We start from the raw sequence: 144,179 nt of genomic DNA, 5'->3' as shown, positions 1-144,179 counted from the left end.
CATCTGGCACAGGGAACCTTGAATCTGTGCAGGGCACAATGAAGTCTCAAGAATACCAAGACATCTTCAGAAACAATAGATAGCAAAAACCCTGAGAAATACAAGCGAGCCTTTTATACAGTATTCATAGAGCTGTGATCATGGTAATGTTTCAATAAATAAAAGGAATCCTTATTCTTTTTTAAGCTTTTGTTTTCTGCACTAACGTTTGACTTTATTGCTCAAACTACACCAGGCACAGTGAATTTAGCTGTCATCTCTGATAATGCAACTGGACAGAAAAAAAATACATAGCTAATGGAAGATTATTATATTAGATATTTTGCCTATAATTAGGCATTTCTAGCCACTGTACAATTTGTTGGGTCCTAGTTAGTGAGACACTCACAGTGCATTATGGGAAAATCATTTTTAAAATCCAGCCAGGTGCTTTGAAGATTTTTCATATCACCTCCTCTGTTTCCTTTTTGCATATGTGCCGTGCCGCAGCGGGGTGCTGCTTTGCCGCTGCAAGGCGTGGGGGTGTGAGCGGCGCGTGGGGGTGTGAGCGGCGCGTGGCGGTCGGCACACTCTGCTTCTGTGGGTTTCCTCCCTCCCCTCTCCCATACACATGCTAATCAGCAGCGCTTCTTCCTCAGAGCTGCTCTCAACACGTGACCTTCGGAGCCTCTCGTCAAGGACCAGGTGACCGAGGTGCAGCCAGACTTGACGGACTCCTGGTCACAGCAGTGATGATGGAGCGTATTAATGGGTCTCTTCCTAAATCTCTGGAAAGACGAAATTCTCACGTTTCCAAATGAAACCCCAGCTTGGGATGACGTGTATTTCAGTGAACAAACAAGAAGTCCATTTTATTTTCAGTTTCCTGGTGCTATGTAAGGTTCCCAGATACATGCTCTTTGTTAGATATAACGGGACAGTCTGTTACTGACTGCCAGTGCAGCACAGGGTGCCGACCCTGAGGATCAGAGGTGATCTGGGTGTCCTGAATAGCTAAGCAGCTTCAGTACAGTGGAGTGCAGTGAGCAGCTGCGGATACTGCACAGCAGTGACTGCAGTGAGTCTCACACTGCTGCTGTTCCAGTCCCTCACTGCATTGAGGGGAAGGCAACCGGGGGCTTTCCTATATGTTGATTTCCCTGAAGTGACAAAACAAAATAAGCTGAGATCAGTCTCACCCTCTCCGTTGTGTGTCACATCGTGCTTGTTTCATTTTCAATAGCCAGACTTTATATTTTGGTCAACCTTTGTCATTTTCTTAAATCTTTGCATTTGGTTTGGGCACACCCTGTGCATTTTATAGCTTGTTTGTTACATGGTCTTTTCTTTTTATTATTTTTTTTTTCAGAGATTTCAAATTACTTCTGGTTATTTTCCATAAATAAAAAGTGACTGTCTGTTGCACGCAATCAGGAACCGTTTCCTCTCTTTTTTGCTGAAAATTGCATGAGTAAACACCGTTTACGGTGCATTATAAATCGACTTTTTCTTCCGGAAGCCTCATTTCCATGCAGTCGTTCACAGAAGAGGAAGACCAGTCCCTCTGAGCCGTTGGGTTAGTCACCAGTGAATGCTTCCTGCCTTTGGTGTATCGCATGCATTATAATCTCATGCAGAATGTGTTCTCAATGAGAACGCACTATAACATGCATCAAATGGATGCAGTAATTTGTGTATCAATACTGTAAGTGCCTTCTTGTCTTTCCCCATGTTCAATTACATGCACTATTAGCACTGCTTAACTGTGGCGATTAAAGTGTGGCCTGTTGCAGTGAGGGACAAACTGGATGCCTGATGTTGCTTATCACAGCATTCTTGAGAAAGTGGGAGAACCATTTGAAAAATGAATGATGGATGATGGACAGATAGAAGGATTTCCTTTTCTTCCTTTGACAGGCTCTAAGCAAACACTGGGATGAAGCAGAGAGGAACAGGGCATTCCGGCTGTGTGTCTGCTTCCTGCATGCCTGAATCTTGGGGGACGACCTTCTTGAATAGGCTGTCGCTTCCTGCCTGACCCTTTTGAATATCCTCCCCTGAACAAACCTTGCCACTTCAGTGAGTCCCTCTTATTTTTCTAATGGTGATATCTATTAGCTAGGCTGCTGAGTGCCGTTACAGTGACAGGGTGGGATTTTCACAACTTCCTCAGTGTTTTCGTCTGTCTGTCTGCCCCTGAGAGATTTCTCTGCGGCCCTGTAGTTCTGTAGGGGAGGCAGAAATGGCCAAACAGTCTGAGTGTCTGTGCTTTTGACATTTCATCGGCACCAGTAATAAGCTGGAGTCATGTTCTGTTAAATTCAATGAAAGGAATCAGTAATGTTGAAATAATCTTGAACGCTGCCATTGAACCACAAACACTCAAATAAAGCCTCCCAGTTGGTGTGGGTGTGGTGCTCAGGCACAGAGAGAATTGAAAACCCAATAAGATGACATGGGAACTGCAGGAAAAGAGTCAAAAAAATTGCCAGATACGTCGCTATGCAGACGTGGAACAATGAGGCTGATCAGCCAGTAAGTGAAGAGAATACAGTAATTCAATATAGAGAATTACACTGGGATGTGTATTTGTATTATGAGAGGACAGTCCTCTCTGACTATGTCTACGGGTCAGAACTGTCTTCATAAAGCACTGACACACAGGAGAGGCACCTCATGATGTAGGTCAGCGTTTCTCAGTCCGGTCCTTGGGGACCAATGGACAGTCCACGTTTTTCAATAATACGTGGACTGACTGGCAGGGAGTGCAGAGGAAGCTGACATGGACCAGCTGCTGGTACCGGAGGACCGGATTGGGAAACACTGATGTAGATTAATGAGCTGTGCTGTGTCATTACAGAGATGAGATTCACAAATTGCCAGCCTCTCTGTCACTGATAATTGGTCTGGGTGTGACAACAAGGTGGTGCCTTTTAGCTGGTATTGGAATGGGTCACATGGTCATTATATCATTATATACCAGCAGAATGCAAACTGGAATAGGGAGCAAGTGGCCGCAAGCTTATCACGCTAAGTTATCTACAGTTCATCAGTGATTTCATGTACCTGAATTTGCCAGACAAATAAGCCGACTGCTTTAGTCCATGAAAATGTGCCTACTGGTGAGAGTTGATAACGGAATGCTTGTTTGCAGGTCGCCCGGTTCCTCCACTGGGGAAGGCATGCTGAAGCATTAGCATTGCCTCTGGTTAAGCATTAGCATTAGCATTGCCTCTGGTTAAGCATTAGCATTAGCATTGCCTCTGGTTAAGCTGCTGCCAAACTCAGGTTGACAGAGAACTTGAGGGTATCCTGCTTTTTGTCTTCGATTTTCATTTTCAGGGATGACATGAACAAAATGTATGTTGCCGGAAAAAAAAAAGAAAAAGGTTTTGGATCAAAAGGAATGTGTTTGTGATCCTCCAGCTAAGACACAAACAAATGAACTCCCTTGCTGGCCAGACTCATTACCAGAGCCGGAGGTCAGTGTGCTGTGTACAGTCAGATAACAATGACACATCACTGCCGCTCTTATAAATGGTTCTGATACAGAAGTTATTTCAAATGGCCCCTCGGAATCTTCCAGCAGATAGGACTGAGGAATGGGCCATACGTTTACAGATATGCGGCCTTCTGCTGCAGTCAGAGTCATTAAAAGAAAAGTCTGACTGTTATCTATCACTGCCTGATCGCCACCCATCCACAGAGCATATTTACTCTTTAATGCCGCTCTCCTCTGGAACGTAAGACGACAACAACCGAGAAGTGTGCCCGTCACGTGGGCTCGTGAGAGATTATATTCCATATTTCATATATTTTTATTCTCACTTGCCCTGGAACAAATTCCGAGTTCTCTGATGGATCGTGGAACGGGCTGTGAACTTGGGCTGGATATAGAAACCACCCAAACAGGGAACTGGGGCCACATTCGAAGCGGGAAGCCCGGCAGTTGTTTGGTTCGGTGCTGCTCGGTAAGTCACCGAACATGATGAGCATGTAGTGCAGTGTTTGTGGGCTTCCAACTACTCCTAGTGCCACATGCCACCTATAAAGGACAGCCACCTTTACAGTACATCAAGTCCCCGGTGCTGCCCCCTATGCCCAGGGCTGCCGACCAATCAGCACGTATCCTGGGGCAGACTCCTCCCCTTCATATTAAACCTCCAGTTACAGGAAAACTGGCTGCGAGCCTCTGTTTAACGACTGACATAGAGAAAGCAATGTGCTAAAATAAGAGTGAAGGCCCCCCCAGCGCTGAGCCAGAAGGGCTGTGCCCTCACACGCAGCGGCAGTGTTGCATGAACTCATCATCTGGACAAGCTCGTTAGGATTTATCAGCATGGAGGGCATCACCAGTACACACAAACAGGCGGATAATAGATAATTATGAAGCTGATCTTCACCTAGGAAAAACTAGAAAAGTCAAAAGGCAACATTTGATCAGTAGTCCACCAATCACCTTCAGTGTCTTCTCTCTTGAGTACTCCTTAAGCTAGATCTACACACACTCTTCTCACTGTCAGTTCTTGTCTAGATTCGTCCCAAACCTATTGTCTGGATTCATGCCCGCTCCTTGGTGACTGCACCCCCATATTCCATGGATGTACACATGCACCAGACACATCTCCTTTCTCCCCCCCCCCTACACACCTGCTCTCTCCTCCTGTACGTCTCTCCCCCATGACTTCCGTACCCTCTCTCTCTACTCTGCCACACAAACTCCGCCCCGCATTGAATCACCAGCATTCTGCTACATCGTTTTTTCCCCAGACAAACTTCTGCACCTTAATAAGTGAGTCTCGCATCTCTCATTTCATCTAGCTGAACTTCCGTCTGCCATATGTCTGTTTAATAGCCATCTCTTTACCTAGCCTCAATGTCACGCCGTCCCCCTAATGAGCATCTGCTCTGCTGTTCGCCGTTGTTCTGCGTGGCCTTCATGGAGACTGACTGGGCAGCCTGCCTAGCTGCTCCTCTCATGTGAAACTAAAACCACAATGACAAAGTCAGGTCATTTCCCCATTGCTCATCCTACTTAGGGAGTTTCTGTAGAACTCTTATTCCATTCCGACATGGCTGAGGTGACTAGAGAAAGAAAACAAGAAACATGTTAAAATGATCCATTATCCTCAGGAGATACGGTTTCACAACCACGGTGCCGTTCGATAACGCGGCGGCTATCAATGAGCCGAGCTGTTTTTCCTAGAAAGTTCTGGCTGATGGATCGGCCGTGTGGCGCGCCGCTGCTTCTCTGAACCTCCCAGCAATGAATCATCATCTTCCTGACGGCAACAAACACGTGCGGAGCTTGGAGAGCAGCGGGAAGGCGGCTGTGTCGACATGCAAGTGGCCATACTGTACCTTCCCCCATGTACCCAATTACCACTGTTGCCTGCCCTCTTGTTGCACGCCGTGCAAAAAACGCGTCAGGCAGTGTTTATTGTAAACTTGAGGTGAGGGGCTCGAGGCGCTCGGTGGGCCCAGGGCGCCATGATTAATGTTTCCCCAAACTGCGAGCGGCCTCGGTGAATGTCACCCAGCCCTTACCCTTACTGCAACGGCCGAGACAATAAATATAATATATTTTCTGGTGCGCTGTCCATATTTATTAGAGGTAATTTACTGTTTATTCTCAGATGGCCGTCCGGACCCGTCTTGCCCGCATAAATCTTGCAGATGTCATGTGAGACGCACCACACAGCTGAGAGATAAGTGATGGGGGGCCGTATTGGGGAGGAGGGGGTTGGGTGTTACCTCAAAACTACCCCCTCAGTATATTTACCTTTTCTCTCTGACACAACCTCCTTTTTATTTCACCGCCAATAATTTCATCCTTCGTTTGCTATACAGCGTATCTAATTGTACCTGCTGTGAGCCAAAATTTTGCTGCTGAAATTATTGGCAGTGGTATCCCATCCAGGGAGTTCCCAGCCTGGTGCCCTGTGCTTCATGGATGGGCTCCTGTGCTCCTGAATAGGATAAGCAGGATGGATGGATGCATGCATGCATGGACTGGTCTCATCCATGAACATTCCTGACATACTGCCCACTTCCTACCTCTTGGCCTGGGTCTTCAGAGGATTGGAAACTCATTAAAACCCAAAAGATAAGGTACATATCACATACACGTTACTTTTACAGCAGGGGATTTCAGCGGGACGAGTTTGTTCTGCTCTGCAGAACTCATTTGATGCATGCAGGGTTCCATTCTGCAGGGCAGAAGATAGATTATTAGGCGTTTAAATGAATAATATAAACAAAGATTCGATTTACTCATTTTATTGCGTCTCTCTAACAGTGTGGCTCCACTTTGGCTTCATTGGTCTTCTCGCAATTTTTTGCTTGATTCAATCTTGATATCAGTGGAATTGGAACTGACCCCCGAATTTAAGTTCCATTTAGACTGCCGGTGTGCAAGGCTGTCATGTATGAAATTGTGAGCACAGGAGTCCTGAAACAGACGTTTAAATGGAAGACCGTGCAAAGAAAGATGGCGATGCTGGCGGTAGCAGGGGAAGGCGTGTAATCACACTGATGTGATGATGTAACTGCGGGAAGTGCACATTTCTCCTACGGAACCTTGCGATTTTTATCCTTATTATGTTACTCTCAATAACAGTGCCAACTGTACGGTACAGTTTAATAAATGTGAGATTCCAGGTCTGAAATGTCAGTGTGAGAAACATGATTCATATTTTTTTTGTATCTTAGCAACAACCTGGCACTTTGGGACCTTCTCAGTCTTTTCCATTGTTAATAATACAATGAAATGTTTAAGCAGTCATGGTAATTACACAAGTGGATAAGCATTTCAGTCAAGGCTTCAGGTAAAGTGAGACAGTGGAATTCAACAGACCACAAAATAAATGAATACTGCATTAATGCAGCTTTTTTTGCAGAGTAGGATCCTTGTAGTTTAACAGCTCAGTTTCTCCTTTGGCAGGGCGGTAAGACAACTACAGAATACACTGTGCTGATGGCGCTCTGCGGGTTTGAGCACAAGGTGACGCAGAAACACATTGTGACCAGTGTACTTTGCCTCAGGCAGGAATCAGTCACCTAAAATGATGGGGTCCTGCAGATGCCATTATCTGGAAGAAGACTCTTTGGTGGGCAGAGGTTACCGATGCGGGTCGCTGCTCGAGCTGGATTAGTTATGAGTGATCGGTTCAGCATCACTGCAGTGTCCTGAAAGGCATCAGAGGCTCCCAAAGGACGATCATATTTACTTGGAATTCCACAACTGATAGGGTTTCTCCCAACTGAGATTGCTTACACTAATTTGACTAATTACATCAACACCCTAGCAACAGAAGGTGCAAATGACGACTCCCCCTCTGGAATTCCCCATACCAGGCATGCTGTTTAAGGACCTTTAGGGGGTTGAGATATCCAGCACTATATGAATGCAGGTAGCAAACAGCCCCGTCCCCAACCCAGCTCGTTCTGTTTTGTTATTCCTTTCAGGTAGATTATGTAGTCCATCACTTACAAGCAAGCACTTTACTGAATATTCATTATTGCTTATATTACCTTTTATGTGCCAAAACACATCAATATAGCTGGTGGCATTTCTGCAAAATGAAATCGTGGTCAAACCAACAATAGAATAAGTTTGTGTGTTTGATCACCATGAATAAAGAGTTTCACAGCGATATTGCTGATTGCCTGCAGATAGAACATCACCTGCTGCCAACCATTAGCACCTGCATCAGTGACTGAGTCACCACAATTAGCCCCCACGACTGTAAACCCTGTTAATTGTTTCTGCTAATGTGCATGCGAATGTGTCGTAGGTGTGAAAACATCGTCGGTCTGTGCATTTAGACAATAACAATACAAACAAGAGGGCTCCTGTGCTTTTTTTCTGCCAGATCACCTCAGTTTCATCAAAATCAAAACCATCAGACGCACATTTGCTTGTCACCTGGGGGTTGGGGGCGTCTCCTACAGCCCCCCTTCACTCCTTCACTCAGCTGTGTAAATGTTTCCTGGGCCTGCCTTGCTAACTCGCCATAGTGTCTCCCTCTGCTGTCTCCCTCAGTCATACTGCCAGACTGTTAGCACCGCTAAGGTGTCCCTGTCGCTTCCCTTTATTGTCCACCCCTTCGGCGGCACGGCTAATGTGGGCTGAAACCTATTGATTTTATAATTCCCCTTCTGCCTGAGCATCAGGGCCTCTAGCCAGCCTGAATGGTGCCTCCTTCTTTTACAGTCTGGTGTCTGACGATGGCTCTCCTCACCCCTACCTGTTCCAGCTCCAACTGCCCCTCCACCTACATTCACTGTAACTTGTGTCCTTTCCCTCCAGAGCTGTTATTCCCCCCATATCCTCCACGCTCCATCTTTTCATTCATGCTGAATAACTGCTCCTCCTCCTGCCTGCCCGCCGCCCCAGATCAATATCACTCTCGCCCTTTAAAGGCCACCTTCCCTCAGTGTTACTTCCTGATTATTCATCATGCAGCTTTTTAAATATTCTGCTGCATGCGATTTTCCTTGAAAGCCACTGCAGTAATGGAGGGCTGTGACATCATAAATTCAAATATCATGAAGCGTGACATCATACGTTTAAGTCTCACATAGCTGTGACATCATAAATCTGGGTCTCCCAAAGCTGCGACAGTGAGGAAGGCTGGCATCTACAGATTATGCATCAGCAGATTTGATTGGCTCTCTGACCATAAAATTGAGTCACGCTCATTTGTGAGATTCATGGTTGCATTTAAATACTTTGATTAAGCATGAAAATGATCAAGCATGAAACATACTGAAGTAAGAAGACTGGCTTAAGAACTGTGCTAAAGATAGTGCACTCATTATGAGAGTAATTTCATTACTAATTAAAATGAACTAATTTACTTTATATACTTAGTCTCCATGTGACCATGGCAGATAGCAATGGAGGACCATTGAAACCCTTAAATGCATTAGCTGTGTGATGTCATGAATAAACCCACCCTTCATAATAAAAACAGCCAATGGGAAGTCAAATTAACAAAAAAACTAATATTCCCCTATCATTTCCCATCTGTCCATATCTGCATCAGATATAAGGCTCAGAAAAGTTTGCCTTTAAATTGAGATACACAAAAGTGTGCCTTTAAATTGACTGAATAATATTCACCTCACTAAACATCATAGTTACATTGTCACAAACTAGAGATTCTGAAAAACGTGGTCAACCTAGGTCAGCGTATGATGCAGAAACATTAAAGTTGACGTTCTCCTTTCATGCTGGGAAATGGGTCATGTGACCTGCAGCGGTAAGATCATTTAGAATTTGGCTCATGTTAGAATCAAAGCATGGATGCTGCTTCTGTTCCCTGAAAAAGACTGGCAGAAATGTGACATCAAGCTTTATGAGGTAATAAGCCTGAAACATCAATTAAGTCCTGGCTAGGTTTCTCGTAAACAGCCTTTAAACTCTTCTCTAAACTCTGCGTGAGGCAGATCTAGGGCTGCAGTTTTTTTTTACAAATCAATATGCTTAACATCGCAGTTTGTCTAAAGTAAAGCAAAAGTCTTATTTGTATTTCGACTGGCAATTTGCCAACATCTTGTTGGCTGTTCGGCAGTTAAAAGGTGATCCCTGCCTCCAATTTCCCTCTCACTCACAAAGAAACTGCAAACATGACTGACGGACAGGGAGCCAGCCTGAGCACGGACTGAGATCTGTTTCACACTCCGAGTTGGCACCTCTCCCCACCGCTTTACCACCGGCGCTCTCAGGAGTGGCCGTCAACAGCACAGACAGCAGGAGCCCTCCCAGTTCCCAGGCTGACACAACACTTTCGCAGTGAGTGTACGGGTCTTTCCAGCACCGGGTCCCACTAGAGGGGGGGGGGGGCGGCCTGCTCACAGCCAGACCTGCAGCAACTGCATTTCATATTTCGTTTTATTCCTGTCTTGTTCTCTGTGCCTGATCATGTAGTGTGATAATGACTCAGTAGTGCTTAAGGTGGTTTACAGAGAAAAGAATACACTGCAACTGACCTCAGCTTAGGAGGCATGCTGCTGTGGCCTGACCCATCCTCATTGGCTGACCCGCCCTCATTGGCTGACCCGCCCCCGTTGGCTGACCTGCCCTCATTGGCTGACCTGCCCTCATTGGCTGACCTGCCCTCATTGGCTGACCCACCCCGTTGGCTGACCTGTCCTCATTGGCTGACCTACCAAAGGGCCGGCTAGATTCCTACAGTAACCCTCTTAATTATTATGCACACAGCACAGACACACCGATCATCGGTCTGTATTAGGGTTAGCATCCCCTGGGCTCTCAGCTTTTATCCTATACTGACCTTCTCAGTTGTTCTTCTCCCTCCTTCATTGCCTTGTGTTTAGCAGCTAAAACCATCCTGTAACTGCAAGATCTGGATAGCAGTGTGGCGGATTGCCAGCTCTACGGTCTATTTAGCCTATGCTGCTTTTTGCTTTGCTGATCTCATTGGAGCACATTTGTTGTAATCAAGTGTTAACAAATGATTAAGTAGTCCACCTTTTCCCAGGTGATCCTGATTCAGTTTTCCTCATTCATATTCACAAAAATCCGCTCACCGTTTTACCCGTGAACAGAATGGTGCTCTAATCACCCAATTAAAAACCATGCCGCACTCACCCCACCAAATTTCAACTATTCCTGTCTTTAAAATCACAGAATGAACCAGTTCTTCCAGTAGTTATTGAGAGTTAATGGAATGCTGGAGAATGTAATGGCTCCAGGGAAAGGGAATCATGTGACCTGCGGGGGGAGTGAATGGGACTTCTTTGGTGGTGAGATGATGGGTTTAATGAAATGATGGTGAGGAAAAAGAAAAGACTACCATTTTGGAAAGATAGTACATTTTCTGAGGAGTTGCTCGGGTCCCAATAAGCGAAGGACATCAGTGTCTGTGTGCATTTTCTGTGTACAAGAGCCCAGCCTCATATGCTTGGTAAGGCTGGGGGGGCAGAGAATGAAAGGCCCCTCATCTGACCGGCCTGTGATGTCCACACCCCATCTTCCCGTCTTAATGGGGCATCTACTATTCAGCATTAATTACTGCCAAAAATACGCTTACTTGCATTTCAACATAAAGAAAAAAGGCTCACCGAATATCAATTTCCTGCTTTTGAGGTCTGATTTTTATTGGTGTTGCTGCCCATAACAGGCGGGTGTTTCTCCGCAATGACATTTAGAATCAGCAGTTCCGATAAATGACAAATGGACAGAAGCGAGTTACTGTTAAGCATGTGAAAAAAAAAAGTCCAGCTGAAAAGGCGACTGATTTAAAAAAGAGGCTCTCAGAAAGTAATTTGGCAGCCGGGTGTAAACAGGATATTCAATTATTGCAAAACAGGTCCCGTCAATGCATAAAATTACAGAAAAACCTTTGACCGTGTCTTCGGTCAATTAGGCCCAATACACCATTGTAGCCCTATCCTGCTGCTTAGACCTGCGCAAATCCTTTAATCCATAAAGCTAAAGACTCCTCAAAGTACTCCGCTGCACTTTTAAAAGCCTGAACGGCTTCAATAAAATCAATCAAAATTTGATGAGCAGCACTTAATGAACATGCAGGAAATGCCCGTCGAGGCGAACGGCAAGCGACGGCGTCTGATACGCTGAGCCAGCTCAGCTCCCCGTCAGCTGACTGCCCTCATTACCGTCTGCGCTGTTGATTCTAGACATACAGAGTGTTCATGTCATAAGTCAGTGGCTTCTTCCTCAGCCTGTGCCAGTGGTAATGAGTATTTTCTGTTTCAGCCATGACCACCGAAAATGAAGAAACACAAATAAAATCTGATGTTTAAAAAAAATTATAATCAATGCGTTGCTTTAATTTCTGGGTCCAACTACTGATCCATATTTTCATTGTTGTTGATATTTATTCTAAGGCCTGAGCTGATATGGCAGAATATGCAAATTATTTGGCATTTCTCTGCTTTTATTGGACCCTTTGGGCTAAAAAAATCTTTGACATTAATTGCGACTGTGGGAAAAAAATGTTCCCTGGTGTAATGTCACGAAGGCTTTCAAAACAGGCAACATCAATTAGGTCTTATTTTGCATTTATATTTATTAAGCAGATTCCAAGGTGATGTACAAGTGAGGCAGATAGTACAGTACATCAGCAGCATACAGCTGTCAGGGATCCAGCCAGGCATAAGTGTGGCTGGGCTGAGCCTTCAATGAATAACTAGTAACAAACATGTGTTAGCACTGAACAATTCAATATGTTAACAAGAATACAGCAAAATGCTAATTGGATGCGATTCAAATCAGAGTTTCAAAAACAAGACCAGCTAAGAAATCAATGATGAAGATAGAGCAGGTCAGTAGTTGAAGGGCTAGTTGAGGTGGTTCTAGAACAGATGGATCTTGAAGCATTAATGGAAGGCAGACAGGGAATCTGATGTCCAGTTGCAGCTGGGCAGCTCATTCTACCATCAGGAAACCACTCATGAGAAACATCTAGAGTGAGACTTCACACGTTTGAGGGTTCTCAAGCTGGTGTTGGTTTGCTGACTGAAGAGAGATGGGACTTAGGACTTAAGGAGCCGCTGGATGGAGATGGGTGCCTGTCCATTACTGGATCTGAAGGCCAACTCCAAGGACTTGAACTTGATGTGAGCGCCTGTAGGGAGCCAGTGAAGGGTGGAGCGGTGTGACATGAGAGCATTTAGGCTGATTGATACCAGACGTGCTGCCGCATTTTGAATCATCTGCAGCAGTTCGGCAAAACAAGCTGGTAGCCCTGTGAGTATGGAGTCACAGCAGCCTAGTCATGAACAGAATGAATCAGCAAGACCAGCAGATAGCTGGCTATGAGTCATGAGTCAGGGGTTGGGGTTAAGCTCATCCGAGCACAACTCTCTCCTTGACGCGGCCTGCCTGCCAGTAGGGGCTTAGCTTGTATAATGCATCAACTCCATTGTTTTGTAGCTAATTCATAGCATAACCTCCATGTCTTCAGATTGTAGAGAAGATTATTTTCTAAATAATAGGAACATTGATCAGGATACAACATGGAAAATATGCTGAATATGAGCAGATGAGTGTTTCACTTAGATATTCCCATATTATTTTAACCATTAATGATTAATAGATGTAACATACTTTTGTTTGTCTTGATTTTCAACATTGCAGCAGCATGAATTCTTCTCAACACCTCCCTTTGGTTCTGCCATCTCAGCAGAAATTTGCCTCTAAAATTACGATTACAGGCCCCTTCTGGCTCTCGGGCACTGATCTCTGCAGCTCCATACAGTAGTTTGTCTCCATATACGTACAGCATGTGTATGTGTGTTTCCCCGACTGTCTGACTCGCGTGTCGTTTGGTTCCAAACGCAGTGTTTTTCCGGCGCGTACGAAGCTCCTCATGCTCCCAGCCACCAGCCTTGTTCTACACCTGCTACTGTTAAAAAAAAAAACAGTGATTTCCATAACAATAAGTGCATTCGTCCTTTGAGGGGCTTCCTGTGGAGAAGAAAGAACACGACAACAAAGGTATCAGTCACCTGCCAATTCTTTGGAGCGGTGCAGATAGTAAGACAGCAAGCATGGAGGAGGAGGAGGAGGAGGAAGAGGAGAAGGAGGAGCAGGAGGAGGAGGAGGAAGAGGAGCAGGACTCACTGGGCCCATGTACGAGGCAAACATCATATAGGATTACATACAGTATATAAATATTACATATCTATACATATATACATACATAAAACCAATCAAAAAATTATTTATTTCTCAACGTGATAACGACCCTAAGCTTACCTCAAGGCTGTAAAAGTGCTGCACTATCTTGTGAACTAAGAAAAAGATGGAGGGCTGCTGTAGATCACCTGGCCCCAGTGGCGGATGGTGATTTTTAAAATGGGGGAAGCATAGGTGTCGACAGTTAGCTGTAGTGTTGTTGTTTTTTCTCATTTTAATCAGTCAGCTGCTTATATGGAAATCCTGCTCCCCTTTATTGATGTAAGCGATGCTGAATCTCCTGGGTAACATGGTGGTGCAGTGCTTAATGTTGTTGCTTTGCACTTCTGGGACCAGAATCAGAATCAGAATTACTTTATTAATCCCCATGGGGAAATTCTCTTACATTACAAAAACTCCTGATGAAAATAAAAGATTTAGGAAAGTTATGTACAGATGATAGAAGAGATTTAGATAGAACTATAAGAACAATAAAGTAATTTAGATCAAATAAAATAAAAATAATAAAATAACCAATAAAAATAAAACCTATAGCAGCAATTATATTAACATTGGCATATATTAAACATGATTTGCATAGTACCTGGGTTATTACAGCAAACGTATACACAGTATACATGGTTATTTAAGGTGATTGTGTTTATGTTTGTGGTTTGACTGATCAGATATGTGAGTTAAACAATTTTATTGCGACCGGCAGGAATGATTTCCTGTGTCTCTCAGTTGTGCAGCGTGGAAGTTTTAGCCTGTTGCTGAACGAACTCCTGTAGCTGCTCAACATACTGTATATAGTGGAGCAGGTGTGAAGGAAAGTCCAGTATTGTCCTTATTTTGGACAATGTTCTCCTCTCCAACACCTTATTGAAAGAGTCCAGTTCCACTCCCACAACTTGGCTGGCCTTCTTAATGACCTTGTTGAGTCTGTTAGTGTCCATGACCCTCAGGCCGCTGCCCCAGAAGACAACAGCATACATGATGGCACTGGCCACCACAGACTCGTAGAACATCCGCAGCATCGTCCAGCAGATGTTGAAGGACCTTAGCCATCTCAGACAATAGACGGCTCTGGCCCTTCCTGTAAACGATGTCCACATGTTTAGACCAGTCCAGTTTTTTGTCCAAGTGCACTCCCAGGTATTTGTACTCCTCCACCCTGTCCACACAGACACCCTTTATATGTTAAGCGAGGTCACTGGCACTTTGCTCATCCTCAGGTCCACTACCAACTCCTTTGTTTTTGTCACATTGAGCTGAAGGTGGTTTTCCTTGCTCCAGGTGACAAAATTGTCCACCACCAGGGTTGGAGTCTCTGCCATGGCTGCCTCTTTGTGGAGTTTTGGGGTTTCCTTTAAGAACTCACAACCCCCTCCCCCAGTCCAAATATATACTAAGGTTAATTGGAGCTACTGAATGGTGTGAACTTTCCCTGAAAATTAAACAAACGATCAAGCTGAAGAATAACAATATTTACAAATGCCAATGGTGAAAGATGACATACGAGACAATACACTGTGACTCTGGGCTGCAACGAAATGCTTCTGTGCCACTGCATGTGACAGAATGAATGAATACTACAAGCCAGCACCATCGACAGTCAACCGTGAGCATTAATGTTATTGGTTGTTTATCCGGTCCATCTGCCAAAGACCATGCAGAGAAGTCTGGCTTCCAGACGGGTCAAAAATGTCTGACTGCAAGTTGATCTGTCCAATCAACACTGCCTAAGCAAAAACTATACAGTATATGAAGCTCTCATAGACACCCAGTGAAGCACGGCATCCTGGCGGGCTCAGAAAACACATCATCGGAGCTTATTCACCAATTAGCTTTTGTCTAATCTCCATTTAGACCAGGGGTGGCCAATCTTATCCAGAAAGGGCCGCTGTGTATGCGGGTTTTCGCTGCAACTCCCTAATTAGATTACTAATTAAAGGACTGATTGAGTCCTCACACTTAGGATTGAACGGATGACCTACAGGTTATCCCAAAAACCTGCAAACACACCAGCCCTATGCGGATAAGATTGGCCAGCCCTGGTTTAGACAAAGTGTACTTTTCCATAGACTTCCAGTGAAGCACAGTGGGCAGGTGGCCCAGCTTTCAGGGGGCCCCCGGCCCTGCTATAGGAACTTTAAAGGGAAATGGGTGCATGGGAGCCTACTTTTAGAAGGCCCTCTTAGGCCCTCCTATTATGGTCCTGGCTTCTGGCTACCAGGGGGTCCTAGGGAGGATGGGGGCTTTGGGGGCTTTTAGAGGGCCCTCTGATTAAGAGGGCCCTACTAGGAGGCCCTAGGGAGGAGGGTGTAGTGTACCTTTAGAGGGCCATCTGATTACAAGGGCCCCTACCATGGGGCCCCTGGCTTCTGGGGCTTCCTTATGTCCCCATAAGGATAGGTAAACCCGCTCACGCACACACACACAGAATCACACACACACACACACAGACACACACACACATCTAGTAGTTTCTAGCTATTTGAAAACTATGTACAAAATGGGGCAAATTGAACAAAGGCTATGACTCATAAAAATTACAGTCACTTTAAGTCACTGCTGGTTTAGTACTCAGTCTAAGTCCATTTACTGAAGCCATTATGAGTGGTGGGAAATAATTTCTTGATATTGTGGCAAGTCCTGGTGCCACCTTAAGTGTAAGGCGTGGCCATATTCAGGATTTATTGTTAAAGGCAAAGTAAGTACCCATCTGGGTCATCCTCTGTGTGTGTGTGTGTATGTGCGTGTGTGTGTGTGTGTGTGCTATCTTTGTAATAAACACTGAATATTTCCAGTTGGTAAGCGCCAGTCTGTTCCCCTTGTAGCACTTAAATCTTAACAGCAGGTTCATTAAGGTAGGTTTCTTTCCTTAATGGGGTAAAGGTGACAGGGTGAGAATGCTATCGACATAACATCACATGTAAACAAGAAAAACAAATGTACCAATTTTACACAAAATTGTGGTCTCCGGACTGGTGTCTGGAGAAACTTACAGCATCTCCAGAAACAAGCTCGAAGGGTGAATCTGAAATTGCATACTTACACAGTAAGTACGGAATTTTGTTAGAAGCCTACTACTCCACCATTAACGTAGTATGTACTGACTGTACGTAGTATATACTATATATATAAATGCATAGTACACTTGAACAGACTATGGTCACCATATTGCATATAAACTTTCACAGATGTTTACCAGTGTCATAGTGCTAGTCTGTTCCTCTGCCATCTTGACACAAATTTCTGAGCAAGCTAATATGGAATAGGGAAGATCCACCAGTCGCATACTTTGGAATCTCGCAGAATATAGTATGTCATCAGCATACCATTCACCTACTGTCCCTGATTCAGATATACTGCTCCCTTTGAATACTACAGTTTGCCTACCACACAGCAAACAATTCAATTTCAGACGCACCCCCCTCCCCCACCCCGAATACTTCCAATACTCTCTATCACCTGACTCTCCTTTATAAGTCAGGTGGCACCTCCCCCCCACTCCAGATTGCTCTAGGGGCTCTCCGAGAGTATTTTCTAGCACAAGTTTTACTTTTGGGATCACAGGAAATTATAGAGAACCTACCCTTGGGAGCAAAGCAATCCTGACAATCAGGTCCTTTTTAAATCTGTTTAAATCAATAGCAGTCATTTTAAGCGCATCTGGAACTGTGCAGCTGGCTGGTGGAGCGTGACCAGAGTGAGAGTAATCTGCTAGCCTTTTGGGCTTTGGAGCTATGTGGTTTTGTGAAAGCTAGAGGGTATTAAACCCTATACTGGCCAGCAGGCACTGAATGGTGACAATCTGGTCAGTGTAAAAGTGTGCACCGTGGATGATTTGCATTTGCAATTTCCTTAAATGACAGAAGGCTGTTTTGGACACTTTATGAGTTGAAAAACAAAGGATACGTGACATTAGAATGGTTTATGGGCAAACCTGGAGCTACATAAAGCCAATATAAATCTGATGTATAGTTTATGAGTAATTTCCCCAACTGAGGGATTAAATCTTTTTTATCCACAACAAGCATTATATGGTTATTAGAGGACACATATTTAATTTACAGCTTTTTTTATAGAGAAGGAAAGGTATAGCATTCTGAAACCATTTCCCTATCACTCATTATATATCAGTCAATGTAACAAACAACCTTTAATTTGCATGCCAAGCTCTGTATAGCCAGATTTGAGGCACCCTAATCCGTGTCCTTCAGAGTCTGTCTCTTAAACATATATAAGAAATGTACTGAAAACCTGGCTTTAAAGCGATCCAGGCATAGTTCAATTACACCACAGATGCTTAAAGTAAATTGAATATAGATCTGGAGCGCAGATACGCAAACGTGGAATCCCTGCGCGGCGCAGGCTCGCTCTCCGGGCTGCAGGAGGCGATGCGGGACGGACGCTGGCCGCAGTCAATGGGCTGTGAGCCTGTTGCGGAGGTGGTGGGCCGCCGCACCCTTTCCATGCAGATGCCTTCCTTTAGCGTATGACCAATGAAGAAAAATCTCCAGGCTAACGGCACATCAATAACCGCTATAGGCCGGCTTCAGGCGCCATTAATTTTCGTTCCTTGTCGGGAGCCGCTTCTCCTGAGCCACCGAAGGAATATGTGCGTGACTTTGCCCGTTTTCAAAGGCAATCAACGTTTTGTTGCCTTCGTCCCGCTATCGCGAGAAATGCTATTTGCCTCGGCATCATATATCATCCCAGGACGGTTCATCTTTGCCTGAATAATTACCTAAAAGGTTGCAGTAAATAACGGGGTTCATTCAGGTGGGTCTTTCTCAGAGCAAATCCTTCAGCGCTGATCAGCTTGTTCCGATTTTTTTCTACCAACCCATCCTTATTTTACATGAGGAAAGAGATAAACCGCTCAGGTAATGGTATTCATCCCCTTTCCCCTACATTCCGCAAACGTTAGGATTCCCTTAATAGTAGAAATTGTTCAGTCTTTCTCAATCAATCTTTTTGTTTTCTCAAATCTGTGTCTAAATCTACACACAAAAGCAGCAAGTCCAGTAATCATGGTGGGTTGCATGTGTAGCAGTAACCAGAACTACACATGGAGCCTAACGCAGAATTACAAATGGAAATAGTGAAATTTGACCCTAGAATCATAAAATAACCAATATGGAAGCTGATTCTTAGTACTCTGAGAGAACTGTGCTAAGACGCAGTGTCCTCCAAAAATGTTTATCAGAAGGAATGCCTGTGCTGCTCTTTTTGTCTTGAAGGCTTTTACTTTGAAGCATTTCTTCAAAAGATCTTCCCAGGAAATGCTTCCTGTGTTTTTTTTTTTATCAGCACGGAAATCTTTAGCAAGCATCTACTCACTTCTGTATTACAAAGGAAGCCCAGGCAGGACAGGAGGAGGTGAGAAATTTCAGGCAAGATAGCGGCAGGAGTCCATCATTTCTCTCCGCCCCCCCACGGGCTCGGCACGCACGGCTGTCACCAGAGCACACGTTAATTCAAGGTGAACTTGTGTGTCGACTCACATAGCATGATGCCACTAATTCCTGGGGTCTTTGCCTACGTGCAGAATAGGAATTCTCTGACAGTGTGTCAGGTGGGTTGTGTGGCAGCCCCCCCCCCCCCCCCAACTTCCCACAAGCCCCGGCTGTGATTCTAAATGGCTTCCAGGAACTGGATGTGCTCCGAAATTAGTCCCAGAGGAAGAAACACCTACAGGCTAGTAGGTATACCCTATATACAAAACGGCGATTTATGTAAGTCAAATACAAGGCTTGGTTTTTCCCACTGGGTTCACTGCCGTATCCAGTTATTCTAATGGTGGCAAATGTCAAAGTGAAGAAGAGCTCTGTTGAATTCAGAATAACAGTTGGTCCTCACCTTGGATAGAGATCCACCAAGTACTCTTCCAAACACTGATATGAAATGCCCCCCCGCCCCCCGCCTTCCTGTCAGTGCTACATTGCCACACTCGATGCTGTCAGCTACGTTCAGGCTGGTTCTCTCACTCAGGGGGGGCCCTGGGGTGTACGAGGAGGCCAGAGCTCTAACTCATGTTTAAAAATGTCTTAAACTCTGAGCTAAAAGAACAGTGTCAAATAAAACAACTTTCCTTTATAACATGGAAAGATTATGTAACAGTGCATGTCTGACATCCTATTAACTGGTTATGCAGTTATGGCATAGTCAAATTATAGGTTGTACTTTAACTTAGTTACTGTAACTGTTAACCGTTTCATCCCATGAAACAGAGCAGTATTTAATGTCCCTTCTAGAAAGAATGCCTCAAGTTTTCTCTGCTGTTATAACTGCTAGAAGAGGTTACTTTGATGAATCAAAGATATGACATTGTCTTGCTAAAATAGGTACTGAAATGGTGAAGATATTGTAACTTTATTTGTTAGCAATGAATATTGAGGGTATTTTTAGGAAATGTTACGTGAGTAACATGCAAATGTAGAAAATTTCAGTGTGTGCAAAAACTTTTCACTGGTGGTGTATCTGTCGTGGCGATGTGTAACCTGTGGGCTAGCAGCTCATGGTGCAGGCATGAAGTGTGCAGTGAAAGACCCCCCCAGATCACACCCTCCCCCTTCACTGCCAACAGTACATGCTCCTACTCAGCAATTTCCAGTACATTCCACAGGAAGTGAAATTTGTCAAGGGAATGCTCCCAGTTCATGTCGAGCAGAACCAAAGCGGAACGTGAGTGGGTAGAACTCAGCGGGAAAAGTCCAGATACGTGTTTACTAAGGGTGGATGGTACCAGAAGTACCGTTACTGCGTAACAATCTATAAAAGAATCAATATACCAGTTTGAGTACAATTTCATTTGACATGTAAGTACTGTAGATATACTGTACATGCAAATTGAACCTTCTCTGAGTTTTACTCATAGTCAGAATGTGTGGTGAAGGGTTTAAAAGCAGGACATATTTTTCTGATATTTAAAAAGCTCAGAATGATAATGCCAAGAAATTACGAGTGCGTGATGATTACAATGTTTCATGCTGTGTCCAACAGAGGGACCAACAGAGGGACGTTCAACAGAGGCTTTATTGCACAATGCTGTAGCACTAGAAACTTGGAGCGGGCAGAATAGTGGTCGTACAGGCAGGGTCGAAAACCAGGAGATGGGGAAGGCCGGGGTCAGGATCCGGATTCGTTGTCGGGGTCGCAGGCAAATGGGTCGAGAGCCAGGAGATCCGTCCGGTGACACAGACACGGCACACGGGGTGTTCACAAAGAGGAAGAGCGAGGGGAGGAAGGGCAGGAGGGTTTACATCCAACGTGGAGTCCCGGTATTGGTCGGGGCTGCCGCCTCTCATTGCTGGTTCACCGGCGGGGCTTGACAGCCTGTGTCTGCTGGTCATGCACAATGCTGATTGGATGTCATTGTATCTCTAAGTAGGTGCCATTTAATACTGAGTGATATCATTTTGACCTAATAGTATTAACTAGATGAAGCCTAATTACTATATCAGTTCGGGGTTAAAATGGTTTTTCCTGCCGGCATTTGTTGTGTTCATCCAAAGCTTACAGACTTGGGCTGAATTCCACTTTCTACCCAAAACACATTGCACAAAACTCTCCCAGTTAGATACACAGTCAAATTGGACTTCTTTCAATAGCCTTAGATGAAAGTACCTTTGGCAGTGACATTCAGCCTGGAGAAGTTTGGCTAAATCTTTGCTGCAAACAGGCTTAATGCGATTTTCCCTCCATTTTTGGGGCAGATTAAAGTTGCTTGGGGATTTTCCCATGAAAGCCAGTTTTTTAAAACCATTTCTACTGATTCCTATCGGACTAAAGACAGAACAGGGCCAATTAAGGACAGATACATTCTCGTTAAGCCACTTTCATATCCCTCCATACATTCATGAAGCACCGTAGTTATTACAAACCCTTAAGTGTCACTGAGACTTTTAACTTAAAGTCATATGCTTGACTTCATTTAGTGCTCCAAATTAAAATATTGACACCATCAGCAGGAATTACTCAAACAGGGACTCTTTCACACTAAAATTCGACCAAAATAAGGAGGAAGTCCTTTCAACAGCAAATAGAAACTGGAAGAAGCTAAAAATTCACAGAAATATAGCAAAAATTCACAAAAATATAACAAAAGCAAATACTATATCAGCAGAGCGAAATCCCACTGACTGCCCTTGCTGTGCCTCACCATGCTTATACAATTATTAGGTTTGTATTGTTTAATTAGTAACTTTTGGCATCTCTTGCAATTCCCTGTCAGAAGCACAACAACTAAATAGTGGTGATAAATAATTGCAGCTTTTAAATAATCTATGTTCTGATGATGCTGACATGCATGAAATCACCCTTCAAATCTCGACGTCCATTTACTGTCACAGATTGTGTTTAAAGCAGATTAACGATAGTACCTTAAGCCTGAGAGGTACAATGTCCAGATTTCCGGGTGTATGACAGGTCATTGCTGTAAATCTGTATTGATCAACCCCCTGCCCTCATCCCACACTTAAAATTGGTCTCCGGGCGGAAACCTGCAAGGTTTTTTTTTTCAGTCAGGAAACATCTGCCCTACCTTTGTTCAGTCAGGTTGCGTCTCATGTGCCTATCAGTGACGGCAGGTTGGTGAGTGTAAGGGGAGGAAGATGGAGGAGAAAGCTGTTTGGGATGTAGCAAGGTGGAATGAAGGGGCTGCCCCTCAGGGACGTGGGAGAGCAGAGAGATTGTTCAACTATCTTTCACAGGCCTTTTTCAAAGGGTGGCTATTCCGCCAGCGTCAGTTCTGGTCCTAACCCATTCAGGGAAACAGACCTCTGCGTTAGACTCACTCCTGTCAGAAGTCAGGTCTCCATTTATGGAAGTAGCTATGCTGTAGACAAATGCTAATGGTTAAGACCCAGTGCAGGGGTCACCAACCTTTTTGAAACTGAGAGCTACTTCACAGGTACTGAGCCATACGAAGGGCTACCAGTTTGAAATGCCCTCCTAAACTTATCTAATCTTCATGTATAACAAATATGTTTTAAATGCTTTTTTTAGATATTGTCATTTTCAAACCTATATAAATGCAAATGTGATTAAAGAAGAATAGCAACAGGATAAAATTAAAATTCAGACGCTGCTCATTGGTGAGTTGTGCTATTTTTAGAACACCTGCCGCATGCACCGTGTTGGTGACCCCTGACCTAGAGAGGAAACAATGTTGTCAACATTAAATCTCACGGCCACCATTTCTACATCCACATGTTGTCAGACAGAAGGGGGGCCTGCCTAATGGTGTTGGCTTTAGATCCCAACTTCATTTTCAGCATTTAAAAAAATAACATAGCATGTGCCTTACAGACACACTGAAGGCTTTGCGGTGAGAAATTCTCCAGAAGAACTACATGTCACTGGTGAGCAAACTCAATGTGCCATGCAAAAGGATCGATATTAAGTCACTTGAGTCAGGCAGGGTTGCAAGAGTTATATTTAAGACCTGAGAAATCTTTCCCTAGTATGCAGTATTAAATATTACACATCTAAGTGAATGAGATGTAAATCCAAACCCTACAGTGTTTTCATGCATATTTCATGTTTAAGCAAAGATATTTACTGTATATTTTAATAAGAATTGAATTAAGTAGCTATCATATGGAATAAGGAAAATATTTATAGCACTAACATGTATTACCTAGTTTTTAAAGTCAACAAAAATAATTTGTAAATATAAGTATATTCACACATACTCACACAGAACGTAATTCATATATGCAGCTAAATAATATATAAGCTGTATAATACATATAATACTTCATCTTATTAACAAAGTATATTTGCCAGGCCAAAGGCCCCTGCTGGCTCTGTCGATTTCCGTGTTTACTCAACGCATTTTAAAAAATTACCGGAATCTTGTTCTTGAAGTGTAAGCTCTGTGTGTCAGCAATTCAGCTAGTTCCCTCGGCAGATGAGCCCTTTGATGTATATTCATGAAGTCAGCACACAGCAGCAAGGTGCGGGTCATTCAATAATACATTTTTACGCCAGCTGGGCTGCTCTACCTTGGGGGGGAGGGGGGGTTTCACAGGCCGAGGCTAGAGGGGGAGGTGAATATTGCTAATTCCCCACCATCAGAGAGTTCTGAGGGACCAGGTCACATGATGAAACACAGCCGATTGTGTCAACACATGATTCTGGCATCGGGCCCCTCTATTGAGTGGAAAGTGTGTGTGGCCAGAAGGTACAGCCATTATCATAAGTGTTTAAGAGGATATTTGTGCACCATTGACCTGCACTCTGTGTGCAACCGTTGGGCTGGTTTATTTTCAACGCTTCCAACTAGGGTTTTACAAACTGATTTAAAAATGAAAGGCTCCTGTGCTTGGCTAAGTTCACTTCTTCTTATGCTCAAACTGTTTTGTCTCCTTGATTGAAAGACTCATCCAGCTGTGTCACTTTAACATTAGTGGCACATGCATGATTATACAAGACTGACCAATCAGCACACAGCAAGAACTCAGTGCTTAAGGTAAACCCAATTCCTTAAATTTGGTTGAAATGGTGGTTTACAAATCCTGTCATAACTCAAAGTGTCCTCTTTGACTGGATTATCTGGTCACCCTACATACAACGAATGTGCTTACACATGCTGTGGCTACGCATGCTGCTCATATTTGCACACATAGTTTATGTCAGTCTGGAGGATTAAAAGTTATGCCCACCAGGGGGCAGTGTGAGAAAACCAACTCCTTCGTTTCTGTTCTTACTTGTCTGTATGAATTATCTTATAATTGTTGCCTTCACAGCGAGCTGCTGATTCTGTAATACTGCTGCAGCGTTCCCTATATTCTACCTACTGCTCCTCATATTAATACTAATACTCATATTAGTATTTGCTCTGCTACATTTCACTTTGCTGCCTCTTGCTGAGCGCTGTACTATATGTTGTTAGATATCTCACAATATTTAGTATTTTGTACTTAGCATTATGGCTGGAAATATTAACACACGGTAAAAGTATGTCCATATAAATGGTATCATGTCATCTTGTATCTTGTTTTGAAAATATATTGAAATACTGTAAACATTTGAATTATCACCCAGACTATATGGTGCATCTCATTTCATTGTCCACCGGAAACATCCATTGTATCATGAGCTCTTTTCATGTTTTGCATGTGTTTTCAATATTTGTAAGTATTTTCTGAATTTGCAGAGCATTGCAACTTGAGAAGACAGGCTTCATCCAATCAGGAACTGAGAATTTGGTACCATCTCCATTTCAGTCAAACTCCCATCTGTTTCAATCAAACTCTCTCACAAGCAGCTATTCTCATTGACATATTCTACCAGCCTGGCTGAATAGCAAGAGAGAACAGTGCAGTGTCTATGAGAGTATCATACTAAATAAGAGTGAGAATGATAAAAGGGTATAGTAATGTTTGTATAAGAGTACAGTGCTGTATGTGTGATATGATGATGCTTTGTGTGAGAAGTATGAATTATCTTTAATGGGCCTCCTATATTGCACTGTTTTGTTGATTGTCTGCAGTCTGTGGAGAAGCCAGTCAGGTAAGAATTTCATTATACTTTGTATATACACTGCTTTCTTAGCTGAGATTGAATTGGAAAGCAGAAGAAACTTAACCTGGCATTAAATTTTGAAGACGCTGTACACGGTTGACCATACTGCCCCCAAGGTTTTTGCTGGTACTGCATCTCGCGTACGTGTAGCGTTACTTCCATGCGTAGCTGCACAAGCGATGCGTGGAATAAAGGCAGGATAGGCATGGCAGCCATGATGCAAAAGTGGATGTGTTGCGAGGGTCGAGTATAAACGCTGCCTTAGGGGGCCCGAACATCTCCCTGCCCCTTCTATCACTCTATCAATCTCCCACTCTTACACTTTCATGGCACCTTGCACATTGCCCAGAGAGATAAACGGTGCCCCGGGGCAGACCGGGTTGGGGGGGGTTCAGGGGCTTCTGAGCTCACTTGGGCAGGCGCAGCATAAATCAGAGCTCAGTGCGCAGGACAGGGAGCGCCGGCAAGCTGGCTGGGGGGCAGTCAGGCTGGGCCGTGGAAGATAGGTTTGACATGGCAGCGAAAATAAACAGCGGCGCCCAGGAATCAATCCAGCTGGCTTGTCAGAGCCCTGCCGGGTCCCGCCGGTGATCGACATCCTGGATGCTCAGAAGCTATTTTCCGTCTGCCGGGGTGTCTGTGAGTAAGTGACCTGCACCATGGGTGGGTGGGGGACAGGGAGACTTCAGCTCTCAGAGCGCTACCTCAGCATAAAGGCCATTCCTGGAGGTGCAGGGAAGCGTAAGTGTAATAGCAGCGCTTTCCACACCTGTCATGTATTTGTAATGTATATGAATCCCTCACCTATTGCCTGCTCTTTTGAATTATCAGACAGTTAGAAATACAGAAGTAGGCCCCCATCAGCCATCATCCTAGACACCCACATGGGACAGTTGAACAAGCAGTCAACAGACCAGACTATAAGTAAACCATGTGAAAAGTGTTTGTTAACATTGTGTTAATAAATTGTCAACTATACCCTGGTACCTCAGAACTTGAAATTCAGAACTCCGGTCCGAATCCTAAAAAGTTTGAGTTCTGATCGAATTTTCCCCATAAGAAATAATGGAAAACCAATTAATTGGTTCCCGGCCCCAAAAAATTACATATGTTTTTTTTTTAGCATTTAAACACAAAACAAGAAAAGCATATACTGTACTAAACACATCTAAGCACATTTATCAAAACAGTAATTTTTAAAGTAAGAAAATAAATGTATCCAAACAATGTGTAAAGTTAAAAAAAAAAAACAATGTGTCCTGCCCCGATCGTCCGCACCTTCTAAATGTATTTTTACTGTCTAAATATATGTATTCAGCTAGTGTAAACATGCAGGATGCTATCACAGCGAATGCGAGGCTGAGACTGAAGCATTATCCTTTCTTTCCACTGAGAAACGTGCCGCATTTCCCCGTGCATACAAGTTATCTTAGGTCGGTGTTCACGGTTTGACTTCTGAGATTCAGATCGAGTTATAGGTAAATTTTTTTCGAAGTGGTTGGTTCGACTTTTAAGAAATTTGAGTTCTAATGAGTCCAAGAACTGAGGTACCACTTTATATGCAAAATGTTTGATTTAGCACAAGTGTTTATCCAAAGTGACATGCACATCTTTTTGAAAGCAGGGTCACCTGGTCCCTGGAGCAATTGAGGAGTTATAGACTTTGCAGAAGAGCCCAAATGTGAAACTACTCTGCTGACTCTGAACCAGTGACCTTCTGCATACAGCATTCTAACCCACTGAGCTGCACAATACCCCAAATTAAGCAGGTATAGCTATGCTCCTGAGATATGAATTCTCATATACATCCTGTATACAGACCATCCATGCAGTAAACTTTGTTAGACTCCAAATGTTTGCAAGAGATTTTTTTTATAGAATAAAGACCAGAGTGGGAATTTCTTGTTTAGCTATAAGTGAAGATGTTTACTTGTGAGATAACTATGCATGTGACACATCCGTAAGGCACCACATGTTTCTGGCAGAGTGGTAATGGAGCAGTGAAGACCCTCTTATGGGTAACAGCAGATGGCAAAGACTGGAGACATCTTAACTTCGGAAGGTGGGGTGGGGGGAGACGGAAAGTAGCAAGATGTTGAGGTGCAGGCTAAAAATCAAGCTTGTCAGACACTCATACACTTTCCCTGGGCAAGCAGCAGAAATCTACAGGCAAAGACCTGCTCATTTATCTCTCAACCAGTGGCCTGGAATTCAAAACTCAAATGAAGAATTTTCGTATAGCCTTGGACGGGATTTTTGTGTCTGCGGCCTCTGCAGCAGTCATTAATGAGTAAATTGACCATGAGGTCTGTCCCCACAGTTCAGCGCACCGCCCTTCTTGAACGAAGCTTCAGACAAATAAGGGAGAGGACACCAAAACACTGGGGAAGCATGAGATATAAGCTGTAAACAATGGCAGAGCCAAGCAGGCGTGCCAGCTGTTCGTGGTGAGAGGTGAAATGTCAGGTCAGCAGACGCATAACAAGCTCTGCCAAAATTCAGATGAGGATGAACCTCACACACCTACAGACATCGCAGATGGACTGGAATCGTAGCGCCCCTTTGATTCTGCTTGCCACTGTTGTGTTTTCACCAAAGCCGTTATACCGTTCTACATGTTCTATACATCTGCATAGATTGGGAACTGTTTGTAAAAGAAAGCCTTAAAGATGTATACTCAAATTCTCAGAGGGAGGCCCCATTCTCCAGTCTAAACAGATCTGGAATTGGAATATTGGACGTGTATCTGTGTAGCTGCAGCAGTGCATTGTGGTTAAGACACTTAAATCAGTTACATCCCAACCACTGATGTGCCCCAGGCCTCTGTCCTGGGGCCCCTTCTTTTCATCATTTATCGCATCCCCGTTGGAGATATTTTTCGTAAATACAACATACATTTTCATTGCTACGCGGATGATACGCAGCTCTATATTTCTAGTAAACCCAATTCCGCCCTCCCATCCTCCTCCATTACTGATTGCATTAATGAGTTAAAATCTAATTTCCTCAAACTTAACAGTGAAAAAACAGGATTGGTACCAAAACAACAATTTCTAAAGCTGTCGGTTTTTCAGTCACAATCGATAATTCTTGTGTCTCCCCCTCCCCTCAGTTTAAGAGTCTGGGTGTCGTCCTCGATAGCACATTATCCTTTCAATCTCATATTAACAATATCACTCGGTCCGCATATTTACATCTTCGCAATATTAATCGTCTCCGTCCTTCCCTCACCCCCCATCCTTCTTCACAGTTTAGTCACTTCACGACTGGACTACTGTAATTAAACTATACGTTTAAGGCCATCCACAACCACGCTCCTCCATACCTGTCTGATCTTATTCACATTGCTACTCTCTCTTGTTCCCTCAGGTATTCCTCCTCTATTCACCTCATCGTCCCTTCTGCCCACCTTGTCACTACGGGGAGCAGGGCATTCTGTTGCTCTGCTCCCCGACTCTGGAACTCCCTACCAAAAGATATTAGAAATATAAACTCCTTTTCTCTTTTTAAATCTAAACTCAAAACACATCTGTTTAAAAGTGCCTACTCTCTGTGAATTCTTTTAGCTTTTTATACTGTTTTGTAATTTATTTATTTTTTATTCTGATTGTTCTTATTCGTTGTGTAATTCTGTGTGGTGTCCTTGTGTGCTCTGAAAGGCACCTTTAAAATAAAATGTATTATCATTATTATTAAATACTCTGGCTCTGTTTTAGCAATAAACAGTAGGCATCCATAGCCCTTACCCGAGGTCTCTCCGGTGTCACTCGGTATGGCACTTCAGTGAAGGAAATTGTTGAGTGGGAGCTCAACCTCAATCAGTGCAAATTGTAGTTCAAAGATATAGTGCAGATATTTTTTATTTGTTAATTTTTAATTTTCCTTCTCATTTTATAGTGATTCCCAGACCCAACAGTGTGCAACAAAATAGACTTCATGACCAGATATGTTATGCCGTAAGACTCGTAGGCAGGCGTGTTGCTAAAACAGAAAAGGGTTCTATTGAATTAAATGAACGAGAATGGTAAACAAACAGGATCACAAGGCATCAGAAATGGAAGGACTAAAAATAGGAAGGGGCACAGGCAACAGGAAGGTATGACATCAATCAAGCATGTATATACTGAACTAATGAGGAAGCTAACGAGAGGCAGCTGGGAGTGATTAACTCAAGGGCAGGAATGCGAGGTAAGACAATTGAGTAACAGGCATGGGTGGTTAGGCTCACACAAGAGAGGAGACAGAAGAGTCATATGGACATGGCGGGCAGGGCATGACAAGATATTAGCCCTGCATATTTCAATTTTTATTTGAATTAATAAGGTTCATCAGAAACTCTGCATGTTGGTGGGACATTAAGTAGCTTAAGCCAAAATATTCCTAAAGGATTTTGCAGGCCTGTGAGGCTGCATTACCCATCTAATGCTTTCATCTGCAGCTGTAGAAGTTGATAACTGTATGATTACGCATATAACAGAGACATTTACAACATGAATTTTCATTTCTGCCACTCAGACCACAGATATTAGATCTTTATATTACCTGTAAATCAAATGACTTGGGAATGCAGTTAATTTATAAGCTCAGTGAGAATGGGTGAGTCCCTCTGTCTGAGGTGCTGTCCCGAATGCAAGACTCTTCGCACCCAGCCTTACTTAGAATGAAAACCACAGAGAAGTTATTGGGAGATCAATGAAGCTGTAAATCCCCGGGCCTCATGATGGCTATTGATTTAGTATTTAGGTCTTGATATCTGCTTCGGGGCTGACCAGAGACTAATGCCGTCATCCCTGACATTTACAGAATGCCCGAGTCATAGAGGAGCTGTGAAGTTTGCCGTCTTCCATCTGGGACGCCTCTCCCAGCGTGTCGGCGGAAAACACTTCAATAGCATTAGGTACTGAGAATCATCCTCACATAATGTGTTAATTAATGACCTCTTGGTGGGAGCATGTGTTCCTTTCTGGCGTTCTCGGTGCGGTCCCATGCAATTCCACCGACGCAAAACTGAGCCTCATTCTGCCAAGCTCGCTGAAAGAGTGAACGCTCCATTTAATTGTCTTGCTTGGATGCGGCAGAATGAATGCCATTGAAGTTCCCACAACACCCACATAATGGACCATTCTCCTTCGCTCAGCAGCACTTCTGCTAAATTCTGGAGGAGGTTCATCCAACTGTCTCTAACTGCTCATGAATATTGCTTAAAATTGTAGGGATAGGTTAAAAGCCAGATAACCAGCACATAATGATTCTTAATTAAAAATGAAACGGAACAATACTATGCAGGTACATGTGCAGCTTGTGCAGCTCCTGCTCCAGTACTGATTACAGGTGTAAGTGGGCGTTCTTTGGAAGCTTGGCATAGCCACACTTATGACAGCATGACAGCTGCATGATTGTAATGTACTGTCTGCCTCACTTGTATGTCACTTTGGACAAAAGCGTCTGTCAAATCCAAGTAAATGTAAGTAAATATAAAGTGTTTTCTAGTGCCTTTAAGTATGTTTCAGGAATGTTATTTTACATTTTTGTATGGGATGCTGAACTCCCTCTCTTTCCCTCCTTCCTGTTAATTTATTTTGTTCCATTATTTCCTCTTGGATGCTACAAGTCTGTCCCAGAGGTCCTCTATTACACGAGTCTTTGTTTCCCCAGAATCAGATAAAAAAATCTTGCCTGTTTGCATGCAAATTTGTGTCGTTCAGATAGGGTGTTAAACACAGTGACCATTAAAATATGACATTTCATAACATTGACAACTGCTGAAACACGACAAATTAGCTCATTAAAATTTTTAAACTGTGTTTAGATATGCACTGGTCAGCCATAACATTAAAATCACTAATAGGTGAAGTGAATAACTGATTGTCTCATTACATTGGCACCTGTCAAGGGTTCCATTACATATTAGGCAAGGGAACAGTCAGTCCTTGAAGTTGATGTAAAAGAAGCAGGAAAAACGGGCAAGTGTGAGGATCTGAGTGACTTTGACAGGAGCTAAAATGTGATGGCTAGACGACTGGGTCAGAGCATCTCCGAAACAGCAGGTCATGTGGGGTGTTCCCAGTATGCAATGGTCAGTACCTATCAAAAGTGATCTAAGGAAGGCCAACCAGTGAAGCAGCGATGGGGTCATGGATGACCAAGGCTCATTGAAGCGTGTGAGGAGTGACAGCTAGTCTGTCTGGTCCAGTCTCACAGGAGAGCTACTGTAGCACATATCAGAATCAGAATCGCGTTTATTGGCCAAGTATGTGAGCGAACACATATAAGGAATTTGGTTCCGGTCGATGGCATCTCTCAAGCACAACAGTATGAAAACAACAACAATACAATATAATATAATACAATACAATGAACAATACAATATAATAAGCAATATTGCTGATAGAGTTAATGCTGGCTAAGACAGAAAGGTGCCAGAATATACACTGGATCACAGCTTGCTGCATATGGGGCTCCTTAGCCTCTGGGACCCTAAACCCAGTCGTTGATGTGTATGGTGGATGTAGATTTAACAGCTTCCTGGTAATGCTGTTGTCCTCAGCCCATCTTTGTTAGATGGGCCATGTGGCAGTCAGAGACAGGCCCCAAGGCGGTCTACCAAATCTGACTTTAGAGACATGGAATGTAACGTCTCTGGTGGGACCTAAGGGGCCTAAGCTGTTGAAGGAGGTAGAGAGATACCGACTCACCTCAACGTACACCTTGGGTTCTGGAACCAAACTCCAGAACAGGGGCTGGACTCCACTCTGGAGTTGCCCTCGGTGAGAGGCGCCAGGCAGGTGTGGGTTCACTTACAGCCCCCTGGTTCAGTGCCAGTATGTTGGAGTTTGGACTTCTATGCTAACTGTAGTTTGTCCATAATGAACACCATGTTGAAACATAATACTGCATGTTTTGGAAACTCAGGTTCAGAAAGGAGTTGAGTTGTCAACTGATCACCACCTGGTTGGATTAGGTGGCTGGGGAAGATGTTGGATAAACCTAGTAGACCTTGTCTGGGAGATATTCAACTTTGATTTAATTTAGTGATTAATTGTCATTGTTGACACACCACAGCACACAGTGCACAACAACGAAATGTGTCCTCTGCATTTAACCCATATGTGCATATGTGACAATGTGACATAGCAGGGGGCAGCTAATTAAGCGCCCGGGGAGCAGTGCTTGGGGGCGGTACCTTGCTCAGGGTTGCAACTCTGGCAAAACTTCACGTTCATCCCAGGAAAGGCAGGGAACATTGAGCTTGAGTGATGAGTGATGTTCTGGAACTCCACTGCGGAGGCGCTTGTGTGGAGCTGTTTCCGTAAGGTTTTGGTGCCTGTCATAGTGGCAACCTCCAAACCAGGTGGTGGACACCAGCAGTAAAGGAAGATCTCCAGCTGAAGATAGAGACCTTCTGAGCTTGGCTGACTGGAGGGACTGTTGCAGCAGCTGGCAGGTGCTGGCAGGCCAAATGGAATGTAGCTTTGGCAGTTGCTGAAGCAAAAAAAAATGTGTGGGAGGACTTTGCAGTTGATGTGGTCCTGTTGGGTTCATCTGGCTGTGACTTGCAACATGCACTGGGGCAGTTTGCAGCTGATGTGACCAGGATGAGGATCAACACCTTCAAGTCTAAGGTCGTGGTTCTGGACCTGAAAGGAATGGATTGTCTCTTTCTGGTGGGGGATGAAGTACTGCTTCAAGCAGAGAAATTTAAGTTTTGGGGTTTTGTTCACAAGTGAGGGAAAAAGGGAGAGGCAGACAGGCTGTAATACGGATACTGTACCATTCTGTTGTGGTAAAGAGCAAGCTGGGTCAGAAGGCAAAGCTATCGATTTACCAGTCCTACCCTCACTTATGGTCATGATCTTGGGGTAGTGACTGAAAAATGAGATCACGGATGCAATTGGCAAAAATGAGTTTCCTTTACAGAGTGTCTGGGCTCAGCCTTAGAGGTAGGGTGAGGAGCTTGGGCGTTCGGGAGGAGCTCAAAATACAGCCGCTGTTCCTCTGCATCAAAAGGAGCCAGCTGAGGTTGTACATGCATCTATGTCGGATGCCTCCTCGATGCCTCCATGAGGAGGTGTTTTGGGCATGCCCAGCCAGGAGGAGACACTGGGGCAGACTCAGATCTTGCTGGAGGGATTACATCTCCTGGCTGGTTAAAAACGACCTTGATATTCCTCCAGAGTAGTTGAAGGAGGTGGCTGGGGAGAGGAAGGTCTAGGCATCCCTGTTACCCCCACAATCCAGCCCCAGATTAGCCACAGACAATGCATGGAAGGATGGATGCATGCATGGATGGGCCTATGAACAGCTATATTAACTGAATAACCAGGGATTTCAAAGGATTATCATTCATATTCCTTCTGATTTTATAGCTTGAATTTTTTGCTCTTGTTCTTCAGAAAAGCAAACATATTTTCTGCCATATCAATGTTTGATCATCACTGTACATTTTTACATCAAAGAGCAATTGCCTATTGTCGTAGCAGCGGGCACGGAGGAAGCGGGAGCAGACAAAGTTCCAAATAAAAGGAGTTTTATTAAAGGATTACAACCAAAACTGAAAAGGATCAGGACCGTGATACAGTAGGTCCAAAATGGGGCGAGATGAGGAAAGCAGGGGATACACACAACATTAGTGACAGACCTGGGGAACACTGGGCTGGGAGACACTTAAATACAGGACTAACAAGGGAGGAAACAGGAGGCAGCTGGGAGTGATTAACCTGGAGCAGGAGCGAGAGGTAAGACGAATACGTAACAGGCACCAAGGGAGGAAACAGGAGGATCAGGCAGACATGGTGGGCAGGAAATAACACCTATGATTCACATTTCAAGGTATCTAGGACATCTGAAGAATAATAATCATTGTACTCAGTAGGGAGGACAAACCTGTTGGCAACTTAATTAAGGTTTTCAACACTAGCAAATGTTTGTACACCATCTTACTGCTGTAGGTCTCCAAAGGGTTTCCACCCAAACACTATTGAACAGAAGCTCCGGAGCAGTTTGCTCCACCGTTTTAACAACTCACCTAGCAGATATTAGCATTACAATATGTTTTTCATAGCTATGCTTACACAGCTGGCCAGCCCATCTGTTGCAGTTAGCACTGTCAGACTCTACATTGATGAAATGCGTAGGTGTCGTTCAGTAAAGAATAAAGAGAAGCAAAACGAGAAACGAGATTTAGGGGTCCAGGTCCTCCCTCTCCTTATTTGGGGTTGCATTCGCTGTAACCTAATCTGCACAGATACCTTTAGCTCACACCCTGTTTCTATGATGATATGATGACACTTTTATGACGACACATTTTCTCAATCAAAGAAGTTGGAATATATTCAGTGATCTTCAATGTTCCAGCATTTTTATCCTTTGTTGTACTCGGATCTACATCCCTGTGAGGCCTGTACATTGCTGTGCTGTGATTTTAGTGGGCACAGACATTTCAGTAAGGAACACTCTTTTGGTCGATTCAGTACTGTGAAATGTAATAGACTGAGGTCTGATAATGGGTTATCAGCTGAACAGTTGCCATGGGAGACCCATCATATCTCACTAACCTGTGTATAAACAGAGGCTGTGCAAGCACTTATCTTGTTGTCAGGGCTGGATCTAGATGAAGGAGAAATATTTTCTCCTTCATAATAGTCCTTAAAAACATTTCAGGAACAGGCCAGTCCCCAGACCGCTCTGGCTGTCCAGACCCTGAAAACTCGCCATTTCCTTCAGGACCGTGGAATGCACATTTTGACTTAACTACGAGTATTTTGCATTCATGAAACTGGAATTTTGAAGTGAGAAAATATAAGCCTTTTTCAGGATTATAGTAGGTCTATCATTTGTGAAATCCAGTGCTGACCCAACAGCCGACCTCCCAGTTTCTGTTCCAGTTCAGTGTGGGCTTCTCTCAGCAGTATGGGTACCATTAATGACTGATTAAAATTGCATAGAGGAGCTGGACCTTCAGCTTGAGGTTCAGGGAGCTGAACTGATGCTAGATGTTACAGTAAAGTACTTACCCTTCAGAGCCTATGCATCAGTGGGCAGGAGGCTGTGATAAGTAACTTCTTACAGAAAAGTTACCAGTTGGTATTAAAATATAAGTCAAGGAATCTCACCATGCATGAATCTTAAACACTGCAATTATAAAGTTAAAAATAGGAAACTAACCACTTGATACTAATATAGTACATAAAGAGAGAGAAATCCCTGCGATTTTTAAAAACATCCTCCAAGGACGTTTCCCAGTGCCTGCATTTTCACCTGTCTTGCCTTCAGATTCCTGCAAACCCATACCAGATAAGCGTTTGGAAGATGACTGGATTGATGCATGTCCTGTATATCTATCTGGAATGACTGCTTGGGCCACATGGACATACTTGCGGTTATGGAAGGTGAAGGCCTCTTGTCATGTGGAATAAAGCTGGAAACACCTCTGGCAGGATGGAGCATTGCCTTGCAAAGCAGTAAGAGGACAGAGTGACATCCTGCCGTGGAAACACAAAGTCAGGCAGGTGACAGGCAGCTCTGCAGTCGCCGGTCCATCCTGAGGCCTGTCAAGGCTGCTAGCTTTTGTCTCATGTCTAGACACGGCTTATCTTAAACGCTTGTTCCACTCACCTTCACCAGTCTCTCAGGGAAAAGGCAGCGTGAGGTGTAATCTAGATCCCAAAGTTAATGTCTGTGGCTAAGACGAGGTCTGTTCTGCAGGCTGGTGGGAATCCATTGCAAACACAGACAAAAAGGGGCTCAGTCTGTCTCCTTCCTGACAGGGTGTGAAATACAGCCCCCTGGGCCTTGTTCTGGGGGCCAAGCTCACCATCAGCGCAAGGCTACCTGGGACAGCAGCCATTGCAGGGAAAGGCCATTTAAACGATATCCAGGCATTTGTCTTAATGTCCCCTGAAGGACTTTTATCTTTAATAATTGGATTATGCTGCTCTCCTCCCTCTTTGCTGTAGCGATGGTGCAGCATCATGGATGCTCTCCAGATCACCACAAGCCTGTGTTCAGATCTGCCCACTCCTGACCCAGCCTGGGGGAGATTGGATGGCGGCAGTAAGGCCTGAGAAGACGTGGTTCTGGATTAAAATGAACCGCAGGCAGCTGGGCTTAAGTTCTCACTGGGAAAATGGGAAGCAGGAGATATTATGCTCTCTGCCGTTCCTGCCGGAGGATGAAGGAGAGCAATCAGGTGCTGACTGGCAGCAGAGGGCGGCACCCAGTGAGACCCTGGTGAGACCCCTGGTAAGACCCCAGGGAGACCCCAGAGTGCGGGCTGCTGCCATGACAGCATCACAGTCTGTATATTCCTTAATTTGATTTACATTTCAAAGCTCAGCTTATCCACAGCAATTCACTGGGTAGTTTATTATGCTTATTTTTCTAAAGAGGCCATTTATTTACTCCACACTGGAGAGTCTAGCATTTAGATTCAGAATAAACCCACTTTAATGGAATAGTGAAACTTCTATTCACCATTATACTTCAGTAACTCAGCGTGATAGAAACACAGTTCAGGGACAGAATTTCAAATAGAAAGAATTAGTTTGTAGTACTAGCGTGGCACCCAACTAAAATGTGTCTCAGATATCATTGTAAGAGTGTCAGTGTTGCTCATACCCCACCAAGAATCCAGTCAACAGCTCAGCCGAGTAAAAGCGTTCACCTTTGTTAAAAAGCCAGATGGACAGAGAGGTCCCCCTTCACGATGACCAGCTCTGTGTCCTTCTGATTGAGGAACCCAAACTCTAATTTCAGGACTACTTTTGAATGAGCTTCTCGCTGTGTGTGCTTGAGTAATATGCACCTTTTCCCTGAATTATTGCAAAATTGGAGATATATCAACCGGGGCTATGCAAAACTCTGAAATCTCCTTGCTTGCAATGTTTGCTAAGCAAATAAATAATGTATTTTGCCTAATAGAGGGCCAGACATTGGTATGTTTATCACCATGAATAATAAATCTTTATGATCCATAAAAATTTAAATGAAAACAATTCTGCTCAAGCGCCCATAATTCACAACAAGCCACGGCATGACCATATGCCCTTCTCTGATGGAAATTAAGGTACATTATATATGTTTATTTCCCTGTTTGTCATTATTGTGCTGTCAAATGCAGTTCCGGAGGGGGGGGTTGTCGATAATCAGTGTTCCCTGAACAGGACCATCCTCAGTTTAATTGTTCAGTTATAAACACTTAGCACTTCTGTCTGAAGACAGCATAACTTGGGATATGCAAGCCATACGTTCTATGTAATTATCTTCAATTTATTGGATCTCAGCTCAAAGAGGTACTGGAAAAAATGACTGTGTTATATCTTGGTTCTACACCAATGGAGGAAGCAGACAAGCAGACCACTAAAAATGAAAATAAATATACGCTGATTGCCGTCGTTTTGGCCCTGCCTCATGTGCCCTCCGTTAATCTGAAATGTAAGACTAATGTTATCATGGAGATTAAAACACAAGACCATAGAGTGCACTGTAATTATGTGCGATAAATTAAATTAAATGGAATAAGAAAGGTCGGCATTCTCAGCCGACTGGGAGGAAAATATAATGATTCTCCCTCCTGCCGTTGTAGGTGCACACTTATTTTCCAGTTTACACCAGAAGCTGGAGATAAGGGTAGAATTTTCCGGACATGGCAACGGAGTCATCAGGTCTGGGCATGGGGTCAGCGAGGCACTGGGGGGGCTCGGGGGGGTTTAGCCAGAGAGTCGGCTGCCTGAAGCAACCAGCCGTGCAGGTGAGCAGGCAAATCCCAGGGCAGAGATAACGGGCTTCACCAGAACCAATTAAACAGCACGCTGCCTGCTGATCGGGAGGCAGAACAGGAGAACCTAGCAGCCAGAAAAAAGCAGACATAGGCCATAAAGAGGACCTTCAAACTACAGGGTGAGGCAGCCCATCCAAACGACGGCGCTGAAATAAGAGGTCCTTAAGATGGATTAAGTACAGCCTGCTGGCCGCTGAAGAGAGGGGACATCAGCACTCTAACTGGGAGATGAGGTGCCCAGGACGCCAGCGCTTACTGGCATTCTTCAAATAAACATGCACTCTGGTCCAATACAAAAACAACACAGCGCCAACTAATTCACCTGTTAGGATGGCACCTCCTCTCCAGCTAAAACCATCTGTAGCTTACCACAGCTCTATGCTGACCAGGGAGCTGGATTCTGGCCATAGCAACCACATCCCCTGATAGGAGCAGGGGGACCGGGGTGATTGCAGGATGTGACATCAATCACACAGTGCTGAAGGAAGTTTATAAAGCGGTCTCAATTCAGAAGGTGCAGGGATGTGCTGCGTGTGAGTGCGGTGGCACTGGAACTCAGATGTCAGGCATGTTCCCCTTCTCTTCTCGGCACATATTAATTATGGACGTTGTGTCAATTCATCTTCTAAGAGACAGAGGCAGAGTTCAATTTTCCTTTGATCTTCAGATTGCTTTATTGAGTGATCTTCCGTCGAGTGGCTGTGTAGCACTTGCCAAGACACAGGATACCTTCAGCCTGCAGCTGAGTTCTTTACGGTCGCTTTTCCCCCTGGACTGGAGTCATTTCCATACCGGGAGGTGAAATGAAAACTCAGGTTGCACTGAATCACTCGTTATGCTGAATCACCCTTCAGCACTCATCAGAGATGGGGGTGGCACTGAGGCTCCACACAGGCAGAGCGGGGGTGCGATTTCGGCCCCCACCCCTGGAGGTGTGAGGCTGAGTGCAGAGCCACCATGCTGCCCTCACGTCGAAGGTTTAGAAGATTTTTTTATATATATAAAACATATTTTGGCCCTGGGGGGTCTGAGGGGGTCTTGAGGAAGAATCTCACACTGGGAAGCCAAAGTGACTGAGAGATCAGAAGTTTTTATGCGTTTATGCGTTAAGCGTTCACCGCTGCATAATATCTCCTTTATGTGGCGAAAACCACGCAGGTCGCGTATTCAGTCAGGGAATGGCCTTGTACTTTACACCACGACAGGAGTGTTTATGTAACTTTATTGGTCGCGTTTCCATCTTTGTGGTGATTCCATCAGTCGACCGTCACCTCAGTGTGGCTCATTATTCCCACTCCCCACCATACTAAAACCTTTCCTTTCCTTAAATAGGCAAAGAGAAAAAACTCCTAGATTTATAGGGATGTTCCCTCTACTTTTGTTCAGAATCTGTCCTCACCAACCTGCACACACACACACACACACACACACACACACACACAGGTTTGTATTCACATATTTGTGGGGACTCTCCATTCATTTATATGGGGAAAACCATAATGGCAACATGATGACCTAAACCCCTAACCCACTCCTAACCTTTACCACAAGTAACCAAACTCAATGAGGCGTTTTATGTTTTTTGATTGCATTCACAGATTTTTTATAAAATCGAGTTTCCTCTTGTGGGGACCGAAAATATGTCCCCACAAGATAAAAATAACAGGTTTTTATCACGTTTTACACAGACAATTGGTCCCCACAATGTAATATATAGATGCCTGCACACACACACACAGCTAGCCAGTCACCTCCTCCTGGCTGTAGGTTAATGCTCCTTTGAGGGTATGTCAGATGGCATGTCTCCTGGGGAGCAGACCCCGAAGCCCGCCCCCCCACGCACATTGGCCTATTATTCTATGTGAGTTAGAGCTCAGCGGCCCATTAATAAAACATCAACAATAAGCCGACAGACGGGGCCCCCGGGGCAAGTCCCTGAGACTGTGCTGGCCCTCCCCCTCGGCGCTGTTTACACACGGAGGAGACGCAGTCCCTGCCCGTCAGAAGGCCTCCCACGTCCCTCTCTGTCCTTCTGTCATCCCACCTTAACTGTTCCACGGTTCCTGGTGCGGTTACCATGGCGCGTCTCTCCCCCAGGTTGACGAGCTGTCTGCAGCCGGCTGAAATCCACACAAAGCTGCTGAAAGGCTCAGTGGAGACGGAGAAGGTGCACTATAAATACACTGCACATACTGTACATCTGAATACATCTTGACACCTGAGCGAGTCAGAGTCTTTTCTTCCTAGCGTGCTTCCCGCTCCCTCAAAGCTCCAGGGGAAAAGAAACAGCCCCGGCTTCATGGGGCCCCCCCAGGGGCAGAGAGGAGAGAGTGTGGCTCAGAAGGCTGCGGGCGGGTCTGCAGAGGCAGACATGTACAGTATGCCCCCTCGGGGTCTCCTGTCTGTGATGGGGCGTGTGAGTTCACTGGCTGTCCAGTGACCAAAGATGTAATAGCTGAGATAGGAAGGGAAATTCTGTTGGACCTTTGATAAAATACTTAAGCTAGGCCGCCACAATAAACTATTATAAATTGATTTGAAGTATTTATTATTATATAATATTTAAATTATGAAGTGATATGCAGTCCAGGGTGTCTCCTGCCTGGGCTCCAGCCCCCCCCGCCCTGGGTAAGCAGCTGAAACATGGGTGGGTGGATGGATGTAAATTACTTGATCTGCTTTCTATAAAAAAAATTTACTAAGCACATGATGAATGTGCTAATCATATATTTTTGGATGCTTCTATATTTCCACATATTTACTGAATCACCAGTGTGTCACAGATTCTGGGCACAGCGCAGCGGGAAAAAGGTGATGATCCACTTGCGGTTCCAAGACAAACAAAGGTTTATTGAATAAAACAGAACACACTGGGGAAAGGCGTAAATTAAAGGGGCCCCGAGGAATCAGAACTAACAGGGAAAAATAAAAACCAAGTAAAGAAACCATAACATAACACCAAGTAAAAGAGCGACACAGGGAGCAGGACTAAGAAACAAGGAGAACTGCTGACACATAGCAGCAGGGGCATGAACATGAACAGAGAACAGAACAGACAAAAGCAATCAGGGCAAACGAGAGACAGGTAAACTCATTAATCAGTCAACCAATCAGAGGCACGAAACAACAAGCAACAGGTGAAACAACTTACAATTAACAAAGAACAGGAACCAGGGGGAACCTGGGAAAGACTAGGAACATGAGGATACACAAATAGAAATCCAGGCACAGCAGGGTAAATCAAAAGCGAGGACAAAAAGCAAAGACAAAGATACACAACACCAAACAGGAAAAACGGATAATACTTAAATAACAGATGAGGCAGGCCTCTAACCAGCCTCAAACACGACTAGAGGGTTTACAGTCTTAGGGTCGCACACTCAGCCCATTGTGATAAGCGGCAGTCTGGAGAACTGGGGAAACACACTAGGGACTTAGAACTAAAACAGAGGAGGGAACAGGATGGCCAGCGACACCTGCTGGCCAAGTAAGGAAGAGACATGAAGGGCAGGGACAGACAGGCGCCAGCCCTGACACAGTGGTACTGTAAACAGATAAAGGGTAAAATATGAACCAGTCCTTAAAAATACATTTTCAATATAATTGTTCAAAATGCAAGTCCCACATGGATCAGCTGTTTTAAACGTGAATTGGTGGATTACTGACTTTCATGACCTCTTCATGGAAATCATTCAAATCCTTGCCTTCGCAGTCTGTATGGTGGGGAGCTGTAGGCACTCCTGTCTGTGTGCACTATGCTGGCACCGCAGCAGCCCATGTCATTGTCCTGTGCTCCCTGATACATTTCGCCACACCACACAGCTGTTCAGGACCTTTATCTCCGGTCCCTTAAGAACCCTATTCCCTGCTTCACGGTCACTCAAGCTGCGTCTCTGTCTGGATACTTAAGATGGTGGTGATGCTGTGGGGGCAGGTGCATATGAGGCACCTTCACTATAATCTTTGTGTTCTGCCTCATGTTCCTTAACCTCTCAGACACAGTCATCTTTTGGGTGCTTACTGTCCATACATAGCCTAAGAATTACAGGGATGGAGGTGAATTATCTGGGGGAGGGGTTGAAGGTAAATAATGGCAGGGACAAGGAGGCTTTGTCATAGCGACGCCTGCACCTGCATGAGAGCTGCAGCCTAGGAGAGACTGGCCGTAAAAGCTAAAAGCATTAGCATTAGCACTGGAAACTTGGTTGCTAAGGTGAGCCACTACAGACACGGTCTTTTTTAAGCAGCAGCCCTGCGACTACCTTGACTGAGCTTATTACCGCAGCTGCCCACAGACTAATGAGTAACCGCAGGCTTCCTTCCTCGCCTTAGCACCCTCCGCCTTTCTCACTCGGGCCTGTCGATCTGCCAAAATGCCAATGACTACAGGTGCTAAAGGAGCTGGACTGGAAAAGACCAACAGGGACACCCTGTTTTTTTTTTCTTCCTTGGGTGTCCGTATTGCCACTTTACCTGCAGAAATATGCTAGCTCCTACTCCATCTGCCTGCACCATCTGTCACCCCGGTGCTGTCTCCAGCTATCCCTCTGCCGGGCAACAGCTCACCGGCATTATAGCTCTACTCTTGGCACTGGGTGCTTTTACCTGTAGGGAGGAATAGAAACACTTAGCGGCAGATTCGGGGCCAATCGCTGAGCCGTTGCTGCCGTGGAAGGAGGCTGGTCCTCGGGACTCAGTGGAGCAGCACGCGAGCTACTATGTGGTAGCTGTACCTCTTGCCAGGAGGATTCCAGCCTCCAGTACCATCGAGGCGTGACGTGGCACTGCCGGGAGTCTCCGGGATTGTCCTACCTCTCCTGGCTGACAGACATCACCGAACCTGTGGAGTTTTAGGCTCGAGGCCGAGCTGCAGCCTCAGACGCCCTGGGCCAGCGTATTTTAATAGCGGCACCTGTGGTTTTTTTAACGGCGAGGTTTTCAGCGGCGGAGAGCTTAGCCGGTTCGCCTTTCCACCCCCGTACCTGACCTGTAGAGCGCCACAGAAACCTAATTTCACCCTGTGCACTCAGTGGCATTTCAGTCGCACGCTTCATATGTGAACCGTGCTGAGGGGATGGGAGTTTGAAGAGGCTCACTGCACATCTGCTACAGCCACTTCCATTCAAATGGCCTGACCCAAGCACTGCAGTGTTTCCTTATTCCCCCCAGTTTACAGTGATAAATGAACCAACGCGTCTGTGTTCTCAGCACCACAGACAAACTAGAAGCTATTTGCATTCCTTTTAATCAGTTGTAATGAGCCAAGCAAGGCTCAGATAAACATGCTGGGTTTATTTCAGTTAATGTCAGAAATGTTGACCCAGACCTCTGGTTATGGATACAGCTCCTCATGTACTGGCACCCCAGCAGAGGCACTTGCTATGGCCCAAACATCAGGAAAACTTCTTTCCAGAGCAGCGCATCCATTTCCCTCCAACTGCTCTGACAAACCTACACTGACACCTGCTGGGGGCCTAATGAAAAAACAGTAACATCAGTAATCATATATGCACAGTTTATAGGAAAAGTGTCACAATTCTTCATCTCCGTGTAGTTTTTTTTTTTGGTAACACTTCACTTGAAGCTCTCATCTATAATGCACTATATATTACTTCATAGTGCATTATAATTGTCAGTTTAAAAATTAATAAAGTATTGCAACATTTTCAGTTGACCGTAATAATAACTTCATAAACTCCAATAAAGCTTCTGTTTATCATGCACTATAGATGCCTTCATAATGCAGTTTAATGGTCAGTATAAGAATTAAAGTTGCTTTGTACTGCATTATGAAGGCATCTTTAATGCATTATAAATGAGGGCTTCGTAAGCCATTCGTAATGTATAATAAACCCGGCTATAATGCATTATGCCCAGTAGTGCAAAGTAATGATTACTTACTGTACATTATTCACATAGCTGTACTTAAGTAGATTTAGCCATGGACATATTTGACTTTTACTCTACTACATCTTATTTGTACTTTCTATTCTGCTACATTTCTATATTGCCTTGCATTACATTTTACAATCGCATTGCTGTTTTTCTTAATCAGAAGACAACAGGGAAAGGTAGTGATTAGACAGATAATACCAAGATTTCTGAGTTTCCTCTTCATAGTGAAGCCCAACGATGTGAAGCAGGGTGGAGGCATCAGGTCACTTTGGGGAACATGCAGCAGTACAGCCCATTGCCGTACCCATCACACAACGAAACACCTCAGGATCCCGGCTGACAACCCCCCAGACTGACACATGGTCCAGTCCCACTCTCTGGAAATGGCCATCCATCTGCCACAGCCAGGTGTTACATGGATATCTGTCTGGCCTGGTCCAGCCACTGAGGTCCTCAGCAATGAGGATCCTGCGAGCTGGATCACCTTCAGGGAATCGTGCTCCTTGGCTGTAGTGCTGTAACTGATGCTCCCTCACAGTGCAGGTAATGTGCCTCATTTGGGACTCCCTGAGCAACCGCTCTTTTCACACAAAGTCAAACCAGCGGTACCCAAGGATTATTTGAAGAGAGACAGTACCGAGTCCAGACTTCATCTAAGGTCACTGAATAGCATCCATGTCTCGGAGCCATAGAGCAAAACAGGGAGCACCAGGACTCTAAAGACTTGGACCTTCATCCTCTTGCAAAGATATCGGGAACGCCACACACCACTTTCCAGCGACCTCATGACCCCTCCATGCTCTCCAAATCCATCTACTGACTTCATAGAAAGAGTCACCAGAGACATGAATGTCACTGCCTAGGTATGCAAACCTCTTGACATGTTCGACATTCTCTTTGTAGACAGACACACTGCTGATGGCTGTACCCAAGGCTCGGATCTTGGTTTTGACCCAGGACACTCATAAGCCAAAACTCAGACTCCTTGCTCAATCTCACAAGTGCTCCGATCAGAGCCTGCATTGACTCTGTGAAGATCACAGTATCATTGGCAAAGTCAAGATCAGTAAATCTTTCTGCACTGACAGATGCCCCATAGCTGTTGGACCCCACAACCCTGCCCATCACCCAGTCCATACACGCACTGAACCAGTAAGAACACACCCCTTCAAAGAAACTCTGCCGATATTCATGTCTGTGCTTGATGAGAACCCTCAGTGCCAGGATGTGGTTGATTGTAGACTTTTTAGGGATAAAACCAGACTGCTCCAGTTGCTGTTAGGCAAGCAAATGATCACAGACCCTAACAAGTAGGCTACCTTACCCGGCACTGAGAGCATTGTTATCCCCCTGTAGTTGCTGCAATCCAGGTGACCACCCTTCCCATTCCAGGTAGGAATAACGAGTGTCATTTTCCAGTCAGTTGGGATCAGTCCCATCTCCCAAATGGAAGCAAACATTGTTTGCAATGCCAGGAGGACCAGCCTGAAGAAGTTCACCCCAGATACCACAGATCCCTGTGGCCCTCCCAGTCCCCAACTGTTTCACCGCCTGTGCAATCTCAGTGAGACTGGGTGGTTCACAGCTAATCAGAGGATCAGCCTCAAATGTCCAATGTCCCAGCTGGAGGATCAGCTGCTCAAAGTAGCGAGCCCAGTGGGTCACAACTGCAGTGTCATCCATAAGAACTGTTCCATCACCCACCCTGACTACACCTCTCAGAAGACCAAATTCAGATGTGTGTAATGCTTTGATTCCCAGCAGGACATGGGTCGCTACACCACAGATAGTGTGTCACTTGCTCACAGATCCCTCTAACTGATGCCTCTTTATCTGCCATCAGGGCCCTCACAGGCATCCTTCTCAGCTCCCGGTACAAACAGGAGTTGCCATAAATCCTTCTGCTGTGACTCCTCTTGATAATATCCAGTTTACGCTGTGAGATGAATTACCTCCTTCTGGGCACATCGACAAACCAACACAACCCTCAGCTACCTTCAGGGTCTCGTCACGGAAGGTGTCCCATATCATATTAGAATCAGCAGTTGCACCCAAGTTTCTCACACAAACTGCATCCAAACTCATTAAAAACACCCTGATCTTGGTGTCTGGCCAGTTCCTGCCTCATTCTCCTAGTAGGTGGTAGCCTATTAGACCTAAGCTGAATATTCAGAGCAGCAACAATTCTGTGGTCAGAATTCAGAAACTGGGCATTTCTGTAGACCCAACAGTTCTGTAAGATTCTCCAGTGTCTGCCCACAGAGATGTGATCGACCTCCTTCGCCGCACCACCTGTATTGGAATAGTATGAAGTCCAATAATGCAGCTCAATGTGCTGGAACCAGAATCCAGTGATCCGCAGCCCCTGACCATTAGCAAAGTCAAGGAACATGGACCCTCTTTCACCATTGTCGATAGATCTGTGGGGACCCACACAAGCCAGCCCTGTCAGTGCTAGTGGTCACTTTGAAGTCACCCATGACCAGAGTGTCACTTCATGGACACCCATCAACTGCCAAGCGAATAAAAGGTCTCCCTCATCGAGACATCACTCACCGCAGTCGTAGCATACACTGAAACAACAGATAAGTCACCCAGAGAGTTCCATAGCTTGAGTCTCATAATATGCTCAGGAGGTGTCAGAGGTTTCAAATTCTGTCAGCTCTTACAAACTTTTATAAAAGCACGATGAAACATGTGGGTCTCATGTCTTTTTTTTCCGGTTGGAGAGATCGACTGCTGTACAGTATGTACTACATAAACAACACCTTTTGAAGCATTTTGGAAATGGCAAGAGGTGATCCTTGGATGTTTGTGATCAGGGTAACTTATTGGTGAGTTGTGGCTAGCATGCTGATAATGTCATGACAAAAGTGTTAAAGTATGAATCCTGAGACCATTAGCTGGTAAGTTTAATTTAATAACACACAGATATATTGCACATCCTTACACACAAATATCAGTGATAGAACTATTGTTAAACTGTGTGGCGGAAGGAATGTGTTCATCTAATATGTCAGGGTTGCCAGCTCTCACACATCTGCCGTGAAACTCTTTCTGACTCTCACTCTGAAGCAAGAAATATTATGGCAAATCTATATCAGTACATCATAAACCTAAAATTAGCTACATCAAAAATGTTGGGGTGTGCAGACTTCTCTTGAATTGAAAATCTCATGCCAGCTAACTGACCAAAATTGGCAACCCTGTGATGTGTTTATTGGCATTAACCATTGTAGCTGGTTAATTATGTAAACCTAATTTCAGTTAACGCAATGGAATATATTTCTGAAGCTCTTATTATAAATTAGCAATTTATGTTCTAAATGTTTAGATTGGAAACTACAGCAATATCATGTCTGAACTTTTGTATTTAAAAAAAATGTATGTACACTAGACAATGTCATGTTATACAGTTGCATTGGGCACTACAAGTTCAAGTACATTTACTTTAATACTTTAAGCATATCTACAAGTAAGTACTTACTTTTACTTAAGTAGAAAGACCAATGCGGTGCGTCAGCTTTTACCAGAGTTCATTTTTGCCTGTTTATTGTTACTTAGGTAAATTGTTTGAGTACTTCCTCCACAACTGGTTATGCTTTTTTAATAAATATTTATAATCATGGTTATAATGCTTTATAACTGCATTATAATGTGTTATGAACGTCTTCATAGATTCTTATAAACGTGGCGTTCAAAGAAAGTGTTACTTTTTTCTGGTGAAGGTCATAGTAACACCATGCTAAGCTCGTCAGTCCTGACCTTCCTCACCAAAGCCATGGACATTTAGCCTTTTCCGGGGGATGCCCAGATGTTCCCAATCCAGCTTGAAAACATAGTCCTACAGTGTGTCCTGGATCTGCCCTGGGACCCAGTAGTACATCCCTACAACAGCTCTTTTGACAACCTGCAAGCAGCATCCTTACAAGATTATCAAACTACCGCAGCTGACTCCTCTTGACCTGAAGTAGCAGCAGCTGATTTTTGAGGTCTCTCCAGATCTAAAAACTCCTTACCTCATCAGGAAGAATGAGCCTGGTGTCCCACAGAGAAAACTTATTTCAGCCACTTGTACTCACCAACTTGCTCTTTCCATCATTACCCACACCTCATGACCACTGTGACGATACAAACATACAAGTAGAATAAATGGCAGGTTTCGTCTGATGAATTAACTCCTATTTCTCCACCACAGACCATTTCAGCATTCTCAGAATGAGATGGTGTGCGGCTATGGGATAGTGTGCGGATATAGGACAGTGTGGCTATGGGATGGTGTGCGGCTATAGTACAGTGTGCGGCTATGGGACAGTGTGTGGCTATAGTACAGTGTGCGGCTATGGGACAGTGTGTGGCCATGGGATGTTGTGTGGATATGGGACAGTGTGCGGCTATGGGACAGTGTGTGGCTATGGGACAGTGTGCGGCTATGGGACAGTGTGTGGTTATGGGACAGTGTGCGGCTATGGGACAGTGTGTGGCCATGGGATGTTGTGTGGATATGGGACAGTGTGCGGCTATGGGACAGTGTGTGGCTATGGGACAGTGTGCGGCTATGGGACAGTGTGTGGTTATGGGACAGTGTGCGGCTATGGGACAGTGTGTGGCTATAGGACAGTGTGTGGCTATGGGATAGTGTGCGGATATAGGACAGTGTGGCTATGGGATAGTGTGCGGCTATGGGACAGTGTGTGGCTATAGTACAGTGTGTGGCTATAGGACAGTGTGTGGCTATAGGACAGTGTGTGGCTATGGGATAGTGTGCGGATATAGGACAGTGTGGCTATGGGATGGTGTGTGGCCATGGGATGTTGTGCGGATATGGGACAGTATGTGGCTATGGGACAGTGTGCGGTTATGGGACAGTGTGCGGCTATGGAACAGTGTGTGGCTATAGTACAGTGTGCGGCTATGGGACAGTGTGTGGCCATGGGATGTTGTGCGGATATGGGACAGTGTGTGGCTATGGGACAGTGTGCGGCTATGGGACAGTGTGCGGCTATGGGACAGTGTGTGGCTATGGGACAGTGTGCGGCTATGGGACAGTGTGTGGTTATGGGACAGTGTGCGGCTATGGGACAGTGTGTGGCTATAGGACAGTGTGTGGCTATGGGATACTGTGCGGATATAGGACAGTGTGGCTATGGGATAGTGTGCGGCTATGGGACGGTGTGTGGCTATAGTACAGTGTGCGGCTATGGGACAGTGTGTGGCTATAGGACAGTGTGTGGCTATAGGACAGTGTGTGGCTATGGGACAGTGTGCGGCTATGGGACAGTGTGCGGATATAGGACAGTGTGGCTATGGGATGGTGTGCGGCTATGGGACAGTGTGTGGCCATGGGATGTTGTGCGGATATGGGACAGTGTGTGGCTATGGGACAGTGTGCGGTTATGGGACAGTGTGCGGCTATGGAACAGTGTGTGGCTATAGTACAGTGTGCGGCTATGGGACAGTGTGTGGCCATGGGATGTTGTGCGGATATGGGACAGTGTGCGGCTATGGGACAGTGTGCGGCTATGGGACAGTGTGTGGCTATAGGACAGTGTGTGGCTATGGGACAGTGTGCGGCTATGGGACAGTGTGCGGCTATAGTACAGTGTGCGGCTATGGGATAGTGTGCGGATATAGGACAGTGTGGCTATGGGACAGTGTGCGGCTATGGGACAGTGTGTGGCTATAGGACAGTGTGTGGCTATGGGACAGTGTGCGGCTATAGGACAGTGTGTGGCTATGGGACAGTGTGCGGCTATGGGACAGTGTGCGGCTATAGTACAGTGTGCGGCTATGGGATAGTGTGCGGATATAGGACAGTGTGGCTATGGGATGGTGTGCGGCTATGGGACAGTGTGTGGCCATGGGATGTTGTGCGGATATGAGACAGTGTGTGGCTATGGGACAGTGTGTGGTTATGGGACAGTGTGCGGCTATGGAACAGTGTGTGGCTATAGTACAGTGCGCGGCTATGGGACAGTGTGTGGCTATAGTACAGTGTGCGGCTATGGGACAGTGTGTGGCCATGGGATGGTGTGCGGATATGGGACAGTGTGTGGTTATGGGACAGTGTGTGGTTATGGGATGGTGTGTGGTTATGGGACAGTGTGTGGCTATGGGACAGTGTGAGGATATGGGACAGTGTGTGGCTATAGGACAGTGTGTGGTTATGGGACAGTGTGTGGCTAAAGGACAGTGTGCGGCTATGGGACGGTGTGCTGCTATGGGACGGTGTGCGGATATGGGACGGTGTGCGGATATGGGAGGGTGTGTTGCTATGGGACGGTGTGCGGATATGGGACGGTGTGCGGATATGGGAGGGTGTGTTGCTATAGGACAGTGTGCGGCTATGGGACGGTGTGTAGCTGTCAGATGGTTTGCAGCTTTGGGACGGTGTGCTGATATGGGATGGTGTGCGGATATGGGAGGGTGTGTTGCTTTAGGACAGTGTGCGGCTATGGGACAGTGTGCGGATATGGGACGGTGTGCGGATATGGGAGGGTGTGTAGCTGTCAGATGGTTTGCAGCTTTGGGACGGTTTGTGGCTATGTGGGTTAGGACTCTCTGCCTCTGATCAGAAGCTCATCAGTTTACGTCCTGTGATTGGCAGATTAGTCATATCATCATTAGGCCCTTGACAAAAGCCTTTAACAACAAAAAATGCTCAAAGGATGTCAGATAAATAGCCATCCCTGCACTTTGACCCCAAGTTTCATTCTTAACTTTTATGCGTGTATCTCAGAGATTCACAGTTCAAGAGTTAATTTTTCATATGAAGAATAAATATTCAGTTCCACTACACAATGAAAACCTTTCTCTGCATGCCCTGTAAGGAGGATTAAAACACTAGACACAGATCACAAGTACAAATAAAGGTGCAAATTGATGAAAGCAAAGCATTGGAAACCTATATAATTCCTAGAGAGTGGAAAACTCATGGAGTGCTCTTGTAATCTTTTCATTTGCTGTCCCTGCATGATGCAATAACAAAAAAGCCATCTTATGGTTTAACCTGTGCACATATTTGCATAAAAAGTGAATAAAAAATTATAGCTATTGAAAATATCTGCCTGTCCATCTCACATTCAGTTTTTCCATCACTTGTCATTACGATCCCAAGGTCCTTAAACTCCTTTACTGAGGGCAGACTCTCCCCCTCATCTGAAAGCAGATAAGGTGCTGATTCTCATCTCCAGCTCTTCACGATAGGCATCAAACTGTTCGAATGTATGTTGTATGCTGAAGGTGCCAGTTGAATAGGGCCAGAAGCACAGCATCAGCCGTAAATAGCAGTGATGTCATCTCTGGTCCTCCCTAGCAGACGCCCGTCTAGCCATGGCTGTGCATTGATGTATTGTCCATGAAAATCATAAGGAGTGGAGACGAGACACACCCTTTGTCAGAGGCCAATACTCACTCTAAATGACACAGCTCCTGCTACATTCATACAGAGCACAAAGTTGCAGCCCTGCTACTCTGTATTCCTGCAGAAGACTGAAGTCTGTAGATTGCATCATATGCAGTCTGTCTTGCCTATAGATTGTAATACGTGTTGGCTATCTTATCTGTATATTGTAATACCTGTGGGGTGCCTTGTTTGTAGATTGTATTACCCATAGGCTGTCTTGGCTGTAGATTGTAATATATCAGGGTCTGTACCGCCCAACGACGCCCACTGACCTTATCCCATTTGGCCAGCAGGCATTGCTGGCTCTTCTGCATTTCCACCTCTCTGTCTTAATTCCTAGTCTTCCCTAGTGTGTTTTTCCTATTCCCCAGACAGCTGTGTAGCTCTGTGGGCTGTAAAGCCTTTGGTCATGTGCTCACGGCCAGCTTCCTTGTTTATTTATACATGACGAATAAACATCTTGAATTATTGGATTTTGTTCCCCAGTGTTTATTTTCTATTTTAGTTTTCTTGTTCCTAGTCTTTGGTTTGTGTTCTGTTTTGGGTTTTGCTATGCGCCTGTGTTGTAGTTATGTATCACTCGTCTTTGTTATATTTTTAGTATTTGATTCTGTTTCTTACTTTCCCTGTCGGTCTCTTGGTTCCATGATTAAGTTTATTAGACCCACCTGTTTCCCTGTGCCTCATGATTGTTTGACCTGATTGCTCATTGTCCTGCAGCCTCTCTGATTGGTTAATTGTTCCATGTTTCACTCCTGCTTCTTTGTTACCCCGTTTGGTTTGTGTATTTATGTTCCTTCCTTAGTTTATTTCCCTAGTTGGTCATTGTGTCGAAATGAGTTTGCGATATGGTCTTGCATGCTAGGTTGTGCTGATCTTGCTCCCAGCCTGCAGGGGGTATCACCAGAGCCTGGCCCGCAGGGACCGGATCATCTTGTCTGTTTCCATGCAGCACCGCCTGAGCCTATCCTGGCCCCTGTCTCCCTCCTGTGGGCTGTCTTGCCTCTAGATCGGTGTTTCTCAACCCAGTCCTCAGCGAACCCCAGCCAGTCCACGTTTTTGCTTCCTCTCAGCTCCCAGCGCACCTGTACCAGCTATTCGGTGTTCCTGATTGGCTGTGAGCTGGGAGGGAGCAAAAACCTGGACTGGCTGGGGTTCGCTGAGGACTGGGTTGAGAAACACTGCTCTAGATGTAATACTTGTGACCATTAGGAGTACATGTAAACAGAGCGACTATCCACAATTGCATTTTTTTTCATTTAGTTGCTCTTGTTGATGACAGTGGGAGTGTGGTCGGCCATTGTGACAAATTGCAGTAAATTCCCAATAGCAGGTTAGATCAGTTAGGACAGCTAACATGGCTAAATTTATTTATTTTGTAAAATTGCATGTAACTTTAACTCAAAGCAAGACATGTGTTACACATTGAATTGTCCCACATATTGTCTGCAGGCCATATGGTGAAAAGCAGGGGATGTGTGTGTGTGCACATATATATATATATATATATAATGTGTTTATATAATGTGTTTATATATAGATGTGCCTGTTAAATGACAGATATTTGCATTAATGATCACAGGAGTAATGTATGACAACACACAGGACACTGCACTCCGTTCTGTATGGGGCTACATAGTTGCAGACTCATCATAGTTGCAGACTCCCCGGCCACTTCTTCCAGCTCCTCCGGGGGAATCCCGAGGCGTTCCCAGACCAGCCGAGAGACATAGTCCCTCCAGCGTGTCCTGGGTCTTCCCTGGGACCTCCTCCCAGTGGGACATGCCCGGAACACCTCACCAGGGGGTGTCCAGGAGGTATCCTAAGTAGATGCCCGAGGAACAGCGGTTCTACTCTGAGTCTGTCCCGAATGACCGAGCTCCTCACGCTATCTCTAAGGGAGAGCCCAGCCACCCTGTGGAGAAAACTCATTTCGACCGCTTGTACTCACAATCTAGTTCTTTAGGTCACTACCCCATAGCTCAAACCATAGGTGAGGGTAGAAACATAGATTGACTGGTAAATCGAGAGCTTTGCCTTTTGGCTCAGCTCTTTCTTCACCATGACAGACCGATGCAGCGCCCGCATCACTGCTGATGCCGCACAGATCCGCCTGTCGATCTCCCGCTCCATCCTTCCCTCACTCGTGAACAAGACCCCGAAATACTTAAACTCCTCCACTTGGGGGAGGACCCCCACCCTGACCCAAAGAGAGCACTCCACCCTTTTCCGGCTGAGGACCATGGTCTTGGATTTGGTGGTGCTAATTCTCATCCCAGCCACTTCACACTCCGCTGTGAACTGTCCCAGTGAGAGCTGAAGATAATGGTCCGATGAAGCCAACAGAACCACATCATCTGCAAAAAGCAGAGACCTAATCCTGAGGTCACCAAACCGGACACCCTCAACACCCTGGCTGTGCTTAGAAATTCCGTCCATAAAAGCTATGAACAGAATCAATGACAAAGGGCAGTCCTGAGTCCTGAGTCCAACCCTCACAGAAAACGAGTCCGACTTATTGCCAACCATGTGGACCAGGCTCTGACATCAGTCATACAGGGACCAAACAGCCCTTATAAGGAAACCACATTCTGCTTGGCCCGCCGGTACCTGTCAGCTGCCTCTGGAGTCCCCCAGGCCAAAAAGGCCCAATAGGACTCCTTCTTGAGCTTGACAGCATCCCTCACCACCGGTGTCCACCAGCGGGTTCGGGGATTGCCACCGCGACAAGCACCGACCACCTTACGGCCACAGCTCCGGTCAGCCGCCTCCACAATGGAGGCGCGGAACATGGCCCATTCGGACTCAATGTCCCCCGCCTCCCCCGGGACATGGGAGAAGTTCTGCCGGAGGTAGGAGTTGAAGCGCCTCCTGACAGGGGATTCCGCCAGACGTTCCCAGCAGACCCTCACTATATGCTTGGGCCTGCCAGGCCTGGCCAGCTTCCTCCCCCAACAGTAGAGCCAACCCACCACCAGGTAGTGATCAGTTGACAGCTCCACCCCTCTCTTCACCCGAGTGTCCAAGACTTGTGGCCTCAAGTCCAATGACACGACTACAGAATCGATCATCGAACTGCGGCCTAGGGCATCCTGGTGCCAAGTGCACATATGGACACCCTTATGCTTCAACGTGGTGTTCATTATGGACAATTTGTGGCAAGCACAGAAGTCCAATAACAAAACACCACTAGGATTCAGATCGGGGGGGGGGCATTCCTCCCAATCACCCCACTCCAGGTCCCACTGTCATTGCCCACATGAGCATTGAAGTCCCCCAGCAGAACAAGAGAGTCCCCAGAAGGAGTGCTCTCCAACACTCCTTCCAAGGACTCCAAAAAGGGTGGGTATTCTGAACTGCCACTTGGTGCATAAGCGCAAACAACAGTCAGGACCCGCTCCCCAACCTGAAGGCGAAGGGAGGCTACCCTCTCGTCCACTGCGGTAAACCCCAATGTACAGGCGCCCAGCAAGGGGGCAATAAGTATATAACCCCTGCTCAGCACCTCTCCCCGCGAGCAACTCCAGAGTGGAAGAGGGTCCAACCCCCCTCAAGGAGACTGGTTCCAGAGCCCAAGCCGTGCGTCGAGGTGAGCCCAACTATAGTCAGAACCTCACAGCCTCGCGCACCAGCTCAGGCTCCTTCCCCATCAGAGAGGTAACATTCCATGTCCCTAGAGCTAGCTTCTGCAGCTGAGGATCGGACCACCAAGGTCCCCGCCTTTGGCCACTGCCCAACTCGCACTGCACCCGACCCCTATGACCCCTCCTACACCCATGATCAACATCAAAAATATTATTTATTATTATTTGTGCCACAGTAGCCCTTCTGTTGGTTTGTACTTTATGGGATAACCTTCATTCACATCCCCCATAAATGGGTCCTGGACGCCCCACACCCTGTTGGTGGTTCAGGGTTTTTCCCTCAGAACACTCTCGGTAGGTCCCAGGCACATAGGCATGTGGTCATCACGGGTTTGATCACGGGTTTGATTTTTCATCCCCCCAAAAAGTTAGCTACAGTACCAGTCCATTTCTCCAGATATTTGTCCCTGCCCGTTTCTTCTGCATTAAATATGTTGACTACAAGTACCAAATAATGGCTTGCTGTATGGTATTGTTACTCTGGGGGTACCCGTTGGGCAGCGCGGCATGTTGGACCGGTGCCAGCCGTGTAAATAATGTAAATAGTTCCCTGTATTTGTTATGAATTGCGCTGTATATAATGACATCTGTAGTGTTAATGTTAATTGTTGTAAATAGCATTGAGTGTACCCGTTGTGTGGTGTTGGAGTGGTGGGGACGGCCAGCACGGTGGGCACTGCGTGGCGGGAGTGGTTGGTGTTTAGTGTTTGTTTTCTGTCCTTTTAATGGCAAAGAATAAAGAATTTTCTCGTCTGCCTCCTGTCGCTGCGAAGCCTGGGGCCGGTTATTACAATATATCCTATACCTTGACACGCGCCGTTTTTACCAGATAGTCAGCATTTTTCGCTTCACTTAGGGATGGGCGAAATGTTTTGTTACGTTGTGATGTCATATTTTAAGTTTTGAATCCGTAAGGCAATGGCTAAATCGTTTCTCTAGATGGCGCTAAAACACCATATAATTGTGGGAAAGCTAGTTTTCCCCTAAATACTTAAAAAGGATTATTTAAGGATCATTAGTTATTGTTAATATCCTATTTGGAAAATTTGATTTACATTTATTAAATTAATATTTTTTAGGTTAAAATATATTTACAAGGATGTGGACAATCACAATTCCAAAGCTCCAGCTAAGGAATGCAGAATATTCTACGATTTTGAAATCACTTCCATGATTAATGTACATTGATTTAATAATCATTATTTGGACATAATACACATAGTGTAGCAAATTCTGTCAATTCTCTCTCCCTGGATCACATTTAAGACCATAGATTGTGTGATCTTGGGTCTTTAAAATGTCCCAAAAGCGAAGCATAATAATACTAAAGTAGTTTATGAACATTTAATAGAAATTTGAAAAGGCTGGGGTTTTAACAAATGAGAGTAATAAAAACATGTCTCCAGAAAAGTAGGGACGCCCAATGCTCCGGGGCAGTTTGGTATCGTATCTCTAGTGTGCCTGAAAATAAACATGCATCCCATACCCACACGTTTGCTTGCATTTCACACTTGACTCTGTTAGATAAGCAGCAATTGGAACCAGACAAGGTATAACAAATGCTGTAGTTGGAACTTAAACAACAACAACAACAACTACTACTACTACTACTATTACTAATAATAATAATAATAGGAGAGAGTGTGGTTGCAACACTTTTTACATTTCCTTCAATTTCTCAGAGACTGTATTGGAAAGACAAAATTTTAATACAGTAAACCCACATCTGTCAGCTACACTCCCACACAGCTGTAACATGTACATATTATAATATACGTACGATTTATACTTAAATAGACAAAGTCAAATGTTGCAACTGACCCAATAACGGGGGACGGTTGCAACTGTCCACAGGGGCAATTGCAACATTCATTAAAATATAGTAAAATCAATCTTTAACATCATTTTCCAATTTATTTATTTTATCTGGACACAGATAGTAAAAGGAAAAACACTATACTGCCAAAAGTATTGGGACACCTGCCTTTACACATACATGAACTTTAATGACATCCCATTCTTAATACATAGGCTTTAATATGGAGTTGGCCCACCCTTTGCAGCAATAACAGCTTCAGCTCTTCTGGGAAGGCTGTCCACAAGGTTTAGGAGTTTGTTTAGGGGATTTTTTACCATTCATCCAGAAGAGCATTTGTGAGTTCAGGCACTGATGTTGGAGGAGAAGGCCTAGCTTGTAGTCTCTGCTCTAATTCATCCCAAATGTGTTCTATTGGGTTGAGGTCAGGGCTCTGTGCAGGCCAGTCAAGTTCCTCCTCACCAGATTCGCTCATCCATGTCCTTATGGACCTTGCTTTGTGCACTGGTGTGCAGTCATGTTGGAACAGGAAGGGACCATCCCCAAACTGTTCCCACAAACTTGGGAGCATGAAATTGTCCAAAATGGCTTTGAATGTTACAGCATTAAGAGGTCCTTTCACCGGAACTAAGGGGCCAACCCCAACCCCTGAAAAACCACCCCGCACCATAATCCCCCCTACACAAACTTTACACTTGGCACAATGCAGTCAGGCAAGTACAGTTGTCCTGGTAACCCTCAAACCCAGACTTGTCCATTGGATTGACAGACAGAGAAACGTGATTTATCACTCCAGAGAAGACGTCTCCATTGCTCTAGAGTCCAGTGGCGGTGTGCTTTACACCACTGCATCTGACGCTTTACATTGCACTTGGTGATGTAAGGCTTAGATGCAGCTGCTCGGCTATGGAAACCCATTCCACGAAGTTCTCTACGCACTGTTCTCGAGCTAATCTGAAGGTCACATGAAGTTTGGAGGTCTGTAGTTATTGACTCTGCAGATGGTTGGTGACTTCTGCACACTGTGTGCCTCAGCATGCGTTGTCCCCACTCTGTGATTTACATGGCCTGCCACTTCATGGCTGAGTTGCTGTTGTTCTCAATTGCTTCCACTTTGTTATACCAGTTGACCATAAAATATTTAGTAGCAAGGAAATTTCACTAATGGACTTATTGCACAGGTGGCACCCTATCATGGTTTCACAATGCATTTGAACTACGCAATATTTTTAAAGATCAAAATCAAGACATTGTAATTTAATAATACTTCTGTGAAGTTCTGTGAAAGTTTACTGAACTTAGTGTGTGTGTGTGTGTGCGTGTGCATCTAATGCAGCTTAGGGGTGTGTGTGTGTGTGCATGTAATGCAGCTTAGGTGTGTGTATTTGTGTGTGTGCATGCATGTAATGCGGCTTATGTGTGTGTTTGTGTGTGTGCATGCATGTAATGCGGCTTATGTGTGTGTGTGCTTGCATGTAATGAGGCTTATGTGTGTGTGTGCATGCATGTAATGCGGCTTCTGTTTGTGTGTGCATGCATGAAATGCGGCTTATGTGTGTGTTTGTGTGTATTTGTGTGTGTGCATGCATGTAATGCGGCTTATGTGTGTGTGCTTGCATGTAATGCGGCTTATGTGTGTGTGTGCTTGCATGTAATGCGGCTTATGTGTGTGCCTAGGAGAGGGTAAGAGAAGGAAATGAGTCCACATCAGACTCACAGTTGTGGCATGAATAAATGGCTCCTCCATCAGTGCAAAAAACATGTTGCAACTGTCCCTACACTGACAGCCACTATAAAACTTGCTATACTAGCTTGACACAATAGCTTTGACACATGCTAGCTATGCCTGTCAGAAGCTAAGCAAACACTGATTAAAATGATATGACTTTACAAGGCTTCACGCAAACAGTTTAGACAGTATGACAAAAAAAAATTACCTTGAAAAGTATTTTTTGCAGAAGGAATGGTTATATGTAGTAGCCTTCTTCCAGGAAGGAGGAGGGACTAATTGAGGGCATGCAGTACAGTATGAACATCATCACTATAGCTGATACCCGATTTTAGGAATAAGCAATGCTGCAACCGTCCCCACTCTACCCTAATAATTCATGTAGCTCTTGCCGTAGCTTCGCCACCTGTAAATGTTCATATGCGTGACATTAGGGGGCGCTGTCACAGCAGCCCCTTAAAAGTCAATTCCAAGGAAAACTTGCTGTACCATGTGAAAGTGGGTGGATTAGGTAGGAAAGTGGATGTTCTCTCAGGCTGCGAAGGGGAGGGTGCATGACAGCGGGAAAGATGTAACAGGAGGTAGGGCAATTATTCTAGAAAAATAATAAGTGGGAAGGTATTAAATAGGATTATGATTAATGATAAGTGATTGGCCACCTGAAATGTGTAATGGAGAACGGGCGTGTCTGTATTGTATGTCTGTGCTCCTGGTTGTTCTTTAATTAGTTATGAATGGTGATTGTCTGCCTTATGTTGTTTTGTCTTCCATACACGTGTCATTAAACCCATCAAGAAGAGCCCTTGTGAAACAATGTCAAAGTCCCCAGCTGACATTCATTCATTACTTCCCACTAATTGCTTTGGTCCAACGTATTCACCTTCATATCGTGTGCCTGGGGAGCAAGTGCTGTATTCAAGGAGACTCGGGCGTGCTTTTAAAATCGAGAGTGAGAAATCTGTTAATTTGTGCATCTGAAAGCGATAAAGCAGCCAGAGATTTGAGTTCGCATTTGAAAACAAAGAATGAAAGACCTAGATGTGCTGTAAGGAGTAAGAGATTTGAATACGGATTCAAAATTACACTTTGGGTGAAGCTGTTTGCAATTCTGCGTGGGAAACTGTTGAGACACCACTAGCTTAGAACAAGTCAATAGCATGTCTTTTTCCTTTGGAAACATCATTTTGCAGTTTTCATGGCTCTTTAAAAACCGTGGCAAACTACTTCGTGTGACACCATAAATAGGAGTAGATTATAAATACAGATGAAGCGGTCAGTTGGTTTTGTATGAATAGCCGTGTGATGACAAAACAGAGGACTTGGTACACTGCAGTCTCGGCAGATTCGCGTCTGTATTGTGTTCTTAATAGATCTATTTTCTAATCTTTTTTTGCGAAACTGGGACGCGCCGCTGGGTGCCGGATGCTTGTCCGAGAGACGGGTACGAGACGCCGGTCGGGTGCCACCGAGCCGCGCATCAAAGCGACTGCTGTTCAGCGCTTCGACCCTAGGGTGCGCGCAGCAGCTCGGTATCAAAATGAGCCTCCTCGGCAGCTACAGTCAGCAGTGATTATTCAGGTTACAGCCTTCCTGGTTCCTGTTTCCGCCTCAGCTTTTCGCTACATTTTATACAATTTTAACAAAGCGTCTGGGAAGATCGCGTCAGACACTGAGGATCTACAGGAACTCCAGTGTGCGGAGTGAAGGTAGGTGCCTTTTCCCTCCTGCTCCTCTGTACGTAAGAAACGCATTAGTATTTATTCCTGCACCTCCAGCGACCTCTCTTCCTTCCCGGCCTGTTGCCTTAAACGCCGTGGAGATCACGATGACAAAATAGCGGTCAGAGTGGGCTCGGATCTCCGATCCCGTCAGGAGTGCGTGTAGTCCTAATTGGCATTTTCTGCTTTAAAGGGCATGGAATCGGCATTATTAACCTGTATACTTTAACACGCCTTGTGGGCTCGTGCATCAGATTTTGCGTAACGGATATGAAGGAAGCAGCGACTTTGCCCGTTATAAATACGGGGGAGCACTGCTATGAGTAAAAGCACAAAATGCACTAAAATGAAGAGCGGTCGATATGTGGGTGCGGGAAGCTTGCTTCCCTTTCTTTTTGTGTTGAAGACAGAAATGTTTCTTAATGCGCTGTGGTTTGCAAATGCCGATGCGTCCATGCACAGATCGGGAGAGCCCACGACCCGGCTGCTGCTGCCAGGTTTGACGGATTTATGGCAACCTGGGCAGGGAGTTCCTTTAAAAAAAAGAGACGCCCTTACGTTACCCCGTGATAAAGAATATTAAATAATTAAGTGTTTTTATAGGACTTTAAAAACGGGCAGATAAAGGATTCGGCCGTGATGAAGGTATGGATGGGATACTGGGATTTTTTTTGTTGTCACGTTTTCAGTCGCCGTGTTGATGTTTATGCTGCACTACCCTGCATGTCAAACGGCGGATGGGAGCTGCGGGGGTCTGCGCTTGGAGTGCGTGAGATGCGGGCATTTCGACAGGGTGCCCAACTGCTTTAATAGGCTGGCATTTCCTCCGGATCAAAGGGACATTTTTCAGCTCTAGTTTCCATTAATGCACCAGAGTCCGGCAAGTCTAAAATATGCTACATTCACGATTTAAGGACAGATTACTTTATCGCACCTGTGTTTGCACTTTCCTTTAAGATCGTGTCAGATCTGCATCCGTTTTGCATTTCAATAATAAAATGCTTGTATGGGCCGACTGATGCGGCTTTTAAAAACATGTATCACCAAGCCAATAGAGAGAGACATCGCTGAGATCCACGAAACATGTCATATATAGGTGCCCGTCGGCGCCGTTTGGGTGGAGCAGACAGTTTTGGCAGACAACTTATACGTTGTGCATTATCAGATGAGGTGTGTGAGACACAGATACTGTAGCACCGCACCGACTCCAAAACGCTTGGACAGGATGCTGATATTATTATGTAACTGTTATGTGAGGGTGTCTGTTTCTTCTTAAGTATTAATTGTTACAACTGTATCCGGGATTGCCCTCCCACATCGTGTCCGTGTGATGCCAGTCTGGCCATTATCAGGCTGGCAGTACGCTCCTAGTAAATGGCAAGGGAGAGCCGCGGTGTAGATTTTGATCCTGTTTCAGGTGCGTTTCACGACGGCTAGTTTCTCTTGACTGGACCGGAAGAAGCCTGCTGGATATATTCAGCAGATACGGGCCGGAAAGCTTTTGATAATCTTCTGGTTAATTATGTTAATTATACTAACAGGATCCGCCTTCCCGGCAGCGCGAAAAAGCACGAACTTTTGCTGATCAAGCGGCTTTCGATACTGCCTGGTGAATTACTCCAAATCCACATGTGAGCGACGGGCGCCCGGATTCAAGTTTATTTCGGGTTTGTCACATGTGCAAACCTACTGCTTATATTCTGATTAAAACGCCAAATAAGAAAAAACAAAGTATATGAAACATAAGAATCAGAGTCCGGGTGGAGATGTGCGTCCTCTGCTCCACTGGTGCTGTTGCCTTAATTATCTGTGGGTGGGACTGTATATACGAATATATACGGTACTCTAGTAGTAACGTGGGGTTATTGTGAATTATTCCTGGTGTACCTAGAGCTGCCTCTGCTCTGCATGTTGGGTTTACATGCCCTCCCAGTCAGTCCAGAAACACACAAATTTAGTTAGAATTGGTGTCTCTAAGTTGTCGTGTGTGTGTGTGTGTGTGTGTGTGTGTGTGTGTGTGTGTGTGTGTGTGTGTGTGTGTGTGTGTGTGTGTCCAGCCATGGACTGGCATCCCTTCCGGGTTGTATTCCTGGCTTGTGCCTCCCCCCTCCCCCCCCACTGTGACCCTGTGCTGGACATGCGCTTGAAAGGTATATGGGTATCTGAATATCAGAACCATATTTACAGATCCAGTTCATCAAGTTAGCCTCCGTGTCAATGAGATGGTCTTGTGTATCAGATACAGTTTCAATTCAGCTCTCTCAGGAAACCTGTTACGCTCCTTAAATATTTCATTGTGGTCTTCACAAGGTTAACCGGATTTGTATCTGAATTGCGTCGTGAGATATTTCAGCTTTAACGAGCTAGCGGGAAGGAAGCGCACTTCTCAAACTTTCAGAGCCGTAAGGGCATAAGGAGCACTCTGCTGTAGATGCGGAACCACAAAACATAGGTGCTGCTTATTCTCATTATCTGGGGAGATGAACAAAAGCATGAGCTCTGACAGCAGTGTTGTCCGTACGCTAATCAGCTGCCCCCCCGCCCCCCGCCTTTTATATTTGAAATTCTTTATTTTCCTTACAAGTTGTTAGTAGCTGCAGGTCTGTTTATTTTGGGAAAATCTTTTTGTTTCATGTAATGAAATGAAAGAATACAGATTTTTAAAAATTCACCCTGACCAGGCGTGTAACTGGGTTTTCAGGGGTCGGCACTGCCCACCCAAATGGATTGTCTGCACCCCCAGCAGAGAGAGCAAATTTTACCAATCCTTTACTAACACCCCCTCCCCATATGATCTTGTATTATGTCATTCTCTCAATAATTTGAACACTAGTGAACCACAAAACATATCCAATGCCCGCCCCCCTCCCCACGGGATGGCATCTCGGTAACACTGCCAACACGTGCTTGTGTTAAGTGGCGCATTTCCGTGGCATGTGAGTGCTGGTGCCACACGCAGTCCTCGGTGCTGATTGGGCCTCTGCGTCAGCCCTCGGCTTTCCTCTCTCAGCTGAGAGTCTGGAAGTCACCGATGCCCAGCTTTACCGCAGGGCACTGGATCGGACGAGGGAATCGTGGGGACTTAGGACAGCCAGGCATGCACTCCCACAGGATGCATCAAGGAGACGGGCCGTAGAGGAGAGATCTGAGGGCTCCAGAATGCCCAGTGGGGAGGAGGCGTGCAGATCGAGCGTTAGACATGCTGCTTGGCACACACACACACACACGCGCGCACACACACACGCACCACTGTGAACCTGTATTCTGGACATGGCCTTGTTTGGTGAAGGGATATGCCAGTGAACCTGGAGCTGAAGACAGGCAGGGCCTTGGAGAGCGTCTGTATCAGCTGGCTGGGAGCCAGGCTTCTGTACAGGTGTGTGCCTCATCTCCCTGGTCCCTGCTGAGCTTGGGGGGCCACAGGGCATGTCACTGCATCAAGGAAACGGAAAAACATGGTGCACGCTAGGAGGAGTGCTAAGCTGCACTGCACGGGCTGAGATTCTAAGTTAAACATTACTGTTTAAATTCCCCACCATTTACACTCATTTTACAATTTTTTACTTCGCTTGGAGGGCAAACTCTCTTCAACTTTTAACTTCCTCAGGTTTTAAAATGGAACAAAAGATCCATTTGTTTCACCTGGCATCCAGAACAACAGTTGAATGACAACGGTTTATTCTTCTGGAAGACGAGAATGAAGCAAGTCTTTGTTGTGTTCCTTTATAGTGGTTTTTTTGTAACACTTGTTGTTGTTATTAATTCCCGTAGCTCGCGGCCTTTCGCAACGGAGAACACATTTGTTCCTGAAAGTGTGGTACACCGACGGTAATTAAATCTCAGAATGTGTGAGTGTAGCGGGTTCCGAGAGGCTCACCCCAGGTGGAATCGCTCCCAGGACATGCTTGGACTTGGGGTCTGGGAGACGTCGGGGAAATGGACGAGTTTGGCCTCAGCCGTTTTAGTAGTTGACCCCGGTGGACGGCGGGGATTAACTGGCTTTGCCTTGCCCCCCGCCCATGAAGTTCAGGGGCGATGCTCAAATAAACAGTAAGTGGTAGCGACCTGCCCAGAATGTAATTTTTCTCTGCACTAATACCCCCAACCCTCCATCACCTTCCCCTGGTTCCCTGCGTCTTTCCATGCCTGTCCTTCAGGCACGATGTGGGGTCACTAGTCCCCGCTGGGATTCCCATTTCCAGGAATGTTTCCAGGGCAAAAAGCAGGATGGAGGAATGACTGGAGCCTGCTGATCCTGGTGAGACAGGGGAGTGGGATTGTTCAGAGCAGATAAGAGCTGGGAAAGCACCCGGATTGCCGAGCAGGATTGCGGATTGCGTGAATCGTTACAGATACTCGACTCCCTGTAAGAAATACCGGCTCTGCAGCAGCTGTGAAACAACAAAATCAGCGCCGGTCCAATATAGACATCATGTCTGCTCTTGGGATGTTGTGAGCGTTTGCCTTTTTTTTTTTTTCTTTTTTCCCAATTTGAAAAATAACCTGCTGAGGTGCAGGAGCACAGGTAGGTACACGCCAGGCTGTGACGCTTTGCAGGTACTGCTGGTGGGATCGCTACTTGGACCTGACCTGAGCAAGGAGCGGCATCGCTCAGACCTGAGACAGCAAATGGGCTGGAAAATCAGTTTGTTTCCCCTTCCCAAAGTGACATGTCTTGACTTGTAATTTGATTAAGGGACACATGTATCCTGCTCACGTTCTGGGGTTTTACTGATCTGAGTATTTATGACTCAGGTTAGATTCCGGGCACTGGGTTTATAATGCATTTAAAGCTTGATTTGTATATCCATCCATCCATCCATCCATCCATCCATCCCGGAAGGTGTGGGCGCATGACAGGGAGATTGTTTCCTTTTGTTTTTTTAGTTAACTTACATACTCGGTATACCTATAAATAATTAAGGTAGCCTTCCCCCGTGGGTGACCCTTGCTTCTTCCCTGGCCTTGATCTCATAGCTTCAGCAGCTTAAGCACCATGCTGGGCGCTGGATTATCCGTGTGGAAGGCAGGTCGGCTCGAGGGGTGCCTCTTTCTGGGTGATGATGTCACCCCTTCCGGCAGAGTTGGCTGGCACGGGCCCCGAGGAGCCGGCAGATGAAAGACGAGCGCACGCTGAGGCGAGAGGTCGCTGTGTCGCCGGCAGATGGGTCAAGCAGCCTGGCGCACATGGGGTGGGAATGTCTGGGCCCGTTAGGTGAACGGTCGGATCCCGCGTGTTGAGAGGATTCCCGGGGATCCAGAGGGATTGGCCTGATAGGATTCCGCAGTTCTGACTCAACACTGTAAATCCACCACCTGTCTAGCCCTGTGCCACCCCACTCTGGGCATTCATACCCGGACACCAACGGGACTTTCCCGCCTGATTTGGCTGGCAGTAACCCCCCCATACTCACGTCCTACCCCCAGGTAGCAGGCTGTCCGGGCACAAGAGTCATGGATGGAAATGCGGTGACATAATGCCTGTTTTGTTTTCCATGCCGATGAACATGACCTCTGTGGGGCTGGGGGGGGGTGGGGCAGCAGGCAGCTCCTTCACACTTAAGTGGCTTTAGTCATGGCGGAGGGTGTAGATTGAACTCCTCCTCGGTCATCATTTTTTTAAAACTTTATTTTGGCTTAAAGGTCACTTCCTGTTGAAAGCAGACATCAGCTGGATTTTCAGTTCCTGCTGCCTCCCATTGTGGGATGGGATGGGATGGGGTGGGATGGGGTGGGGTGGGGTGGGGGGGTTCCCTGGAGTGGCTTAGGTGTACGAGCTGCCTGGCAAGCGACAGCGATGACACTGCCGGGGCATAAATATGGTGGGCAGTCGGGTTTCAGCCAGAAACTTTGAACCTGACAACTGTGTCTCTAAGAACACCCAACAAACATCCATGTAAAGGTCACCATCCCATATGGGAAGTTTAATACACTATGCGCTTATGAAAAATTCAAAATCCCTTTACAAGGCTCAGTATAGTGGGCTCGGTGATGACCACTGCGAAGAGCACCGCTTGCAAATACCAGCTGCAACACTTCTTCTTCCTTTATTCTTATCTCGCACTGGATGTTTCTCCAGCAGAAGCACAGACTGATGGTCTCAAGCTACAGCCATGCCTTTATATTTTGGTCTCCGCAGCAGCTCATAAGGCTCACAGGAAGTGATGTCATCACGTGCAAAGATCAAGCCTGGCAGTGTCACAGCAATGAATTTACCAATAATCGCGATGGCTGAAATTCGTGGGCTGTCTTTGGGTGCACGGCGGACACCATCTTCAGAGTAAGAATCAAGGTCGTCAGAGGACACAGACATCTGTCCGTCCATCAGGGTGCGATTCGCAACAAATGTTGGCTTTTTCGCTCTTTCATTAATTCTTTCATTGATATGGAGATGACACATTGTCTCCAGAAAACACTTCCTCAGCCTTATGAAATAAATGTCTGTTGCAATCACCCGTTCCTTGGTGACCCATTGCGAGACCTGTGAAGGAGACAGAAAGGTTTGATGCAAAAATACATATCCAGCCTACCACCATATACAGGGTGTGCCCACTAGATGCATACATAAGAGTAGATGTTCAGTAGGCTTTCACAGTCTACAGGGTCCGTGTGACCAACAGTTAAATGTCTGCTGTTATGCAGGATGAGAGTGGAGTCTTTCTGAATTGGCGTGTAATTTGTCTCCAGTTGTTTTACGTTCACTAATGCGGCTCCCAGTCATTTCGGGAGATTAAAGGTAATTTGCCGCCCATCATCGAGGTGGCATCTTCGCTCCTCCGCCGTCTGGCGCCCTATGTGATAGACGCCGCCTCGCGGTGCCGTTCCAGCACCGGCCTCCGGGCCCTCGGACGCTTTCGTTTCTTATTATTCGTATTGATATTTGCCTCCTGACACTCCATGTTGGTTAACTTTAGAAGCGTATAATTGACGCAGAAGCGCGGTTGAATGCGCTGGAAAGAAAGCAGGGAACTGAAAAGGCTATTGTGCGCGGACAATGGGCGGCACACTGTGTGCGCTTGCTGCTAAGTCTCCGGGTTCCCCGTCGTCAATGAGGTGATTGTCAGCAGGGTCTGGGGAATCGGCGGCTGCGAGGAACTCCTTTTTCTGGGATTAGCTGATCTGAGAGGCTTTGTTTAATCCCTGTAACTCTTCCCGGAACCCTCCGCGTGCTGGATTCGGCAGTCACGGCGGCTCTCGCTGCCGAGGCAGGCGCGGTAAGGCTAGGGTCAGCCGGAGACGTCGCTGTCGCTGCTGGCCGTTCTCATGCCATCTTCTGACCCTGAAACGCTTCAGCTGGAAAGTGCGTTGTGCCTCACCGAACCGGCCCCCCGCGGCGTTGGCAGCTGTGCCCTCCATCTCCAGACACTGACAGCACCTGAGTGGTCAGATGGGCCTGCGGACGCTGCTGTTCTGGTCTCGTCCAGACACCGTTCACCTCTCGCCGACATTGGCAGTACGGGCGTCGCCGGGCTTCCGGAAAGTGCTGACTCCTTTTTGCTTTAGAGGGGATTATTTGCCCTGGAGAGGCCAACTTGAGAGGCTGCCTCCTTTCGGGGCAATGCTGAACATGGCCTTGCCCAGTCTTTCCTGCCACACCTTCCCAATCTCCAAGGGAAAAAGGAAGAAAATCACTGCGGGACACTGTCGCCCCCAGCGGGCATGGCTTATCCCTGCAGTGTCAGCCATGTGAGATCTGCTGGACAGAAGCTGGAGTTGGGGGTGGCTGTTTCTGTTGTGCTACATCAAAGGTAGAAGCCCCCCTCCCCTCCCCATGTAAGCATGCTGAGAACCAGTACCAAATATCACATACCAAAATATCAAAATCCGTTCTTCACTTTCCATTAATGGCCAAGGGGGCAGTAAGCAGGAAGGAGCCGGGGGTATCTACAAATCTGCTCATTTGGCAGAAGCAGACCAGCTTTGTGAGAGGCTCCTGGAATAAGGTCTGTGTCAGAGTAACTTCATCGTCAGACCACATGGACTGCACTTGCCCCGGGGTCCGAGAGAGAGACAGTGGGACCCAGGAGACTTTCCCTGAGACCTGCCTGAGGTGCTTGTCATCTCGGGCCGGCTGCTTCTCCTGTTTGTCCTTCAGCCCTCTCGCCGCCTGTCCCTGCTCCTGCCGTACCTGAGTGAAGAACGTGCCCCCGCGATGCCCCCCGCTAAGCCATCCCGCCGTCGGGCTCCTTTGCCGACAGCCCTTCTGCTTTTTCCATGCCGTGACAGACAGCAAGGCCCCGAGCTGCCAGGAGAGCCACCGCTTACTGCCTCTTACCGCCGCTTACTGCTTTCCCGCTGTCGCATGTGCGCTAGCGGTCGGCATCTGCCTTTGTTTACGGTGTCTTTAAAAATGAAAGCTTCCCTCCTTATGAGGACTCAGCGTCTTACACGACACCATTCCCATAACATCAGACGCAGCGTAATGGCGCTGTGACCCCATCTGCGATCCCAGCAAGTTATCAGATGGAAACGGGGGGGGAGTTTGTGAGTTTTTACCCTCCGTATACACAGTATTGGGGCTCGAGGTGCACCAAAATAGTACAGTTCATAATGGAGGCTTATTACCAGAATCATGGTAATATACTCCACTTTCCTAAAAATAGCCATGTATAGGCAAAGTGTTTATGTGTAAAATAATAATTCAATTCTTTAATAGACTCTCGGTGCTCATTAAATGGCTTCGTTTGGCATTCTAGTTTGTGGCCTTGAGACTGTGAATCGCAAAGGTCTGTTGCCTGAAGCCTGTGCCGTGGTCCCTGTCGCTTTTTGGCTACAGGCAGAGACCATCACTGAACTTAAAGGCTGAGATGCCTCATAGACCTAGGAGGGAATCCCTTAAGAGCAGTTAAAGGATTTCAGATAACAGACGATGACATTTGGCCTATCCTAACAGCCCTGCGTAGCAATATGAAAGGGCGAGCCGGGAACATGGGCAAGGGAAAGAACTAGCTACCTAATTGCGTCTCATTTCCTTTGCCCGTTTTGGGCATTCCTCACCTGTTCTTACAGTGGGATTCTCATTCCAGGGGAATTGTGCTATATCACACCACGGGTTCACATTCGCAGCCCTCAAGGTCCGCAAGGAGCATGGCAATTTTCAGGGCGGCGGGGAGGATGTTGGCCTTTACTGCCTACCGAGCTTCTAATTAATTAGCCGTGATTAGCTGTCGGCTGAACAATTTTACACAATTTAAGTACAACCCAACATATCAGTGCAGGACTTCATATCATTCTTCAGGCTTGTTATACCGATCTCGCTTGTGGAGTCCTATCTATGAACAAGACCTGAAAGGTCTGTAACATCTGCATTTGGCCTGTTCTCCCATTGTTTGATTCTTAGCAAAAGCCAGGTCAAATTCTGGCATGATTGGCTTATGTTGATTATTTAGCAACTAGGAATGGTTGATGATTCATTGATTATTTGCATCTTATTCTTCCCTATGTAATGAAATCATATACATGTACATTTTTGGAACCATGTTTATAACATCACAATGCATTTCTGCCCTATGAATTCATTTTAAAACAAAGTAAATGTTAATACTGGTGTTAGTTAAACTATCATTTATCTGGCTGGAATCTGAGGATTAATTCAGTCAATCAGGGTTAATTAATTTAGAGCTGAGCTGGATCAAAACTAAATAATCCCTGGGCCCCCGTCCCCTACAGACCAGTTTAACTGAGCTGATCCCACGATGGTGATTTGGCCACATCGTCTAATGGACGCAGCAGTTTCAGGCCATGAGGAAATCTGGCGTCACCCTCCGGCCTCCGCAGCCCTGCGTAGCACTTAGGACTCCTCACCAGCGGGCCTCATCTCCAGAGCTGATTCGGATCAAAGGAGGGTCATTGTATTTACAATCATTGGGCTAAGTGCCAAATTTTGATTGCTTATTTGCCCACCGGGCAATGGAGTGAGTCTGCACATTTGTGGGGTGTTTTGTGAGGGGAGGGGCTGCTTGCCTTAATGGTGTCACATTCTTCAGCTCAGTGGAATACGCCCCCAGGCAGCATGTTCAAATGGAAGGGAAACTGGCTTGGAATTGAAGGCACAAATCATATTACCCATGTTACTCATTTTCTATCCTCAAATCCCTCTGTGTTTTGATACAACACGGAATGCTGGCGAATCGCAAACAAGGGCCGCCCCTCTCCATCACTCTCCTCCTGCACTCCTCTTTCTCCAACATTCTTGGGAGGTGGCACAGACGATAACAGCATGTGCTCTTTGACCAGCTACCTGGATGGCCTTTCTACCCAAAGTTTGTTCCTCCTTACATTCACCCGTTACGCCGAACTTCCCGACCCCCCCCCCCCCCCCCCCCCCCCCAACTCCCCACCATGGCGCCTCCGCAGAACCGTGATTGAAGAGCCGGGCTCCTGACCGGACTGCGGCCGGACCACGTCTCCAGCCGAGTGCCGCTGCGCCAACAAGCAGAGCGCTTCGCTGGAACTGGGTCACGTAGGTGCCCTTGGAAAACGCTGCCTGCTAATCTTATGAATAATGTAGCGATGTTCCTCCAGAGCGAGTCTGGGGAGAGTGCGAGTTAGCGGCTGCCCTCTGCCTCTCTGACAGCTGCCTCCTGTGTAGCTCTGGCTCTGGGTAGGTCGTTAAGGTCCAGGGTTAACATACTGCTGGGTGCACATGTGCTGGGCTTTCCATGGCCTCTTCCCTGCCCCACACTCCGCCTCATTCTCCCGGTCATCTGGGCCAAAGTCCTGGGTGTTCAGCTTACAAGGCCCCTTCCATCTGGAATTTAAATCCCCTCATTGACCAACGCTGCCCATGGCCTTTGAATAGGAAGCGGTCACTACATAGCAAACAAGTATCCCATTTCAGACTCGATCTATGTGAGGGCCGTGAAGGACAGAACTCTCGAAGGTTTCCTTGGTAACAGATGTGCTCCAATCAGTATTTTGATTGTTCGATTCTTGCGTCTCTGTTGCACCTCGACCTGGAATGAGATCTGAGTTCCTCTTATCTGAATCTCTTGCACAGGGAAATAAGACCTGGATCTTCTTGTCATCCTCTTCAGCTAAGAGCAAAATATTTTCACTTTTAATAAATTTTTTTTATGTATACTGAATGGCTCTCCCTCCAGCTCCACTTGGTGTCCTGGCCTTCAGGATCGTCGCCATGGTCTGAGAGACGCACACGAGGAAAGATCTGACGTGGGGAATAGTCCAGACAAAAGCAAAACCAGCAATTGTTCCTGTTCATCTAAGCACCTGACTGGCATTGGTTTTAGTTGGGAGGATTTCTGTAAACCACAAGAGGCTTCCAATGGTTAAACAAACACATCTGTCCTTGGTAAAGTTTGGCTGTCCCATTCATTTCCGGAGCCATGCAGGGCACCTCTTTCATGAGGATTTGACCCTTAGGACACCGATATAATAAAAATAATAATAATTAATATTAAAATGTATTCAGTTTTTACTGTTCCTAAAAAAGGTGTACCCCCCCCCCATATTTTCCTAAGCTGTAATACTCTTCCCCACTGGAATAGAGGATCTAATCAGTGTGTCTCTTTCTGGGAAGTGTCCCCTGGATCCCAGTGCTCACTTACTGCACCGGCCTCATCCTTTCTGACACCCCGAGGCTCGCTCTCGTAAGACTTCCAGCGTCCAGCTTTGAGGAATACTGAGGAGCCGTCTGTCCACTTGCCCAGATAAACAGTCCGCGGGTCCGGCTGCAGCCAAGCCTTCTGAACCGCGGCTCAGGCTCTCCTGCCAGTGCCTCTTCCGTCCTCTTGGACCGCCGACGGAACGGGCCATCTGTGTCTCACTCCCCCGACGCGTGACCTCGAAAAAACCCAGCGCCTCGCCACTGGGTCGGAGGGAGGCCAGTGTGACTGCAGTGCCTGTTTCATGCCATTGGCTGATCCAGAGGGTGCTGCAGTAACCTTTCTGCATTGGCCCATGTCATGTGACTCACTCTTGAATTTGCCCCTCTGTACAGCTGTAGGTTCACATGCAGTATATGGACAAAAGTGTTGGGACACAGCTCTTAATCACTGAATTCACGTGTTTCATTCATACCCATTGCCACAGTGTATAAAATGAAGCGCCTATTCATGTAGTCAGGTTTACAAACATTTTGTGAAAGAAAGGGTTGATCTGCAGAGTTCAGATGAACAGTACTGTCATAGGATGCCATCCTTGCAATAAGTCAGTTTGTGAAATTCCTTCCCCACTAGATATTCCACAGTCAGCTATAAGTGGTACTATTGCAAAGTGGAAGTGAACTGAAACTCGGCTACAAAGTGCCGGATCACATAAAGTAACAGAGCAGGGTTGCCGAGTGGTGAGGCGCATAGTATGTAAAGCTCAGCATCTGCAGAGTTCCAAACTTCCTCTGGCATTAACCCCAGCACAAAGACCTTGCGCTGGGAGCTTCATGAAATGGGCTTCCATGGCCAAGCAGCTGCAACCAAGCTGCACATCACCAAGCGCAATGCCAAGCGTCGGGTACTGTGGTATAAAATACCACCACTGGACTCTGGAGCAATGGAAACATGTTCTGTGGAGCGATGAATCACACTTCTCTGTCTGGCAGCCTAGTAGATGAGTCTGGGTTTGCCAGTTGCCAGGAGAACATTACCTACCCGACTGCATAATGCCAACTGTAAAGTGTGGTGGAGGAAGGATAATGGTAAAGGGTTGTTTTCCAGGGGTTGGGCTAGGCCTCTTCGTTCCATTGAAGGGAACTCTTACTGCTTCAGTATGCCAAGACATTTTGGACTATTCTATACTTCCAACTTTGTGGGTACAGGTTGAGGAAGGCCCTTTTCTGTTCCAGCATGACTGTGCCGCAGTGCACAAAGCAAGGTTCATAACGACATAGTTGGATGAGTTTTGTGTGGAAGAACTTTACTCTCCCACACAGAGCCCTGACCTCAACCCCATCAAACAGCTTTGGGATGAACTCGAATGGAGATTGTGAGCCAGGCCTTCACGTCCAACATCAGTGCCTGAGCTCACAAATGCTCTTCTGGATGAATGGGCAAAGATTGCCACTGACACACTCAAGAAGCTTGTGGAAAGTCTTCCCAGATAAGTGGCAGCTTTTATAGCCCAAGGTCAGCTCACTAGTTAACTTACAATAACTTATTTCGAATAGTTGTTTGTGTGTGTATTTTTTCTTTTTTTTACATTTTTAATTAGCTGTTGGAGACATGGATGGGATTACTATGTATTGTCCTTAAGTGCCTGGCTTAGCCCAATGGCAAGCTGCTAAAGCCATCTTTGGGATGTTATAAGAACTCCATGATTGACAGCACAGAATAATCTCATAGTAGGCTTCAAAGCCTCATTACTTACAGCATATGCTTGTCTGTGAGGGGGCTCTTGCAGTTTGGCACTCATGGGGTTTCCTTATTAGCTAAAGTCCTTATTTGATGCTTAGGGGGTATCGTTGGTGGCCTGGCAGCACAGTGAAGAAGCTCTGTCCCGCATAGAGCGTTTACGTGACTCAGCAAGTGCCTTCACATCATCGGCATCAATATGGTGGGCCGCTTCTACTAATGCTGGCCTCAGAGCTCCTCAGCCCAAGAGCAGGCGGCCTAAGTCCGATTTGTTGCAGGTGGCATCTCACTAAATGGCCTCCAGTTGACACCCACGCCTGCCCCCCACCCCCAGCACAGCCGTGACGCAGTCTTCTTTCCTGGGTGGGGGTGATGGATGGCATTTTAAAGGAGAACCGATGGGAGGCATGGAGATCCGTCAGCCCAACACTTGGTTCCAATGTTAATTTGGCTCCTTTTCTCTGGCAGAGAAGCACCCTTCCTTTGGGCTGATTATTTAATAGAGAGCAGGTTCTGCTGTACCCTGGATAAGGGGACAGGGCATGGATATGACCGGGCCTGATTCAGGGGTGTGAAGTGCTGAAAGACGAAAGAAGTGTTTAGATTATGGAGGTGTTTTCAAGGCAGTTGGGTATGGATCTTGCAACTGACCAGACACCTTACATCTGATGATGTGGTGTTGCTCAGCTTCATGGAGAATGTGAGCTAATGACTGAGCCTTTCTGGGAGGAGGGCGGAGCCTTATGGTGGAGACAGCAGGCCTTCGCTAATGACTGCCTTTTCGGGAGGAGGGTAGAGACTGTTAGGAATTTGTTTTCTCTGTGGTGTGCCGGCCACACTTTGGAAGCTCGTGTCGTGCGTGACTCCTAGATGAGTTCCTCAAAGCGGAAGGCGAGGTGCAGCCTGTTGGCAGCATGACTCACAAGCAGTTTTCCTGAAGCTTAGACCAAACACTGATCTTCTCAGCTTGTTCCTCTATGCTGTCACACCTGGCTCCTGATTGAGGCACAACAGTGACTATATCTCCTGGATCTCCTACCATGTGTCTCTGCTTGAAGAGGATGTGTTTGCCATCATATTCTTGTTCTTTTGTGTATGTGTATAAGCTCCAGAACAGCACCTCACCGGATGTACGTGACTTTGGGTCTGACAAGATGAACATGAAGGTTGACTCAATCCCCGGTTGGAGCCTACCTCATAAATACTTCGAAATGAAAAGAGATAAAATTTAACCAAGCGGAGTGGGGGTGTTCTTCTCTGCTTTATGGAGTCCAGGAGGCTGAGCATGCTAACAAGGTCATTATCCCAGTCTCAGATTGGAGTAATTACCATTTTGAATCAATTCAAGACTTTGGCGCCCCTGTTGAAATGAGCCGATTGTAGATGCTGCTTAATGGGTCGGTTGGGTCGTGGCAGGGAGAACCCAAACAGACGGGTGCTGGTGATGCCTGACATGCGTCCAGATATTGGCAAAGATTCCTGGCTGCATGGCAGACGTCACCCAGAGAGCAAGGGCTCGTCCTTCAGGGCACCCAGCCTGTGCCAAGCATGTATGACTTAGCAGAGTGGCAACATCTCCAGGTACCAGTGATAATTCCTCTGGGCTGATTTTACACAAATGTCCCCCCGGAGGAAATCAACTTCCCCCTGGAAATCATGAAGTGACATCACCTGAGTCATAATCCTTGAAATCTTGCTCCAAAGCCCAAAATATGAAACTGAAAAGTAAATAGGAAAAATAAATAATGGAATGGGTCTCTTGTGGTGAGCAATGGTGTTGCTAGGCAACCGTTGTTGGGGTTTTCAGGAATTTTCAAAGGATAAGGTTCCTGTGAAGAGGATTTGATTAGTATGGGATTTTTCCAAAAAAAAAAAAAAAGATGCTAATTTTTTTTGGGGACAGACGACAACAGCTAGTCAGTCAGCAAATATTAAAATAGATTTTTTACAGTTCAGATTGAAATGAATGTTAAATTAACTAAATGTGTATAATTGAGAATCATGTTCTCAAATTACAGTTGACACAGATTTGTTCAGCATTGCAGTCAATATTAGTAAATCTAGCATTCAAATAAATACAAATAAATTTGCCCTCAACTCACAAGTAAGCTTTTGAGTTTATGACAAACTATTGTCTTGTTTATAGATGGCCATATGTATGTGCGAAAGAATGTCATTTTATGTATAAAACAATTACACGGTTGGATATTTCCTTGAGTTTAGGAAAAAAGTAGAAAATACTGCAGCGCGAACTCGCAGCGAAGTTTAGAGGGTAACCCTGATTCAAGGGCGGTGCCTCGTTAACATCATGCCATTATTGCACAATGATTGACGTCACAGTGGCAGTGAGTTAGTTTTGTGGTTTGCCAACTTTTTCTGCTAAGAGTGAAAGTAGATAAGCTTACATTTCAGCTGGATTCCATTGTGCTCCGAGCACATGAGAAGATGACGTCCTCCGTTCTTGAAAGCTTGTTACAGGATGAGTTTCTCAACCTTTGCAAAGAATGCAGCTGTCATTCTATTACTTATTTTTATTATTTACTAAAACTACCACTTCTTTGACTCTTTTGTGACGTATACAGCCATAAAGGAAACAAAAGGCCTACTGTTTAATTGAGCCATGATTGAAGATCAAATAGTACCCTTTGGACCACAGAGTGCATTGGTCATGTCGTTTCGGTAGCCTGTGGCCTCACCCTTACTCACAAGCACTTTGGGGTCTTTGATGTAGGAAGGGTCTTGGTGGCCATCTATTCTTTTTGAATTCCAGATGCACTGGCATCGCTGACATTAAAGGGGCCCCGTACAGAAGAAAGACACAGAGGTTATATTCTGCACAAGAATGCCAGCATGTTTTTCAGGACCATCTGAATTTCAAGGACTAGTTTTCCCTTCAGTTCTTGTTCTGCTCTGGGTTCCCAATTTATCTGAAATGTTCATATGTTCTCTCCTCCGGTACATTGTCACATTGATACCTAGCCGTTTGATATCTTTGGTGTATTGCCCCAAAGAGGCGGCATAAATCTCTTTGTGCTTTATACAGACTGATGTATCTAACGGACAATAATCTTTTTTAAGGCATCTGTGCATGTGACCATGTATAAAGTTTGTTATATTACAGCGAAAGGTCAAGCCTGTCTCGCTTGTAGCAAAGGAATAGCTCTAACGAACAGGAAATCGAAAGTCTCAAGCTTGTCCTGCAAACATACCCCTCCCCCCGCAAATTTGTCGTCGGAAGCTTCTGTCTGGGCCCCCCAAAGCACACTGCGGTTTGGGCACTGCCAGAGGCACAGTTTGCAGTCACTCTGCCACAGGAAGTACATGAGTTTGAGGACAGTGTTTCATTTCTGTTAGAAGGCACTAGTGGGTAGAGACTTGTAAACTGAAAGTTGCTGGGTCTAACCTTAGGGCTGTGTGTGTGTGTGTGTGTGTGTGTGTGTGTGTGTGTGTGTGTGTGTGTGTGTGTGTGTGTGTGTTCAAGTCCAGATGCTCCTAAGTCCAAATTGTGTTCGTTGGGGTTCCGTTTCCTGTCCGCAACATCAAATTTTGATCTGCGCGCCATTTCCACATAGTAGGAATTCTGGCCGCTACTCCCACCGTGCAGCAGCGTAGCATGTGTACTCCCACCGTGCAGCAGCGTAGCATGTGTACTCCCAACATCCTAGTTCTTTTTATTGTGAAATATTCTGTACATCCATTATCCATTTTTGTTTTATGTGTCATTAGTAATGTGTTTTAAGATAAGAAAACATGTATTGACTTTATATCATACTTACTTATGCATGTAGATTTGAGTACCCATAAAATGATGTTGAATAACGACTTACGAACATTTCAAGTTATGAACGGCCATTCGGAAAGGAACTCGTTTGTAAGTAGAGGAGCGTCTGCATAGTGTGTGTGTGTGTGTGTGTGTGTGAGAACATTGAAAATGAACATTGCATTGAATTGGTGCCGGTTATGCAACTATATGTAAATTGTTTTATTCTTATCTGTGTGTTTGTCAAGCAAGGAGCAGACCTGTAGTGGACGGTAATGGACACATAATCATATGTTGTGGAGGTCTCTCCTTATTACCGAACCTAATCGCTGCCTGATTCCAGAGCATGACGTTTTCAGCTTCACAGTGGGGGTGGCATCTGGCGGCCTTAAGCTCCCCCAAAGGCTCTGAGTTTTCTCCCTTCAGCTGAAGGAGCGACTCGGAGGAGTTATGGGAGTGAGGCCTGTGTTAGACTTCAAGCAGATCTCCAGTCAGAATGTCTCCGAAAGACAGGAAAATGTTTGTGAAACACAGTAGAGGGAGGTCTAGATTTCTAAGCAGTTCGTGGCAGAGATCACAGACATTTCGCGTGAAATCCACAGGAGTCCCAGTGACGGGTTGCGAGGACTCGGCCTTAGCCAACCTACTCATCTGCAAGTGGCCCCCCACCCTCAGTGGTGGCTGAACACTTAAAAGTCAAGTTATTCCAGGAGTCAGTGGAAGAGGAGCAGGCAAGCATAGCCATCTGGAAGGGAACTTGATTAAGGCTGACAGACGTGACAGCAGTGTTTTGCTTTAGTTGGGCAGAAAGTTGCCAGAGCACAGAGAGGCCCTTCACAGCCCAGCATATGTCAGGATAAACTCGAGGGACCCAAACATCAAATAACAATCATTAAATGCAGACGAGGAGCCTCGGACTTCTCGTATGTGCCCCTGAATGTGACCGTGCTGGGCTCGCGTCCCAAATTCCTGTGATACGACTTGAAATCGCAGATGCCACTTCTGGTTTCTTTGCTTTCTTCTAGCTGTTTGAGTGTAAAATTAAGAAAATTTTACCCCAAAATGCCCCTTTTTGTTGCAGATGACATGCAGGAGCTTTTTGTAGCTATATGAAATGGTATAGGGGCGTACGAAAATGGCAGAAATAAAGTTTATTCCTGGCTGATGGTAAAAGCAATTTCATATGTAAAATGACAAACTGCTTTGTTATTTTTTGACAGGACTGAAAATGAAAACACTGCCGAATAACCTGCAGTAATAGAGGTGATTTATAACCCAAGTTAACCAGCATGAATGTTGACCCACTACTGATTCCCATTTGATATGTTGTGGCCATAATCAATATTGCCAGGCTATTAATGGCTTTTATGAGCATTTTCTTTTACAGACATAATAAGTGAGACGGAAAAGGGAAGGTTCTTATTTCTTGAATGATTGGGCCAGTCTTGCTAAACGCTTAATCAAGAGGAATCGTTACTTTGCTCCATAACCCGTAATTTGTGCCATCCTGTCATTAACGATATTAAATGCACGTTGTCGTTGTCCACCCCTGAAGGCTGGAGGACCGTGCATTAATGTATTTGTTTGTTTTGTATCCAGCAGAGTCGGTCTGGCTCGCTGGCAGCCGGCCCGACAGGAGCAGAACAGAATCACTGGCAGTAATTTGAAAGCCCTTCTCGCGGGTGCTGGAAGTGCCAGCGATTTGCGTAGAACGGGAAGTCATGCTGGCCGGAACTGGAGAGCTGACACGGAGACCTGATGTGTGCATGCAGGCACAGCGCTGCCCCCAACAGGGCTGTTAGTGCTGCGTATTCCCACCCTTTCCTTCCCAGCGTCTTCATAGAGCACCTGATAAAGATTTTGTGAGCAATAACAGCTGCAGCGTTCTTGCCTTTTGGGAAACTGCATTTGAAACACTTCCCACTGTATACCGACACTGGGAAAGTACCGTGATACCCCACAGTTAAAAACATTACTATTTTCTGTTTTATTAGTTTTGTTACTTTGAGAGTATTCCCTATGATTTGCGTCACTGTGCCAGGGTGGGTCAGCAACTTGACTTTCCTTCTCCCTGCAGGCACAGTGGGCGTGTCAACCATTTTTTTTCTCTCACCTTGCAACTTAGTAGTAGTGTAAATTACGGTAGGAGTAGTGATGGCAAAATTAACCCTTTTTTTGGACACAATTTGTTTGATTCTGTTCATCTAAAACATCCATTCTGATTCATTCACCAATTATTTAGGCTAAATCATGCTAAGTCATTTGAGAAAAATGCTATTGAAGTCTCTGAACATTGTACATTAGCTACTCATGTTTGTTAAAAGCACAAATGTAACAGCTTATCACATAGCTAACGAATCCAAATGCTAACATACCTTGGTTAAAATAATTTTAAATCGTGAAAATGCGGTATCTCTAAAATGCAACTGCACCATACGGGAAGTCACTGCACATGTAGGCTGTATACTAGACCAGTAGATGGTGTATTTCAGTCACGACTGAGGTATGACACTCTCGTTTAATAGCTTAACTAGTCTCTCGTTCACCAACTTGTTCCCTCCTTCGGGTCTCTCTTCCAGAATGAGAACGAGAGAACCTAATGAATGGTGAAACTCTCGTTCATCGACTCACTGACCAACTCAGTCGTTTGTTCACGTTAGGCGTGTAGGTTCGGTCTCAGGTTTAGTTTCTAGCCAATCATATGCTCGCTTAAAGCATGCCCTTATATGTTTCACTGGCTGAAGTCGAGGAGGGAATCAGCATTCATTGGACTTCTGAGGACAAGCAGAATAACTAAAAGAATGAATCTTTAGAGGGCAGTAAACATGACACCATTACAGGAGAGCCATGGATGCGAGTACAAGTGCTGTTGCCAACTGTCCACAGATTTTTGACGAAGCAGATGTACAAAGTGAAATATGGCGATTACATTACAATTACAAGGCCTGTCCCGCAAATACAAGTGAAACGATTGTGATTCACTTTGTGACAAGCAACCTTTTTTTTAACCACTTCAGTTTGACAAGCAAAGTTAAGGGCAATTATAGCCCAGCTGTTTTAAGGGGCAGTTCACCCCGAAAGATGTGTTTTAGACGGGCTTTAGTGCTATACACCCTTCTAGGTTGTTCTGTTGGGAGTTGCCTAGTTTTGGAGATCTCGGTCATAGAAATGTTGGTCTTCTCTCGAATATAATGGGACTGAATGATATTCATTCTGTGGCATTTAAAGCATCAAAAAAATACATTTAGAAAAATTCCACACCAATGTCTCTTACCAGAAATCATGACCCAGTCACTCAAGGTAATCCACAGACTTTGTAGTGAAACTTTGTAATTTTAGTTTTGTTAAAACATGTTCAGTATCACTCTGCACCTGTGACAAAACAGGCTATATTTTATTTAATTTGACTGATATCGACACTATATCTTGTAAGGCATATTTAATTAATAAAAAACAAACAAATTCCATATTCTGTCATCTGTTTACTCATTAATTTTCCTGATGTTTTAGTTTTTTCCTGTGGCATCGTTCCAGTATTGGTATCGAAATATTTTAGGCAGGTATCGTATCAAAGTCATGATTTTGGTATCGTGACACTACCCCCAACCCTCAGTACAGGACATTATCAGAGCATTGGTTAGATAGAGAAATCTCCAGAAGGAGCCGTGAGACGGTGACAGGGCATGCAGTTCCCCCCCCCCCCCCCCCCCCAAAATTCGACTTGTGTAAAGAAAACCTGCCCCCTCCCTTCACTCTGAGGTCATGCCAAATGGTTCATGGTTATTTCTTCCCATTCTGACAAGGATGCCCTTTTGCTTCTCATTGAGTAGAATTTTCCTCATTAGCTAATTAAGCTGGGCCACCTCCTGTGGTCATTTACTGCTCATCAGATGAAATGTCCCCCAGTGACAGGTCCTGCTCCCGAGGTGTTTCACGTGTGACTTTACTGAGTGCCGTGATTGGATGCCCATGATGTCATCGTGTGACACGGCACACGTTTCCTGTTTAGGGTTCAAATTTATCCACTGATGTATTTATTTAGCAAAATGCTCAATGGCTCCTACAGACGGTCGGCTGACTGTATATCAACGAACAATGAACATCAATAGCAGCAGCAGCAGCAGCAGCAATGACGACAAGAGTGGTAAATAATGCCAACAATACATAACACCGGACAGTAAAAGAATCTCAAAATAACGGAACTGCATCACAGATACAGATGGCAAATTGCGAGCGGTACAGATGAACAGCAGTCTAATCTACAGTGCCCTTATACCTTATAATTAGCAGCCACTGAATAGTCTCATAGCTTGTGGGTAGAAACTGTTTCTATTACCTGTCTTGCTTCTAGGTGGCTTTGGATAACGGCACCTGCCAGAAGAATAAATGTACCTTCTGGATTGAGTGCTGATATTTCTCTGCTGTCGACCGTAAGGGAAGTGGGAGCAGAGCAGCAATGCAGGGTGACTGGGGGTCGTGATGAGGTCATCGGCCTTTCTGAGACAGCGTGTGGTAGAAATGTCCTGCAGTGACGGCAAATGAGTCTCGCTTATGGCCTGAGCAGTCTGCCTTGCCCTCTCCAGTGCCCTGCCACACAGTGAGAAGTTTCATTGAGTGGATGGATTCCACTGTGCATCTCTAGAAGGTCATGAGGGCTACATCTTGGATATCTGAGGATGTGGAGATGTTGGTGGGTCATCTTGGTTACTGTGTGCATGTGTGGCTAATCCACAGCTTCCTCTCTGATGTAGAGAAGAGTATGCACTGCCTCCTGCTTCCTTAAATTGATGCCCATCTCCTTGTTTGGAGCCCCAACCTCCGAAGTCATGCCTGAGCAGGGAATGCAGTGATGCAGTGAGGGTCTCCACGCTTGGACCTGCTAGGGTGCCTGTGTAGACGAGCTGGGTGGAGGAGGTTTTGATTCCTACCTGCATGTGGTCTGGGGTCTGCCAATGAGAAGTTGCACAGTCCAGTACCATATAGAGGCACCAGGTCCAAGGTCCATTAACTTAGTAACAAGGCTTGAGGGAATTCTAAGGTTAAATGCTGAACTATGGTCTATGAACTGTAGTCTGCTGCAGGAGCTTTTATAGTCCAAATGAGCCTGAGTGGAAAGGAGTGTCAGTGGCAAGAGCTGCTGGGGTAGAATGCAAAGCAAAGAGAATGGAGGTCATCCAGGATTTTACAGTGGCCTTTAAATGGGGGAGCATAGTCCTTTAGGCTGTCCACTTAATGTCTGTTTGGGCCTAGAACGATTGCAGTGTTTTTTAAAGCAGGTGGGATTCAAAGTGTCCATAAATACACCAGCAAGCTTTCAGGATGGGTTCTGAAACTCTGTGCAGACCAGAGTTCTTTTCACGTCTCCCTCGGCAACCAGACAAGCCAGCGTCATTAGATGCTCATACAGAAGAATCTTTGCTTGCGAGAAAAAAGCGAGGGAGAAATGCGTGCCGGTGGTGGGGGGAGCAGTCGCTCTGGACGTGAGCACTTTTTGGTGTATGAGGCTGGGAGCGCCCTGCCGCCCCTGACATCGTCCCCGAGTGCCGCTGTGCTGGGAAGGCAATGTGCTTCACACTCTTATTTTTGCCTGTTTTATATCCGTGCTTCATTTGGCCCGGTCAGCCAGAGCAGCCAATAGCCTTTGAGGACCCATGTTTTGGCCTCGCCTCCAGCCAGATCATCCCTCTAATCCAGTGTGGCCACATCTATTAAGGTGGTAGGGAAAAGAAGACTGCAACAAAAAACAAGCCTTAAATGATGAAAGCTGTAAGACTCTTGCATAAACGTGTAACCCGCAGGCTGGTGTCGGTCTTTTTAACAGTCTGCTGATCTGAAAATGACCTATCAGAGCCTGATGCTTCTGCTCTGCTCCATTGTTGTGTGATTTTTATGTCCAACATTATCGTCATCATCATCTTCATTATTTTACTGCTGAGGGTCACTGCAGTGGATTTTTTTTTTGCCAGTTTCTTGTGATGTCCCACCCTTTAAATAAACTGGGTTGGGCATTGGTACCAAAGAAGGGTTTTAGTGGTCATTCCATGAGTCAGTACGTGTTTGGTTATAGCCCATCTGTGGTTGCTGTTTCTTCTTCCAACTGATGCTAGCTAACCATCCCTTTGGACAAAAGATATTTTTGGATAATGTGTTTATTCTGGATAGAATGCTGAAACACAATTCTCCAGCTTCCGCTATTGTTTGACGTGCACAAATGAATCGAATTAGTGGCCCATAGATGCAGATGCAATATTAAGATCGCTGGGACGTTACGGAATGATGAAGTCTCATTAATTAAAGCGGGAACAAAGCGTGGCTCACACAGTGGTCTCGCGGGAGCAGGTGTGCGGACCCCTATCTCACACAGTTTTACTCGCAAACAGGTTTCCGATCCATATCGCGTTTCCTTGGGGTCGGTGCGGCCCGGAAATCGATCCATCTTGGGAATGTTAGGTAGCGGCACTGATGAGAAGATAGAAGCCAATTATCGATATTTGTTCCTCCTTGGGGTAGCCACATTCGCTCCTTTGCAAATATTTTGTGCTTTGCAGGAGCAAAGGAGGCGTACGATCACTGATGTACATCCATTGTACAAGTACAGGTTCGGTAATTTGTGTTTTCATAGAAGTGAAGAAAAATTTAGCAATTAGTGTTGAAGTGTGTTTTGCACCTTACAGCACTAAAGCAGAAATATATCACTTCTTTTTATGTAGGTGCAGGATACGACCATATACAGTTTCCGCTGTAGTGTTTTCCCCGTTTGCTCATACCGAGGGGTTAGTTTCTCTACTGGGGGGGTAAGTTGTAGGTCTCATGAGGTCTTCTTAACTGGGAGGCTATGCAGCTTTAATAAGGGGGGTGTGGTGGGGGCTAGGTATCCACAGGATCGTCCTGTTAGCCATAAGATAACGAGAAAGTGTTTTTCTTATTCACCCTCCATTTATCCAAAGCAGCACACATTTCATGGGAAGCAGTCACCCAATTCCAGGACCAGTTGGGGTCAATGGTGAAATTACCCTGTGGGATTTGAACTGATGACATTCAGATTACTGGCATTGCCTCTAAGCGCACTGAGCCGCACACGAACCCCAGCATCAGGTCATCTGACAAAGAGTCTCCTATTTCAGGCATCTTTAATCTCGCGTCTGTGTTTGCTTGTATTGATACCCCCCCGGGCGAATGTCTCCTCTCTTCCAAGTGAGGGGTTTTGTTCTGTTTGCTTAATCTGTACTCATCTGAATAACTCTGTGTGGAGGACATACATGGAAATGTACACAACAGTTCAGCGAGAATGCAGGGCTCGGGAAGCTTGCCGATCTTCAGCGAGAGGGCCTCTGCGAAGCGACTCCTGTAAAACACGGCCGGGCTGCCTGTTCCTGTGTGTGCACTGAAAAACCACTTTGCTTTATACATCAAACAGCATCTGCATGAATCGGACGCCTCCTCTTTGCAAAACCGCCCCGCATCTCTGTGTACATCTGCCGGTTGTGATGTATAAATGCGAGTATTCCAGTTCTGGAAACACTCGTACCAAACATCCACACCTTCTATCATGTGGCTCACGCTACCATCTCAAACCATGTCCCCTGTCTCAATTTTCACCATAGGAGTCCTGTCAGTGCCCCTTCCCTGCCACCCAAGCCCCTGCTCTGGGCTCCCTGAAGCTCCTGCACAGACTCTTGTACCTGGTTTCCACCGACACGGAGCTGATGCTGGTTCCGGGACGGTTCTCGCTTGGTGCCTTTTGCCAACCTTCCAGGGTTTTCACTGACTTCAAAGCAGAATGAAATGGAGATGTTACATAGGCAGAAGTAAAGTGAAGCTCCATGTATGAATTCCGTTTCGTGTTTTCAAATTTTAAGCTTTTACAAGCTGCTGAACCGAAAAAAAAAGATCCTTTTACAGAGACAGGAGTCTTTTTGTAATAAGGATGACTGGTATGAAGACAAATTGGGGCGATGAAGGAAGAAACTGGAAATAATGGGGACCCAAGTCGTGAGCTGCGTGGGGGGTTTGACCTGCAGCGTGATGTCACTGACGTGACATTGCCCTTTCCTGGAGCTGTCTGTGGGAGTGACCTCCCCCCAGTCTGAAGCTGCTCTCTGACACATCACTGTTTCCTGTTTCCTGTTTCCTGCCTCCTATAGTAATTCAAACAGCTAAAACAAACAAGAAATGTACTTCCTCATATTGTCACTTTAATTTGGGCCTGTATGCTGATTCAGCCCAGACCCCTTTTATTTAGGACTATCCTAAGAGAATGTAACGGCATGTTGTTATGGTGATTCATTATCTTACCAGTTATCTGTACCAGTGTTGCACCTCATCTCTCAGTTAAAGTGCAATATTCCCCGTCTCTGTGAGTGTAATGTTATAGCATCAGCTGTAACCTTCAATCTCACGGCCATTTACCTACTGGTAACACTGACTGTAGTATTACAATTGTCACTGTGTCACCCTGTCACCCTTCTCAGTGTAGAATGCAGTGCATCTGTTTTCTGAAAATGCAGTGCAGCTGTTTTCTGAAAATGCAGTGCAGCCGTTTTCTGAAAATGCAGTGCAGCTGTTCTCTAGAATTACAGTGTATTCATTTCTTAAAAAAAAAAAGCCATGCATTTGTTTTATGAAAATGCAGTACGCTGGTTATCTGAAAGCGCAGTGCATTTGTTCTCTGGGAGTACAGCAAATTATTTATTTATTTTTGGGAGCACGGTGAATTTTTCAGGGAACGCGGCAGATTCACGGGGCTATGAGGAGGACAGCGAAGTGAGCCACAGGGGGGCGTTGGGCGGGGGTGTGAATGCGAGCATGAGCTCTGCTCAGCGGCGCCTCCTGCTGTGGACCCACCTCCCTCCAGTGACACCAACACGCAGGTTAAAACCCAAGCAGATGATTCCATAGCACTCGGCGTAAACAAACTCCCCCAGTCATTAAAAGCTATTCCAGTAACTTTTAATGGGAGTTATAGCTTAATGATGTCCCTTGCCTTTCGGTGGGAGAATTCCCTCCCAATCTGCCTCCATGTCTGAGATACTCGGGGTGTTTGAAATGTCAGCGAAATGTCAGCCACCATCCCTGAAATGGGCAGAAGGGGCCTGGGCGGGTAGAGATGGCCGGTGTAGGAGCGTGTGGGGGGCGAGGCCTGCGGGCTATCCTGTGGAGGAGCGGGGAACCCAGGCTGGAGAGCTTCACCGTGCAGTTATCTCGGGTATAAATGCAGTAATACAGAGGGATCCTTTCCTGCGGCTTTCAAGCTTCTGTCAAGTAAAATAAAATGTGTATCGGGGTAAAAGCAGTCTTTCTGAAATGTCGAATATCAGTGGGGGGGGGGCTTCAGGGAAGAATTTGGGATGGGTTTATAGACTGAGGAGGACTCCTCAGTGTGTATGCCCCCCCCACACACACACATAGTGACACCCTAATGTGGTAACACCCTATTATGGCAGCCCCCAGACGTGTTAATGAGGCTGTAATTGTGTTAATAAAACTGTGGCAAACAGGTTTGGGTCGGCCAGAGCTGAACATCGGAGAATTTCGGTTGTGGACCTTTCACCTCTTATTTCTGTTTGAGGAAAGTGTGATCTCTCTTTCTCGTGTGTGTGCTGCGCTCAAACCTCTTAAGGCTAAATCTCATCTGTGTACACAGTCACAGTTTATAGTTTTAGCATAAAAGTTTGATGAATGAACCGGATATTTCTGCAGTTCACAGCAGGCTCTGTGTAATTATCAGGACAGACAAGGTGCTGAAAATGTGGCAGGGGTGAATCAGTAGGTATTAGCGAGCGGGCTAGCTAATTAGCCGGGCACGGTACTCCCACCTGCATGCACGGTACTCCCACCTGCATGCACGGTACTCCCACCTGCATGCACGGTACTCCCACCTGCATGCACATTAACGCAGAGCGGCAGTGAAATACAAGGGGGTGTATTCCTGTCTGACAGAATGTCATGGGTGCTGGAGTGTCTCCCCCGGATGATGTCGGGCATAATCGATTTCCTTCACATCAGCCTGGGCTTTGAACACAGGCCCTGATTGGTTGTAGCCTCTGTGTGACCCTCCACCTCAGTGACCACCAGGTGTCAGTGGGAAGCAGGGTGATGAAGCCCCCCCCCCCCCCCCCCCCCACATGAGCTTAGCTCTTTCTCCAAATTACTCGTAAGTTGCGGGTCAGCAGGGGCCAGACCCCGCCAGGCCTTCCTAGGAATCCGCAGGCTTCAGGTCGACATGGGCCAGATAGAGCAGATGTCACCTCATTCTGCTTTCCAGAATGTTCCTATTCTTTGTGCTGCTCCGCCGCTGACAGTGAGGGTAAGAGGGTGCTCCTTCATCTGTCTGATGCTCATTTCCTCAAAATCAAGGGGGGAATTTCACAGCCCGAAGGACAGACCTCCCGTCAGGAGCCCCCTTATCCTGTAGTGATTCCCCCCCTACTTCTCACTGTCTACAGCCCGTCTCCCGATTTAAAGGTCATTTGGCACGTCAGCTCATTACGAGAGCCTGATGTGGGGGGCCGGCAGGGGGGTGTGTGAGGCTGTGTTGTGGCCCTAGGAGTCCTGTCAGGATCTGGTCGTGAGACTTCCTGTCCTTGTTAGCACCCAAGTTCCAAGTCTGGGTTCCCTGACGCTCCTATATAGAGCCGTTTCACACCAGGGCCGGTGCCCGTGCTGATCTTAAATTCCAACTTGATCTTTGCATTCACACCAAAAATAACGGCGGTGCGGGCCCTATATATCCGGGCCGGAGCACATTTTTCCGGCCCCCAAAAGACTTCTAGGCCAGAGTTATGAGTGTGTGGGTTAGAGTCGTCAGAGTGGAAAACAACAGTTTGTGAAGCAATGCAGAGTGAATTTGAGAAGGCGGGAGTTATCAGAATAACAGAGCAAGCGGTGAACAAGTTTTCAAAAATGAAAAAGAATGCAGTAAAGAATAAAGTCGAAAAGACAGCTAAATAAAAACATTGTTGGCTGCCCTAAAAACAATTATCATATTATCAATTATCATCTATCCAGAGGCCTGTACTACGAAGCGGGGTTACTGGCTTATCGGGGTAACTTGTTGGATTTAAGGTAGTCTGGGCAAAATGTAAGTGAACGAATATGAAGTCCATTTAAACTGTGGTACCTTAAACCCCGATAAGCCAGTAACCCCGCTTCGTAGTACAGGCCACAGGTGACTGGAGCATTGAACCTCGCAACCACATTGGAGGAATCAGTGGCCTGTACTACAAAGCGGGGTTACTGGCTTATCGGGGTAACTTGTTGGATTTAAGGTACCACAGTTTAAATGGACTTCATATTCGTTCACTTACATTTTGCCCAGACTACCTTAAATCTGACAAGTTACCCCGATAAGCCAGTAACCCCGCTTCGTAGTACAGGCCACAGATGAGTTGTTATTGTTGTGTTTACTTATATTGTGACTATGAACTTTAATTACGTTTGGTGGATGTCGGATGCCTTCATATAATCCGTCATACAAAACGGCATATTGTTAAACGCTCGGTTGTGTATTGTGTGTTGGACGTGTGTTGCAACTATCGCTGTTTCATTTAAAAACATTTTTATACCGGTTTTTTTGTAACAACAACTTAGCTAAGTAATAAGTTGCCATTAGAATTTGACTTCGGTGAACCAGCCAGTGCTACATAACGTACAGCTATCTACTTTATTACAGCAATGCAAATAACACTCACATGCTATCTTAAGTGAAATTTACGTATTGTGTCCCACCCAGCCGTGGTGAGAGCTGTTGTGAAAAAGGTAATATACTCTTGTACCTTGTTTCCACCAACATGGAGCCGGTGCTTGTGCGGGGCTGGTTCTCGCTTGGTGCCTTTTGAGAACCTGTCCGCTTTTCCAGTGGATTCAAAAAAGAACAGAATGGAAATGTTACCTAGGTGGAAGTGAGAATAAAGTAAAGGTCTGAATGAATTCTGTGTTCTGGAACTGAAAAAATTAGCTTTTACGGAGACAAAAGTTTCATAGTTTTGCGTACGCTCTGTCTCTCTTGCCACTTTTGTCTTTGACTGTATTTCTCCCTAGTCCGTGTGTGAGTTTATTCTTGCTTGCTGTTGTACCACTGCCCTTCTGATCACACAATAAAACAGTCTGCTAAAAACTGAACTTTGCTGTCCACCTCATGATCTCTTCGCCACTCAAGCACCACAATATTTTATTTATTCAACCTACGATGTTTATAATTTATTATTAAATCTGGCCAGCAAATCAATCTTTCATTTTTCACAGAATAAAAAAATATGTTTTTTTTTCAGTAATAAGCTGCCTGGCTGTTTCACTGTCGGCACCAGCGAAATTAGATGAAATTTAGTAGTAATCGGCCTCCCTGAGCAGGTGGCGTCGTCGCATTCTCACCTGCAGCTGCTGCTGTGAGAGCCTCTCTGGTCAGCCAGCGGAACCACATCACAGGCTGGGGGAGGGGCGGGCCGTTCATTAAGGGGACTCCAGGAGTACAGGGGCCTGGTCAGGCTAATAAATGGGCATCACAGGAATTAAAGAGCAGTTTTGGCAGGGAACGAGAAGAAATGAGTTTGGCCTTGTACTTCATGGATGGGCGGTGGGATGTGCTGGGGTTTACTGCCGGGGGAGACGTCAATGCACGATACCAAACGCGAAGGTGGGGGCAGCTGCAATCAGTCAGCACCGCAAACCTCAGTCCGCAGACGGCCGTGGCCTCGATCCTGTCCGTCCGTCTGCATCGCGCAGAAACAGGCAGCCGTCGTGCTAAAATGAAGCCGCAGAGGAGCAGCCTTACCGGCCTCAATCTGCAGCGTCTTGCGTCTCTCCCGTCGTGAGCAAATTAACTCGCAGTAAGCGTCTGTCGGTCATCAGCTGCTATCGTCCTGTCAATGCCGCGAGCCATAATCTTCACCCGTTTAGGATCGAAAAGCATGGCGCCTTCGTGGGATCCCAGTCTTCCATTTGGGTAGTGCCACGTTTTGCATGTTCAGGTTCCTAGATCCAGAAATGACAAAGGCAGGAGAACAGGAGTATATCACTGCCAATCTCATGCCTCAGTATCTAGTGAAACAGCCCTTTGAATGCTGATTGACCCGAAGACCCCCCCAGAATATACAGTATGGGGGTGTGGCCTACAGGTGGTCTTTGACAGCTCAGACTGTTGATAGATGGCCGATTTATGCTGGACTGCAACTCCTCTGCAGTAAACCAGATTAAAGGGGAGGTGTCATCCACACCTTAAAGGGGAGGTGTCATCCGCACCTTAAAGGGGAGGTGTCATCCGCACCTTAAAGGGGAGGTGCCATCCGCACCTTAAAGGGGAGGTGTCAGCCGCACCTTAAAGGGGAGGTGTCAGCCACTCTGGCAAAGCTTGGGTGCGGCCTGTTATGAGGGCATCATTACAGAGCATGCCAAAATGTGCAGTACCATCACTGACTGAAGGTCCCTCTTGTCACCTAAATGTGGTACCTACAATATGGCCTCTGATTCTACAGTTCTAATGCCGTCTGATCGCAGGGAGACTAGAGAGTCCATTGCGTCACTGCAGCCTCTGAAGCTCAGGAAATCCAATTGTTCAGTATCTGATGCTTGCTGGGATTGTACACAAATTTATGGAGCTTTTGGTCTGGTACTTTCAGTACTTTACCTTTTTCTATGATTTCTTGTCGAGTACCGGTACCAAAAGTTCTAGTACCCTAAGTACCAAACCAGCTGGGGTACTTCTTTGGTACTTCGGTACTTTGCAGTGGGGCTTGAAACACTTTCTTTGTGAAGTGATTATGCAAATAGCCTCTCACTGAAACATAATACAGACGCCACCTTGAAAAAGGTTATGAACTCAGAAAACAATGATAAACAAAGTTAAAATAATAATAATAATGTATGCATAGACGAATGAAGAGGCCAAAGCTTATATTGGAATCTGGTCAGAAGAACAGATACATTAAGATCACGATAGGATGACAAAGTATTTTGTATAATACAGTAGGACACCGTGGTATTGGAAAATTTCCATAGTGTGATTTCACTGTAATATTGCGGTATTCACAAAGCAAAGAAGGGGTTCAGCCTAAATTTCTCTCAGACCTTTCTAGGAGTGAATTAAACAGCAAAGATGATTATGATTGTCTTGAAGAGCACATGCAGAAGCAGCGGAGGTAAACTTTAAAATGATTTTTAAAAACATGTACTGGATTATCTTGAAAAGGAATAATCATTAAAATTGCCAAGCTTATCTTTTCCTTTGTTTTCTTAGTTTTTTTTTGTTTTAGCTAAACTTTAACCACCTGCGCTATAATGTACGTACAGAATAGGAGGTAAGGAAAAGCCTGATCTTAATCTGGCTGGCTAGCGATCTAAGAATTGCATGTACATAAGTCCTGCCCTATAATTAATATATATACTGTATATATAATATATGGGACTCTGCGGCCATTGGCTAAGCGGCCGTTGATTGTCCTAGTTCCCGCCGCAGCCTCTGAGATTCCTGCCAGTGCTCCATTTACCCGCATGGCGGACGGGGATGGTACACCAGCACTCAGCCTCCAGTGTGCATCTGTGAATCTGCCGTCCCGGATTTTATTCCCGCTTGATATTGCTCTGCTAGTGTGGCCTCCCGCCAGCCAGAGCTGACTGACCGCTTCCTGCAGGTGTTGATTTTGTTGCACACACGTACACACACACACGTACACACACACACACACATAACAGTGCACACTCATGCAGTCTGTGGTGTGGGTCTGTGCATGTAGTGTGGATGCAAAGGAAGCTTGTGCGCCTTCTCAAGGAATCCACTGCCCCAAGAGTCATGCTACTATGACGACAGCAGTTAGAGGGAACAGGAGTGCGGGCAATGTGTGGTTGAGCAGATTAGGGTGGTGAACGTGTCATCAGAAGGTCGCTGGTTCAAATCCTGTGGATGGCAGAGCAATTTCACCACTGGGCCTTTGAGCTAGGCCCTTAACCCCAAGCTGCTCCAGGGACAAGTTGGTCCTGCTCCCTGGACTGTGCAGTGCTGTGGCCAAAAGCGTCTGCTTTATTTATTTAATTTTAATGGTAATGATTTTCGACAGGGTGGTGGAGCGTGGGGGTGACGTGAGGCAATCATACATTACTGTGTTCATCTCCTGAGAGTTACTTTGTTTGGGGAGGGGGGGCGGGTTGCCGTTTAATCCAAAGGAAAAGTGACCATTGCGGTGAGTTGCCTGGAAAACACACCGGCTGATCTGAACCAGGTCTAACAATCGGAGCAACGCATGTGCTTGTCCCTCCCACCCCAAAGTGCTGCCCTTGTGGTGCCTGCCACGTGCCGCATCTTCTGATTGGCTCTTTTACTTCATGCTGGCCAACACACGCTCCATCAGATCAGAGGCCCGACAGCTCACTGAGAGGCGTGGCCCGCATCCAGGCAGAAGCATTAGGGGAACTGCCGGTGGGGAACGTCTCATGGTGCCGGACTGTGTGGGCATGGTGACGGAAGCTCGCCTGCTTTTCTCTCGGCTCTTTTACTGATCAATTGTCACATCGATCAGGCAGGCGGCCACACGCCGTCGGAAAGTCTCACCATTCTCTGACCACCCCCCATCTCCCCACGCTGACTGCCTCGTTTGATATCCAAAACTCTTTCGTGAACCAGACCAGAAACGGGAATCTGAAAGGGTGCCATGTATACATGCCTTTTTACATGCATACATACCAATTTAAATTTGTACATGCCCCTTTAAATGCATATATGTCACTTTAAAATCGTACCACCCCTTTAAATGCATGCACAATGCATCTGCTATGCATTTAGCATCGCCTCGAGGCCGCAGCTAGCTGGGGCCGCTGTACCGTGCCGTTACATTTGCCGACCCAGAGCCGTGACAGCCAGCGACAGGCCCAGAGAAGCTCACCGGGGGCCACTGCCGCGAGGTCGCATCCCACACAATGCGGTTACTTCAACCTTCAAGCCCGTTTATGCGCGGTGCCAGAGAGCCATATTTCACACTCTCCCTGGCCGCTCGCGGGGCGGCAGGTCGGAACGCCAGATTCCCTCCGGCTGATGCTCCGCCTCTCCTCCCATCTGGTGCCATGTGATCAGGCGATCCGCGGATGGGATGGGTGAGTTCAATGGGGTGGCGGTGGTCATGGTGGTCACCCCTCACTTGCACTCTGAAATCCCAGGAAGGGCATCAGGTCGTGGCCCATGTGACAGCGTCCATCACTTATGGGAAATTTTACGCTGCAGAGTGACTCTTCACTCTCCATTAAGTCGCTCCACATTCCCATCCTGCAGGGAGCTCAGGTGATAATCTTAGTGTCCCCCGTTGACTAATTCACCCCCCTTCAAAGTTTAAATGATATTGTGTTGGAGGGCTTAGAGATGCAGGCTGGCCTTACCTCTAGGGGGCTCTGTAATTTGCACGCTTGGATAAATCATTGCACAGGGAGGGGGGGGGGCAGCCCCAGGCAAGGCCGGGTCTTTCCCTGTTCCGCACTGTGGAGTCTGTCCTTATGTGCCACTGTCTGACTCGTGTCCCATTCCTGTGTATTGGGACAGGGAACAGGCACGGGGGGGGGCCCAACGAGGACAGCGGGACGAGCAGCGGCAGGGCGACACCTGAAGGCCGGCGGGAGAACGCCCTGAGGACGGCGACCATGAGGCAGCAGCCGCCAGCCGCCCGGCGCATCGTCATTTGACAAGGGCCGGGCGCAGCTCGCACCAGGAGAGGATCCCCCTCCCCCATTAATCTAATCGGCCCCCGTGGCGGCGAGGATGCCCCTGGGCCCTGTCGTGTGAAGGCACAGCCACCGGGTCACACACGCCCCCCCCCAGCGGGGGAAAGATGCGCCCATGGACGGGCTCCTGGCGCTGGATCACGCTGGTGCTGCTGGCCTGGGGCACCCTGCTCTTCTACATCGGGGGCCACCTGGTGCGCGACAGCGAGCACCCCGAGCGCTCCAGCCGCGAGCTCTCCAAGATCCTGGCCAAGCTGGAGCGCCTCAAGCAGCAGAACGAGGACCTGCGGCGCATGGCCGAGTCCCTCAGGTAACGGGGGCTGGGGGGGCATGGCCGGGGGGTGGGCCGTTTTACCACAGGCGTGTCAAGCACAGTGCTGCGCAGAAGTCGCAAGCATGATATTTCGCCATTTCAAAACCTCTCCTAATGTTAGCCCAGGATTTGCAGGAACCACCCAATACATCCATGTATTTTTTGGCCCGACCACTAGCAGGCCGTGATTGGCTAATCAATACCCCATTGACTTTTTTAACTAATTTAGATGAATAATTAATTGAGCTGGTGGAGAAATGCATTGAATACATGGAATGGCTGAGGTGCCCCTGAGGAGAGATTTGGGAACTGAAGCGCTGTCTTCTAGCCATCCAACAAGAAATCGGTAACTTTTTGGAGAACAGAAGAAATTATTGTTCGTTTTTATCGACTTACTCTTAAATCGTATTGGTTCTAATGTTGCATTGTTTTTTTCTGAACAAATACACACTTACTACCTAGATAAATATATTTAAACATTTCCTTTTGACTGCCTAAGACTTCTTCACATTCCTGCACTGTTTATAAGTTAATTCAGTCTTTAGGTTATGTTCATTTTGTTCCCAGGGAAGATTCCAGCTGAAATGTCACCAGTTAGTTTCAAATTAGTTCTTGGACACCTTAACTGGTCTGCTTCACTCACATGGCAGGTTTATTGGTACAGATGCTGGTCAGCGAAATGCTCTATTCAAATCTGCCGGGGGTCGTGGTGCAGAGCACTTTGGTCGTGCAAAGACCCCATATTCTAGTGGAAAACTAGTTGGAATTTCTGTCAGGGTGAGATGGTGAATGCAGAGGAGCGATGGAGTGCAGAGGCCTTTGGGAGTCAATGAGCTGAGGTTGGTAAACAGCCCAGCAATGCTGACACGGTCTCTGGGCGCGATCCTGAGGATGCTGGAGTGAATGCCTGACCATGCATAATCCATCGGGGATGCAGGCGCATATCAGGAGGAAATAAGAAATATGTAAATGTCAAGGAATACTATTATTTCCCCGCAACCTTTGTGCCAATTTGCTCTGATTGGGCTGCTCTCACATTACCTTAATCTGCAATCAAGCTCAGCGCAGCGTCATGGTGGTTCACCACACACCACGGTCTGGGGGCCCCTGATTGGCCAGGCTGAGGGGTATGCCATGGCCTGGGGGGCCCTGATTGGCAAGGCTGAGGGGTATGCTGTGGCCTGGGGGGGCCTGATTGGTCAGGCTGAGGGGTACGCTGTGGCCTGGGGGGGCCTGATTGGTCAGGCTGAGGGGTACGCTGTGGCCTGGGGGGCCCTGATTGGGCAGGCCTAGGGGCATGGCGAGCTCCTGACGTGCACGCTGTTGCCAGGTGACACCTGCCAGGCTCACCTAAGGCATGCTCTTTCACTGCATAATCAGCACGTTTGCAGTGGGGGTGGTGGGGGCAGGGGACTTGTTCGCTGTTACCGACACTCTTCCTTCGGCTCCTTTTTGGCTTTTATCCAAAGCAACATACAGTTGAGCCAATAGGGTAAGCCGGTATCGTTGGAGCAATCGAGGTTAAGGGCCTTGCTCGGGTCAGACCGTGACATCATTGTGACCACCATGGGATTTAATCCGGCAACCTTCCGATCAGACACGGTGTCCTCACTCACTGAGCCACACACTGCTCCCCGCAGTGTAGAAGCCAGGGTCTTACACACACGCACACACAGACACACACACACACACACAGGTTTGTTGTTATATCTTTGTGGGGACTATCCATTCATTTCTATGGGGAAAATTCTAATCCCAACATGACGCCCTTAACCCCTACCCACTCCTAACCTTAACTATAAGTAACCAAACAAAATACGAGACTTTTGGCATTTTTAGTTTTTCGATTGTGTTCACAGATCTTTGTGGGGACCTGGAAAACAAGTTTTTATTACAGTATATTGTAGGGGACATATAAACCTAATCCACACACACAGCTTTTGAGACAGCCCTCTGGTACTGTTAGATGGAACCAAAAATCCACAGGACCACCTGGCCGGCATGTCAGTCACTGCCGCCGAGCGTGAGGGCGGTGGGGAAGGGGAGAGGGGGGGTTACAGTAACAGAGAGGCTGTGTGACAGGGCAAGGCAGCCCAGGGCATCAGCCTGGCAGATCGTGATGAATCGTGATTGCCCCAAAGCACAAGTACTGTAAAAAGGCAGACTTAGGGGAGGGCAGCACTCAGGAGATCCATCTACGGGTGCAGCACCTTTGGTGGTCCCCCTCTGCAAGGACAGTGACATCTGCTGGGGGCTGGTGAGTTTAAGTGACAGCGGCAGGATGGCATGGGGGCGTTAGGGGTACAGGGGTAGTGGGGGCCGGATGATGGATGGGGGGGAAGCGCCTGAGGTATGGCCGTGTGACCAGAGTCTAGAAAATCAACCATAAAAACACTTTCTCCTTTGCTCCTTAGAAGGTTAGTATACCAGTGACTGGGTGGCGCCCCCTGCTGTCAGTGGACATAGAGTTGGCGCGATCGGACTGACGGGTTGTCGGGCAGCATGTAGCACGTCAGAATGTGGGTCTTCGGCACGATTCGCGGAGGAAGCGCGTCGCTCCTGCTGGTCCTCCACCACGGACCTGAGGAGTTCCTCAGACATGCGTGTGAACGGCGTCTCCTTCGGAGCGCCTGTGAGTTTGTGCTTCGTTTAGGCGCCGGGATTGTGAAATCAGTGTGGGATCAAATTCAATTTGCTGAAAGTAAAGAATGAGAGCTGGACCTGTGGGGAGTTTCATCCGTCATCCCATCGCCGGTGGTCCTGGAGCACGGCGTTCTGTTCATGGGACACGGTGGCCGGGGATGGCGCCTGGGAGGCTCTCCGATGGGCCGCGGAAAACAAACAGCCAAGCCTTTATTTAACTACAGCGCAGGCACCTCGGGCTACTAATTTGTCACAACAGACAGGTTTCCATTTCCTGCACTGTGGTGGGACGTTACCCTTTTTACATCTGCTGTTGTTTTAATAAAACAATGGTTTCGTGTGACTGCCTCTTTTTTCAGTTCAGACGCATTTTCGGATTGTGGGAGAAGATAAACAGTACAGCATTCCATCAGAGGTACTTGGATTTTCAATGCTAGTTAGGTGCCCTCGTCCCACTGTGACTTCCTGACACTGCGAGTATATCAGCCTATCTTCTGCTGTTCTAATTTAATCCACTATACATCTAATTAAACAGTTATTGTTGTCCAGATTTCTACCTCTTCCGAAATCAGATTAGCTTGCTTTTAATCTTGCAATAACTATGACACACAATTGAATTGTGAGTATGTGTGAATGAGGGTGATTTTCCACTGCTTTGTCAGTGAGCTCCCTCACAGGGTGCTGATGCTCTCACAGAGCTCGCCTCCTCCAAGGCCACATAGCCTCTGTATTGAAATACATTTCTTAAACCTCTAATTGGCTCATTTTCATTGGATGGAAGCAGTATAATGCAGGAGGTCCTTTGGGAGGGCTAAGGTTTAAGGAGTCTAGCTTGGAGCTAGAAGCTGTCACTTTCAAATCCGAGGTCCAGTGCTTGTCCAGCGGGACACAGTGGAGCAGCATGCATGCATCAGGACTGTGAGCAGGGATGGGAACACGTCACTCGTTTGCAAGTCCGAATCAAGTCTCGAGTCAAAACATCGGGAGTCCAAGACTCTCGAGTCATGTGTCCTCAAGTCCAAGTCGAGTCCAAGTCTTTCCATCAGTTTTACTGAGTCGAGTCGCGAATCTTGAAACGTGTGTCTGGAGTCCGTGACGCAAGTCCCCACCTCTTATTGAAAGTAGAAGAAAGTGTGAGGAACTGGGAGTTTTTAGTTCCACAAAAATGTTCTGAGGGCAGAACAGAAAATGATTAGTTCAGAGAGGTAACCAATCATATTGTCGAGGAGGTGGGTCCAAGCAACTAGAGGAGGCGGAACCAAGACATCTGATTTAATTGGTCCTGCCTCCCCAAGTTACTTGGACCCACCTCCTCTTCAATGTGATTGGTTATCTCTCTGAACCAATCATTTTTCATTCTGCCTTCAGCACATTTTTGTGTAAGTAAAACTCCCACGAGGAAACACTGCTGGTCTGAGCAGCAGCTGGAGCGCTTGCTCTTGAGTGAGGAACTTAACCTGAATGCGTTTGCAAAAAAAAAAAAACGGCTGCTAACAGGAGAGTCCCTCCCTAAGATGCAAATAATGCCTTTCTGATTCTGCTCCCATTGCTGCCCCAGTTACCCTGTGACTGAGCAACACTATCCGAAGAATCAGATATGCTTGCTGGGTGCTTCTGGGAGCAGCTGGGGGCCTCCCCACGGAGCCATTCTGTGGGCAGGCGGCCTTCCACAGCATACATACCTCTCTTAGCTAGCTGTTCGCCTAGCAGACACTCTCTCTTGTGAAGTGACTCACGAGGCTGACTCGGGGTCTGCTGGGAACGCTGTCCCAGCCCGGGGCATATCTGCACGGGAGGACAGACACTCTGTAACAGGGCGGTCAAGTCCCAGCTCTGTGCCACAGGGGGCTTCCACCAATCAAGGGTCATTTCCTTCCAGCTAGTGCATGAGTGCTTCCATGATTGGTCCTTGCTTGGAGGGGATCGACGCGTCGTGTCTTTCCAGAAAGGTGTGATGGACGTTTTCCAGCTGTGTTTCCAAGCACCAGTTTCTCAGTGATCTCCCATGAGAACCCGTGGTGTGTGTGTGTGTCTGTGTGTGTGTGTGTGTGTCAGGGAGCATACCTTGTGTTTGAGGAGAGAGAATGAGAAAAAGTAAGAGCAGGGAGATGAAAATAGAGTGGAAATGGGAGGGGATAGAGGGTGGGGGGGAGACTAGTTAATAGGCCTGAATGGGAAATTGCCTTGGCCTTTATACTCAGATCACACGCGGTTGTCTGATTTCCGCAGGCCGCTCGCTCACCCCGTCCTTGGTTGCTGAAAAGCACCCGCCATGTCTGACATTGTGCGTTGATTTCGTTTCCGCTCGTCTTCACCAGATATAACAGCAGCGTGAGCCGTCGGGGCCTTGCAGTTAAAAGTTCCAACACGGAGCTAATGTTGGACGCACTAACGGGGGGGGGGGGGGGGTCGTCTGCAGAGGTTTGTCTGTGGCCGTTTTATCTGCACTGTCTGTGATGGGGAGGAACAGCTAAACCAACACAGGGGTTTGAGCCCGGCTCCTGGGGGGCCCAGTGCGGCCACCGTCAGCAGCTTCTGTTTTATCTCTAACCACTAAAGAATTTGCCAGAAGGTCAAATTCATCCAGTTAACAGTTAGAAGTGCTGAGATAGGCTGAATCACAGCACACTCTCTGACCCCCGGGAGCCAGGCTGATAACCGCTCCTCCACACTCTGCCCCCTTTCCCATTTAAAACAGAGTCTCTCCCTTGACCCCCTGCCCCCCCCCCAGGATACCTGAGGGCCAAGCTGAGACAGGCCCCATGGCAGTCAGCCGCCTCCGCACCCTGGAGGAGCAGCTGATCCGAGCCAAAGAGAAGATCAGCAACTTCCAGAGGGTTTCCACGGATGGTAAGGAGAAGCTCGATGCACCCGGGCAGGGGGAGGAAGCAGAACTGCGGAGGAATGGAGGAGAAGGTGTGAGAGGAACCGAGCAGCTGGAACATATGTGTAAGCCGCACTATATTGTGGGAAATGTGCCATTTTTACTATGAAGTCAAAACCAGGAGTTTATAACAACCAATCGTGTGTGAGAGGAACTGGTGCATTTTTACAGAATAAAAATGATGGATGTGAGCTTTTTGAGTGGTTGCTATTCTAGTCATAGAGCTGACAAACTAATAACTGGGTTTAAGTTTGCATACCCCTTTCCTATATGAAGGTAAAAACCTGGCGAGTTTGATCTTCCCCAGGTCTGTTAGTCTGCTGCATAAAACACACAGAAATACTCGCTAAGTATTAGGGCCTCAAGAAGTGTATGGCAAATGCACAGCTTTCGGAAGAACGGTCCATTCAGACAACACAGAAGTGGAATTACTCCAAAATTACATACAGGCAGTCCCAAAAAAGCCTCAACGGCAAGAGAAATGAACTGAAATGGTATTTGTGGGGGGTTAGCTTGGAAGAAAGTGTTGCTTTAAGCTTACAAAAGACTCGCTGGATGATGCTGTTCTATGTTTTTGACCACTAACAAAAAAGTTCTGTTTGGTATCAATGACACGCCGTGGATGTGCCAAAGTTTGTGATGTTCTTCTCCTCATGAACCTGGAGACCATGCCATCACTGAGGAGGCTGTGCATTCTGAGGCTTGCCAAGTACTCTGGAGACCCACAGTGGGGAGTAAAGAGTGTATTTATAAGAAATAGTGTTGTGTTCAGAAACTGCAAAGATTCCAGACAGGTGGCAATAGCATCACTTGTCTCAGACAAGACCTTGCGGTGTGGGATCGCGCATCCCTCGGTAACCATAAAATGAGGGGGCGGGGCAAGTTACTCCTACGGCAGGCAGTCGGGCTAAAAATACCCCCTGCTCCTGTGCCAGCAGGAGAAAGGAGGGCGAGAGAGCCTCCGATCCCCGAGAGCCACTCACTCCCGGCACAGAGCATCCCCTCCAGAAGTCCTTCACGGTAACCTGAGTCGCACGGCCCGGCCTCGTTCTGGGACAGAGCTTTTGGCATATACGGATGAGCTTCCTTTGTCCAGACATGTTTTCTAGAATAAACGGGAGAGTGAGCCAGCTGGCCTTCAAAGGCCCAAACACATTCAAGGTCATACTGTAGCTGTGAGAGCGTACAGAGTCGTGTCCCGCAAGGCGGGCCTCTGCGAGGAAGATGCACGGCTGGGTCCTTTTTGTTTTCGTGTGGAGGTCACGCTCCCTGACTGGGGGCCGGCGCTGCGTCAATGAGAGTCTCTCAGCCCCGGTGACTCCAGCTGCCCTCTTTTTCCCAGCAGGGCCCGGGAAGAGCCAGGAGGTGCTCCGTCGGAAGATTGAGAATGGGGTGAGGGAGTTCTGGTACTTCATACGCAGCGAAGTGAAGAAGCTGAGCAGCCTGAATGCGGCGGACCTGCAGAGACACACTGACTTGCTGCTGCAGGACTTAGGTCACCACCAGAGGTCAGCCATGACCGGGGGCTGTGCTGGGATGGGGGCCATTATAATCAGACAAGCTCAGAAATTCTCAGGTCATTAAGGGGGTGGAGGTCAGCAGTGCTCAGGTCATTGGGAGGGTGGAGGTCAGTAATGTTCAGGTCATTAGGAGGGTGGAGGTCAGCAATGTGCAGGTCATTAGGAGGGTGGAGGTCAGTAATGTTCTGGTCATTACGAGGGTGGAGGTCAGCAATGTGCAGGTCATTAGGAGGGTGGAGGTCAGCAATGTGCAGGTCATTAGGAGGGTGGAGGTCAGCAATGTGCAGGTCATTGGGGTGAAGGTCAGTAATGTTCAGGTCATTAATGGGGTGGAGGTCAGTAATGTTCAGGTCATTAAGGGGGTGGAGGTCAGTAATGTTCAGGTCATTAGGAGGGTGGAGGTCAGGGTGGAGGTCAGTAATGTTCAGGTCATTAGGAGGGTGGAGGTCAGCAATGTGCAGGTCATTGGGGTGAAGGTCAGCAATGTGCAGGTCATTGGGGTGAAGGTCAGTAATGTTCAGGTCATTAAGGGGGTGGAGGTCAGTAATGTTCAGGTCATTAGGAGGGTGGAGGTCAGCAATGTGCAGGCCATTGGGGTGAAGGTCAGTAATGTTCAGGTCATTAATGGGGTGGAGGTCAGTAATGTTCAGGTCATTAAGGGGGTGGAGGTCAGTAATGTTCAGGTCATTAGGAGGGTGGAGGTCAGTAATGTTCAGGTCATTAGGAGGGTGGAGGTCAGCAATGTGCAGGTCATTGGGGTGAAGGTCAGTAATGTTCAGGTCATTAAGGGGGTGGAGGTCAGTAATGTTCAGGTCATTAGGAGGGTGAAGGTCAGCAATGTGCAGGTCATTGGGGTGAACGTCAGCAATGTGCAGGTCATTGGGGTGGAGGTCAGCAATGTTCAGGTCATTAGGAGGGTGGAGGTCAGCAATGTGCAGGTCATTGGGGTGAAGGTCAGCAATGCGCAGGTCATTGGGGTGGAGGTCAGTAATGTTCAGGTCATTGGGGTGAAGGTCAGCAAAGCGCAGGTCATTGGGGTGGAGGTCAGTAATGTTCAGGTCATTGGGGTGGAGGTCAGTAATGTTCAGGTCATTAGGAGGGTGGAGGTCAGCAATGTGCATTTCTGTGATGGGTAATATTCATTTCTCATTCTTTCTTATTCTTATTTTCATACGAATTAGAAGCATTAATCATGAAAATAAACATGACAGGTGGGAATTGTTGTAAATCACTTTGCAGGTAACACTGGCAGATACACGTCGGTACCCAGGGAATCCGGTATGCTGTACAGTATCCGGTTTGGCTTCTAATTCCTCATGTACGGCTTCTCCCAGAAAGCCTGGCTCTCCACTCGAGGCCTAGAGAAACAAAGCCTGCGAGAGAATACTAATCAGAAGTCTCCAGAAAACATGTCTTCCGGGGAGCCGCCTTATTCGTCTGTTGATTTATTGGCTAATTGTAGTGAGGCGGTAATTGCTCCCAATTTGCTCCTGTAATCACTGTGCTGCGAGCCCCCCCCCCCCCCCACACACAAAAAAAACCCGCTAACAGTCACGCCTTCTTTGGGTCGGCCAAGCTGCAGGAAACCGAAGCCGTCTGGCCACTCAGCACGGCTGGCTGTCCGCATCTCCTCCCTCAGCGGGGTGGCGTGACGACGCTTTATCCTTTGGTTCCTCCACCTGCCTGCTGGCGATGGGTCTCATCCCTCAGCCCGCTGTGGGCCATTTGCCCCACTCTCAGACACTAAGGGTGGCTTCAGTCTGCCCTCCACAACGTCACACGTACGACAGTAATGTGGATGCTGGACTGAATAGTCTCTCTGTGCTGTGTGGTGTGGAGTCTCTCTGTGCTGCCTGGTATAGAATCATTCTGTGCTGTATGAAGTCTCTGTATGCTGTGTGGAGTCTCTCTGTGCTGCGTGGTATAGAATCATTCTGTGCTGTATGAAGTATCTGTATGCTGTGTGGAGTCTCTGTGTGCTGTGTGGTATAGAATCACTGTGTTGTGTGGTGTGGAGTCTCTCTGTGCTGCGTAGTATAGAATCATTCTGTGCTGTGTGGAGTCTCTGTATGCTGTGTGGAGTCTCTGTGTGGTGTGTGGTATAGAATCACTCTGTGTTGTGTGGTGTGGAGTCTGTGCTGCGTGGTATAGAATCATTCTGTGCTGTATGAAGTCTCTGTATGCTGTGTGGAGTCTCTCTGCTGTGTGCTATAGAATCATTCTGTGCTGTGTGAAGTCTCTGTATGCTGTGTGGAGTCTCTGTGTGCTGTGTGGTATAGAATCATTCTGTGCTGTGTGAAGTCTCTGTATGCTGTGTGGAGTCTCTGTGTGCTGTGTGGTATAGAATCACTCTGTTGTGTGGTGTGGAGTCTCTCTGTGCTGCGTAGTATAGAATCATTCTGTGCTGTATGAAGTCTCTGTATGCTGTGTGGAGTCTCTGTGCTGTGTGGTATAGAATCATTCTGTGCTGTGTGAAGTCTCTGTATGCTGTGTGGAGTCTCTGTGTGCTGTGTGGTATAGAATCACTCTGTGTTGTGTGGTGTGGAGTCTCTCTGTGCTGTGTGGTATAGAATCATTCTGTGCTGTGTGGAGTCTCTGTGTGCTGTGTGGTATAGAATCATTCTCTGCTGTGTGAAGTCTCTGTATGCTGTGTGGAGTCTCTATGTGCTGTGTAGTATAGAAGCATTCTGTGCTGTGTGAAGTCTCTGTATGCTGTGTGGAGTCTCTGTGCTGTGTGGTATACAATCATTCTGTGCTGTGTGAAGTCTCTGTATGCTGTGTGGAGTCTCTCTGTGCTGTGTGGTATAGAATCATTCTGTGCTGTGTGAAGTCTCTGTATGCTGTGTGGAGTCGCTATGTTCTGTGAAGTTTCACCCATGATTTTTGGACTCTTCTGGGTCTTAATTTGACCTGGCCCAACTTTAAAATCGATCCGTAAGCCGGTGTTGTTTAGCCCCGGGTTTGAACTCTGACCCCTGTGGTGTCTGTGTGAATGCAGGTCCATCATGATGGATCTATACTACCTCAGCCAAGCGGACGGCGCTGGGGACTGGCGGGAGAAGGAGGCCAAGGACCTGTCCAGCCTGGTGCAGAACCGGATCACTTATCTGCAGGTACATCAGGAGCCCTGCCCACCTCAGACTAGCTGCTGTAACTAGTCACTAACCCTAGTTCTAAACCCCAAAGCTAAACAGGAAAAAAAAAACAAATAACTGCAACAGAGGAGAGTATGAGTATGATGGATGGTGCATCTCTCTCCTCCCAGTGAACAGTAGACCTTTGGTTTTGAGGGGCAATGGAAGATGTCTTCCCCTAACCCAGTGTTTTCCAGTCTGGTCCTCAAGGACCCATAGCCGGTCTATGCTTTTGCTTCCTCCGAGCTCCCTGTCAGGTGGTCCACATTTTTGCTCTACCAGGAGCAGAGATGGAGCAAAAACGTGAGCTGACTGTGGGTCCCCAAGGACCAGCTTGGTAAACGCTGCCCTAACCAAACCCGAACACTAACCCTGTCCTTCACCTCAAACCCCTTCGTCCCCTTTTAAATATTAATGAGTACCGTCTTCTGCGAGTGGCTGTACGTCCATGTAACTTTACATGGGTATTCGCAATACTTAATGGCAGCGGTTCCTGTAAGCAGTTAAGGTTATTTTAACAAAAGCATGTTTGACCAGGCTAAGTGCTTTTGGGAAATTCAAATTCTAGACCTTTTGTATGTGGGGGGGGGGGGGGGGTTGTCCCAGAGCAGGTCTAAATCAGGTGATGGGCACATCCATCCACTTAGCCAGTGCCTAATTACCAGTCATTATATAAGACAGGAATCTGTTTTCCCTCATCCAGTAGACACACGTGGGCACTGATGCCCCATCCAGCTCTCAGATGTGGCCCTTCTGTGACCCGGCACTTGTTTTGCTTTTTGTTTACTGTCCCTTCCATCCCCAGTAAGCCCCTCTTTCTTCCCCCCCCCCCCCCCCCCGGACTAAAGGATCTTATTCCTGTCTTCTATGCATAACCTTTTGTGACTGGAAGGTGCCTCACATCTCGAAGATGGTGTCCTTTCTCTGGCCACTGTACATCTCATTACCTCAGCGCAGTGAGGGCTGTGCTGGGGGGGGGGGGGGGTGTGGACAGTCCAAAACAGCTGAGCCCCATTTATAGAGAGACTGCGATGCTTTGTGAGAATAGTAAGAGTATGTGTGTGCTGTCCTCATTAATGGCCGGGATACCCGGCCGATGGTAAATCAAGGGCAGTGGCTGCAAGGTGCTGTTGTGTGAAATGTCTGGTCAGTCGGGAGCCCCCTCACAGACCCCCCATCTGTGTCAGACTGTGTAAATCATGTCCGCTCAGGGGTATCTGACTGAGGCGGAAATCCAATAACTCAGTGACAGCAGCTGGGGTATGGGCTCCCACGCTTGGGGTCAGGCTGCCCTCCCCGGTCCCTCACTCCCAGGCTTGTTAGGGAGAGCCAGGCCTGGCGCCCGCTCACACGTCCGATGGGGCCCCATGAGTGATGGAGCATGCCGTATGACTGCCCCCAGCGGGGAGGCGGGGTGGGGCACTGATATGGAGCCTGTCACTGATGAGGAATCGCTGCTCCATCTCCCAAACAGCCGTCCCTGGCTCGTCACGCCCCATGAATCCCTTCTCCTCCTCGGGAAGTCCTTCCTGGGCTCAGCGGCCCTAAATCCCCCCTCCCCCCCCCCAGGACTTATCTGCAATCCGGTCTAGACCTGCTCTCCTTGGTCACCTACTGCCCTGGACATCAAACCAAACGTCCTGTTATTATCTTCAGTGTCTGCAGCTGTAACCCCCTGGGGGTGTGACCCGCAGGCTGCTCACCCACGGCTAAAGTTCTGTCCCACCCCCTACCCCCCCCCAGAACCCACAGGACTGCAGCAAAGCTCGCAAGCTGGTCTGCAACATCAACAAGGGCTGCGGCTATGGCTGCCAGCTGCACCACGTGGTCTACTGCTTCATGATCGCCTATGGAACGCGGCGCACCCTCATCCTGGAGTCACACAACTGGCGCTACGCCACCGGCGGCTGGGAGACCGTGTTCCGGCCCGTCAGCGACACCTGCACGGACCGCACTGGTTCTTCCACGGGCCATTGGTCTGGTAAGTCCCCCCCCCCGGACCCCCACAGACCTTCTGGACAAGCCCGGTGTCACCTGAAGCGAGTCACCTTGGCGCTCGGGCTGACTGTGACTGTCCTCCTGCTGTGGCTCCTGCTCCCTGGCTCTGTGCTTTTGTGCAGGAGGTCTGTAAACCTCTCTCCCCTGATCAGAAGGAGACTCACCCGTGAAATTGAGCCGGATATTCAATACTGGGGCCAGAAATGGAAATGGTCAGTCGGGAGTATGGCGGGGGGGGGGGGGGTCACATAGGATCGCGAGACGTTGACAGAGGATAAAGATGTGAAGATATCAAGAAAGCTCATGGCTTCATCTCTTTGTGGGGGGGGGATGCAAAGCAGACACCCCCCCATTTTTTTTCGGGGGGGGAGGGGTCCACATTGCCCGTCCTTCTGGCTCAGTGGGAGAGGGATGACCCCCATGCTCCTCATGGGCTGATGAGGGTGAGTGTTATAGTGAGGCAGAGACCCTCCCCTCATCATACTGAAGCCACCTGAGGTGGGGGGTTCAGCTCTGTTAGCAGTGTTTATTGGGCAGCTTTTTTCACATGCTTGTGAAGAGGGCCAGTAACCCTGTGTGTGCTCTCCTGTTCGGGGTGTGCGTCTGAATATCTGTTTGTTTGCAGGCTTGTTTGCTTGCTTTTTTGTTTGAGGATTGACCCCCCATACATAATGCATGACAAAGATGCACTGACACGACCCCAGAGCAGTATCCAGATAAGTCCCACCCCCTCACCCCCTCCCCCATCCCTGTGCCCCCCGTCCACAAGTCAAATTTCATTGCCGAGACAGAAATAGAGGAGAGCTAAATGTCCTGCCTCTGGAACCTCTCCTGTCTTTACGTCTAAAACGCTGAATCACCCATCCAGTCAGCAGACAATGGATTCATATATTTATTAAAATTGACCAAACAATATGGCTGTTCTTGTGTTAACAATTTTATGAGTTGCTCAGCTAAATACTGCCCCCTACAGGTGAAGATAATGACCGGAACGTGCAGGTGATAGAGCTGCCCATTGTGGACAGCCTGCACCCACGGCCTCCCTACCTGCCCCTGGCCATCCCCGAAGACCTGGCCGACCGGCTGCACCGTCTCCACGGCGACCCGTCCGTCTGGTGGGTCTCACAGTTTGTGAAATACCTGAACCGGCCTCAGGCCTGGCTGGAGAAGGAGATCCAGGAGACTACCAAGAAGCTGGGCTTCAAGCATCCCATCGTCGGGTGAGAATTCCCCCCCCCCACCCCCCCATTAATAGCCAGGCAGGGTGTGGGGCCTCTGCCTCCTTCAGTGTCACGGCTATATGAAATTCTGTCATTTCAGCCAAAAAACCCTTTAACATTATACCCCCCCCCCCTGTTCCTCCATGAAGCGTTGGGTTATTAACCCTCTAAAAGCACATGTCCGTTTCCTCACCCGACATACATTTTTGTGACACCTCTGGAATTAATTTAGCCCCAGATCTGATTCCAGGTCCCACTTATAATAGGAGTCATTTTTCTGGACCGAAAACAATAAAATGAGGCAAAAAAAACACATAAATACCAAGAGAGTGTTTTGCATGACTATGAAGTCTGTTTAAAGGTATATATTATGTGACTCAGAGTGACAGTTTCGTCATTGTAATGGAGTCTCTTTCCAGCCACTTTTGTTCCGGGTTGAAATGTATTCAGTCTGAAGTTTTCATTTCAACTTTCAGATCATTTCCATGACATAATGGGGTTAGGGAAGAGGGTGACGGTGTAATTGAAGGTACCTCATTATTAGTACCATCTTCTGCTTTTTACTTAAAGCACATGTTGCCTAAAACGGATAAATGTTTGTTTATTTGTTTATGATTTGACGAGGCCATTTGCTTTGCAGATCAGTTCCCAGACCAACCCAAGGTGCACGGTTGCACACCAGTAGAAATTAATGAAACCCCCCAAAAATTAATTCCTGAAGTAAAATGAAATAAAGCAATAACTAAAGATGTACTATCGGTATTAATTCGTTTTTATATTCATGTCATGAATATCTCATAGGTCACAACAATGGCTGCTGATTTCTCACAGCTGATCGGCTGAATCAGTCTGCTGCAACTGAATTAGCATTTAGCGCAGTGTGGAAAATGTGCAGTGTGGGGAGGTGTCTTATTCGCTGTACCCCCCAGCTTCAAGGTGACATTGCTGGGGGTGAGACGGGCACTCTTATGCTTCTGACACGTAGACTAAAGTAACCCGAAATCGTGTTATTTTACAATGCGATTTAAAAAAGAAAAGCTAACAGCCATGCAACAAATTGATTTGAATTTGCAAAACTTCCCTGCAGTTGTTCGGGTTCCCATAGTAACTGGCTGAACTGCGAAGGCATCGCTTCAAACCGCATAACGACACGGAAAGGCCCGGCGGCGGATAGCTCTCCCCCATCCCGGGAGCAAACGACTTGACGCTGTTCCCCATGCGTTTGGACTGAATCTCTGAGAATCAACTCTGGCATTCTCAACGGAGCTCAGTCTGGGTTGGGGGGTGGCTGGCGGTGGCGGGGGGGGGAGGGCTCCCCGTGATCTCACTGTACTTGCAGCCCTACAGAAAAGGCCCCCGGCATCCGTGCGGGTATTGATTATTTCTGCCTGGCTGTAAGTAGCCCAGCACACCTCGGGTTTGCCAGGAATAGCCGACTTGGCTCTGGGGGGAAAAAAATGGAAACAAGTAATGTAAGTGTGGGAACAGCGATGCAGTAGGGGGCGGACATGTGGGGGGGGGACACGGAGTCCCGCTTATGGAAGACCAGTGAGAGTCCCCCACCCCCCCCCCCCCCCCAGCGTGCCCCCACCCTCCCTCTCCTCCTCCAGTCTCGCTCGGTCCCGCGGCCAATGCCTCCGGCTCCACATTTCAATTTGAGTTTAATTTACAAAGGAAATAAAGGCGCTTGTTGCTCGGCTGAGCGTCCCGGGGAGCCGCTGCCTGATCACACGCGCCCACACACACGCTCATGCTCCCACGCACACACACGCATCCCCCGGTCCTTCAGGCCCACACAGGTACTGCTTAATAAGCCCACAACCCACCCTCCCTGCACAAGTGGGGGCCATCGGACCGCTCACTTCTCTAATTCCCCTGCCTGAATTGCACAGCGATTGTGGAATCAGTGTGCAAGACAACACGTCTGTCTACAAACCAGTGTACTGTGACAGGCAGGGTTGAGGGTTCGATTCATGCCATGTTGTTCCCATGTCCTGGATGCTCCGTGTTTCTGAGGGAATGTCCTCATCCGAGTGCCCAGCAATGAGCAATGGATTAGTGTCCCATCCGGGGTCTGCACAGACAGTGAGCCCCCCATCCGGGGTCTGCACAGACAGTGGGGCCCCCCATGCGGGGTCTGCACAGACAGTGGGCCCCCCATGCGGGGTCTGCACAGACAGTGGGCCCCCCATCTGGGGTCTGCACAGACAGTGGGGCCCCCCATGCGGGGTCTGCACAGACAGTGGGCCCCCCATCTGGGGTCTGCACAGACAGTGGGCCCCCCATGCGGGGTCTGCACAGACAGTGGGCCCCCCATGCGGGGTCTGCACAGACAGTGGGCCCCCCATCTGGGGTCTGCACAGACAGTGGGCCCCCCATCTGGGGTCTGCACAGACAGTGGGGCCCCCCATGCGGGGTCTGCACAGACAGTGGGCCCCCTATTTGGGGTCTGCACAGACAGTGGGGCCCCCCATGCGGGGTCTGCACAGACAGTGGGGCCCCCCATGCGGGGTCTGCACAGACAGTGGGGCCCCCCATGCGGGGTCTGCACAGACAGTGGGCCCCCCATCCTGCATACACGCTTGCCAAAGTGTGTCTCTTACTTGTTAAACAAGCCCGTTCTGCAGTTTACCTGCCATGAATGTTAACGCAGTGGCAAAATACAACTGGGTATCATCCTCTCCGATGTACATCTATTGTAGGCGCCATTGAATCACCCTAGTAGGTGTTTTGACACATTCAGGATTACTGTAATTCTCGATCTGACGGCACTGCTGCTGTACAGAGCACAGGAAATGGTAGCAGCCAATTTCGAGAGAGATTTGTGTCTTTACATAGATGCTTCTGTGCGACGGAGTGGGCGGGGCGTCGGCGGTGAGGACGTCTCGTTCGAGAGCACGTCAACGCAAATGGAAAACAGCAGGAGCCCAACTTAGATCATAACAAAGGAAATGCTTTCTGTACTCAGAGGTAGCTGGCGTATTGTTGGAAATATTTCCCATTAATGTGGCAGAGGAACAGCCTTTAAATACACCGAAGATAACTGTAGATGAATGTAGATTTTTGTTATAGTCAGGGAGCGGGACGGGGGACCAGGGCGGACTGAGTGTATTCTTTTAGGTACATAATGTTCCCGTTTGACACCTCTATGTGATACATGGCCTGTAATGGCCTTGGAGAGACAAGCAGTCTCTATTGAACGGAATCAATACCGTCCAGTGAGAAGGACTGAAATCGATGTCAGCATGGGATCAGGAAGCCACGCTGCTGCTTGACTGTGTCTCTGAGTAAATTCTTCTGGCTTCTGATTGGTTTTTAATTCTTACACTTAAAAGGTTGTCGGTGCTCAAGAAAGACATCAAGGTGTAGGTACAGGTCTCGCAAAACCCCGGGGGAACCCACAGCACAGGACCCCCTCTCATTCTCCTGGTTTGACTCTTCAGTCCTCTGTTACTGGGATGTGTATGGATGTATGGTACCATATGTGTGAGGTCAGTCCTTTGGTTTGCAGAGAGTAATGTGGCATCGTTGCATTACACCTCAGGCACATGGAGTAGGTTTGAGGTGCTCTGAGTGGAGTACTGCTTTTAAGCAAGGATGGGAACCAGTACTAGCCACAACCGAATCAGAACTCCATCTGACCTCTGTTGGTACATGGGGGGTGGGATCAGATCACAACTCAGATGGTGACTTTTTTCCCCCACCTGTTTATATGGCTGAATGTTTCGGTTAAGTGCTTTTTTCCGATTTTTTTGTCTAAGATTTTAACTGCCCAAGCCCTTAACCACTATGCCCCCTGCTGGTACCCTTTGGTAAGACGCTGTGTACCATTTATTTGTAAAACTTCTCATTTCTGATTCTGTGTTGCACGGTATCAGTGCTCTCCAGTGTCATCGGTCAATGTGACTGAGAGAAAGATCCCTTGGCATGCTGGGTAATGGCTGGAGAGTCCTTTACATGCACAACAGGGTGGAGTTGGGGGTCCAGCAGTTACTGCAGCTGCCTCTCTCTGCCTCAGATGGATTTACTGTCTTCACACACAGAAGTATAGTGGGCCCTCTTCCTGCGTCACACCGTCCCGCTCTCTCTGTGACACACAAATGCTGCCCGCCTGTCACAGACATCGTGGGAGTGTGGGGGTACCTAATTCTGTCAGTCACACAGGATCGTGATGCCACCGACTTTCCTTCCTGTAGAGTACACGTGCGTCGCACAGACAAGGTAGGCACGGAGGCGGCGTTCCACCCCATCGAGGAGTACATGGTGCACGTGGAGGAGCAGTTTGAGCACCTGGCCCGGCGGATGCGTGTGGACAGGAAGCGTGTGTACCTGGCCACGGACGACCCCTCCCTGCTGCAGGAAGCCAAGAGCAAGTGCGTGCAAGAGCAAGTCCCCTGTGAGGTCTGCAGCATGCCTGCTGGAGGGGTGTGAGTGCTGAGTTCAGTGTGTCTGTGTCTATAGGTACCAGGACTACGAGTTCATCAGCGACAACTCCATCTCCTGGTCTGCTGGGCTGCCCAATCGCTACACAGAGAACTCGCTGAGGGGCGTGATCCTCGACATCCACTTCCTGTCCCAGACCGACTTCCTGGTCTGCACCTTCTCATCCCAGGTATGCTGTGCTGTTTGAGTGCTTGGCATCCAGCTGTGGGATAGGGGAGCTCTGATGCAGGGGCAGTGCTGGCCTAATGGTTAGTGAAGCGTGCTTGTGATTGGAACGTTGCTGGTTCAAATCTCTGCCATGTCGCATATGGGTTAAATGCAGAGGACGCATTTCGTCGTTGTGTGCTGTGGTGTGTCAACAATGACAATCACTTTTTTGTAATGCAGTGGTTTTCAACCTGTGTGCAAAATTTTCTGAATATGCAATTTGTTGGTGAATTCTATTGATTGTATCGATTGTGGAAATTTAATGTGGGGACCCCCCCTTCCCCCATTTGCAAAAGTCATCAGTAGCAATTAGGGATGTAACAATACACTCAACTCACGATTCGATACGATTCACGATTCTGAGTTCACGATATGATTTTTTCAGGATTCTTTAACAGAATCGGCTGCAAACAAATTCATTCAAAAATATTCCTTTATCTTTCTAAAATGTGCAAAATGTGTCCTCTTCATAACAGTGCAACTGAAATAGAATAAAATACTGTTTTAAAAAAAATTTCAAATCAAAATAAATAAATAAATGGTAACGCTTTACATTAACTGCACCTTCATAAAGCTTCTATATTGCATTCGTAAAACGTTCAGTACACCTTCATAATGTATTCATTAAGTATTCAGAAATCATTCATAAACATCATGCATGTATACCTTTACATCCTAACATCCCTTAATAGCTGTAAAATACATTAATAACAAACATTATATAATAATAACAAACATTATAATTGTATAATCATGTAATGTTTGTTATTAATGTATATTACAGCTGTTAAGGGATGTTAGGATGTTACGGTGTACTTGCATGCTGCTTATGAATGTTCTTTGAATCCATTATGAAGGTGCACTTAAAATAAAGCGTTACTAAATAAACTAAGGCTTGCATGTGCAGCTTTTTAGCGTGGTTTGTCCTTTTAATAATCTTCGCTCTGGCGGTGGTGAATTGAGCTCACTGTGGGGCTGGTGGACATGCTGAAGCATGTTCGTTGTGCTAATTTGTGTATGTTATCAGTTTTTGGGATCAATGCTTGCACGCATTTTTTGTCTTGTCTGTGCTTTTCTCGCCATTTTTGTTTGTGATTACCGGAAAGCTAAAATGCTGCCACACCGCCAATTTAAGATTGGGGGGTATGTCCTCAATTTCAAGTTTGCTCGCCATCTTGCGTTCGGTCAAAACCAAAAAGTAATGTACCACGTCGATGTGAATACACAGTGACATCTGACGTCGAACTGACATCATGAAATCAAATGTAATATTACACCAGTTAAGTACTCCTAAAGTAGCGATTCATTTTCCACATCAGCCAGTTTAAATCGTCATTCATTTACATCGATTTTTAACCGATTCACGATTCATCCTTACATGCCTAGTAGCAATACATTAACAAATTTTATTGGTTGGTGAAATTTATTGTAGGGGGGGGAAAGGGTCACAAGACATCACCAATGTTTTTTGGAGCATCTCCAGACAAAAAGAAACACTGGTCTAAGGAGACCTGAAGCACTTGTAAACTTTCCTTCTGGCTGAAACCTTCAACTGGAAAATTCTGGAAGTAAATCTTAGTGATTAGTAGGCATTGAATATGACGATTCTGCCACATGAGTAGCCTAGAGGAGTACAACCCCACAGCAACATGCTCCACCATGAGTCAGGTTTAAGATTATGACTTATTCTTCGGGGGGGGGATCCCATGCTCATGGCTGCTGATGTCATCGTGCAGGTGTGCCGCGTGGCCTACGAGATCATGCAGACCCTCCATCCGGATGCCTCCTCCTACTTCTACTCGCTCGACGACATCTACTATTTCGGAGGCCAGAACGCACACAACCAGATAGCCATATACCCGCACGAGCCGCGCGGCGCCGAGGACATCCCGCTGCGGCCCGGCGACGTCATCGGTGTGGCCGGCAACCACTGGGATGGCTACTCCAAGGGCCTGAACCGCAAGATAGGCCGCACGGGCCTCTATCCCTCCTACAAGGTAAAGGAGAAGATCGAAACAGTGAAGTACCCCACGTACCCCGAGGCAGACAAACTGCTCCACCTCTAATGGGGGCGGGGCCACGCTTCAGCCTGCACGCTCCCACGGGGAAGCGAGAGACCGCTGCATCCTGAACCGAACGGACAGGATGTTACTGCGGTTTTGTGTGGGGGTGGGAGGGGGTGTTCCTGGCCCCAGCACACAGCAGCCCCTGACCGAGATCCCTCCTCCAGCAATGTCAGGGTTGTGAACAAAAGGGAAGGACTAAACATCTGGCCAGACCAGCCAATCTCATGAAGGAATTGCTCTCCCAAGGAAAGTAGGATGGACTTTAGATCCAATTAGAGAACTGAGCAGGAAGGAATGTTATTTATTTGTGTGTGTGTGTGTGTGTGTGTGTGTGTGTGTGCGCGCACGCGTGCACGGGCGGGTGTTATTTTAATATCCTCCTGCACTGACCTTTTTTTGACCACTCGTGCTCATTGAATGTAACTTCCTCTTGTCAAACTTCCTGACTTCCTCCACTGACCGCCATACCCCCCCCCCCCCGCCCATCCCGCCCCTCCGAACAGGGAAGTTGTGCTGTTCACTCCAAGCCTCCAAGCTCTCACTTGTACTTATGTTCACAAATGTCACATGACGCTGTTCCCCTCTAACTTTATGTGTCTGAGTGCGTGTGCGTGTGCTGCGGTGGGTGGGGGGGGGGGTTACACACGGGTTTAAAAGCAGGGTTCCCATGAAGGAAATGGCCTCTTTCTTCCTTCTCTCTGTTGCAATCTTATCCTCTCTGAGGGCGACAGGGGGACCTCCAGGCCCCCGGACTAATGCGGGCGCCACAGACTACGCCCCCTTCTGGGCACAATGAACAAAGCACTCAAACATCCTGCCAGCCCCTTGTCTGTTTATCTAAATGTCTCCTCGTTTGTTTTTTTTTTTTAACTTTTTAACATATAGAAACAGCAAAGGCACCCAAATTACAAGTGGTAGTAATGTTAATAATGATGATGATCCTCTCTGTCATGCCATACTGTACTCTAGTGCATCCTGGAGGGATTTTCTGTTTCTGGGCATCGTCTTTGATAAACACGGATGAAATAAATCTGAAATCCACCTGTCTTTGTGTCCCTCTGTGTTCCCGACCCCTAGCATCCATTACCCCCCACCCCGCACCCCGCACAGCTAGTGATCTTTCTCCATTGGCTCAGAATCAATGCTATCACAAACACGCAGGAAACCGTCACCCAGAGCGACCGGGGCTGAGCCTTGTTCCCATGATGCCTAGCATGAGCTCCATGAAGCCAAGAGCTCACGGCACGCCCGCTCTGGAATGCACTGGCCACCTGCAGACACGCCTCTCGGAGCTGTAGCTTCATGGGTTGCTGCAGTGACTGTGGGTCCTTGGCTTGTTTTTACCCGTCGCTGTGCGGTGGCAATGTTTTTGGGAGCAAAAATAACAGACACCGTGACTGTAAGCACCAGCCTAGTGCATGAGGTTTATAAATGAGATTTTTTTGTCACCCCATTAGGTTACTCAGAAATGCTTGGTGGGATATTTCATCTTTCTTTACATATGCACAATAATATCCCCGCTCATACACACACACACACACATATACTCTGTTGCACACCAGTGCTGTATTCCTTTTACCTCGGAGGTCGGGGAAATGACATCGCACATGAGTTAATAGCATTTCAGCACAGTCGGAAAGCCATGTAGCAGTACCAGGGACCCATTTCCAAAAGCTAGATTTCTTTCTTACTCGGATAACTTGTTGGATTTAATTCACCCCAGTTTAAATGGCCTATATCTTCGTTCACTTACATTTAGCACAGACTACATTAAATCCGACAAGTTGTCTGCTTAAGCAAGAAATCCTGCTTAATGAAACAAGCCCCAGTTTTTTAATTGTAAGCCACTTATCAATAACAGTGGATAACGCCAAATTACGCGGTATTTTGCGCATAAAACACCATAGCAACACGTTCACAGATAGCAAATGGACATTACTGTGTATACGACTGATTTAATGAGCCACAAATAAGCCTCAAGTGCTAATAAACAGTATAAAATTACAGCTTTCACTTCTGTTGGTGAAGGCCACGGCCATCTTTAATTCTGAGCTTGGGAGTATGTAGGTTCTTCTGAGTCAGAATTCCGACTTCAGGGGGTGTTCCGGTTGAAATTTCCGACTAGGAACTCGGAATTTAAGAATCAACCCAACCCGAAGCGGCTCTGTCCACGCCTCAGCAACCCCCCCGGGGCATTCTAAAGGCATGAGATAACCAGAGGGTCCTTTAATTAAGGTGCCCCCGCAGACTCCACAGCGCCCTCTGACAGCCCTTTAAAAAGAATACACCACCTCTGCTGATTATTCCGCTAATTGGCCGGCGATTCCCAGCGGAGCTTTGATTGTTCACGTGCCGATTCCATTTTCCCACGCAGAAACGGAGCTGGGGAGAACCCGACGTGCGTGCCAGCCCGGTTCTGGTTCCTTAAACCAAGCAAAAAAAAAAATACACAACCACATACTGTATGAAGTCTCCTGACGCTGACAGTGACACAAATGAGTAGTGAGACCTTAATTAATTGGTTACAAGCCTACGTCGCTAGCCCTTAACGTACCATCGGAAAAGCACAATTAGTTTAAGGTGCAATTTCTGACTTGACATACTTTAATACTTTAATTTATTGAATATGGCTGGGATGTCACAGGCATCTCTGGACAGTTCATAACAATTAATGAAGGGGAAATGATTGGAATAGATCAAGTGGTCACTCTACTTATTAGAATAAAGTGAGAGATTTAGCTAAGCTGTGAACATAAATAATAGAGGATGGCGAACCGCATGCAAGGGGACATGCCATCCCTTGCGGAAGGTGAATACACGCTTTCACACGCTGTAATCTGCAGCCCTCCTTAAAACGAAACGCAGAGAAGGGCAGAGCTGTCCTGCGAAAACAATCTCTGCAGTTGCACTCTTTTTTTTTTTTTCCAGTTCAATATCTGTTTCTGCCCACGTTCCTTTTTACAGTTTATCTCATGATGGGAAATGCTACCAGAGGAATATATATATAGGTATCCGATCTCACGAAATGTAATCTTTCAGCCGAAAGACATGCAGTTTTGTCGGTAACGTCCTGATAGGGAGGATGTTTGTGTAGGTAGGTAGCAGTGAGGCCCCTCATCTCACTTCTGCCCAGTCAACACACAACACGATGTAATCATGTAAGGGTGCAAGGAACCCCCTCCCTCACTTTATGCATTTCTCAGATTTTTTTACAGTATAAATTAAATGTATTTCACATTTGTCACTTGGGGGCCCTTTCATTCATACCAGTTTGATTTTTTTAATGACATCATCATCCCAAACTCATCTCTCTTCACTGGTCACCCCAACAACCCCCCGCCCCGCTACCCCTACACCCCAACAGCCGTTCTAGTCACATGACTTCTCCCTCTTGGTCATGTGACCTCTTCCTAATGACATCACCCATGGCCTGATGGCTGGGACAGTGATGTCCCCAGGAGGTCCCTCCCTCTTGCCCGGCGCCACTACACAGCATGATGACCATTACCGCTTAGCCGCGTCTGTGGGAGATAAAGCGTGATTTAGGGTGCTGCGCGTCTGGAGAGAAGAAGGATGATACTGGCAGCCCTTATCTCTGCAGCGGCCATATTTCCTCCTACTTTTACATAAAGCTTCTCATTCAGTGCCATCTGTCTTCTCAGTCAGCGTTTAATAGACGCCCTGGCAGGGCACTCGTCACGCCCAGGAGCTGCTCTCGGCCCCCGTACTGTCATCCCTGTTAGCCAACAGCTCTCCGGCTTCATCCGACACCCCACTCAGGCCTCTGGCTCTTTGGCGTGGCCCCTGTCCCCGGCTAGCAGGTCGGGAGATGTAGTGGCAGGCCTAGGGACGTCCACACTGCTGCGCCGTGGTTTGGAAGCCGGTCCCAGGCCTGCCCATGCTCTGGGCTTCGATGCTTGACTTCCCTTCATGCCGTGGAGAGGAATCGTGATTCTGGAGGAAGCAGACACTGGAAAGAGAAGGAAGGGCTGATACCTATTCATACTTCTCTCTTTTTAACGTACAATGATACAGTGAATCTGAAAACTGAATGCAATTATGCAGGGATACAAAGCTTCATAACATGAAACTGCCATTCGCATATGGGAATAATTTATAGCGGCCGATTGGCTAAAACGGGGGAACTCCATTATAGAGCTGCAATTATATTTCACTCTGAATAGAAGCGGCAGTCGCTCAGGTGCAGAAGTTTCTGGGCAGGGTTTAGTCAGATGTCAACCATGGTTAGATAACACTGAATAACTTCATGATTAAGCTGAATATATGGCGCATATACAGAGGTATCCTGGAACCTGAACTTAATTTGTTCCAGAAGGCTGGTCGAAATGCGATTTGGTCGAGGTCCAAGTCAAATTTCCCCATAAGAAATAACGTAAATGACTTTAATCTGTTCCAGACCCTCAAATGATTGCCTATTTAAACTTATCTACCTATCTGACTAATAATAAAAAGCATTAAGAATCAATATAAAACTAATACACACATGAAAAAGGAGACATACAAAAGCAATAAACATGGGATTAATGACAATCCCACACTCCAAAGCAAGAGCAGACACGTGCACCACCTTCAAGACTCGCTATAATCTCCTTCTTAAGTTCTACAGTTACTTTCACCACTTTCCTCTTTGGTTTGCTGTTATTACTGCTCACTTTCTTAGGGGGCATGATTACTGTATCACTAAATGTACTGCAGATAAAGCACAAAAAAATTCGCACTGAACACAGGAACACTGCTTTTGCATGTCGAATTTAGTCAAGAGGTACCGTGAGACTGACAGTGATAGGCATCAGTTTCCCAATAGGTCCATCTGCTTTTGTTTCAGCCCATCAGAGATGCATCTGGATCCGTAAAAGTTTTAGCAGGTCTGTTTTGTTTTGTCATGTTCCGAGTTTTCGGTTGAGTTGCGGTTAGATTCGAGGTCCAAATCAGCAGAATTGAATCCATCTCGCCTCATATAAGTTTTACCAGGAACGGTCGAGTTCTAAGATTTGGGTCAAGTTGAAAAAAATTCAGCAGACCTGTTCAATGTCAGAATGGGTCGAGTTAAGAGGCGTTCGAGATCCAAGTTTCTACTGTATACAGATTCTATGTCGTCCTGCAGTGTTTTGACCCGCCTTGTATTTACATCGAAACACTGAACACTGAAGCCATTTTAGTCACACTGTGTCCTCTAATTATGTTCTCTGACATCTTAATGTGTGCACAATGAACTGCAGGATGGAGAATGGAGTGCCCGGCTCACGCCTGGGGGGAGGGGGAGCTCTTATAAGCCGGCCCCCTCCTCTCCACGCGATGCCGAGCGATGACCCCAGCACGTCAACGCGCCATTGTTCCCGGTGATCGGCCGGGGCCAGAAAGCCCCCGTTTAATTAAATGCGCTTCAGAGGTTAATAAGTTGCTTTCTTCCCTGTTTCCTTGGTGACTTACCGCTGCGTCTTTATTAAACTGCCGAGCTGCCTCTCGGCAAGCTGCATTCCTGCTAGGGACTTCAAGTTCGTTTGGAAGATGAACTACGAGCATGTCACAGCTTTCATCTGCTAATCAGTTTTGCGAAGGCTCCCATCACCAATACGAGGCTTCAGGATGGATCCACCACACACTTCTGTCCTGTGTCCGGCCCAGCTGTCCATCCACAGCCTGTCACTCCTCCTATGCATTGCCAGGATTGTTCTGTCCCCCGTGGGATCGGGATGCCAAGTGCTGGGCAGGTTTCGAGGCGCCCTGCCTTCAGGTTGCCGTGCTGACAGGCCTTGTCATCCCTTTGCCGTTTTCGGAGCATGAAATGTGACAACAGCGTACTTGGAGAAACAGTGTCATGTCGAGTAGGTTACTGTCACATTAGACTGCAGTGTGAGTCCAGGCTTTCACTTCTCGTGCTGAGCCCCTAGAGAGGGCTGGCGAATCAGCAGAGTTTTTGGCCAGGGGTGGGGGCGTGGGGTCAGTTGGGAAGTGGCAACCTCACATCCCAATAACATAAAGGTAAGACATGACTTCATTTTACCTGGGATCCCTGTTTATCAGAGGAGTATATAGGGGTGGGACCACAGGAGTGCTAGCTCCAGCTGAATGCTGATTGGCCCCCGGAGTGCCCCCTTGCCTGTCACTCACTGATTCAATGCATATTATTGGATAATGATAATGTTGGCGCTTCTGTATGAATCATGCCTCCTCCTTTGCCCCCCCACCTTAAAAAGCCGCTCGTATGGACTCTGAAGGCTCTGCCCGCAGCCAAATTGGGTTCCTCTGAGTCATGTTCCTACCTCCAGCTGAAAGCTACTGTTTATGGGAGTTTGTAATGATTAATGAGCCTTAGCTTGCGAATGTGAGACCCCCAGTGTGTGTCAGCATCTGCCTGCATTTCCTGTATGTTGGTCATTTATTTTAAGTGTGTTAGTCTCATATTCCGGGCCTGTGACATCATCTCTTCAGACTGAATCATGGGTTTGCTACTCCGCAAAAAGCACATCGTGGGACAGGCAAATCAGCAGTACCTGTCCATCTGACGCTGTGACATTACGAATCCAGGACGACAGGTACAGTGACTGTCCCCAGGTGGAACATATCGGTACCCCTTCGCTCTGACAGGACCCACAGCTAAAAGGTGTTGTCCTGTCGGGTCCCGTTCTGTTTCTCCAAATTCCCCATGTCAGTCTTTTCCTTCCTGCCTGGCTGCTTCGCCCGGAGTGACAGGGGGATGCCGGCAATGCGAGGCGGTGATTAAAGACACACCCGTCTGCCTTCCCTTCATTTACGATCGTCGCCACGCGGCGAGGTACGTAAGCACACCAGAAGGTTTCTGTTTCTAAGAGGAGTGGAACCCACAACCTCCATCGGTGTTTATCTTAAATGAGGGCATTAAAGCATCGAGCTGTAGGAGCAGGTAACGGCGTGAGTCATACGGGAGCAGAGCAAAGGAATATTCGCGATAACGGCGATGTTCAGAAAGCGCTCGCTGAAGGACAGCCTGGCATTTCAGTCCAACACTCATCCAGGGATTCTTCACAGACATGAATATTTAATATCATCTCACCACTAAGTGCTTCAGAATCCCCCTTCTGCCCCAAACGCGCACACACACACACACACACACACACTTTAAGCAAACACTTCGCAGTCTGCTGTGACAGGTAAAGTCCAAATGGATATGGGAAGGTCTAGGAAGACTTCATGACATGACACTTCTTTGAGGGGTTTTGTCCCCCCAGGCCTGAATTTATTCTGCGGGTGGTGGTGGTGGTGGTGGGGGGGGGTTAGCTTACTCACTTCTAACTGAGGCAGGGGTTTGATTTTGTTGTTGACTCTCCATCGACAGCTCCCCAGCCCCCCAACCACCCCCCCACCACACAGGCACGTACTCCCCAACCCTCAGAACTGGAGGAGCTTGAAAAGACACAATCGTCAAGTAAGGTCATAACTCTCACCCCCTGCCCCCCCCCATCCTGCGACTCCACATTCCCAGGGCTCTCAGCCCCACGATTCATGGGATGTCAGAATTAATATTCATGAGTGAGCGTTGCTGGGCAGCAAGGGAGCGCAGCGGAGGAAGATCTTGTCTAGCGTTGATGTTTGGCTCTTTCTGGTAGAGCGACAGCCATTACAGATAAACGCGGAACACGGGTCTTGAATAATTCAGTCATACAAAAGATTCTCCCGGCACCACCGATGGAGTGACCCAGCCAGGGAGCTTGATATGGGAGGAGCAGGGACCAGTAGAGCATGCAGACTGGTTTAACCCCAAGCTAAGAGGGGGGTGGGCCCACGGCTTGGGGTACAATCAACTTTGTTGGAGCTCCCATCCTAGAGGCAACAAAAAACTGCTCCATCTGCTCTGTATCTGTTACCGTGGTAACTCACTCTTCTTATCAGCACCTTCCGCTATTCACCCAGAGAGCAGGAGTGCTGCTATCCACTTCACCAGACGCTCACGGCCTAGGCTGTTTGACACGGTTGGGCGGCACCCAGGACCTCGTATAGGAGTGCAAACCAGGCCAATTCCTCCCCAGGCAAACTATCTACCCACATGATTCCTGCTGAGCTACAATTTGATTACGGGGAGTGGGCTCCTTTGCCCATGTGACCTAGCGCCCCTGCCCTTTCTGGAGTTTACTGCAGGGAAAGAGGTCAAACTGAAGAGACCTTTGCTGAAAACTCACTCATGATTAGCCAGTTGTCCATGGATAGTTTACTGAGAGTCTCAAAAGACAAAGTAACAAAGAACTTGATATATGGCGCTTCAACCAATCAGGAAAGAGAAATCCTGCTAATTTACCAGATGTCCCACTCCACAGACAAGATGTATGTTTACACTTACGAGTGACCTTGTTGTGTGGTACAAAGACAGTTTCCAGGTCTCCTTCTCAGGCCTAGAGCTTCTATCTATAGTCAAATGCCAGGCTGTAGAACTATAAACTAGAATAAAGAGCACAGTAGAAAAGTTTACAATGACCCTTCCCACATACATCTGTGATCTGGGTCCAAGAAACACTCCCCAACCTATGGCCTAATTATAATGAATGATGGTCAGTTACAAAGTAAGTCTGGTCATTAATAAAACCCTAAGTTGTAATTGATTAGCCTTCAGATGATTTGTTTAAAATGCAAGATTAACACAGCATATCTGCTGGGCTGTTTTCAGTACGGGGAGGGGGTCGGTAGAGCGAAGCTGCCCCCCCCCCCCCCAGAGTATGCAGCAGGAAGCACTATGGCGGGACCAGGAACATATCCAGGCTGAAGCACTATGGTGGGACCAGGAACATATCCAGGCTGCAGCACTATGGTGGGACCAGGAACATATCCAGGCTGAAGCACTATGGTGGGACCAGGAACATATCCAGGCTGAAGCACTATGGTGGGACCAGGAACATATCCAGGCTGAAGCACTATGGTGGGACCAGGAACATATCTAGGCTGAAGCACTATGGTGGGACCAGGAACATATCCAGGCTGAGCTACACCGGAGCCCTGGGAATAGGGGAGTTTGGAGTACCCAGTATGCCCCATTCAAGGTGGTAGACAGGCCTCTTCAAATCCGGCCCTCAAGTCCAAATCCAGGCTCTGCTCAGTCCCCTCATGTACATTACCAGACTTTGCAAGTTTTTACACACAACAGGGTTTTACCACTTTTCCATTTAATTCATAAACTGCTGATTTTTTATTCGTTAAACATTGCACAGTTGAGTGAACAACTATAAATGAAAATATAAGTCAAATAAAACATGTTTCCTTTATACCATGGAAAGAGTATGTAACAGTACATGTCTGACATCCTATTAACTGGTTGTGTGGTGGTCTAGGTCTAGGCTGTGTCCTTTAACTTTAAATGCGCTAGTTAACTGTTTCATCACATGAAACTGAATAGTATTTGATGTCCCTTGTAGAAAGAATGCCTTGAACTCTGCTGTTATAACTTATGGAGGTTACTTGATGAATCAAATATACGATTGTCTTGCTAATAGAGGTGCTCAAATGGTGAACATACTGTAAATGTATTTGTACAATACAATACAATATTGAGTGTATTTTTAGTAAATGTTAAGTGAGTTGCAATGGAAATGTAGAAAATCTCAGTGACTGGTAGTGTACTTAGTTTAATAATTACTGATTCTGATTGGCCACAGAGGCTTCACACCTTGTTCACTGGTAAAGGAAGGATGGACAATCAGCAGTGTTTGGCCCTTGAGGACTGTGATTTTGATAGCCCAGGGGGGTGTTCCATGAAGCAGGATTTCTTGCATAGCTGGATAACTTCTTGGATTTAAGGTAATCTCAGCTGAATGGACTTTATCTTTGTTCAATTACATTTAGCTCAGACTACCTTAAATCCGACAAGTTATCCAACTGCTTTGTGGAATGCCCTCCTGGTGTAAGAGGTAGATGCCACCTGCTCTATATATATTTTGGGTATTTAGAGTTTGGAAGCTACATATTGGATTTTAAGTAGGCTATTTTGTAGTCAGCTCCTGTTTGGTGTTCTTGGTTTAATTGGCTTCACCTGAGGTCCCTGCCTGTGTCCAGGGTTTATCACTCCTTCATTCCCCTGTGTTTTTTTTTAATATATATTGTAAACAGGCACAGTGGTCACTTTCTGTACGTTAACACCATGTACTGATCCCACCAGTGTGCCACTGGCCCTGCCGAGTTTCCCCGAAACCAGCGGGGCAAGTGGGAAAACTTACAATTAGGCTCACAGTTATGCTGTGGTTCGCGACCGGGTTAGTACCATTAATGAAAACTAAAACTGTAAGGATGTGTGTTTGTAAGCTGAAATGAAATAAGCTAGTAAAATAAAATGCAGAACTACAACTGAATAAAAACTATAAATACTGCTTCTGAAATTAAGTGAAATGAAATGAAAGAAGTGAAATAAAACAAATATCAAATACTTTCCGTCAAGTAATTTCTGTTACCATTTCTACAGTAATGATTTCCTTATTTTTAATGTTTTACCTATAAGGACATAAACCTGAGGACATAAGTGCACAATGAGCACTGTGTATCCATGTAGGTCTCCGGATGTAGATCAGACACATAACTCTACAATAGGGTGGGCTGAAAAATTAAAAATTTCCAATAGCAATTTCCAATAGTGTGGAAACGTTGTCACTGGACCTCGTTATTAAACGTGCAAAATATCTTTGAAATAAGTTAATATTTTCAGGTTCCGCAACGCGATCGAAGTTTTCACCTGTCACATCAATGCGCAGATCCACGTTACATATCATCCATATCATAACGCAATGTAAAATTGTTCCAATTTAATACAAGAACCTAATAATCAGTCAGTGATAATGAGTAAGTGGGAAACAACTCATTCAGAAATGTGGCGCTCAGGAGCATGTTTACACTGACATACTGGCAAGATAAACTATCCATTATCTATACCGCTTTTATCCATCTGGGTCTTACCAAAAATATTGGGACACCCCTCCAAAACATTGAATTCAGGTGTCCCAATATTTTTGGTAATATACTGTATCTAACCATTTTGACTGTCGTGCTTAATACTTTTCATTTTGGTGGCACTGAGGAGCAATTTTACATTGTGTTATGATATGGATGATACATAGCGTGGATCTGCGCATTGATGTGACAGGTGATTAATCGTAATGCACGTAGAGCCGCAGAGCGATGTAATGTATGTGTATGGCTGATACCCAGTAAAAATCTGCGTTACCTGAACGTTGGTATTTTGTACTGATTATCATGTTGTGAAAGTGCACAAACACAACACCGATGATAGATAATGAATAGTGTATATTGCCCATTGATGTGACAGGTGAAAACTTCGATCGCGTTCAAAGATATTTTACATGTTTACCAACAAGGTCCAGTGTCAACTTTTCCGAACTATTGGAAATTTTGATTTTTTCACCCCACCCTACTCTACAACTTATTTCTGCCTATCATGCTCCCATTTGGCCAGCAGAAGCCTCTGCTGACCATCCCATCTTCTCCTCTCTTGTTCCTAATTATCCTCACCTGTTCCCTATTGCAGATGGTCCCTAGTGTTTAGTTATTTGTTATGGTCCCTCATGTGGCCCGCGTTATTAGAGTATATATGTGCCCACCTATGTTGTATTCCTTTGTCAGCTATTGTAGATGTTGGTGATGGTGCTGTATGGTCTTTCCCAGCATTGCTCCCCATGTCTAGGTTAGCCCTAGTCCCACACGATGGCTCCTACCTGCCTCCTGTTTTGCCCCCTCATTATCCTTTTGCCTCTGTTTTTGGTATTATAATAAAGCCATCTTCAGTTCTGATCAAGCTTGCATTTAGATCATCACTCCTTCCCCATTTCCAGTCATTACAGCTCCCTAGAAATGAAAATGACTAAAACTTAAACTGAAACTAAGATACATAAAAATTAGATAGAAATATATCGATAGTCAACACTGAAATAACACTGAAAACTATCAAATGAAAGTTGAAAATAAAGTATTAAAATAAAATCTAAATGAAAAAAAATATATAATTTTTGCAAATAGGGCTGGAGCAAGCTTTGGTGTTGCTATTATGGCTAGAGCTACAGTTAGGTTTTTTTTTTTATTAATTTATAGATATATAAATGTACACGAGCTGTAATCCAACGTTTGAAAGAACCAAACAAATTCCATAAAAACAGAACAATCTCCATCACTTGAACCCCAGATGGGATCCCCCATCCAAACTTATATTTGAAGGCAAACTAATCGCTGCCCATCTTCATGAATGGTAAATAAAGCAGAACCCTAACCCTTTACTCTAACCCTAACCGAAGTTCTATCGCTAACATTACCCCAAGTCAGTCCTCCAGCCTTGAAACACTTTCCCCTTCCACCACGTAACCTTATCCCGCTTCCTCTTTCCCTTTAAGGTCGATGTGAAGGAGATCTCGCTGTTTGTGGAATATTAATTGAAAGTGATGCTCGAGCCCTTAAATTTCAGAGCAATTTCACATCACGCCGATCCAGTAATATTTCTCTTGTGATTAATAGGATGCGGCATGGAAATGTGAGCTCGCTGTAAATAGGTGATCTGTCAGAACTGTTGGTGGGGGGCTTTTGTCCCGTCCCCCCCAGATGAGCGGTTTGCGTTTCCTGTGAGCCTTTTTATCCATGAGAGTGGTACATTGAAACCTTTTTTTAAAATTGGCTGTTTCTCTGAATTGCAGTAAGAATCACGTGTAAGGGGAGCATCAAGCTTTTGGATGGTATTACAGTCCCACTGAGACACTGATACCAGGTCCAGTTCCTCGGGGGTGATGGCATGGGAGATGATGGAGGTGCAGGGTTATGGCACAGACAGCTTGGCACAGTTTTTAGGGCACGCGGAACGGGGTTGTGCGTGAGCGGGACCAGGAAGGATGCCGGTTGCCAACAAGCTCTGCATAGTGATGGCATATAGTGGGATTAAAGAAACCCATAAAATCAAAAATGAGCAACATTTACAAAAATGCCCTGTGTCTTGCGAATCAAAGCGTCCTCTTCTTCAGTTTCATCGTACGTAATGAAAATTGGCCTTGTGGGACAGGTCTAACTCAAAGATAAAACTCCCCTTGTCTTTTATATGTGGTGACCTTGGGTTTTTTTTTAACTTTACCTCGGTGCGCCTTCGCCAGAGGCGTGTGTGCGTGCCGGTGAATAGTTGCGGGAAGCGGCCTGAGCCAAGAGACATTTTCAACGCCACTTCTAGGGGGAGATCAGAGAGCGTGGCCTCTTTGAGGACAGCTCCCTTTCCTGCAACGTCCCATAACCACTTAGCACTGAGAGGACAGCTCCCTTTCCTGCAACGTCCCATAAACACTTAGCACTGAGAAGACAGCTCCCCTTCCTGTAACGTCCCATAAACACTTAGCACTGAGAGGACAGCTCCCCTTCCTGCAACGTCCCATAAACACTTAGCACTGAGAGGACAGCTCCCCTTCCTGCAACGTCCCATAACCACTTAGCACTGAGAGGACAGCTCCCTTTCCTGCAACGTCCCATAAACACTTAGCACTGAGAAGACAGCTCCCCTTCCTGTAACGTCCCATAAACACTTAGCACTGAGAGGACAGCTCCCCTTCCTGCAACGTCCCATAAACACTTAGCACTGAGAGGACAGCTCCCCTTCCTGCAACGTCCCATAAACACTTAGCACTGAGAGGACAGCTCCCCTTCCTGCAACGTCCCATAAACACTTAGCACTGAGAGGACAGCTCCCCTTCCTGCAACGTCCCATAAACACTTAGCACGGAGAGGACAGCTCCCCTTCCTGCAACGTCCCATAAACACTTAGCACTGAGAGCTAACCTTCCTGCAACGTTCTCAGCCGCCAGGGACCAATCAGGGGGCTGTATTTGGTCTCCACCAACCTCTGCCATGTTCATTTAAAGGGAAGGCCAGATGGTAGTGTGGATTCTCCTGGGGGGGGTCAAGGCAGAGGAGTGCGGCAGGGGAGTGCACGGGGGGACAGTTATTTTCGCTGGCTTGAGATGGACAGAAGCCCCCAGAATTGGAAGCCACGGGTCTCAGAGTGCAGAGCTGGCATCCATCTTGGAGTCCGACTGTGTGATTATTTCATGCCCATTTGATTTTAGGACGGGTGGGCGTGAGAGCCTCTAGAGCCCCGCCATCGGTAGCCATCTCCTGTCTGGCCTCAGGGCTTGAAGATGTGCTCCTAGGAACTGCTGTCTAAGCTCATCTCATCCCAAGAACATGCGGGCCGCTGCATAGCACATATGCTCATCTCGGTGCATCAACATGCGGGCCGCTGCATAGCACATACGCTCATCTCATCCCAACAACATGCGGGCCACTGCTTAGCACATACGCTCATCTCGGTGCGTCAACATGCGGGCCGCTGCATAGCACATACGCTCATCTCATCCCAACAACATGCGGGCCGCTGCATAGCACATACGCTCATCTCATCCCAACAACATGCGGGCCGCTGCATAGCACATACGCTCATCTCATCCCAACAACATGCGGGCCGCTGCATAGCACATACGCTCATCTCATCCCAACAACATGCGGGCCGCTGCATAGCACATACGCTCATCTCATCCCAACAACATGCGGGCCGCTGCATAGCACATACGCTCATCTCATCCCAACAACATGCGGGCCGCTGCATAGCACATACGCTCATCTCATCCCAACAACATGCGGGCCGCTGCATAGCACATACGCTCATCTCATCCCAACAACATGCGGGCCGCTGCATAGCACATACGCTCATCTCATCCCAACAACATGCGGGCCGCTGCATAGCACATACGCTCATCTCATCCCAACAACATGCGGGCCGCTGCATAGCACATACGCTCATCTCGGTGCGTCAACATGCGGGCCGCTGCATAGCACATACGCTCATCTCATCCCAACAACATGCGGGCCGCTGCATAGCACATACGCTCATCTCATCCCATCAACATGCGGGCCGCTGCATAGCACATACGCTCATCTCATCCCAACAACATGCGGCCCGCTGCATAGCACATACGCTCATCCTGGTGCATCAACATGCGGGGCGCTGCATAGCACATACGCTCATCTCATCCCAACAACATGCAGGCCGCTGCTTAGCACATACGCTCATCTCGGTGCATCAACATGCGGGCCGCTGCATAGCACATACGCTCATCTCGGTGCATCAACATGCGGGCCGCTGCATAGCACATACGCTCATCTCATCCCAACAACATGCAGGCCGCTGCTTAGCACATACGCTCATCTCGGTGCATCAACATGCGGGCCGCTGCATAGCACATACGCTCATCTCATCCCATCAACATGCGGGCCGCTGCATAGCACATACGCTCATCTCATCCCATCAACATGCGGGCCGCTGCATAGCACATACGCTCATCTCATCCCATCAACATGCGGGCCGCTGCATAGCACATACGCTCATCTCATCCCATCAACATGCGGGCCGCTGCATAGCACATACGCTCATCTCATCCCATCAACATGCGGGCCGCTGCATAGCACATACGCTCATCTCGGAGCATCAACATGCGGGCCGCTGCATAGCACATACGCTCATCTCGGTGCATCAACATGCGGGCCGCTGCATAGCACATACGCTCATCTCATCCCATCAACATGCGGGCCGCTGCAGAGCACATACGCTCATCTCGGTGCATCAACATGCGGGCCGCTGCATAGCACATACGCTCATCTCATCCCATCAACATGCGGGCCGCTGCAGAGCACATACGCTCATCTCGGTGCATCAACATGCGGGCCGCTGCATAGCACATACGCTCATCTCGATGCATCAACATGCGGGCCGCTGCATAGCACATACGCTCATCTCGGTGCATCAACATGCGGGCCGCTGCATAGCACATACGCTCATCTCGGTGCATCAACATGCGGGCCGCTGCATAGCACATACGCTCATCTCATCCCAACAACATGTGGGCCGCTGCATAGCACATACGCTCATCTCGGTGCATCAACATGCGGGCCGCTGCATAGCACATACGCTCATCTCGGTGCATCAACATGCGGGCCGCTGCATAGCACATACGCTCATCTCATCCCAACAACATGCGGGCCGCTGCATAGCACATACGCTCATCTCGGTGCGTCAACATGCGGGCCGCTGCATAGCACATACGCTCATCTCATCCCAACAACATGCGGGCCGCTGCATAGCACATACGCTCATCTCGGTGCGTCAACATGCGGGCCGCTGCATAGCACATACGCTCATCTCATCCCAACAACATGCGGGCCGCTGCATAGCACATACGCTCATCTCATCCCATCAACATGCGGGCCGCTGCATAGCACATACGCTCATCTCATCCCAACAACATGCGGGCCGCTGCATAGCACATATGCTCATCTCGGTGCATCAACATGCGGGCCGCTGCATAGCACATACGCTCATCTCATCCCAACAACATGCGGGCCACTGCTTAGCACATACGCTCATCTCGGTGCGTCAACATGCGGGCCGCTGCATAGCACATACGCTCATCTCATCCCAACAACATGCGGGCCGCTGCATAGCACATACGCTCATCTCATCCCAACAACATGCGGGCCGCTGCATAGCACATACGCTCATCTCATCCCAACAACATGCGGGCCGCTGCATAGCACATACGCTCATCTCATCCCAACAACATGCGGGCCGCTGCATAGCACATACGCTCATCTCATCCCAACAACATGCGGGCCGCTGCATAGCACATACGCTCATCTCATCCCAACAACATGCGGGCCGCTGCATAGCACATACGCTCATCTCATCCCAACAACATGCGGGCCGCTGCATAGCACATACGCTCATCTCGGTGCGTCAACATGCGGGCCGCTGCATAGCACATACGCTCATCTCATCCCAACAACATGCGGGCCGCTGCATAGCACATACGCTCATCTCATCCCATCAACATGCGGGCCGCTGCATAGCACATACGCTCATCTCATCCCAACAACATGCGGCCCGCTGCATAGCACATACGCTCATCCTGGTGCATCAACATGCGGGGCGCTGCATAGCACATACGCTCATCTCATCCCAACAACATGCAGGCCGCTGCTTAGCACATACGCTCATCTCGGTGCATCAACATGCGGGCCGCTGCATAGCACATACGCTCATCTCGGTGCATCAACATGCGGGCCGCTGCATAGCACATACGCTCATCTCATCCCAACAACATGCAGGCCGCTGCTTAGCACATACGCTCATCTCGGTGCATCAACATGCGGGCCGCTGCATAGCACATACGCTCATCTCATCCCATCAACATGCGGGCCGCTGCATAGCACATACGCTCATCTCATCCCATCAACATGCGGGCCGCTGCATAGCACATACGCTCATCTCATCCCATCAACATGCGGGCCGCTGCATAGCACATACGCTCATCTCATCCCATCAACATGCGGGCCGCTGCATAGCACATACGCTCATCTCATCCCATCAACATGCGGGCCGCTGCATAGCACATACGCTCATCTCGGAGCATCAACATGCGGGCCGCTGCATAGCACATACGCTCATCTCGGTGCATCAACATGCGGGCCGCTGCATAGCACATACGCTCATCTCATCCCATCAACATGCGGGCCGCTGCAGAGCACATACGCTCATCTCGGTGCATCAACATGCGGGCCGCTGCATAGCACATACGCTCATCTCATCCCATCAACATGCGGGCCGCTGCAGAGCACATACGCTCATCTCGGTGCATCAACATGCGGGCCGCTGCATAGCACATACGCTCATCTCGATGCATCAACATGCGGGCCGCTGCATAGCACATACGCTCATCTCGGTGCATCAACATGCGGGCCGCTGCATAGCACATACGCTCATCTCGGTGCATCAACATGCGGGCCGCTGCATAGCACATACGCTCATCTCATCCCAACAACATGTGGGCCGCTGCATAGCACATACGCTCATCTCGGTGCATCAACATGCGGGCCGCTGCATAGCACATACGCTCATCTCGGTGCATCAACATGCGGGCCGCTGCATAGCACATACGCTCATCTCATCCCAACAACATGCGGGCCGCTGCATAGCACATACGCTCATCTCGGTGCATCAACATGCGGGCCGCTGCATAGCACATACGCTCATCTCGGAGCATCAACATGCGGGCCGCTGCATAGCACATACGCTCATCTCATCCCAACAACATGCGGGCCGCTGCTTAGCACATACGCTCATCTCGGTGCATCAACATGCGGGCCGCTGCTTAGCACATACGCTCATCTCGGAGCATCAACATGCGGGCCGCTGCATAGCACATACAGTACGCTCATCTCATCCCAACAACATGCGGGCCGCTGCATAGCACATACGCTCATCTCGGTGCATCAACATGCGGGCCGCTGCATAGCACATACGCTCATCTCGGAGCATCAACATGCGGGCCGCTGCATAGCACATACGCTCATCTCGGAGCATCAACAGCTAAATTAAAGTACGCCCTCGTAAGGGAATAATGTCATTCCTGCCTCTCCCACCAGAATGTCAGCAAGCAGTGGAGTGCACAGGTACTGCAAGCAAAGTCTGGGTTTACCTGGCTACATCTGTGCATTAAAATGGGTATTATAATCAGTGCACTTTCACTTCAGGTGGGCAGTGGTAGTTGTGCATCTAAGCAGGTCATGTGATGATGCCACTTCTAATTTCACTTTTAGTAGCTGGAAATAAAGGGCTTTTATAAAAAAAAACAACACTTCACCTCTAATGTTCCACTCTCGCTGGATAGTTTCCATGGTGACTGTTTATGGCAATAAGTCACTTGACTAACAGTGGTCTCCATACATCTCAGTAAGCTGGTACTATGGCATCTGTTCTTATAAAAGCCTTTTAATGTGTGTTTTAAAGTCACAAGGGTTTTAAGTGGATTCCGGTTTTGAGACTACAAGGTCAGGCAGTCCCCAAGTTACGAGCAGCATCTGTTCCCTACACCTGTCTTTAAGACAAATTTATAGGTAAGTCAGAACAAAAACAATACAGTACACATTATTATCATCATCATCATTATTATATTATTATTTTATTATTAATAATAATAATAATAATAATAATGATAATATAGTAACAAGAAAAGTAGCTACATACAATACTGTACTGTACCTCGAACCATACAAGCCACACAATGAGCATTACAAAGTAACACGTGCATGCATTCGTAATAACAAACCATTTTATTTACCCAAACTGTTTAAAATCGTGTACTTTATGACTGCCTGTTCGTAAGTACAAATTGTCCGTAAGTCGGGCGTTCGTAACCTGGGGACTGGCTGTGATGGGAGTGCTGTCTCATGTGTCGTGCTTTGATGAGAGGAGTAAAAAAATCTTGTGCTCATCACCGTTTCGACGCTCAGGCGGACACACGTGCGCCAGCATACACCTTCTCCAGGTCAACATCACAATTTGTTTGCTAGCCTGCATTTCGCTTCGGTCTTTGATCTTCACTTTGACGACAGATATAACACCGTAAAGAGAGCCTGTGTAGATTGGTTTCTATGGCAACACAGCCCAGTCTTAATTTAGTCATCTTTTTTTTACCGCAGAGGAATAAAAACCTGGTTATCTCAAACGATCCCTGAAAATCGAAAGCTTTGATGATTAATGCCATACACACAGGGTGACGGAACGTGGGTGTCTCACTGCAGTGGTTTTATCTAATGAACTGTTAATACTGTAGATTACAGATATATGATGTGTTCAGCAGCTAATTTACACAGGTATGGATTCATTTTTAAGTTAATTAATCAGGTAAATGTAACTACATTCAGCACAGGGTCCCAGCAGCCCTAATCACAGAGCATTTTACGCAGACAGTTTCTCGTAAGAATCTTGAAAGTTTTTTCACATTCCGCAGTTTGGCATGCAAGTCATGCGAGAGCAGCGCATCCTCAGAGTCAGCAGCACCTGCCGTCAGCTACAGAGCATGTGAGGTTCTCCTAAATGCACTGTTATCATTCAGTCAATAATGGAGTCTTATGGAAGAGGTTTTTTTTTTGCATAGTGGTATTTTAATATAGCCTGGAGTCCTTGTTATAGTAGAAAAACAATTGAAAGTATGAGATGAGTGAGGTCAGCGTTTTCCCGGCACACCGTTCTCTCAGGCCAGGGACTCCCTGCCTGTCAGAGGCCCCAGTCCTGCCAGCTCTGAGTGCCCGCTTATCCCTCTGGGAGAGGTGTCTGCCTCGGGCTGGGACGCGGCCGTCCAGGGCAGGTGCTAACACAGCTTGCGGCCTCCTCTCCTAACTAAAGCTGGTCCTGAGTGTTTCTCGGTTAACACTCTGTTTAATACCCTTTTAATGTAATAAACGGCTTGGGGGCTTTTCTGGCCAGCCTCACCTAATGCTGCCATTTGTCCTAATGAGTCCTTACAGTCAATGTGCCTCCTCTTTCCAACACTGACACAGGAAGAAGAGATATGAAGAATGTCACACCTGGTGACAACACCTGGGAGCCTTCTGATTAACCATGATATCAGAACAATGGGGCAGCACTATTATCTACTTATATCTGGGTACCAGAGGTGCGTAATTCAGGTCCAGAGAGTAAAAGTTCAGACCAAGGTTTTGTTTCAACAAACCAGTTGAGTACTTAGTGACTGTGACTCTTTATACTTACCTGGCTGGTTGAAACAAAATCTTGGTCTGGACTTTTACTCTTCAGACCTGGATTACGCACCTCTGCTGGGCACAGCACACATACAATACTGTCGTTTTCTATCTCTGACAGAGGCTTGACAGGGGCACGTGTGTTGAGCGGCATGTTGGTAGGGAACATGACTCTTCACATCGTGTCTGGACCCTGGATGCAAAGTTCAGCTCCTTACAATCCTCCTACTTCCTCTGGCTTTGAAGTTGAATCGGTCAATTTCCCTCCCATGAGATGAAATTGGCACTTATGGCTGTATTTGCAGATCAGAAGGTATGTGTGTCCATTGGAGGTAATGATGTCCTCTCACTGTGTATTCCGGATTATGACACTTTTATAGATGGATTATTGATCACCTAACCAATTATTTTTTTACAACCATTTTTAACAAATTAACTACCCACCCACCCATCCATCCATCATCTTCCTAGCTTATCACAGGTTTTTGGTTAGCCTTGAGCCTATCCTAGGTAGCTAAGGGTGCAGGACAACTAGCAAAAAAATCGTCCCTGCTGAAGAAAACAGCTACTGTATAAACCAGCTTGTGCTGGTAGCTGGTTTTAGCTGGTCTAAGATGGTCTTAGATGGTTATGTCCCAGCTCTTGCTGCTCTTTGATGGGTTAGCTGGGTGTGTCACCAGTTAGTTGGTCATGCTCGTGTGGCCAGCCTATTAAGCTGTTCATGCAGGTATGACCTGCTAAACCAACTAGAATGACCATCATAAGTTAGTATGAGCAGCTAAACCATCAAACCATCATGTGAAAACACACCTTAAGCGGGTCGTCCACCATAAATTGGTCAGTTGACCTGACCAAGGATCTCAATTGTTTACATATAGAATGTGACATATACCACTAAACACATATAGAAATTTAGAAGTAGAAGTAGAAAATGATAGATTTTATTACTGTTAATCATTTTTATTTAATTCATACACATCACACATATTAATCTGATAGCATTTTATAGAGTTATGGATGGCATTTTTTTATTTGTTAAACAAAGCTCTTGGGTGAACTGTTTGAGACACAGCTGAGTTATATGAATATATGAAACAGAAACTTTGCAGCACGATTACCATACAGAGGTTTAATGTTTTTGTTTTTTTCTTCCTCTATTTGGAATCTATTATTGTAACCTGGGATTGTTCTGGAGTCTAGTCAATTGATTCAAATGTGTTTATAATTGATCTCAAAGGGCATTGAGGGGAGGAGCTTGCATGGTGGGTCCTTAGAAACACACTGTGGGAACACTTTGTGAGACAGCAAGAGGGATTCCATGAACAAGGGTGATCGACAGGCCAGAACCACTGGGGATTCCTGCAGGAGCCTGCACACTCCAGTTAATGACTCCCAGCTGGCACACAATGAACTGATTGGACTCACAGAGACAAAGAACAGCTGAACCCAAACAGGGAGAGAGGAGCTGGAAGTGGATATAGTAAAGGAGAAACCTTCCAAAGAAAACAAACAAAAAGTGCATGCACAATGGGAATGTGTTTTGTTTCAGTTTAAGTTTCAGTCTTTTGGCTTGTGTTTTAAGGTGGTCTCTTATTCCCTGCTTCATGTTGCTTTTCTTAATGAAGTCAGTGTTTCTCAACTTGATGGTTCGCATTTTTGCTCCCTCTCAGCTCCCTGCCAAACAGCTTACATTTTTGCTCCGTCCCAGTTCTCTAGAATGGGATAAGAACATGGACTGCTGGGGCTCTCCGAGGACTGGGTTGAGAACCACTGCTGTATTTTGTACCCCTCGGCCCACGGGGACCGCAGGACGTGCCAGGACAGCAGGTAGCGTGGCACTCGAAGACACAAGAGAGTCGTCAACTCAACTTCCAGGAGCTGCTTCACGTCTTCCAGCGTTTTTCCTTTGTCAGAGTGCGATGTATAGATTCAAAGAGAAGAGAAGACAATAGAGGCACAGAAATGGACAGTCAGGACCATGAAAGGTCAGGCCTGTGGTGCCATAACATTTATTAGTAACCGTTGGAGCCGCCCATGTGGTCGTGGCCCAGGGCCAGTATAGCAGCACTGTAATCACTGCCCCGCAGGCATGCCAGATGCTGATTGGTCACTACTCTGTGGGTATATAGCTATGGCTTCCTGCAGTAGCATAAATCCACTCTGTCATTCACAGGACCTGATGTGAGAGAGGAGGTGGGTTGCTGAGGCGTTAGGTTACTGTCCCATTCCCTGTGGATGAGGAAGTGAGGTGACCCAATGCTAAGGATCACTGCACCTGATGTGAATAATAACAACCCAGCTAACTGTATGTGTCTTATCATTAAAGTCACTGCGTGTTCTGCATGAAAGTAGCTGCCACTTCCACAAAAGGCCACCACGAAGGTCCGGGTTCAGAAGCAAGTGAGAAATCCCTTTAAGAGACAGAGCCTTGATTCCAGCAGCATGGCTAATGGGATTGGCGCTGTGTCCAAAACGCGGGTAGAAAAAGCCCGTCTTGTCAAAGCAGCCAAGAGCTGTCATGCAAGCACATTTTATCGCTACCAACAGGAAAGCTCATCACGTTGACTTTGGGCCGACATGGACCTCGTAGTTGAAGGAGACTGGAGCAAAAACAAGGAAAAGTGAAAGGTAAGGCCATAGCAATCAAAGTCGAGTTCTATCATAGGTACCAGCAGGGACTCCCTGTAGAGACTGATGCCAATGAAGAAAACCAGTCTTTCCGAACCCACCATGCCGAACACGTGACTGCATTTGTGGCCGATTTGTGACCTGTTCCTACTCGCAGACATTACACATTTACAGTGAGACCTGCTTTACTGCTTTCAGGCAAGACGGAAAAAAATACAATGTTGGCTTGGAAACAGATGCCGAACTCAGTGAGCTAGGTGCCAACATGTCGCCCAACCCTATCAAAGTTACAGTCAATCAGCACGAGATGTTTTAAAATGTTATTTTATTCACAAATCATGTAGGACGTGACAAGTGGAAACATAGCCAGGTTTTGGGTTTCTGGATCCTACCTGTTTTATGTAACCCTGCATGTCGTGCAAGTGAAGTTACAACCAACACCAACACACAACCGAGGCTCATGAATCGACCATGACCTCTCTATGAATTCTTCTGAAATTTGCCCATGAGTCATCCATGAATACCTCCCTGAATTGCCCATTAATTCTCTATGAGCAGTCCTCAAATCATCCATGATTCGTCCATAAATCGCCATCACTCAAACCCAACTTGTCAAAAGAACGAGACACAAATTACCCAGATGCAAACTCAAGTTGGGCAGGTGATAGTAAGTCCGTTAGCCTAAAGGTCTGTCTGAGATGTAGAATAATGTGCAGGTTGAGAATTAATGGCTAACTGGCAGCCCAGAGATGGGGGGGGGGGCTTTTAATTATGGCCATTACCTTGGTGCAGCAGGTTGTCCCCACAGTGTCTGAAAAATACAAAAGTAATGATCTTGGGGAAGAGCACAGCAGGAGTCCCCTCCCATTAATCACGCTCCCCATTAAGCAGAGAAACTGCATGAATCATCATTTTTGATATGCGCCCATGCACCTCCAGGCCAGTGCAGCATGTCTCCCATGACAAGACGGCACTTGGCAGCTGGTGCGCCCCGTGGCAGTGCCCTCGCACCTCTGCGGCATACAAGCGAACCCTACGTCTTCATTTCTCTACATCGGCCTCGACAACGAACCACCAGACCATCAGAGGAAGTACTATCTGTCCGAGCAGTAATAAAGAGTGGTAATAAAAATGGACGCTGACAGTCACCTCAGACTATGTCACAGGGCTGGATTTACTGCTGGCCTTTTAGCTCAGTATAAAAATGAAGTCTTCAGAAAATCCTGGACAGAGAAAGGCAGAGGAGCCCCAGTGTGGACTTCTTAAAGAAGCAGTGTGTGATTATTCTCCAGAGCCTGAACAAAGTGAATGGCATCCGATTGAGTAGGGATATACTCAACCCAAATATATTCAATTTACCTGCAAAATGGGTCAAATCAGGATATGGCCTCCAGCTATTTTGGGAGCCAGCTGACCAAGCTTATTTATATTCATTAATCCATCCATACATTCAGGGCTGGCCGTACCTTTTCAGGGGCCCTAGGCAAAGATTCACTTGGGAAGCCCGCCCTACCAAGAAAATTGATGATCATCTCACTTCCTCCGTAAGGCAGGTAATTTGAGGGCTCTAAGCAAGTGTCTATGCTGCCTGTAGCTACAGCCTGCCCTGCTTACATCTTCCAGCCTATCCAGGGTGATGGGGTCACAGAAGGCCTGGAGCTTATCCAAGGCAGCAAAGGGCACAGGGCTGCAGTTCAACTTGAGTGGGGTCAGAGGGCTGGGGTATGCATGTACGTCAAGCCACTTGTCTGCAGGTCTTTGGTTTGCTGGAGGAAAGCCTGATGCTTGGAGATCATCTGGGCAACATGCTGTGGGGGAAGGATTCACACCACCTGACCCTGGTAGTATGCAGCCACCACATAACCCTTTTTAAGCCTCTGAATCCAAATCCTTGTTTGGTGTTTCTGTTTGTGGCACGTTAGGGCTAACCCAACCCCATGCCTGCTAAGCCCTGAAAAGGGAAAATATTGTGAATAAACCCCTTACTTCCTGTCAGGTCCCTGTATCGCACGGTGGTGTGAGTCAACATTCTCAGAGCACAGCAAGATGAATTACACTGGGAAAAGATGTCACTTCAAGTGCACGATGGGCCCGTCACCCAGATGAGGCACTCTTTAGAGGGTTACCTGGGTTGGTCCTTGTTTGGACCTGTGAGCCTGTGAGGTCAGCATGGCGCGTGGCGTGGCGGTTTCTCACAGACGGCATCCCCTGTGGCGGGAGACCTTGTGCCACCTGTTATCTCTGTCTACACAAATGGCGCGCGGAGGGGAGTGGACAGTGACTCCCTGCCGATTGGAGGAGGATGCCAGAAGGCCATGCGGGGGGGGCGGGGGGAGGCCGGCCGTGGGGGGGGGGGAGCTCCATGTGGCTTCTGCCCTTGCCAGCTCAGTGATTATCGGTCAGGAAGTGGCAGACTGGCACCACATGTGCTCCTCGTGGTCAGCAGGCCCTGGTCCCTCCCAGCTTCTCTCTCAGCACACGCCCAGTCGTGCCGTCATCCCCTGTCCCTCAGATGATCCTACTCTAACTCAAACCCGTGACATTTGCCTTATTCTTGGTCCTCCAGGGCACAAATGACACTGAATATCCCCCACCCAGCCCTGCCTGTCAGCCTTAATCCTTTCTTATCTCCTTGCTGCCCCCCTCTCTGGCCCCCTCCTCCACAGCACGGTGCCAGCCTTTCTCGCTTATAAGCCTCGAGCAGAGGTGGACACTGCAGGGGGGGGCGTGGGGAGGAGGAGGAGGAGGAGGAGGTGGAGCGCTGTTGGGAAACGGGGAGCGGCGAGATTAACAAGCAGCAAGGCTGGACACAGCTAGACTCCAGGAATGGCTGAGCTGATTAGTTATGTTATACATTGTGTTCCATATGCCAGTGTTGTGTTTCACAACCATGACGTGATGCTTCTCTCCTCCGTTAATCTGCTGCTATGAGTCCATAGAATCAGAGGGGAGCCGAATACCAGGACAGTTACTGCTATGGCAGCAGCAGAAGGCATGAAGTGTAAACGTGGCTGTACGTTTGGGGCAGGAGGTCGGCCGTAGCTTCGGGGGTATTTTTGGCCCCCAGCTACTGCGAGAATAATCTCCGGAAGTGTAACAGAAAAGCTCATTAAGCTGAACCGCAGGCATAAATGGTTCGGAGGGAGGATTCCTTCTGGAAAACACAGAGGAGCTCCTGGTCTGGTCTCACACATCAGCGAATGTCAGGATCGCCCCCTGCATTTCAATCGCTCGGACGGAAGCCTCAAACGGGCTCAAATAATTCTAATGGCTTTTTACGGCTTAATCAGTATTTATCACGCCACACATGTAATAAATAAATAAATAAATACATCATGCAGAGTTTACTTTAATTTACCATAGTACATCTCTGTATGTGTATGCTCCACTCGCTCCCCCCCCCCCCCCCCCCCAAGCACCTCCCGCCCACCGGTAGCCCGGATCACCGATCTCCTGTCAGTGAGGCTACCCACCCCCTCCTCGACTCCCCTACTGGGTCGCCGCCCTGCTTTCATCTGACAAGCCTTTGCTCTCTCGGGGCTCGAAAGGGTCCTAAGAGATGCCAGAAATGACTTCATTTCATGGAGCGCTGGAGCACGCGCACATTCATAATAAATGGGGCCCACCATAGGCACAACAACTGAAATGCTAATGCCGGGGTTCAAATGTTAATCCGACGTGGTCTCCATAAATCCCAAATCTCTGCAGCGCGCGCGAGAAGCAGCCTTGTGAAATATTTAACAGCTGAGATTCTTATTAGAAGAATTAGAAGAGCTGAAATTTTTAGCAACTGGCAACATTTCCTTTGGCAGCTCACATTGACTGATGCAGAATATAGTCTCAAGTCTACAGCGAGAAATAAATAAATAAGTCCTACAAGCTCGCTGTAATTTTAGCCAAAGATAAGTAAGGATGTTACATAATTAATGCTGAAAACCACTCTGATCACTATTATAGCTCAGTAGTATTTATTGCAAATGTATGATCAATAAAATTCTTCAAATAGTTACGGTGAAGCATTGTTTCAGCAGTGATCATAAGTGTTTATATGGGGCACTAAATAATGAATGAACCCTTTAATCACATTTCACTGAAAGAATCTTCCATTCATTAACTTGGGCAATAATGTACAGGATTTGGAGGATGTGAGCTGATATAATCTGCCTTTATTGGGAGCTACAGGTTTTGTTTGTTTAAAGAGATCGTATTTTTGTTTTCTTGTTTGATTTTGTTTTTTATTGGGCACAGGGACAAAGTGGGTAGTAGTGTTGCCTTATACCTGTAGTGTTAGGGGTTCAAATGACACCTGTGTGAAGATTGTCCAACCTGTGTCCAAAGAACATGCAGTGAAGCTGGATCATCCACAGTGTACGTGTCCTGCTCTGGACTGGTGTCCCGTCCAGCAAGTGTCCCTCCCTTGTGCTCTCTGCAGTCTGGCTCCTTGGCAGCCTGACCATGCTAAGCTGCTGCAAGATGGATACCAGTCAGATCATGCGGCTGTGATTTTGTTAAGTTTGACTCTACAATAAAATCCAGTATTTACAGTGACCAATTCCCTTTGCATCCTTACTTAATATCTTATATTATTATTAGGTGCGATCATGTTAATGTTGATTGGACCATACAGATGGCAGTCCTGCTTTCAGGCCTGTTCAATGACCTATGATGGCTTTAAAACTGGAGAATTCCCTGCTAGCCGATGCATGTTATACCCAGGTGGCCACTCCTGAAATGCGCTGGAAAGCGGTTCAGCTACTAGCCTACAACTCCCAGTTCTCTGTCGCATGGTATGGTAAAATAAAGACTATGAACCCACCATGAACGGGGCTTCCTAACAGTTTACAGCCCCCCTCCCCCTGCACAGCGAACATCCCCAAGGAATTCATGCTCAGCCTTCGAAAAGTGCTGATTTAGGTCCAACTTCCGAGTCGATCTGTACGGTTTCCAGACACAGTCTGGTTCAAATAAAGACAGACGCTGTCATTTCCAATGTAGCGGCTAACTCGCCCCATGTCCGTTAGCTGGAAGATGAAAATGTGTGCTGCCCTGTCTGCAGTAATACAGTGTTTACTACAGTAGGATAGCAGAGTGAATGAGTATCACCGAGGGTAGCAATCAGCACCTATGAGACTCGCTCAATATATTCCCCAAAGTTTGTATTTATAAATTGGTTAGACTTCATTTCAGGTGTGTATTTGTTTTATGAGCTCACTATTGCATTTCCACTAGTCAAAAACGTTTGCTTCAGTGCTTGAAGGAAATTTATATCTTACAGAAACAATACCCGCAGGGGCTTACTGCCATGAGTTATAATGGGCAACTCAGCCATTACCGTGGGACCCCATAAATCCTTTCCTTAGTATCTTATGAAATGAGGAGGACATTCAAGTCTTATTAACACGCCCCGGCCCCCGTGTTTGATGCAGTGCGGCTGGGAATGTGTTTCGCATCCCTCTCCATCCACTGTTCACTTCCCTTGCTGCTCGCTGGCTCAGGGACAGCACTGCCACCTTGTGTCTGAGTTCAGAATGGCAGGCAGAATAATGGGATCTCAACATGCTGGCAAAGAGGAATGACCCTGTCTCTTTAATTATGCATGACAATTTGTTTAATCTTGCTGCCTGATTAATTAATAATTGAAATGCTGCCCTGTTTGTTGCTTATTATGCTAATAACTTTGATCATTATAGATTCTGGTGATTCTATGTTACCTTGCAACGTTGCCTATTTGGAAGGACAACTCTAGCCTCAGACAGCAAGTTGATTAACCATATGAACTAACCTTGGGATGGACCTGCAACCCTGAAGCTTAAAAAAAAAATGCTTTCTGAACTTTTTTCATGATGAATCAATTTTACTTATTTTAATTAATATATGTAATCATAATGTGATTTTGGAGACAATGCCCTTTGTAGTTATTAAATTATTTATCCCATTTGGTCTTGTAGGTCACCACTGTCACCCAGGGTCTGTCAGCCCAAACCAGCTTCATCCGATCGCATCTGCCCCATTTAACGGGTATCTGAGCCATCCATCATGGTGCCCTCTGCAGGTCCTGCAAACTGTTCCTCTCCCCAGCTCTACTCAGGTAATATCCAGGAGTCACACAGAGTGCATTTACATTTAGCTTCTTGGCTAATGCATTTAACCAAAATGGACTTGTCTTGCTGGAGTAATTCGGGTGAAATGCACTGTTTCTGAGCACTTTGAGTTTCTTATGTTTAAGCATTACCAGCACCACACACAAAAGGAGAAAAGGTACAGAATGGCAATTAAGGAAAAAATATTAATAACAAATACCACCAATCTAATAAAACAATAGGCCAAATCATCAAAATAACCACTTCTAACAACGGTAGGCATTCGATTCAGAATTAGCCCCCACATGATCTGCACTAGCAGGCCATGTAGCCTTGACATTTGTAACCCTTCCAATATGGTTAAGGTTAGGTGACTGTACAAGCCATACTTTCAATTCCCTTCCTCTTCCTTCCTCTTCATATAGCCCTGACAGGGTCTTTACTCTGACCGCAGTGCTGTAACTTCAATCAAAAATACTAACACTTCTGACTGGCCGTCGACCTCT

General features: G+C 47.0%; 2 protein-coding genes across 6 annotated transcripts; both read left to right on the top strand.

The window, feature by feature from the left end:
* The first annotated feature begins 59,824 nt into the window (after positions 1 to 59,824).
* Positions 59,825 to 115,404, top strand: fut8b (fucosyltransferase 8b (alpha (1,6) fucosyltransferase)). 5 transcript variants are annotated; one of them, XM_023806736.2, is made up of 10 exons: positions 59,825 to 60,159; positions 93,752 to 94,240; positions 99,618 to 99,835; positions 101,116 to 101,278; positions 104,289 to 104,403; positions 106,168 to 106,405; positions 107,396 to 107,642; positions 111,839 to 112,015; positions 112,104 to 112,254; positions 114,029 to 115,404. In XM_023806736.2, the coding sequence occupies exons 2-10, from the start codon at positions 94,038 to 94,040 to the stop codon at positions 114,356 to 114,358; spliced, it is 1,842 nt and encodes a 613-aa protein (XP_023662504.1). In that variant the 5' UTR covers positions 59,825 to 60,159; positions 93,752 to 94,037; the 3' UTR covers positions 114,359 to 115,404. The 5 variants fall into 5 exon arrangements, with proteins under 5 accessions (XP_023662504.1, XP_023662503.1, XP_023662506.1 ...); XM_023806735.2 differs by having other exon boundaries at positions 101,113 to 101,278; XM_023806738.2 differs by having other exon boundaries at positions 59,827 to 60,159; positions 99,618 to 99,736.
* LOC140581193 (uncharacterized) lies at positions 101,286 to 104,282 on the top strand. The gene is made up of 3 exons (XM_072703066.1): positions 101,286 to 101,295; positions 101,327 to 101,766; positions 101,797 to 104,282. The coding sequence occupies exons 1-3, from the start codon at positions 101,286 to 101,288 to the stop codon at positions 102,424 to 102,426; spliced, it is 1,080 nt and encodes a 359-aa protein (XP_072559167.1). The 3' UTR covers positions 102,427 to 104,282.
* Positions 115,405 to 144,179: the final 28,775 nt, after the last annotated feature.

Source organism: Paramormyrops kingsleyae, chromosome 19, assembly GCF_048594095.1.
Source record: "Paramormyrops kingsleyae isolate MSU_618 chromosome 19, PKINGS_0.4, whole genome shotgun sequence".
NCBI lineage: Eukaryota > Metazoa > Chordata > Actinopteri > Osteoglossiformes > Mormyridae > Paramormyrops > Paramormyrops kingsleyae.
Note: the sequence above shows the minus strand (reverse complement) of the source record. Positions and strands in the feature narration are given on the sequence as shown.

Excerpts from the sequence above, each read along its gene's own strand:
- LOC140581193 (XM_072703066.1), top strand. Across the intron at positions 101,767-101,796 it reads TGCAGGTCATTGGGGTGAAG|GTCAGTAATGTTCAGGTCAT; the intron begins GTCAGCAATGTG and ends ATTGGGGTGAAG.
- fut8b (XM_023806735.2), top strand. The coding sequence starts at position 94,038 with ATGCGCCCATGGACGGGCTCCTGGCGCTGGATCACGCTGGTGCTGCTG. Across the intron at positions 94,241-99,617 it reads CGCATGGCCGAGTCCCTCAG|GATACCTGAGGGCCAAGCTG; the intron begins GTAACGGGGGCT and ends CCCCCCCCCCAG. Across the intron at positions 104,404-106,167 it reads ACCGGATCACTTATCTGCAG|AACCCACAGGACTGCAGCAA; the intron begins GTACATCAGGAG and ends ACCCCCCCCCAG.